The 126,764-nt window shown below is 43.1% G+C and overlaps 4 protein-coding genes across 5 annotated transcripts; all 4 read left to right on the top strand.

Moving 5' to 3' along the window:
- Positions 1 to 59,576: 59,576 nt before the first annotated feature.
- On the top strand, positions 59,577 to 64,162 carry BRS3 (bombesin receptor subtype 3; the record flags this gene model as incomplete). Its single annotated transcript, XM_080352894.1, has 3 exons — positions 59,577 to 60,007; positions 62,846 to 63,197; positions 63,755 to 64,162. The coding sequence occupies 3 exons, from the start codon at positions 59,577 to 59,579 to the stop codon at positions 64,160 to 64,162; spliced, it is 1,191 nt and encodes a 396-aa protein (XP_080209020.1).
- A 6,286-nt stretch (positions 64,163 to 70,448) lies between these two features.
- On the top strand, positions 70,449 to 83,056 carry HTATSF1 (HIV-1 Tat specific factor 1). Its single transcript, XM_080352503.1, has 9 exons — positions 70,449 to 70,882; positions 75,053 to 75,257; positions 75,555 to 75,602; positions 76,808 to 76,962; positions 78,403 to 78,566; positions 80,207 to 80,306; positions 80,801 to 80,890; positions 81,387 to 81,524; positions 81,916 to 83,056. The coding sequence occupies exons 1-9, from the start codon at positions 70,709 to 70,711 to the stop codon at positions 82,195 to 82,197; spliced, it is 1,356 nt and encodes a 451-aa protein (XP_080208629.1). The 5' UTR covers positions 70,449 to 70,708; the 3' UTR covers positions 82,198 to 83,056.
- Positions 83,057 to 90,476: 7,420 nt separating this feature from the next.
- Positions 90,477 to 96,225, top strand: VGLL1 (vestigial like family member 1). 2 transcript variants are annotated; one of them, XM_080352705.1, is made up of 6 exons: positions 90,477 to 90,631; positions 90,771 to 90,834; positions 91,534 to 91,763; positions 92,335 to 92,751; positions 94,783 to 94,842; positions 95,481 to 96,225. In XM_080352705.1, the coding sequence occupies exons 3-6, from the start codon at positions 91,553 to 91,555 to the stop codon at positions 95,519 to 95,521; spliced, it is 729 nt and encodes a 242-aa protein (XP_080208831.1). In that variant the 5' UTR covers positions 90,477 to 90,631; positions 90,771 to 90,834; positions 91,534 to 91,552; the 3' UTR covers positions 95,522 to 96,225. The 2 variants fall into 2 exon arrangements, with proteins under 2 accessions (XP_080208831.1, XP_080208830.1); XM_080352704.1 differs by having other exon boundaries at positions 90,477 to 90,834.
- Positions 96,226 to 116,581: 20,356 nt separating this feature from the next.
- Positions 116,582 to 122,995, top strand: CD40LG (CD40 ligand; the record flags this gene model as incomplete). The annotated part of the gene is made up of 6 exons (XM_080352558.1): positions 116,582 to 116,737; positions 118,540 to 118,677; positions 119,916 to 119,961; positions 120,267 to 120,323; positions 120,612 to 120,674; positions 122,625 to 122,995. The coding sequence occupies 6 exons, from the start codon at positions 116,582 to 116,584 to the stop codon at positions 122,993 to 122,995; spliced, it is 831 nt and encodes a 276-aa protein (XP_080208684.1).
- Between the last annotated feature and the right edge of the window lie 3,769 nt (positions 122,996 to 126,764).

The following is a 126,764-nucleotide window of genomic DNA, read 5'->3' as shown; positions in this document are numbered from 1 at the left end:
TCCCTTTAAAATAATAAATGTAAAGTTTACCTGTCAGTGGGCCAAAGAATTATCCCCATAAATGGGAAGAATGCAGAAAAAGTAGCAGTAAGATCTTGTAGTATCTCAAGAAAGCAAACAGGAACTGTGGAAAAATTCAGAGCAAGGCTCCATTTCGACTTGAATATTTGGACCACAGACTTGCCCTGTTCTTTGTTTCTCGTTTGTTATATTGGCTTTCTCCCCTTTAGCATGTGTGTACAGAGAATCTTTTGTTGTTGTTTCCTCTCAGTGTTAATAGAATGCCAATTATTATTGTTACTTAAAACAAAAGGGCAGCTAAAGGGGAAAAAGCCCTACACATTTGGTGCCAAATTTCCCAAGTTTGTGTTTACAGTACATAGTAATAATACCTTACACTTATATAGCGATTGCTATTTAGTGACCTCGATATGCTTTATACACGTGCTGAAATTAAAATTCACCGTTCCATGGAGAGACATTCAGACGTGCTTTCCTCATTGCACAGATAGGAGAACTGATCACCGAAATCAGAGCCTCTACCTCATCAACAAAGCAGCACAGCAAAAAAAAACCCCAAAACCAAACCAAACCAATAACAACAAAAGAAAAAAAAAACCCAAACAAAACCCGCAAAAAACCAGCCCAGATTTCTGGACTCCTTGTTCCGTATCGGTGTCTTTTTCCATCTTCCTTTCATCAGCAGCTGTCATAAAGTACAATAGATGTGGTACCAAAAAAATGGTCAGACTACCTGATAGAATGTAATTTTTGTGGTTTTGGAAGCTCCATAAATAATGTGTTTTTGGGAGGCTGTACTTCCCATATATGTAAAAATAAAGTGCTTATGAATGTTTGGGGTGCCTTTGAATTTTGATTAGGTTACATATATGTACCTTAACTTACAGAATTTCTTCAACACACTGTGCATTAAAAGGAGTCAGTGTCTGTTTATCATTTTTTTCCTCTGAGAAAAATGAGACAATTGGTATGGGAGGAATCGCTCTGCTGAAGGGAACATTTACAAATGGAATTGTGAGATAAAATGCATTTTCAAATGAGATGGTATTCTCCGTTCTTTCCATTTCAACAGACACATATGCAAGTGGCCACAGTGCTTGCAAATTAACAGGCCTGATATTCTGCACATGCAAAGCTTCGGAGTAGAAGGTATAAATTACATGAAGGGAAATAACCGTGTGTTGCACACTCAGTATATTTGTGGTGGAACAGTGGAGACTGTAAACTTAAAATAAAAAGGCAAAGCACATACAAATTCATGGGAGATAAAAGGACTCTTGAGGTGGAAGTGGGGCATTGTCCCCTCCCCACAGACATACTGCTCGATATGCATAGCTTTTATCTTTAGGCACACAGGAACACTAGCTGAGAGAACAGAACACATGGAAAATGTGTTCTAATATCTTTTTCTCTGATGAGCAGTTTAGGAATGTTTGAGCTAATGTTTCAGCAGTTGTAGCTGTAACTTCCATCTTATCTCCTGTTTAACCCTGTTTCACAGATTTGCAGTTCAGTCGTGCAATTACTGCTGATGCATTTTTAGTAGAACTTCATTAAAATTTTGACCTCGTGTGGCTTCAGCAGCACTGGCAATCATCTTTCAGTTTTGCAGCATTTGCAGGTTTGGTTGCAGTAGCTGATGTATTCTAATCCTTTAAAGGCTGTCCACATTTCCATTGTCCCTGTGGAAAAGGGAATAATTTAATTTTACAGTCATTTCTTCTGTCCTTTTAGTTTTCATGTGATAGTATCTGACTAATCTTTCAAAAACGTTTCAGGCCAAATCACTGATGGGTGCATATTGGCATTAGGAGATGAAAATCAATAGAGCCCTGGCACTGTGTGCAATTTGAGATTCCAGGGTTTTTATGTTACCTATTTCAGTTTGAGAAATACCAAACTTAGTCAAAATAATAGTAGCTGAAATTAGGCAGTAGAAGCTTGCACATGTGGTGATGTAGACATACACACAAAAAAACTAGCTCAGAAGATACTTAAGCCTTTGGTAGATCTGGGGAGGGTACTAGAAGAAGCAGCATCCACCTATTAATCTATTTCTTACCCTGTTTCCCGACGTATCCAGTGTTACACAGTACCAGATGTTGTGCTTGACTGGACTGAGTCTGAAATCTGCTGTAACAGTTTTTATATTCTACTTCAAAAAAACAGCCCCCAGATCTTAATCGCTTTGATCATTGAAGTATCTAATAGTAAAATGTTCATTTGTCCTCAACTTCATTTATAAAGGAGTCTCACTGAGTAAGAGCTAAAACAAGACACCAGGGAGATTAGATGTATATGGATATTTATACCTCTGCATAGGATTTTGAAAAATTGTGAAAAAGTATTTCAAGATGTTCTAAATCCAAAAACGTAAGGCATATATTGTGACATATTATAGTGGGTTTCCTGTGGTGAATGTAACTGCCATGGCCTAGAGAAAGAAAATGAAAATTACTGTAGCCATCCAACCTTCATTCCAAATGGCGTCTAACTGCACATTTTTGTTGATTGCTCTCCCGCTGGGACAAGTACCTGCAACAATCTGTGTTACTAATACATCTATATTTTAAGGACCTCATTTCTCTGTCTTGGCTCAAGTGAATAATTCCTTAGATGTAAAGTTATCAGACAATGTTGCTTAATAAAAAAGATACAGAATCAAGCCTTTAGTTTGGCCTTGGTCCAGTATGTGTATTAGTTAGCTGGATGACGAAAGGGAAAGCATGCCCATAACATTTGTATGCACTGCTGATATGTTGGGGTACAATCTTATAATACAAAATGATCTTGAAAATTTGAAATACAATCCAGGAGAAAATGAGGAGAAATAGGGACTGATGCAAGTTAAAACATTTAGACAGGAATAATTAATTGCAGAAAGACAAGACAGAGAACAGCTTGCTAAGCAGCGGAGAGAGCAGAAAATATTGGGGATGTCACAAGATGAGCATGAGTCAACAGTATATTGTGAAAAGGGTATTGTGAAAAGGGAAGTGCCCTGCACGAGAGGCCGGACAGAAGGACCCTGGGCAGACGGAAGGACCCTGGACAGACGGCAGTCCTCCCCGCTGCCCAGCAGTGGGACGGCACCAGCAGGGTGGGCCACTGTGCTAGAAGCTAACAAAAATAATAAGAAGATGAATGATGGAAGTTAAAGAATTGGAATTTATTTTTTTTAGCCTAAAGAAGAGGCAGATGAAGGGTGATAATCTGCTTTCGTTGAAGCAGACAGAGTAAAAGAAAACAGACTTGCTTTTAACCATGGAGGCAGGTCTGATCAGAGGGCAGGAGCAGGTTCTGCCTGAGCTCTGTTCCAGCTCTGTGTTCCTGTGACTCTACAACTCCTCTTTGTGGGTTTTAGGACTACGGGCTAGAAAAAGTATTCAATGCGAGGACTGCAAAACTGCCTTTTAAATTTAGATGTAGCATACTAAGCAGTGACAAAAGATAAAAGAGTTCAAGGGAGGGCACCGCAATCATGGGGCTACCTTGGGTACCTGGCAGAAAAGGTTTGATGCTTCACTGCATGACATTGGTTCTGTATCTCAGATCATCCTTTGCTGTGTGATGGTTCTGTAAGGACAGGAGACCAGTGTATATAGAAAAGAATAACGTGAGAGAGAACTTGTAATACATGTGGAAACAGGCTCAGTCCTTTCCTGTCTGTAATCCTCTGCATGCCCACTAGTTCTGAGTTTATAGAATAACACCTATGTGTTGCTTTAGCATACGTATTCCCCATGAAATACAAATTTTAGTTATTACTGTGGTCCAAATAGGGATATAGAGGTCTGTTCTCACCATCTCGTGTCTTTTCAGCATTTACATATCTACTTTTTTATTCTATGGCTTTCCACCAAGCAGAAGCTGTCTCTGAGGGTGACAGTTACTGTATTTATGTGTATATGTGTGGTAGGTTGAGCACACTGAAGATAGCAAACAAATAATGGTAAATGATAAAATTTAAGCTCTTGGGCCAATTTTGTGAAAGTGGCTGCCTAAACAGTGAGTGTAAAAGCTGCATCTGTTCATCTAAACTGAGATGCTCAAGTGTCCACTGCCTCTGTAAACACCTAATGCTGTTTGCATTGCTACGGTCCAGGAGCCTGCAGTAAGAGCAGCTAAACAGGGATGGCAGTAAGCTGTTCATACTCCCTGCCCCAAAGAGCCTAAATCTCATCCAGAATTTGTTGCAGGATTTATAGAGTAGCTGGGTAATTCTGAAAATGGTTTTCTGAAATTTACCTCTGTCTCGTCCTGCTCTCAGATTTGGAGAAATATGTTTCCCAAAGAAAATACTAAAGTGAATCAGCTCAGTCAATCTTCTTAAGGCATAAATCCCATCACACTGACTCATTGTACAAATGCTGCACTGGCTGTGCAGATTCCAACATTTCCCTTTGCCTACAGCCCAATCTGGTTATTATTACTGAGTAATTTGAAATTACCCAGATTTTTGATGTGATTACTGTCTATGGCACTAAGTAACACAATTCAAACAAGCTACATGCTGATACGGTAATCCTTATCAATTCTAACACCAAACAACTTAATCTTATCATCATGTGCTGATGAGATAATATATTCCAGCAGCGGCTTTTTATTAATACTGTATTGTTCCAAGTGGTGATGAGATAAAACACCATTGTGGAGAGTTACAGTAGTATGCTAACAGTGTTGTGCATCTGAGTGCAAGGACATCTGAAGACTCTTAGATGACACCTCAAATCTATGTAATGATCTAAAAACCCTTCTGATTGATCCCTGCCTAGAAGTAAGTATTTGAGAATACAGAATAAATTTTCAGTTATCTGAGCATGAAATTATTTCTCAGTAACTCAGCTTAGATATCTTTCTTTCTAACAGCTCAAAGGCAGGTTCTTTTGAAAGATCAGTTTTCAAATAAGTCTCCTTTGACAAAAAGGGACGACAGTCAGTCATGCTAACTTTATTACATGTAAAGCTTCTTGGCAGAAGAGCATCCTTGATTGATGCCTCACTGCAAAAATAAAGCACAGGTTGGAGTGAGGATGAGGAAGGTTCTAAGTGCAAGAGTGGGAGCTGTGATCGACATCTTTACTATCCTGAGTTAATTTGTTTGCTTGGAGTGACTCTGCCTGCGGTAAGAATGACATTTGTCAGGGACAGCTCCCATTTCCCAAGCTCTGTGTAGATCTTTTGCTTCGTATTGCCACCTTCTCTTCCTAGATTTCTGGGCAGGCCTAGATTTCATAGCCTCGTTACATGATCTTGATTCCCTGTGCAGCTTTGGTATAGGCAACGTGCAGATTTTGCTTGGCTGTTCCCATGCGAAAGAACAATGAACTCCAGCCAAAGAGACCGTGGCAGTCATGGTTGTACCACATGCTCACAAAGGGGAAGAGGAAGAAGAAACTGCTTTCCAGCAGCAACAGGAAAAATCCACGAAGACTCAAAAATCCAATAATGATTTTGTTAATGTGCTTAATATCTGGAGCTACTTTAATGCAAATTTCAAATTCCTGCAGTATTTTGGGATTTACCTACCTGAAAATCCCTCCGTCATCCCAGTTGCATCTAGCTGCCATTCCAAACAACTCATAAGGAGACCCTTCCCCTACACATAAGAGTGAGCACTCACAAGTTGTGCTTTAGGATGACTGTGGCCGATTTGCTCTCCGAAGATGCTCTTGGTGCGAGGTGGATGCTGTTTTAGGACAGCACAGTAACAGACTGTATGTGTGTCTGGCACAGATGGGTGCTGGCTGCATTCACCACGTTGAGAGGCTGTGGTTCCATTTCTTGTCTGGGAGTTACAATCTATCAGTTCTGCTGCTGGATTTGCCTCTCCTCATTCAATTAATCCAACTTCATCAAGTTCAATATGGAGTAAAAGCTACAGGTGCTATTCAGCAGTATCAAGGCAGACTTTTAGCTCTTGGATTACTTAGTTTTTAAAGACCAATTTCATACTGAAATAATGCTTAGGCAAACAGATACTTACTTTTATAAGAAAGTATTTAGAGAATAGGCTTCAGCAATGTAGTTGTTACTGAAATCTACCATGTTCCTTCCTGATTTGGCTTGGAGGTTGCTGCTTTGGCAATTCCCGCTGACTTCTTGCATGGCTTGGAAAGACTCTGGTGTCATAGGCTGCTTTTCCATAGACCCCACCTTGTCCTGCCATGAAACGGGGGCCCTCTGCTCCCAACCAGCTGAAGGGACTGAAGTGGGATTCTGCAGATGAACTCGACAGGCACAGCAGGACGGCCCCGGCCACAGTTTGAGACTGGAACACTGTGAAGCTCCTGTATTCCAGCACAAAAAAGAGGGCAAGGAGATAAATGACTCCAGTGTTTGTTTGTTTTGCCTAAAGAAGCTTCTTTGTAAGCGTATTCCACATGAGTATTCTTCTGTCCATGTAAAATAGAGCCCTTGTGTCTGAATTTAAGTCTCCGTATATTGTTACTTGTGCAATGGCTTAGAAATACTTTAGAGGCATTATCTAGGAGCTTTTATGACTTCTCTCACATATTTCCTCTGCCTCCCTGCACTGATACACCCATGCCCACACAGTGGGAGATGCAGGGCCAGATTCTCATCAGACTTCTGCTCATTCTACACATACAAAACTCTCTTTATACTTTTTTATTCTGAATTTAACCCCAAAGTCAATTGTGGCCCCATTAGACAGCTCTTGGTAAACACTGGTCAAACAAGAGCTGTGCTGCTGAGCACCTCAGATGCTCAAAAAAAATGATAAAGGCCTGGATTTGGAGTCAAGAGCCTTATAACAAAAGCATCAGCCCATCTGCGGCCAGTTTCCCTGCCTGGTGGGGTTCTTTTGTGAAACTGCTGCTACAGAATCACAGCAGTGCCATTTATTCTGGAAACTGTGGATTGCATTGCAGGGACAGCCATAATACATCGTTAGCATCTGTCATAAGCAAGTTTCATGCTTTGCCATTTGGATTACTCTTCATTTAAATCTCTGAATGGTGGCATGGAGCAGGAAGAGAAGGGCCAGAGGCTTTTCCTTGAAGATTTTCTTATTGTCTCTTGTCCAAAAGGTAACCATTCCATAATTCCTTTGGCCTGACATCTGTATTTACTTTCACTTTTGTGAAGTGTTCAAGAGTAAAATCTAAATAAAACATTTCAGCTTTGAAGCAATAAACCAAGGAGTGTTTTACTGTTTGGTAAAAGTAGAAAAAAAGGATATGTGCTCTGTGTATGAAAAAGGAAGTTAATTAATCAAAATTAATATTATAAAACGGTCAGTTTTTAATAGACAGGCAACAAGATATCCCTGACTAGACTCTGTGAAGGTGGAATACGTGAGGCCTATGATAACTAGAGTTTTCTAAATGAGAGATACAAATCATGTAGTTGCTAAAAGCATGCCAGTTCCACTTTGCATGCACAGCCAATCAGTTATTACACCCCCCTCTAATGTAATCAGTGATGTACTCTGCAATTAGGCTGCCAGTGTAGCTGTCTGTAATGAGCGCTGCCTCTGCTCTTCGTAGCATTGTGAGGGTAAAATAATAGGTAAGTGCATCATGATGAGTCAATTGATGCTGTGGGTAATGGATTCGGCAATGCGCAGGATTGTAGCTCCCTGAGAAACCCCCTCTGCCCAGTCTGTTACTTTCTAGCTTCCCATTTATTTACATCTTCGCAAAGGACAGCCAGATTTCTTCCTTCTAAAGCTCCAAGGACCAAACTAGCACAGCATTTTAATATTTCTGAAATAAATGAGACATCCTTTAGATACATTTTGTGGCAATGCTGGGTGATCATATAAGTGATATTAACCCCAGGAGAACCCTCCAGAATACCTACCATAATCCCCTCCCATAGCCATGCAGAGCCAGCCACGCACAACAGCCACAAAGAGTTTCAAAGCCCAGTAGTGAGCAAAGCAGCTTCAGTAGAGCATTAAGCACATTCTCTAGCGAGCTTTTCAGCAAACCCTTCAATCTTGGTACTCTCCAACCCTCTTACCCTGCTAACAGAAACCTCTAGGGCTCTTATTTTCTGGGAGCTGATGGCTGTCAGCATGACTGCTATTAGAAACAGTCATAGAAGTACTAATAGAGTTTCTACTAGTTTATTTGTCATTACTTCTGCTTTCACACATGAAGGTTTCTGCCTCAAGTCAACAGTGATGAGCACTAAGTAGTTTGAAACTGTGTGGTAAGTGGCCTAGTATAAATTATTGTGAATACAATGCGATAATGCCCATATGAGTATTAAGTTTGTTGTTGAGGTTGCGTGGTTTGTCCAGTGAAGGAGAGAAGTTTGGAAAGCCTTGGAGATTCTCCTCTGCCTTATTTTGGTGATGCAGCACCTGCTTTGGTATCTGAGATTCCCAATTTCAAGGCAGTTTATTTAGCACTGCATCGAGCAGGCGGCTTATGCAGGCGCCCTTTGGAGCTCGCTCTGATATGGGAAATGAAAAAGAAAGAAGCACCTGGTGCTTCGGTAGGTCTGAGCATGAGGTGCTTGCTTTCCGCCAGCAATTCTGGTTCTTCTTCTTAGTACGACAGCAACCTGCTCAGCCTCCCAGGACTGTAGCCTTGTCTTTTCTCAGGGGGAGACCCGGGGGCATGATGCTTAGAGATCCCGCGCCCCACTGCCTCACGGTGGTATCAGGACCATGTAACTCCTGTGAAAAGAAGTTGGGACAAGTCCTGCGATGACAGAACTTAATGTGTGCAACTTCTGCTGGCGAGTGGGTGGGAGCGCATGGGGCCGGGAGAGTTTCCATTTGAAGTTGCCATTTAAATACCGATGTTTGCCAGTTATTACTGTGCAGTGGCATCTGAGCAAACTCAATTATTTTGCTGTTCCACGCCTGGAAAAATAACTATTGTAGTTGAAACCTCAGGGTAATAAGTGTTGGCAGCTACTTACTTTTCAGTGGTAGTTCCTTATCTGCTTAAAGGTGATGCCCTGAACCTCAATTAGTTACTGGTTATGCAGTGCTTTGAAATATAAGATGCCATCTACTTTTAAATATTATAATGTTTCTATAACACATTGTGACAAGTACATGCTTCAGTACACAGCAGCACACTCAGCTGCAGGCCAGAAATGCTTCTTGGTGAAATAATCGAGGATTTTGTGTCCCCATGACAAAAGGAAATCAAGGAAAGTCCCTGTCAGTTCTAAATTTACAATGCATGTACCTTGAGAACACGGATAGCCCAGCTAAGTAAATCAAGCATGGTACAAATAGCTGTCCAATCTAACAGTAGTGGGTATAGTGCAAAACCTATGTACAAACTGGTCAGACAGCGAAGTACTTTGTAGAGTGGGACTGGAGGAGCATGGGACAGTTATAGCATCATGTATTTCCAATTATTTACTCCAATATCCAGCCCAGGAGCTCCTGGTTGCTCCGAGTATGACTCTGCAGTGCTATAGATGTTCCTTTATTTTCATACTTTGGAGAGGAGGATGAATCTGGCTTCCTCATTTTGCTCTTCAGCCGATGCTGCCAGTGGTGAATAAAACGCGTTGCTGAATTAATAAGTCATGAAGCTTTTGGGCTTGGGCCACTAAGCCATCTCTCTCTCCTTTGCATGCGAGTATGGCAGATATGTCAGCCTGGGGATAGAGTAACAGCTCCAAAAGGCTGCAGTGAAACGCAATCTGGTTCTGACACAACACAGCCAGTCGGGCCATCTGTGGGAAGGAGCCCCCGAAAAGGTAACTGGCCAAGACCGATAATCCCCGGCTGAGCCTCGAAAACTCAAAGCACCCAGCCTAGCTGTGCGGGAGCTTGCAATTTGCAAATTTGAGAGACTGTGGCACTGAAGTTTCACAGTGGTGGCAAGCATTAGTAATAAGGATATTTAGTTTAGTATTTCTTGACCACAGTTCACTTTTAGTCCTGGGTCTTTCCCTGGTTCATGAAGTCGGTGTCTGTGTGTGGCTTGGCCAGAGCTGTCACGGAGCAGGACGCTCTGGTGTGGTCTGAGCCTCGCTGTGCAGCCCTCCCTGCGCGGGAAACTGCAGCGGGTCTGTGGAATCCTTGACAGAAAATATGGGAGTAGAGATCAGCCTTGAAGATATTAAGATTTACCCTTGAGAAGGATGGGAGTAAAGGAGTGTCCGGAGGTATGGAGTTGTACCCGTGAGAGAGGAGAGATGTACCTGTGAGAGAGAAGGAGCTAGAAGAATAACATGGATGATAGCAAAATTAACCAATGAGATGCTAGTGCTGTAACTTGTAACCAATAGTGAAAAGACACATGAACTGGTAGAATTGTATAAAAATGCACTTGTAGCAATAAATGGCACCTATTACTTTCATCTTGAAAGAATTTGGTCCATGTCGTTTGTCCGTCTCAACCGCGACATCCCTGCTCAGGGGACAGGGTGCCCTGGCCATGCCGTACCAGCCCTTCTGCGCTTAATTCGGCAGAAAACTGACCCCGTGGAAGGCTTCTGAGGGCACAGCTTCCCTCAGCAGCTCAAGCAAGGCGGGTGGATGGTGCGAGGCGTGGGTGGGAGTGCAGGGATGGGGACAGGGACACCCTCCCTGGCTGCAGGAAGCCTCTGGCTTGCCTCTGCTGTAATCCCACACTCCCTCATGCCACTGGCTCCTGTCCAGTCTTCCCCACGGCTGGGGCTCTCTATGCCTCACACCTCGGTTCCCACCGCAATACCAGAGACAACTGGGATCGATGAGTGAACCACTGACCAGCTGGGCCTGGTACCTGTGGTCCCAGAGCTGGAGAGAGGCCATGTGCTGTGCAGATACCGAGGTGTGCAGATGAACAGGGTATTTCTGCTCTGCATAGCCCACCCCAACAGTCTGGCCTCTAAATGCCTTTATGATGTGGTTTTTCTACCTCTATTTGTGTGCCTTACATTGCACAGGTACCTGTCCAAGAGGGAAGGCTGCACGGTTTCATCATTTCTTCTCCTGTGCCCTTCATTCCCCTCCTTGGCTGATGGAGTTTTGACCCCTGCACTCTGGATGGAGATGTTATGACAAAGCAGGTTTCACCATGAGGCGTTTCCACCAGGCAATTGACACATCCCAGCCGTGCGAGGCTGTGGTGTTCATTGCCCCAGGGTTACTTCTGGTGGAGATCAGCTCACAAGCAGAGGAATGCGGGCCTGAAGCTAATAAAAAATTAAGCTTTTGAAAAATTAAATGAGGTTTGTGAGATTGTAAAAAAAAAAATCCTGTAGATAGGAGCAGGGGCTGGAATAGGACAGAGAGATGGGACTCAGAGCTGGTGGAACAAGTGTTGCATCACCTCAGTGAGATGTAGCTAATGTCACCATCATCTAGGGACGAGGATCAAAACAAGACCCTATTGATTTGTCTATGCATCATTCTATTATACAGTTTGTGATATGGAAATGCTTGGTAGGATACCACAGAGAGCATCTTTTAGATATTCAAAATAGGTTTAAAAGAATGAATAGGTCTCAGAGCTAAATGCTTGGTGCCACCTGCAGAAATACAAAGAGAACTACTCATTCCTGTTTGCTGCTTTTCTGACAAATTTCTCATTTCTGTAGAGAAGTGGTACAAGTGCAAAGCTGTATTCTGCATTCAGATTTCATCCTGCTTTCATGGGACAGTTTTCCTTAAAAGCCTTTGACATAGTACAGGCCTTAAGAAACCATTCACGTGAACACATGGCTTGATTGAACACTAGAAATGAAATAAGGTGCTTGCCTGCGTGGAGTGACTAAATGTAGCAAACAGCAAAGAAGGATGCTATGTAGCATCTGATCTGGAATTTATCTCCAGCAGGGTGTAGCAGAACAGAATAAATCAGGAATTATGAATACTTCATGTGTGGCAGAGGGTGCATCAACTGCAGGCTCGGTTAAAGCTGGTGGTTCACTTACTGCTGTGTTCTTGGAAACTGAATAGAAAGAGCAATTACCACTTATTTCCGTAATGACAGCTACGGGTTGATGTTTCTCTTCAGTTTCCCAGCCAGAGCAATGGGCTGCATGTCAAAACTTGTACTTGCAAAGGTGAAGGCTAGAGGATTTGAGGTGAGCTGGATGGTTTGTGTGTCAGTGAGAAAAGGAGTCATCTAATGGTCTCCTGAAATAACAGGAGGACAGACCATCTTGAGCACAGGCTGTGCTAATGACACTGATTTGGAAACTATGAATAGGAGAAGCCTTGCTTGGTTTTCTTCTTCTGTGTTCAATGAAACAAGCCTCAGTATTGTAAATATCTGGCTTTTGTTTTCAGCCTCTCTTCCCAATGGGACTAATCCAGTGAGGCTGTGGTTGTTACCTGCTATAAATCAGCTGAACATACACACTTGTGACTCAAGCGGAGTCCCCTCCCCTTCAATTATCACTCCTCACTCCTTCTCATGAACAAACATTAAAGCAAAATTCAATTAGAAATGAGCTGGGAGAGCACAGTTAAAAGCCAGCTCGAGCTCCCGAATGCCCTGAACAGAGCAGATTCTGGTTTCAGAAAGGACATTATACTGGACGTGTAGGGAAGTCTCAGATTGAAGCTTTATTCTCCATACTCTGAGCAAGGTCTTTTCCCTGAAATGGGACAGGGTTGCCTTTTTCTTAAAGCAGTGCTACTGCAGCTGCTAAATCCCAAATGCCTTCTTTACGTAAAACCAGGAAACCAGGGTTTTGTTTGTTTGTTTGTTTGCGTTTGTTTGTTTTTCCTGAAATGATCTTGATTGGCACAGCACAGCTTGTTCTACTGAGTAGTTACAGGGTTTGGGCTTTCACATACTGGAATTTTGATACCTCTTTACAGCAAAAACACCCCCAAACCTCTGTATTATGACAGTTCTATGGGATAACTAATGTAAACTAGTGTAGAAGTGTGCATCAAAACCCTGTATATCATCTAGGCATCTTATAAAAATACAAAGATAGCAAAAAGATTTTGTCCCTTAAGTCTGTTTTTCCTACTCTGGCAAGATTGTTAATGTCAATATTATTTCAGAAGTATTTCAAAACATAAATCTGAATTTCATGGAAGAACTTTCCATGTTCATAAAGAATTTTGGTTTTTAGGACTGCTAAAATGCATCCTTTTTCTTGCCTGAAGACTTCACAGCAATTACACAACTGAAAATGGAAGGATTCTGAGAGAGGTCTTGAGAAGACCTCTGGGGTGGTAGTATTGATTTTACAAACACACAGTGCAATCCTGTTGCTATTTTTAACAGTCTGCCTCAGCTAAAAAAGGAATAATATCAGGAGATGTAGAAAATGTGAAGAGGAAGTACTGCAGAGTGAACCCAGCGGGTTGCTCAGGGAGGAAATGAGTCAGCCAGTTGCCAAGTAAAGGCAGTTGCCTGTTTACAGAGGAATTAAAAGAGTTAAAGGGGTGTCTTATGAAATTCCCAATCATTTTTTTTCTGAGCAGAGTGTGGATGGCATGAGGATGCACTGGAACAAACGTGCCTGGATCAAACCGCTGAGTCCCCTGAGGTTTGCCTCACAGTCAGCCATGGTCATGGAGAGGAGTCAGAAGCCACAAGACAAACCCATTTCTACCCTCAGTGAACACTGGTGATGAGGACACCGTTGTGACCGTGGTCTGGACGTTGCAGGCAGGGAAAGAAGCCCTCTGGCAGCCAGGACATCAGCCCTCCGGCTGACTACCCCTGGACCCCTTTCCCCTGCCTGATGGTGAGGGTGCATTGAGTATCTCAACATTGTTGAAGAACACCCAGCCACTCTGGCCTTCAACCATTCACCATCCATCCAACAACAGGGTACCATCTTATTTCTCTCTGTTTGGAGACTACTTGCAACCCCACCCTGGAGGAACTTGTGCTGGTAAAGGATAGGCATGGCTTGTTTTTTCATCCGGTGAAATGGGGAGTCAATGGCAGAGTTTGTGTGGTGCATGCTATCTGCACGAGAGGAGCACCAAAATCACCAGCATCTTCAAGACAAGACACAGAGCAACGTTTCCATCTGCCAGGCTCTACCTCTACATGACTCTTTTTCCTTCTCACCAGATAGATGCGGTTAACTAGCTGGAACGGAGAGAAAACAAAAGCTCTTCCTCCCGCTCACGTCTAGTATACACAATTAATGGGCAAAATACATTTCTCTTTGGTAGGCAAGAGACTAAGTAAAGAGACTCCTGGTATTACTTGGTAATAAAATAAAATTGCAGCCTATAAGACATGTTACAGAGAAGGGCTGCTGCTCTTAGCAACTCTGTCCTAGGGAACGAAAGGCTGATGTGACAGTGTATGGTTCTGTTAGCTGGTGACAGGCCCTGTGCTTTGGGTCCCTGACTGCACAACTAGGGCTAGTGTGAGTAGGGAGAAATTTATATCAACTTAGGCGAGATATGAATCTCAGCCTGTTATGTTTAACTGCAAAGCATTTACAGGGTTTTGGTTCACGTCTAGTGAAAATGTTATTATCACTTTAAGAAATTCCCCAGCCACGGGGAATGAGAAAAGCAGCAATGATGTGAGACACTGAGTTCAGACTGTGGAAAAAATCTCTGCTATGACACTTATCTATTGGAGTTTCTGTGTCATCTGTACTTTCCTAGCAGAATAGTTTACACAGTTCAGGCAGCTCTGACTCCCCAGCTGGATGCAGTGGCTATGGAGGAAATCCTGCCACTGATGTGCTGCTCTCTCTTCCACATCTGCAGCCATATATCCGTGGGCTATTCTGGAACAAGATTTCTTCCTGTTACTTTTGTCTGTTTTCAGCCTCAGCTGACTGTCTGAAATACAGGGTGTTTCGAAAAAGACGGACCCAGTTTTAAAGATATAGTGATTTAAAACTGGGTCCATCTTTTTGAAACACCCTGTATTTAGTCTGTTATCACTGCTGAACAGCCCAGTTTTGGTGGCTCTTGGAGTAACTGCAGTTACTCCAAGGCTAGCAGCATAATAACCATGTAGAAATCTTAAGTCATGAACAGTAACTTTCCAGCCTTCAAGTAACTTCTAAATGTTGGTGTATCAGGAAGGTTGGTATTAGGGTTTTCCTCCATTCACATGCAGGACCAGCAGGACCTCTCTTTGGCAACACCACTTATTAGAAATGCCCTTCTGCACAGTTGGTTGAGGAGACTGAACAGAAAGGGCAAGAGGGAAAGTCCCATTGCCCATGGGGAGTAACAGCCAGGGAGTGGGTCCAGGGCAATTACTCCATCATATTTACACGAAGATCACTAATATTTTAGCAAGGAAGGGGAGATTCAAAGTGTAATCTGGCACAGATTAAAGGCACTGGGCCAAATATCTCATTTGTAATTTTGGTGATCTTGTGCAAGAGGGATTCTGTCTCACTGGCACAAATTCTTTTAAAGGTGACTTCAAGAAATATGTGAGCCCAGCTTGCAGTCCTTACTTTTCCTCCAGAAGGTGTTTTTGGCTTGTGAAAGAATGGCAGTGGAAATCAACCACTGGACAGTGCTCTTGTTATGTTTATTTTTCTGGTTTTGTTCCTGCACTGTACATGTGCCCAGCATCTGGGCAGGAGCGTATCTAAAAAGCAGCTGAAGGAGAGCTGGAGGACTCACTGATGCTGCAGCTGAGCTCTCCTGCTCTGCAGATGGATTAGAGAATACTGTGAGCCGTGCTTAACAACCTTTCCAGTCTCTTGGGCTCATACATTAAGCAGTAACGCGTAGCTGACAGGGACACAATCCGTGTCTCATTCCAGCATGTGTCAGCTTGGCACGTCACCTTCCGCAGGGCTGTGTGTCTGGCTGGGCTCTGAGCTCACGCTGCTGCAAACCCCGGGGAGATGAGCTCACATCACCCTCGGGGGACAGCAATGAACCCTGAGAAAAACCCACTCCCTGTTTCTTGCAATTCTACTATTTATTTCTTTTGAAAAATAAGCCGCTTTCTTCGTTTTATGCTGCTTCTACTCCTGCTTCAATGACAGCATTTTCTTTGCAAGAGCCACCTGCTGTGTGCCCAGGAAAAGGCTCATCAGCAACACTTGTGTGGGGCAACAGTGACACCCAGTGGTCTCCTGTCAGCCCAGGAGATGCAAACAACTGCACGCATCAGCCTGCCAGGGTTCGGCTCGGACTGGGTGATGAGTGAACTCGGTGTCCACTGAAGTCAATGGGTGTTTGTTACTTCTTAGGATTTGCTACTTCTTCAGGATTTCACCCTGAGTAATTATGACCTAGCATGCCTTGGCCTGGCTGTAATGTGATTACACCCGTGACAAGAAGTTGCTCCGAACAAGATATAAATGAGATTCTGTAAGAAATATTTCCTCCAACGTGTCATAAATACCTTGTAAAAGAAATGCTGTGTTAGTGGCTTATCTGTGTAACTATTATGGTATGTGACTGTAGGTTCTTCTGCTATTTGTTGTATGTTTTTTTGCTGTGCTCACGTAGTAGCAGGTCTAGTTAGGCTAAACCCTTACTCTAATGACTCTTCATGCTTCTCAAGCCGAAGTTTAAAGTCACAGAGTTCTGCAGGTAAAAAAGTGTCTTGGAATGTATTTAATTAAGCTTGTTTTGCAGCAGAAAGAACCACTGCTTCTCCTTATCGCCTGGTAGGCAGATGCCTGGGATTGAGACTCCAGTGGGGAAAACGGGAGAGTTCTGCGAAAGTGGAGAATATCCCCTCCAACTCATCAAGTCCAAGGCCCTGTGCCTGTCGGTCCATTCTCCAGGATGACCTGTGCCTGTGTGTCTACAAGCATCCCCTTTTCCCGAGGAGGTGGGGAAGCATCTGAGGCGAAGGTGGCTTCATCAAGGGCAGCTAAATACCATCAAGCACTTCACAGCAGTGAAGACTGCTGTGACAGAGGTGGGGAGATTTGATCGGAGTCACCGTTAGGGACTCACATTAGTCTTTTGCATATGTTTGAGACTTCTGATCTGTCCTTTGCCGCAGACAGAAGTGTGGAAAATCATCTTGTGTGGAGCAGTGTGTCTGAGCTTGCTGTTACAGAGCAGACCAGGTGTCTTTAATTGTATCACATTGTGGAGATAAGCCAAGTTTAAACAGGTCCTTTTAGAAGCTGTCTTCATTTCACACAAGTTTTGCTACAAATCTTTTGAACTCCTATCACAGTTACTCATATCTATAATACCTCAGCTTTCCTTCTCTTTCCTCTTTCATTACTTAAATGTCCCACAGTGTGTCTAATACAATATTAACCACCCAAGCCATAAAGATCCTGTTCCAAAGTCTCATAACATCAAATTACTTCCAAGGCAATTTTCATAATCCATAATTCCAGAGAACTAGAAGGTGACACTACTAATAAAATCAGTTATGAGACTGACATTGTAATTTGTGTCTATCTCCATGCTGCAGTCATCCTGGGGCCATTAAGCCAGGTAGTGTAGGTGTGTTGCACGGAAGTAGCACTCTCTGTCCCAGCAATTATGTGTTGAGGCTGTAACAGCAGTAGCAGACTGGATCGATGAACCACCTGCTAGGTGCTGCAGAGATGTGTGGGTTGCGCAGAAGGTTCTCTGCTTAATTTGCTGTGAGAAATGTTGGTGAGGCTTGTTCCTTGGGGCTTAATGCAATGTTTTTGACAGGTGAAAGGCCAGGGCTGAGCCATTCCAGTAAACAGGGAGCCATCAGGAGCCTCCCATGAGGTGCAGCGTGCTGTGGCCATGCCCCTGGCACAAGTGACTGGTAAAGGGCTTGGTTGTGGTGAGAGGAATAGCCCTGAGCCCAGCGCCTGGACACGGGCTGGGGGTGCCCTGTGCTGGGAGACTCGGGAGGATTTCAGAGGGGGAGCGAGACCAAGAACAGCTGCAAAACAGATGCCCAGATGCACGTTGTACAGATGCATCTTTTGGGTCAGGGAGAAAAAAATTCAAGGCTACTAGGAGCAGATTAAGGGCTGCTTATGTGTGGTTACGTGAGGTGGTACCTGTCTCCGGCTGTGATACCTGCTGAGCAAAGTGATAGTAGCACCTCAGCAATTGCACGACAATGAGCTGGATCCAAGCGGATAAATGACTGGGGCATGTTTTCCTCAGTCAGGGATGCACAGACAGACACTCCACAGGCCGTGCCCAGGGAAATCTGCCGGAACAGCCGGAACCGAAAGAGAGAGGCCGTGATCCTGTCGGACGTCGTGTTCTGGAAGTTCACCCAGTGCTTCTGCCACGTCAAAAGGTGACGTGAGGTGATGGCCCAGCAGACTGTGATAGACAAGGTGCATAATGCTCGCTGACACTAGCTTGCTTTCAGGATTTCAAATTCATTATAATTCCTACTACTTCTCATGTTGAAACATAACCAAGAGAGGAAAAGAAAACGTTTCAGAACACATTTTTTTGGGTCACTCAAAATTCTTGTTCTGATTCGAGTTTTTAAAGAATACATCTTTTAAATAAAAAAATTAAATAGATTATTTTTTCCCTTCTGAAAATACCTACCTGGGATATTTTGACAGAACAAAACATATGTCTTCCTAGAATCAGCCCGTAGCAAAGGACCTGAGTAAATCCGAAGGTGTGTTTGTGTTCTATAGATTGTATTTCTTGAACGCCTACAACTTCATGAGGATTTTACCCGGGTTTCTAAAATGCCTACTACAGGATTCAATAGAACACGGTAAACAAAAATAAATAAATTCTCCTAGAGTTGAAATTAAAAAGGAGTGAAAAAAGTAATTTTTTTATTAAAACCAATATGTAACCTATAAGTTTGTTTGGCCTAGCTGTCAGCTGTCCCAGAAAACACTCTGTAATATTTACATCCTTCAAGGTTTTTGAAAGAGAACATTAACACCCTCCTAATCTTTTCTTGACCTTATTTAGCAAACTAATCTAATATTTTACTATAAAATGTGCAGGATGACGGTTTGTGATCAAGGATGTTATTGACAGCTTGGTGTCCCCAGGGCAGCTCCAGCCCCCCGGCTCCTCCAGCCTCCCCTGCAGCCAGGGGGCTCTGAGCTGTGTGGCTGCGCTTCTGGTTTGAAGAAAACAACCCGACTATTTTTAGTTGAAACTTAACACTGGTTCCTTTTGCTGTTAAATATTTCATACTGTTTATTTTGAACGACAGTGGTCTGATTGTTTCTCATTCAAAGGACATGTATTTTAGGTCTTAAGTCCATTTTAGTGGTGTGTTATCCACCTCAGGGGAGCTGTGCAGAACTGGGTAGGTCCATTGACTAGAAAACGTGGGGAGTATTTGCACAGCGTCTGTGCTTTCAGCAATGAGTCACTGATGACTGAAGTAAATAACAAAAGCTGAGGAAGGGCGAAAATACTCCTGTCATTATGCACATTTTAGTTTAGACACCAAATGCAAATGTCCAGTGGCATAAAGAAAGCTCAGCCCAATTGGGAGCTAAAAATCCTCTAAATAACCTTTGCTGATGCATAATGCAGGACTGAGGTGTTCTGAAAAGGGAGCCTTTTAGTTAAAGATTATTCAAGAAGGTCTTGGGAGGATGGCAGCCAGCGAGGCCAGAAGGTTTCATAGAAACTGTAAGCAGCTGTTAAAGGCACAAGTGTAGGAATCTTTTTGTTTTGTTTTAGAATAAAAATGGCTGGTTGAAAAACATCCTGAAGAGTCAGCCACCCACATTCTTTCTCCAAAGAATCAAAGATTCCCAGCTCACAGGCTTTGAGATGTAATTACAGTATGAGGAGATTTGGGAGAGCTGAAAAGTCACCATAGCAACCTCCTGGCAAAAATCTTCACACATCCAAAGAGAAGCAAAATTCCTTTTTATCTGAACAGCCCCAGTGAGTCTGAATGTGTTCTGTCTTCATTTTCTGCTTCTCTTCATTACATTGTACTCCTTAATTGCAGAGTTTTTTCCTGCTCTGAGTCCTAAATGTCCTCTTCTAAAACTTCCCGGGAAAGTTTTGACCAGATAACCAGCAGGATGCTGGTTATTCGATCAGGCTCTGCCTGTCACTTAGTGTTAAAGAGAAGATGACCTCACATGGCGTTCCAGACCCTTTGCAATAATCTCTAGTGAAGCTGAGGAACAACTTGTGTTCAATAATTTAGAACACCAAACTGAACCTAAAAACAGGGGAACAGAGAGAAGATGGAGGAACTGGAGAAATGGGACAGCTAGACCTTCTCAATAGTTGCTCTGGGGTTGTATTATATTAATAACTCCTTCCATATCATGATGCCATGGTATTGGTTTAAAAGGTACAAAAAGATGACTTCTGAAGCACTCACCCTCTGAAAGTCCTGATCAGCCCCATGTTTGAAGAAAGGCTCCCCATGCAGGAGTTTATGTGAATACTAGAAGCTACGCAGCACGGATTTGACAAGACAAACAGTGCATGCTGAGCAATTTCCATGAATATAATCTGCCCATAAGAGAAAGAAAACAAAACCTGCAGGCTGAGGCTGGTGGATGGCAGGAGGGTGCTCAGGGAGAAGACAAGGCAGGACAGGAGACCCTGGATACGGGGCAGTTTGGCTAAGGGTGCTGTAGTAGTGTTTAGGGGAGAAACCTGGAGTCTGGGGTACCGAGAGGTGGAGACATATTTGTTAGGAAGACGGTGAAGATGGATGACTAGACTATTTAGGAGAGCAGAAGGGAGGGACACCATCCTGTTTGGAGACCCGAGTGTCTGGAGGAGCAAGGTGAACTGCAGAGTTAAGCAGCCTTGGGAGGTTCAGACTCTCTCTAGTTGCTTTTTTGTCCCTAACCAGACCCAGTATGGGAGCTGAACTGCTGAACTGCTGCCAAAACATTTAAGATCACACTTCTGTGGGAGACAGGAGCGAGCCCTCCAGGGCCCTGTGCAAACCATTTTGGCCTTCCAGAGCTAACTCACAAAATTCAAGACCTGGTCCCCAGCTCGGCGATAGCCAGGACCATCCCTCCCTTACTCCTCGATCTCAACTCACAAAATCTTTCTCAGTAGCAAGCAATGTATATATATATATATATATATATATATATTTTAAACTTGGCAATGACTGATTAATATCTTGCAGGAGAGAAGAAAGATACTTTACATTATAGTGCCATATACTACAAATAGAGGCTAGACAGCTGTTGTTGGAAAATTACAACTCATGTTCTTTAGTGAAGTCGCTTTTGATTCAGAAACAAGGGGAATTCTTCAGTGCAGGTGTTTCTTTCTAATTCCTGTTTTATAATGCTCCATGCTCTGGACTTTGCTCTGGACAAAACTTAATACAACCCTGTGGCGTATCACAGGCTGGGAGCATAATGATTTGTTTCTTAAGTGTTATTGCAAAAGTCAACAAATCATTGCTGGAGTAATAAAGGAGAAGGCTGGGAGCAAGGATTTGTTGTCACAGCAGTTTTTCCAGGACCTAATAAATGTGGTTTCAGAACAGAAATCACTGAAAACATCGCAACATCCCACCTGATTTTCTCTTCATATTTCTCTTCACCAGCCTTTTGGCATCTGAGAGAAGAAACAGTGTGGAGCTCTTGGCAAAATCTACCTTTACTTCTGTGCTGCACAGGGAGGTGAGTTTTAATGATTATGATGTTTTTAGGAGAAATTGTGAATCAACTGAAATATGTAAAGAAGTCCTACTTAGGTACCACAGGCTGGGAGCATAATGATTTGTTCCTTAAATGTCACTGCAAAAATTACTGGAGTAATAAGGGAGGAGATTGGGAAAAGGGAATTGTTGTCATAGCAGTAAATGGAAAACTGGATTAAATTTCCCAACTTCATAAGTTTTGTAAAGGGCAGTTTTAAAAGGAAGTTGGGAGGGTTGTTATTAACTCAGTTTTAAAATAATTTTCTAATGTTTATTTTACATGACTGGACACAAAGGGGCAACTTCCATCCTGCCCCAGCCGAGGGCTGTGTCTGATGTGAAGCCAGGTGACTGCATTGAATGGAGCTTGGCCAACTGGGACAGTCTGAGGATCTAGTCCAACCCTTGCAGCCATTTTACACACATCGTTGTTAGTTGAAGATTTAATCCAGTGGGGTCCCAAACCAAGAATAAGCCCTTGCCTTTGATGCCCAGTGATGTGAGTAGAGAAGGCAGAGCGCTGCAGGGGAGCGTGCTGGGCACTAGTAGTGAGCTCGGGTCTCTCGGTTATAAAGACTGTCCACTCAGTTGTAGTTGTTAACTACAGTCATCCTTGAATCAAATTTAATCAAACTGAAACACAAAATAGGACAAACTCCTCCAAGTTCAGAGTGGCATATTTGGATTTTAAGTGTTCAATATATGTTTATACCCCAGAACTAACCTTTCCCCAGTTAAGAGTTTGTTCCCAATTAAACTGATGAAAGTTTGTTTGTAGACAAAGCCCAGAGGTGTGACTGTGCTGCCTGTGAGCAGCTGTGTGTCCTGCTTCTCCATGTGCCTTTTGCCCTCTCTGCTGCTCTCCGGTCTCCCATCCCAGTCTTCCATCCCAAAAGAGTCTGTGAGGTATAGTAGTGGCTCAGCACATCCAGCTTAACCTCACCGGTGCGGCTTTCTCTGCTTATTTTCCCCCACATCTGTAGGACCTTCACCACTTTGGATGTGGACTCCTTTTGTCAAAGCACACTGAAAGTTGCTAACAGGTTTGCAGACCCGTTGCAGATGGACAAAACATGCACGGAGAGTGCAATCATGTAAATCTCATCTCTTAGAAACCAGCAGAAAGCAGAGGGTTTGTAGACCTGTGACCTTTACAGAGACGACTGATCCGGTGACTCAGCTTGGTCGTGGGGAGTGAGGACCTCTGGGCTCCTGTGCTGTCAATGCCATTTCAGCAAACCACAGAAACCACTTTGAATTTCTCAGCCGAGTGTGTGGTAAGGGAGTGATCACCAACATCTTTCTTTCAGAACATGCCTAAAGAATGAAGAGGTTCACATGTGGCCCTGGGCAGTACTCTTCTCACAAGGCTCTTCACATCTTGATGATGGCTGCTCATCTTTTCCTCCTGGCAGGTACAGTAATTCCCCTCAGGATTAACCACAGGGATGGTGCTGCCAGTAGGTGGTGGGCATCTCCCAGCCCAGGTCATGTCTGCTGGTTCCGTGGTTTGTGCACACACAGTATATCTATATAGGAACCCACTCCCCTCTTGTTCTGCCCCAGTACAGCAGTTATTCTTGTTCTGGACCTCTCCCTTCTCACTGCAATTGGTGCTTGGGATCCTTGTCTATCCGTCAGCAGATGTTGGCCTGCAGACCTACAGGTCTGGGCATGACACACACCCTCTGTTGGGATGCTTGTTTGGTCTGGGCCACAGATGAGTCACTACCAATGAGAAAATATGGCAAGGAGTGAAATGTCAGGTTCTGGTTGCTCACCACTATTGTTCACATTTGGAGGTGAAAAGCCTCTTGGTTTTGTCATTATCCACTTTGTCATTATCCATGTCCTGGGTGTCTTCTGCATTTCTGTGGTTTTTTTCTAGTTTTACTTCTGGTCACTGTAAAACAAGACCTGTGCATTTGCTCACTTTGTGGTGTTCTGGGAAAAGCACAAAGCTAGTGGCAGAACTAAATCCCCCAGTAATAATTCACACCCTGTGTGTAACACAGTAAATTGTGTGAGTCAGACAAGCTGTGCTTCATGAACACACTCAGCACCCTTCTGCTCCACCATAAATTCCAGCAAAAAAAATAATTAGTTCTATGTTCTTTTTTGTATTTATTTCTTTGACTTCTCCTCAAGAACAATGCAGGGCATGGAGATAATTCATGCTTTTAAATGCACCCTGTTGCACTGGGGTCACTTCCAGCACACAGTGTAGTCTAGGAAAAAATGAGCTCTTTCCAAGTAAAGCCTCCATAACAAAAAGATTGAATTAACACCTAGGTCTTGCCAAATTTACCCACTTTCTCTCAGCTTTGGCCAGAAGCTCATAGTGTATCTGCTGTAAGACACTGGTGCTGTGGTCCCTCATGGGATGGGTGCCAGTTGTCCCAGTCGTACATCCCTCAGGGATTCTCATCTCTGGAATAAACCCACAGGAATTTGCTTCTTACCCTTTTGGTCCCTGCAGCTGCTGGAAATTATGACTAAAGATGGCTGCTGCATTTTCTTGTGCTGTAATTAATTACTCACTGCTTGAGCTGTAATCGAGGAGCTACAACCACCTCTCTGCACCCCTTAAAGCTCCACCATGGATCTCCTCCTGCAGTCCCAGCACTGGCCATATGATTTTATGGGCTTGTTCCCACTAAGGCAGAGGCTAGTGTGCTGATGGAGAGGTGCTAAGCTCCTGACCCACCAAATAGATGTTATATATTGCTGTTCTGAGTCCTGCGTACTCCCACCAAAGGAGAAAATAATTATCTTGGGTGCAAACCACCATCATAGGGGAGTTGCAGTGGTGGAAGCTTGACCAGGATGTGGGTGCATGCTCCACAACACGCTGAGGTGTTGAGTGAAGCAAATTTTAAGAGACAAGGCAGACATGAAAGATAGAAGAGTGTTATTATGTGTAATAGAAATATTCTCTTTACGCTTCAAGTGCACATGGTTATGCTAGGCCAGAAATGCATCCCTTATGATCACCTACAACGAATTAAGACTCTGCGGCTGGATCGTTTCCTACTTGTCTCCAGTCTGAAACACGTGAAGTAGATAGGGAGAAGGGCCAGCTACTTTTGCAGTCCCTAGTGTCCATAACCTTTGTTAGATCTGCAAATAGTCACTGGAGATCTGTTGATCAGGTTAGATTTGAGGTATTTATAGTACCTGATTTGCATGGCTGGCAACCAGGCGTTGGAAGAATTTAAATTCATTTGAGGAAAATGCTGTAGAAACAGCCCCTAGATGTGGTTATAAAAGACTCAACACAAGTGAACATGTGAGTGTGATGGCAAGTTAAAGATGCAGATCACCTGCACAGGAGGGGTCTGGGTTACAATTTGAGTCTGATTAAATTTTACCGATCTGATGCTGCACATGGGGCCACCTCACCCACTACAGAAACACTTGGTTGGTGGCAGATGGAGCTGGTGGAAGGAGTGGCTCCTGCCTACAGCGACTTGTGCTGCTGTCTAGATGTGTTGCCCATGTAACAATGATGCTTGGTGGCTTTGTGCAGCTCCACAAAGGTTCATGCCTGGGGAAGGGACTTGGTTGTGGCTGGTGGTGACTGCAGTGGGACCTGCTGAGTAGGACACCATGGCAAATCCAGGAGGCAGAATGGAGATGCATGTCTTAGCATTGCACTGAGCTGCTTCCCGTCTGGAGATACAACAGACAATGTAGAGTGCAAGTGACACGTTATTTCCATTCTTTACCCTCTTTCTCAATGCTGTTTGTTTACAGAAACACGTTATCTGCATGGAGAAAGGTTGGATTTACTTGGAAGGAATGATAAGTACATGTCTCTGGTCAACTACAGCATCCCTCAGCTATGTCAGTTCACTGTGTGCATTGATCTGAACCGGACGGCCAATATCAGCTCTTGGGCAGCATTTTCTTATGACACTAACACCACCTCCACTGACATAAATGACATAGAGCTTGGACTCTCTGGAGAAAACAAACAGTTGAGACTGTATCTTTTTGGCACCAGACGAGACATTAACATTGATCTGGCCCTTTATGTGTGGTACAGTGTGTGCTGCTTGTGGGACAGCGCGAAACAGCTGCTGGAGGTCTATTGCAACGGCAGCCTCGTGCATACCGAAACCCTCGGCAGCGCTGAGTGCCTGAAACCCAACGGTAGCCTGGTGCTGGGTCACCTGCACAAGAGAAAGGATGGCTTTATTGTGCGGGTAAGCAACAGTTTCATTGGCAGCTTGTACTACTTCCAAATGTGGGACCGTGCGATGCGTCAGGAGGAGCTGCTGGACTGCGCCATGGGCAATATTGTCAGCTGGAAGGAAGAGCACTGGGACTTCAGCAGCATCCTTCCCGTTGTGGACTGTCACTTACGCTGTGGTGAGTCTCTGCAATATTTTCTCTTCTTGGGGTTTGTGTGTTTTCTCTACATGGATTGTAGAGAACCCTCCACTGCTCAGGACAATGAAAGGGACTGTCTAACAGCCTCGCAATCACTACTGCTGTGGTTGAGACCAGGAGTGTGCGGGGCTGTAGCCATGCATAGGACATTGCCTACTCACTCTACACAGGCTCTTCTTGAAGCAGATACAGAGGTTGTGGATCAGATGAAGCTGGCAGGGGCAGGCTCTGCCACCAAAATCCCCCAGAGGCTGCTGGCAGGTGGCATCTTTTAGATGAACCTTCTAGTAGTTCATCCTTCTGGGGCACCAACCTGCTACTCATCTGGTCTTGGCACTGAGTGGGGTAGGTTGGACACGGAAATTTTCTTCCAATATGTTTAACAATATTTAACTATAGCCATTAGTTAGATGACAGTAATCACTTTTCCACAAGACTGTTGTGTGCCCTAGATGGATGCTGCTCCATTGAAAAGCACTCTTAGCAGTATTTTGGGTTATCTCATCATTGGATCCTGACGTCTGTATGTACTAGACAGTATATAAACTACACGATATTAAAACAGAGGACCAAGACTGAGTAACTGATAGCAAATTTATGTAAAGCCAATGACATGCCACAACAGTTAGGGGCTCCACAATAACAGTGAATGCATCTTCACAAATCCTCTGTAAGCTGATGGTTTTACATGCAAAGCAGAGGCACAGTATGAAGGAATTAGTCATTTTTGTGTCCAGTTTGAGAATCCAAGGAGCATCCTACCAGACAGCACATCTCCATGGAGCAGAGCACTTTCCCATCTCCTGCTCCAGGTTTCATCGAACCAGGGCCCAAAGCAATGAGAAAAGTATCAGGAAATCACTGACTGCTGCTGCAACCTGTGCTCAGAGGGATTCCCCCACCTCTCTCATTGCACCCTGCCTCGCTCTGCACCGAGGAACACAGGCACTAATAGCAATTACTGCAAATTACAACCTTCCCATCTGCCTCTTGGCTCCCCGCCCACTGCCTTTACCCAGGCACTCCTCTTTCTGCACTGCCTCGTGCCTGAGCTGTATCCCCACTTGTGTCCCTGACCGTGGGGAGGGACATGATCTGATGAGGAGGGAGGAGGAAGGTTCAGTTTCCCTTTGCCAATTAACACCTTTGCCCTTGGGCTCACTTTCTCCATGGGAAAGGCTTGGCAAGGAGATGTAAGAAGCTTAGTCATGTTTGCTGATGAAAAGTTTAGCTCCTGAAATCAAAGCCTGTGCTTACTGTTGCTGGACTTAGATTTTTCAAAAACAATAACTTGAATGAATTTGAGCGGCTTTTTAGTGCGACAAAGCACATTAGAGAGAGGCTTTCAATGGCCGAAGCATTTTTTTTCCCCTTTAAAGCAATCCCCAAGAAATGGGATTTTCTCTAGTTAGGATTCTCCAGTGCAGCCTGAATTGGACATTCAATCTGAAAAATGTTGGTCCAAGTATTCAAAGGTTATCAGCAAGAAGAAAGAGCGGTGTGACTCACAAGTGATGAACTACACCAGTGGGCACTGAGGTCAGTCTTGCCTACGGTGCCATGAACTGCTGGGTCCACACTGGGAGAGGGGCTACTGGAGTCTGACATTTTCCTCAAGAGCAATAACTAAGATGACTGTTGTGAAGTCCTAATTACAGAGACGTTCATAAAATTTAATCATGTTTGAGAATCTGTCATATGTCAGATCTTGGCAAGACCTTTGCTTCCACTGTAAATCTACTCCTTACTTTAATTAAGTGAAATTTATGAGCTTGCTACTGCACAGAGACATGCTGATGATACACTAGATAGGGATAACAGTGAGTGGTGTAAATACATACTGAGATTTATGGCCTCTCTGTCAGACAGGAGAAGCTGCACTTGGCTGTAGTTCATATAGATTGTCTGTATGGGGTCGGGCATATCGAGTCTACAGAACATCTGGAGCACGCGTATAAGAAACGGTTGTGCCGAAGTTTTTCTCTGTAATGAAATATCACAGGGAAGTGCCATTTCAATGCTAATGTCATGACTCACATTGTTACACTCTGTAACAATTATTAGCTGCAAGGTTTGCTGCTCGTGTTTATATATGTTGTCTATAGACTTGTGCATTGCTTAGGTCACCTTGACATCAGACAGTTTATGCAGTTGTGCTGAGAAGCTGGGCAAACTGTTTTGTTTTGGAAATCCTATGTTACTTTTGGAAAGCCAGGGTTCATTTAGACAAAGTGAGTGAAACTTCTCACATGAATGTAGCAGGAGGCAGCCTTAAGAACGTGTGTTGGCTTCCTATAAGTGATATAATTATCATAGTAATTGCACTGTCTTTGCTTAATAGCAGGAGTAAAGTTATTGTTCTGCCTTTGTTTTTTTTACCAGAGTTCTTGAAGATGATCCTTTACTTTGCAGCTCAGTTGGGCCTTTGCTAAAAGTGCAGAAGTAAAACTGTGTGTTCTCATCCTCTCACTGAGTCAGAATCTTCATCTCTTCCTCCTCCTACCTCACCCACACACTGCTTTCTGATTTTCTTCTTAATTTTAAATAATCTGGGAGAGGGATGAATATACAATATCTGAAAAGGAATGCTAATAATATATAAATATATTTATTACAGTTCTCTATTGGTTGGTCTAATTTTTGCTGCTCTTCTATTGGAAACCATACATATTTATAGGAAACCAAATAAGCCATTTATTAAACTATCAAATCAAAGTCTATGACTAAGACTTTAAAAATGTCAGTGGCACAGTATTTTTCTAGCTTTAGATCTCATCTGTCATCACTCCTTAGCCCTTGCTTCGTGAATGGAATTATGTGCATGTTAATTAAAGCAAATGAAGTTACAGGATGCAGGTGGCTAGTGCCACACCTGCCTGCTGGTAAGGATCCCTGACATGTGAGGATACACTGATTTTTTTTTTCCTTCAGGTGATAATGAGAAATAAATAAATTAGAATCTGTGAAATTGTAATTATGCTTCATTTGTCAGGATATGAAAATGATATTGTGAGTTACATTCCTGATTAGAATGGGTTTGGGGTTTGTTTGGCCATTTCTCTATTATTTTTTTTCCCTAGCAGATTTTTCTGATTCATCCTGGCTGACACTGGCTGATATCACACATCACCCCTGAGGCAATGGGTTTTGAAGCGTTACACTGATAACAACGGAGTGGAGCCTGTAATCACTCAGCTATTTGCAGATTCCTCTTATCTGAAGAAGATCTGCAGCATTGTAACAGTCAGGAGGACAAGTTAAACCCTACGTGTACAAACAGTTCGGTTTATGGCTTAATAAACCATAGCCTAATATCATGTCTATATTTCTGTGAGGAAAGAAAAACGAATTTGTTCCAGTGATAGGGTATGTCTGCTCAGCATTGGCCCTTCTGTGTTCTCATCACACTTCCTCCACGACAGCAGTTCTTAAAGCTTCTAACAAGACACTAATTTTCTATCAGCTTTAAACCAGGGACAAATTATTTGTAGCACCACACTGGAGCTCATAGAACCCATCTCTGCAGCTTCACACCACAGTAAGGCGTACAGATTTCCACCAGAAGTTTAAGACGTGGGATTAAAGTCACTGGGGATGCTGAAATATCTGCCTCTCTGCAGCACTGGGAGTCAGGTGCTCCAGGTCTTGTTCTTTTTATTCTCATGGTAGTATGTGTTGTGAGGATGGAGAGGGCTTCCTGTGCACAGGTGCTGGAGGAAACAAAACACACCCCCTTAGATCAGGTCCTTCTGTTTTCTCTAGAGAAGTTGTTTTTCTTTGTCTCTAAGGCTTTGCTTTTAATTTACTAGATACTTCTGGCTCCTTGTTTTCTGCATATTCATGTGCATGTCAAACAGTGTTAGTGGCTATTGGTAGGAGGTCTGTGTATTGAGTATCTAGGTCTGTCTTGCAGCTAGATTATCTAAGCCTGAGGATCTTTTCCAAATAAAGAATCAGCAAATACCCATTATGTCAGGTCATGTTTCTGACCTACCGCAGGCAATGGATTTGAAATGGCCATGTGGCAGCTTGCTCCTGGACTTGCTAGTGTTTTAGTAGAAAAGTAAAGCAGAGTAAGTCCCTTTTATTTTCCCAATAGTTCAGTACTATTTCAGAAGCAAAAGGCCTGAGTGATGTCCAAATGAAAATCTAATGATTCTTCAAGCACCATGGGAAAAGCAGGCTTGCCATTTTTACAGCTTTCTGTGGACCCTGGGAGCATCAGGGACTGTGCTGCAAAGAGCACTGCTCTGCAAAAGCAGATTGCTGGACAGTTTGATCTTTGGAACAGCCTGTGCACCCTTCCTGCTCCCCATCCCCCTGCCCCTCCATGTGGAGGAGCCTCCTGACTCAGCTCTCCGCTAGCTCCGAGTCTGCTGCCTCTGCTGATGGTGCTATAGGGGCTGAAACCATGGTTTTCTAGACTATGAGGGGCCACCAAAACACAGACCAGCAGCTCCAAGGAGCATTTGGAGGCTGAAGGTCTGGGCTGCAGACTGAAGAGTTTGAGCTCAGTCGGCAAGAGCCAACCTTGGAGAGACAACGTGGAGCTGGACTTCCAGTAGTTTTATTGTCCTCAAGTTCATGAAATTGGAACTCAGAAATTGCTCTGGTTTGACTTGGTGCTGAGTGCACTGCCTGTGGCTTAATGAAAAGGGTAAAATTGCTTGATTTTTGTCTAGCAAGCAGAAGCTTGTGTACTGTAACATGCCTGTTCAGAAAGGAGCTGTTGACTTCAGCTGTCCTTTCAACTTCACAAAAAACCTTGAAGCCATTTAGGATAAAAATAGGAGGCTTCAAGTTGTTAACAGCCCCTGGTTTTGTTATTGTCCATGGAGGTACTGCCATTGATTTGAATGGGTCAGAGATGGGCTGTTACATTTTAAGCATGGGTGATTCTCCTTACCTTGAACTACAGTAGAGAAAACAATGTTTAATGAAGCATGGCCTTATCGTACTCACTTCTGACCACACTCCTTATTCATAGACATTTGGCTTGTATTCATATGTTAAGTTTATTTCTCTTAGTCAGAGCTAGAATGTCAAGTCTCTGACAGTCATGTGAGTGAAGAAAAAAATACAAATTACCAGCAGAGCAAGGAAACAGTGCCTCTAGAGCAAAATGTTGTGATCCTGCTTTTCTTTCATCACTAAGGCCTGTAATGTTATACAGTGATTTGGTTCACTGCAATTTCCTGTAGTACACATGACAAACATCACCTGTTTTGTCCCTGTCTGCCTGGTGATGTGGCAGATTGCATGAGAAATGCAAAATTCATATCTGGTTTGACAAGGTGATTCACTTCAAGGAAAATTAGCTACGAATGAATTCTCAGAATTCTTTACTTTGAGAAGAACAGGCAGGATGGCCAGCATTTATAATAGGAATCCTTATGCCAGGTTATCATTAAACCAGAGACCATGAGTATGGATGTTCTTCTCACACGCATTACTGCATATTAACCCTTTAGCCTTCAGTGTTTGACAAATGCTGTTTTCCTGAAGGCTGGCACAGGTTCCATGAGCAAGAAGGGAACAGAGACGTAACTGTTCTTCAAGACAAACAATGAGAAAATATAACTTTGGTCTTCCTTGTGATCTAAATTCTGCAAATCTTTCTTTCTCCCTTGTGACACTGTTGTTACCTCTGGAGAGATGAAAAAAAACCCAACAACCAACCATGCACAGGTGTATTTTCCCCCTTTGCCTTCACCCTGTAGAGGTCTGCGGAACAACAACAGCTCTTTGTTGCCACAACCTTTGCTAAAGGACTCGTCCCTCTCTCTCACCTGAACCGTATTCTTCCTCACACTTTTGCCACTGTGCATTCTTAGGCCTTTTAATGTTCTTTTCAGCAGGCTCGAGTGAAGCATCATCAACAAGGGCACTGACGCTGCTCCCCTTACCTCCGACCAGTAGTACCGATGATGCCATTCCACGTAAGTGCTAAATGAGGCCAGTTTAAATGCCGACATGATCATCAGTGACACTGACTGACGTGCTACCCGTGACAATTTAAAACAGTCACATGTTTAAGCTGTTTCACATCAGCAGATCCTCCTATCTCTTCCTATGCGTTCTTAGCAGGCAGTAAAAGCCAAGTTAGTGCATCCACAAGTATGAACTACAACTTGTTTGTTAAGCTGTGATAACTTGACCATGTGTTTGAGCCCTTAGACTCTTTAATACATTTTCTAGCAATGCAGCAGTAATTTAGACTTGGACACTTGGAGTCTGGGATTTCCCCAAGAGCCTCAGTAACCATGGGAATGGGCAACAAGACTGTGGTTCAACGGAGGGGTGAGGTGATGGGAAGGGCTGCAGGCACCTTCTGTGCAAACTACAGGGTGTATCTCACTTACGTTCTCTTCTTACAGTCAGCTTTTTTAATGTTGACATGAAGTTTTCTCTTTTCTACAAAACGGAGAGAGCTCCTGATTACTATGATGCAAGGAAGCTTCTTGAAAACTGGGTGAGTAGCTTTCTTTTCTCATTCTCATGTATTTCTAGCAAGTATCAGATGATAGGGACAGCTGGTGCAGAATGCAAACTGGTGGGACAACAACACAGAAATAAGTAGCCATGTAACAATATTGTGGCGTTTCAGCATCATCTTATCCAACGTATTTTTAACAGGATAAAATTAAATTCTGAAGGAAGGGAAAAGTGTTGACATTTTGCAAAAATTCTTAGCCATTTTCATCAGGTTTTAGAAATTTGATGACAATTCTAAATTTACAAGTAGGTCTAGATGAAGTATGGATGAATCAAGTTGATAAAAATGTTATTGTTTTATTTCCAGTTTAGTATAATATTTACTGGAGAAGAATTTGTTGTGACAAACTTTAAAGTCAGGTAAGCCTCTAGCTGTCTAGCGGTGTCACCTTGACTCTCTGTGCTTCAAGCGAAATTGCAGCCAGGTTCCAAATACCCATTTCACAACTGACCAGTCCCATGACAAGAGTGTAAACCAAACCCCCAGATCTGTACAACTGCAATCATGTGGAACACCCACATTTTGACACCTACATTTTGTTTACTGGGCTTATTAACCTGAAAATATAAATCTTGCCTAATTCAAGGCAGGTAGCTGCTGCCAATCTGAGACCTCATCTTTGGCCATATCTATTGGTTCATGATGAACATGAAACCTTTGCTGTGGCTGCAGTAAGCCAGGTGGGCTGATGTACCTGGTACACCATCCTGGCAATTCAAAAAGTACAGAAATTGGTATTTGCAGGAGATGGAAAACAGAGCAGAGCGCTGGTACCTGCAGGGGTCGTTCACATTAGTACCACTGAAGCCCAGTTTCAATGATTCCATGTGAGGGCAAACGAGTTTCAGGGTCACATCCATCCATGGAATGAGGGTCACAGACCCCGGAGGGCTGTCTGGTTCGTGCAAGTAGGTACATACTGGCTCCTGCATGGCAGTGTCTAATGAAAGGATATCACAGTTCCATGACCCTGCTCATAAAGGAACGGTTTGTTGCTCAAGACTCCTCTATGTCGTACCTTTTAGCCCAATCCAGCTGTATTCACATCCAAACTGCGAGTAGCTGAGAGGGGTATTTAGCAATTCATAAAAGTGCCACTTGCACGCACATTGAGTTTTATCATTATATGCATATTTTGAATTCCTGCTTTCTTCTCTGACTTTCACAGTTACTGCTTGCTTTACAAATGGCAATACAGTAACACACTGCACTGTTTACATGGGCTGAATCTGACTCGGAAAACTGTAAGAGAAGGGTGGGTCCCATTCTGGAAGAAGCGTTCTTAGTCGGAGTGTATATCAGCTATAGCAATTGGTCTTGGCCATTTATGTGGATATACCTTATGTAGATAGGCATTCAGGATTACTTCTCTGCTGCAAGGTCTGTCTTACTGTGGTCACGATATTCTTTTTTTAGGTGACAGCAGAATGGGGTATGTTATATGCTTACTATGAAATAATTATTCTGTTCTCTTTTGCTTGCAGGGGTAATTATCCACAAAGCAGTGTCTATAAGAGGGATCATGTATGTAATTTGTTATTTTCTGATTTAAAAAGTTACTTTTTCTTATCTATGCATAGAGGATATAGTAGTTGTGTGGTCTAAATGCTGATGCTATTGTGTTTTGTTGAAATTATGAAATATTTGCCTTAATCTGGTAGGTGTACCCCATGTAAACAGTTGGGCTAGAGAGCCACTGTGTCTGAGTAGATCTTGATGCGTTCTCTGCAGACAAAGGAATGCTGGATGTGCCCAGCACTATCTGCGAGCAGTCTCCTTTGCAATAGCCTTCTGGTGAGCACACTCCCCGAGCAGTGTGAGAGAGATCCACTCTGCATGAGGCAGCATCAATGCACTACGATGTTCTGTTTTATCCTGATGATGCACCTCTAGAGAGATGGGTTCCTAATAACATTTAAAGCCCCAGGCTCTATTTTAAGGAGCACACTGAGTTTCTGTTATTTGCTTTCCTTTAAATCCAACTGGTGTCAGTTGATTCTAACCAGCTTCTAACTTTTTGTGTCCTTCTGTGTGAACTGAAGGTGAAGGCAAAGGAGATTTCACAAAGGTAAGACCCATGGTTATGAACTGGGTTCCCATAGTTCATATTGATTTCATCTTTAAGGTGAGGAGAAATTACACCCCTCCTCAGCTGTTTTAGTTTCAGAGTAATTGTAGAAAATTAAGTTGTATAAAGCAGGTGTGGAGTCAGAACCACGGCAATCGTTGACTTGGGGAAATGTGTTTGAGCACGCAAGGTCTCTCTCTCAAACCCCATATTTTTGGAGGCTCAAAGTGCTTCCATAGCAAGCTTGGAAGTTTATGCTGCACCATAAGAGCCAGGTGTGAGCAGTGGCCTCCCCTGGGCCAGAATGGTACGTGGACACTGCCCAAGAAGGACGCCAGGAAGAATCCTGCACCTCATCTGCAGGAAATCCTAATTGCCTTCTGACCTCCATCCAGAAGAGGAAGGGGAGCTGGGTTCCTATCACCTTCAAGGGGTTGCAGGTGTTTTACAAAGGCCATGTTTAGTGGGGAACAACTGTGTAGAGACAAGAGTAAGCTGGAAACACTTGAAACATCCCAGTCCTAAGGCACTCTCACTTGTTAACTCTCAGTTAAATTAGAGGCCCATTGCGGTGATCCACCCACAACCGACAGCTGGATTCTTGCTTCTTTCTGCTATGTCTGAAGCCACTCAGAGAGATACACTCTTACCCAATCTCCTGAAGTTAGCAAATGTAGTTATCCAGGAGAAGAGCCATTTAGAGGCGAAAAAGCTGGAATCCAGTGGAGATACTGAAAGCACTTAGTTAAATCTCAGTTTCCTGGGGAGCCTTGGAGTTTGTCACCTCTGTCTGGACACAGGGGTACTCAAGCACCACATCATTTTACAACTAGCTCACTTCAAACTTTAAAACACAATTGAAAAGTACTTACTTGTCACAGAGATGTTCCTTTGCCAAGATAACATGATTAGGAAACCTTTTGTGATATTTACTATGGAAATATTAAAAGTATTCCAAATAAATTTGTACTTCAGAAAGCATTTCCAGCAATAAGGTACTGGTGTACATAAGAAGCGGCATTTGGTGACATTTGCCATAGGACTGCTCTTATGGTGAACAAAATACATACATAAATTAGCCAATTCAGTATAATTTTATGGGTTACTCCTTAACTTTGCAGCCACTTATAATTGTGAAATGTTACTAATATGGTAGCCTTGTTTGTGTATTTGTAGCTATGTCTGTAAGGCCATTATAAAGGCCACATCACTTGAAATACAAGAAGTGCTGAGCCTCAAGATCAAACAGTTATTGAATTATGTTTATGAAGAGGGACCATTATCCCTATATGTGAATCCCGAAGATGTGGCTGTCAAGCCAATAGGTAATAATAATTCACTAAAACCTCAATGGAAATCACATGCTTTGTAATTCTGGCTGTAACTGTTTTATCAAATTTCAATTTTGTGGAGAGGTTAGGCTAGAAAACATCCTTACAAGTAGCCAGACTGACCTCATCCAATGCACAAGCTGTAGAACATCATGCAGTGGCAGCAAGATCAAAAACTTGAGTTCCAGACAAATGGAGTTCAGCTAAAACCTAAATCCTGGGGCCAAGGCAGGTCTGAGCACCTCTGCAATGAAGGCAAAGTCAGGCTGATGCGGCTGTGAATCCAGGAGCCCCTGCTGATGGGCAGTGCCCCAGAGCCTGGCTATTGCAGGAGTCTGGAGACAGACATCGAAACCAAACCCATTGCTGACATTTGCTTCATGCCAGTGTATATTGGATGAAGCCCCACATGGCAAATAACGTCTTCGTTGGTTTGGCTACAATCTCTTATTGCTCCTTAAAACACAGGACTAAGGTAGAGATGAGAGCTAACAGACTGTACCTGAAATTCCAAAACATTATTTTATACTGAAGACTTACAAAAGACAATAAAAGTACAAGGCCAGGGGAAAGACATGGATGTGATAATGAGGGGCAGTCGAAAAGCACCTTCAGATTAGAGAAGCCTGCAGGATGTAGTCATTAAACATGGTTTGTGATGCTGGGAGACTAACACTTTACCTAAGAACTGACCTTTATCAAGCAAAAGAGAAGAAGGTCATAGAAGAACAGATGAAATATTTAAGCAAAATGTTTTCTTGCAGCAAATAAACTTGTAAAATACTCCTATCCAGTCTGCAAATGACAGCTGATCCTCATTAGGAAAGGAGGTGCAGAGAACAGCTGGGTCCCTGGGTGTCAGGAAGGGCCTTCTGTTTGACTATTAAATATTTTTAAAGAGCATTTATGTATTTCTTCCGCAGCACTAATGGATTGCCCAGAAAGCTTTTCACACACAACCTACAAGGGGAATTATTCCTGGCCGCTAACAAGTCCAGCTACCAAAGTGGAGGTCAGCTGCAGGAAAAACCCCCTGCAGTCTGCTCGAAGGAGTTGGTGAGTGATAAGACCATTTCATTTGGGTTCTTGCATGGGAAACAGGAGAGAGCACCAGGATTTGTGTGGTGGGAAAGAGGACGGCAGGCTGTCATGGCACACAGCGTTGCTGTGACGAGGAAGACGTGAAGTTTCCAGGGCCAGTCCTGCACGGGCTGCAGGAAAAGGGACTGTTGCATCACTTCCATCACCTGCAGCAAGTGCAAACTAGCACCGTAGGAACGTGACTTGCTGCTTGAGCAGGGAGGGGAAACAGATGCACTGTAGCATTTTGTGCCATTCACTCACGGCTCCCTGCCCTCCAGTACCTTCAGATGCATTTCAAATTCCTCTGGTGTTTGGGCTCTGCTCCCACTCTGCTAAATGAGCGCCAAGTCAGATTTGGCTTGCAAGCCAGTTTTCAAAATTAGGCTAATTAATTATATTCTTAGCTATGTAAATGGGAAATACGAGGAACAGCAATGATTACGTACTTGTAACAATGCACTGTTTTCGTTTTCCAGTGCAATTAATATCGAACTTGAGCAAGCTTTTTGGAAGAAAACAAATTTGACTGAATGTGAATTACTGGAAGAACTTCCAAATAATATTTTAGACCTCCATGATATCATGATAATAGAAGGTAAGGTACCTTCTGTACTTCAGTAACATAGTGAATCAAAGTAAAAATAGCTATACTCAGATAATGCTTATGTTGGACACCTGAAGAACTGAAGTGGTTTTATGTGCATCCTACTCACGTTAATGTAGATGAATTTTTCAGGTGCTTCAAAATTCTCTAGCTAGCACTTTCAAGACTTGTCTCAAATCCTACACTTCGATTTGGAATTAAGCAAATAACCAATGAATAATGCACATTTTGCTTGTCTATACTCTCTCTGTTACCACATCAAAATAGTTTGTAATATCTCCTACAAAGAAGCACAAATCAGTATATGGAATTGAAAAGTTTGTGATGTAATTCCTGAAAGCTATAAGGTGACCTTTACCACCTGATTATATGTATTTTTTTAAGCTATGCCAAACAGAGCAAGTTGTTTGAATGGTGAACAAAAACAATACCATAGCTTATCCACCCACTCAGCAGTGGCATCAAATAACAGATCATTGAAAGAAATCTGCAGTTCCATACAATCTGTCTGACTCCCAGGGTGTAAAACTATGCTTCTGTAAAATAATTATAGAAGGATGATGAGATGATGAATGGCAAATTCAACATTTCCAACTATACCATTCAGAATTTGCTTTTGCTGCTATACCAGTCAAGTAGCATTTGGGGAAAGGGGTGGATCTTGTGTAATTTTGAACTCACAAATGCTTGTAAATGTGACCAAAGTTAAAACTAAATATTATTTACAGATAAACTTGATAATCCAAAAGCAGGTGATGATATTCTTATGAAAAGCACATGTTTTTCTTCCTTTGAAACACAACCTGAGATACATAGATTTTACTTTGAGGTTTTCTCCAGTTTCATTGACGTGTCGAGGGCTTATTGACTTACTCTTAGGACACAATTTTGTAACAGATCAGAAGCACTGTGACCACATGGAAAGAAAGGAGAAACAGACTAACTTCTTGCTTTAACATAGAGACGTGTAGCTAGACATATAGCTACGCTATATAAATCACTTGTACTTTTTTTTTTCCCAGAGAACGGACAAGATGTTGTACAGCATATTTTATACCTCTTGCCAGATGCAACGCTGCATATGGAAGAATTAGAAATCATTGCAAGTAAACTTGCTGATATTGTAAAGCTTCCAGATATGAGCATGACACTTGCAGAGACCATATTGTATATACTAAACTATATTTTGCTGCAAGAAATAGAGGATCAGAACATTAGAAAAATGACCAATAGGTAAGATAACTTGCCCAGAAGTGGTTTCCTAAGCTAATGGAGTAATTGAGTCAGTCTATTAAAATATCACCACAAGAGTTAGCAATTTTTGTACTTGGATCTTTAACATGTTTGTGGTTCTTAGCAGTAGAGACTGGTTATTGTGTCGTCAAAGGTAACTTTCCCAGAACCAGTTCTGCAGAAGTCACCATCACAGAGTTGTTCTCCATGAGCATCTCGTCTGGAGGCAGACCAGGAGCTGATCTGCTGGCAGGTCAGCCTGGAGACACGTGTCTGTTCCACCAGCACGCCAGGCCGGAGTGCTCCACCTCTGCTAATAAAGAGTATTCAAACATAGCTATTCCATTTCAGACTTCAAAATGTACAGTTAGGATCCCATGTCCATTATGTGAGTCTCACACATGCTAAAATCGAGGTTGCTAGGTAACTTTAAAAACAACTCTCTCCTTTGCTATCTGAAAGGTAACTCTACCTGTTTTTGGAAGGCTTCTGTTGCTGAGCAGCGCACTATTCAGAAAACTATTAATACTGCCAGCCTTTACAAAGGCAAATAAAGTACACAGAGTCTACTAATATCTGATTTGGGCAAGACAGCTTACTCACTTCTCACTGCATGGTCTGAACCTCCAAACAGGGAAGATTATTCTACTTTGCACTGGCAAATCCAACGCTAACCAACAGTGTAAGAGATGCAGTGTTCATCATATTAAAAACTCTTTTAGCATCTCTCATTTTAAAGACTGTGCCTACCTGCATTTTTTTCTCATTTAACGTAAAACAATATTTTAATCAGAAATATCGAAGTAAGAAATGTAAAAAGCAGGAAAACGGAATTTTTTACTTAAGCTCTAGGTGGGGCATAGACTATGCAACAGCCCAGTGGTTTGCACTGAACAACTATATGTTGCCTTTTCAAACTCGGGATTCCGCAAAGAGGAATAGCCAAGAATATCTTAGCAAATCTGCTGGAGAGAAAGCATTGAGTAGCATCGTGATCCTTTTGGCTGTATGTTCCCTCTTCAAATCTACTGCACTGCAGTGTGGGGAGCGGGGGCTGTGATAGCTGCCAGCACCCAACACCTCTGCCTTCTCAAGTAGGCTGTGGGGCTTTTTTAAGTGAAATATCCATTGCTTTGAATTCTCCTCCCATGAAATGTAACGTTATATGGACAAGGATGATATTCTAATAGGCTCTGGATTCCTGATCCTTAATGGAAATGGAATTGGTATGTACAAGTTGTAATTAAAATATCTTTAGAATTTTTTATGGACAGGAGAATCTTTGGTATATTAATTTTTCCATAAATCAGACCTCAGAAGAGCAGAACCACTGTGACGACAGTTGACTAGTGCTAGCACGACGTCCTCACAGAAGCTGATACCCGAGTAAAATTAGATGATCACAAATAATCAAATTAGCAGGTTTTACAAGTTACTGCCTTCGAGATGAAATGCAGTATTTGACCGGGTGTGAATTTTGACTCAGGTCTTCCCAGAGCCACCTTGTGTTGTCCCCACAGGAGGCTTCTTCCTCCTGCCAGACCTTCAGCCTACTGGAACATGCTAACTCAACTGCTTGCTGTCACCCAAGCCTGTGCCAGACAAAATGCCATCTATCCCAAAATGGACCCATTCTGCTCTAGTGATTGTTCCTTGTGGTCATAAATCAGAGCATAAGCTTCTAGCTGATTGTCTCCTGGTTGCACATTATGATGCCAGGAGAACATTTCAAGAGATGAAACTTTTTTGTTTCCTTTCCTTCTTCTTGCTGTTGCTCTTGGTAAAGTATCCTGAAGGCGACTGAGGAGATAGGCTATAAGGTGACTTACACAGAAAGAAATACATCTGTCGTTACCACTTCCTTGGCTTTGCTGGTGACGCGTCCGGATCCCAGCATGTTTGAAGGACTGGCCTTTGGCGTTACCTCCTACCACAGAAGCATGGATCTCAAGGTGAGAGCAAAGTATCAACTCGGGACCACTGACTAAACCAGACAACACTCCTGCTATTTTATACGGTTGTTGTATTTGACCTGAGGAAGGCAGCTCTGAGCATGTCATCTCTCTCTCCTGCAGGTCGATGTTCAAGAAAAGCCTTTCAAAAAGGCCTTGGCCTCGGTGTTTTTGCCAAAATCACTGAAGAAATTCCTTGGGATTGAGCACTCTGACCCAGACAAGCATCCAAAGATCCAGTTTAAGTTTTTTGGCACTACTTCACTCTTTGCAGTAACTACGACTCCTAACAAATGCTAACATGGCAGTAATGGGTTCAGCTGTTCTTAGTGTGTACAAAAGAAAAACCCCAATAGTGTCATCTGTTCTGGGCACATTTAGCATCAGACTGATGGAGCACTAAGAAATGTGCAGTGAAAATGTACCCAGGCAGCAAAACCTTTGCTGTAGCAATGATGCTCTGAGAAGTGTTTGGAGACCTTAGACTTTTTGTTTGCTTTCTGTAAATGATGTTTTATTCCAATACTGCTCTTCTGTAGGAGGAAACAAAACATGCTCTAATCTTCCTCTGATAGTAACCTCTTTCTTGAGAAATATGCACAGTACATGTCAAATATCACAAAAAGAATTTCAAGATTTATGTCTCCATTAAGACTATAAGAGCACTGATACGCAGCATTTAGGATTATTCTAGTGTGTGCTGTTTTCTTAACTCAGGGGGTGGGGTGGGTGAGTAGTGTTAAAAACAGAGACATTTATTCTAGTATGATGAAGCATACAGTGTGCTGAGCAATGCTTTGCACACAGAAGCAGCATTCACAACTGTGTCTGCTGTCTAATGAGCTTAATGATGTACCACAATGTTTTGATGTACTGAAATGATTATACAGCTTTCTTGGTCCAGCTGATGCATCTGAAATTCTATTCTGCCTCAGCTCATATGGAGACTATCCCTGAATCTGCAACTAACTACATCTGCTAATGAAGTAGCAAGTAGCTAAATTACATGAGGCATCCCATGGTGTTTAGCTGATCACCATTTCCAAGAAACACAATTTTTGAAAAATTGATGCAGGGAAGATCAGAATTGCTGGTAACTGAAATGACTTGGAATTCTTTGCATGCGTTTATTTTTCCACTGCAGGATGACAGCTTAACAAAGGAGAGGCTGAATACTTATGTTGTGAGTGCCAGCATTGAAAATGCATCAGTTCAGAACCTTAATGAGCCTGTGACTATTACTCTTCGACACAGAGACCAAAATATGGTATGATGTGTTCATTTCATCAAAGACATGTTGAAGTAGAGCCTATTTCAGGCTAAGGCCTTACAGCAAACTGGCAACAGGACAAATAAGCTTAAACATTTGCTGCCTGACCTCTCCATGATATATCAACCAAAACTAACACAAATAGATTGCAAACCCAGGGTAGAATAAAATTATTCAGTAAGCTGAATTTAATTTGAGTTAATGAGAGCTAGAAAATGCTGCTTTCATGGCAAATTACTCTTTCTATTAAGTTCTAGCAAATAATATATCCCCAGAGATTTCATCTGGGTACCCTCTCTCTTATGTTATTTTTACTCCACCAGGCCACCTGGCATCTCTCAGATTTTTTTCCTCAACCTTTAAAAAATATCCTAATTAAATATTTAATGATATATCACCCTAACCTACATCTTTGGCTCTCTGCCTAATTATACTTGACAGTGTACAGATCACACATCTTAACAGCTTATCTGGTAGGGTGGCTTCCTGCAAACTCCGTGCTTTATTAATAATAAAATAAAATGAATCTGTGCCTTGGGAAAGTTTGCTGCAGCATTATGAGTAATAAACTAGAATGTCCCCAAGAGAAAACATTGCATTGAATACCCATTTAAATCTGTTCAGCTGTTTGCAATATGCAGGCAAGTTTTGTTGTATCTTAGGTGTCTCACCTGCCTGGTTTCAGAGACAAAGAAGAAACACTGAAATTCTAAACCAAAGGTTTTCATGTGGTGAGAATTTTTTGCTGTTACTGTATAAAATCTCAGGTTGTTATTTTAGGTCTTAGTCATAACATTTGAATTTCACAAGTAATTCAGTATGACATCTCAGCATATGAGGCCAATGAGATTAGACACATGAACTGGTCTAAGCTGGACAACTTGTCAGATTTTCTGCTGTCCTGAAAAGACTACAAGATACAGAAAGACTGGAAAAACTGGGAAAATCACTGACTCACAGGACTTCCTGGCAAAGGGGAAGGCGGAAGCTGGAACCCTCTTGGTGCCACGGATGAGACAGCTGGTATCTCAGCTGGTTCCCAATGACCAAGTGTCTACCTGCCTCTGAATCGGTGGCATCTCCAGTGACCTACAGCCCTCATGCAGCACCACCATGCGAATAATCACAGAGATCAGTGGGTTTTCTGGTCAAGCAGTACAGAGGAAATCAAATCAAACTGCCTTAGTTCTAAACCCTGTTTACAGCAAGATGTATCATTTGCAAGTGCAGGTGGTGTACAGACGTACTGAATAAATGTCACAGCCTCCTTTTTCTCTGCTTTCAGGGTAATGCAGCAGTGTACTGTGTCTTTTGGGACTTTCAGAAGAACAGTAAGTGCTATTTACAGAGCTGCCACACTTGCTCTGTCACCAGCCTCACAGACCCTTTGGCTCCTTGGCATTGCAGCTTGAAACTTGGAGGCTGTCCTGTTGAGTCTGTTGCTGGTTTCCATTGACATCGATACCCCAGTAATCAGTATTACTGCTCGGGAATATGTGGCCAACATTGTACAATGATGCATGTACATGAATAAGTAGACTTAGTCGAAGAAAAAAGCAGAAATGCAATGAAATGTTTATGACTTCTCACATTTACTTCAGGGGAGTCGGTAGGGGCTTTGCTATGGTCAAGTCTCGAATACGGCTCAGATAGTCAACGGACATAGAAAGATAACTGTGTGTTGGGTTAACTCAAACAAGTAGGAGAGGTTTTCTCTGCAGTTATTGCTGTTAGAACATAAATATATATATTTGAACTCAGAAACTTAGCTTCTAAATACGTCATACATGTCACATGAATATGACCATAAATTTAATTTTACCAGGAAAGATCTGGCTCTTTTAGTGCTATGCTCTGCCTAAACAAATCCTTTGCCCTGTAAATATTTCTTGCCTTCTGTATTTCCACACCCTGCAGCATGATCTGGTGCAGCACACTTTTCCTTACCTTCTTCCTTTCTCTGTGTGCGGGCATGTAAATCACTTCAGAAATTTCTTCATTCCACCAAAGGCTTTCATCCAAATTTTGAGGTTCTCAGGCAACTATATAAGATGTGTTCCTGTGTGAAATCTCACTTGTGTGCTGCTAAATGACCCTGCAATCTGTACTAACTTGAGCTCATATTCACACATTCTGTGCGTTGCAGAGCTATAAATGACTGAGCATGACTAACTCTGCTTAAAAATCCCTTTTTCTCTATTACACAGATGGACTGGGTGGTTGGAATACATCGGGGTGTGAAATGGAATATACAGATATGAATTACACAATCTGTTTTTGTAACCATCTTACCCATTTTGGAGTCCTACTGGTAAGTACTGTGTGAATCATCTCCAAAAAAGTCCTGTGGCACTAAACAAAGACATCGCTAGTTTTGGGGGGAGATGGGAGATACACAAGCTGTTAGATACCTGCAATTTTGCCAAAATCAGTAATAACAAACAAAACAGTTATAATAATTTTTATGGTATACAGTTATAATAATTTTTATGGTATAAAGTCCTCTAAATGTCATTTTCTTCAAGGCAAATTAATTTTACAGATGTAGTTTCTACTTCTTTGCAATGTAACTTAATAATGTGTTATTTGCTGCGCTGGAAATACTGTGTTAAATTTATTACCTGCCGGCGGCTACTAATGACATTGCATCTTTTTGAAAGTTTTATCTATGCTTCATCAGAAAGTGAAGTTTAATATAAATATGGGGAGAAATGCCTGTAATACAAAGAAAACTGCCTCTAAAAGTTGAACATCAAAAAATGAGATGACTTCCTGAGAATGGGCCGCAACGAATGCAGAGTGTTAGGCAAGATCAAAGCGAACTAAGTAGCTTAAAGTTGTCTAATCTCAGCAGGGCACAACTGCTCGGTGGGGTAAGGCCATCGCTTTGTCTTGGGGTGCTTGCCCAGGTTTGCGCAGAGAGCAGTGCCCTGGTCCCAGAGAGGCACAAAGCCCTTCCTGGTAGTAAGTACAGGACTGCTACAGGAAGGAATTCAGATGTTACAGATTACAGACAACTTGCTCAAGTTTCCATTGAAGCAGAGAGAATTCAGTCTGATTTTAAGATCACACCTCTTCTGCACTGCCACTTCCGTGATCAGCGCAGTTACGAGTATTTAGCAGCGCCACCAATTCTGCATCAGAGATGTGGGTTGCTAGTCTGAAGTTTCGTCAAATAGAAACAAAGCTGTGGCAGGGAACGACAAAATCCTCTCAATATTACACCTGACAGCAGCTGCGGGGAAGCAGGGCCCAGGCTCCCGGCTGATTTTGGCAGAAGGAGGCTCTCTGGACATGGAGGATCCTCCCACATCCAAGACATTTAGCAGGCTTGTGCAGTTCCCAAGTGTGGCAGCTGCCATTGAAACAAAGCAGAGTTTCTCCTACAAAGCGAGCTGCCACTGGAATAATTTTGGCAAGATCCTGGCATCCTTGTGGCATTTGTGGTTTCTGAAGTACAGCTTTTCTGCCTTCACAACCTATTACTGGATACTTTGAATACTGAATACTAGTTTGGATATTCTGTAGGACTATTAATGGAAACCCTCCAAAAGCAGCAGTAAGCAAAACAGAAATTGATTTCTTTATTGGAGTGAAAATGTGGAAAGCAATTTTCTTTATCTGTCATGGCAAACAACTGTGATTCTTTATCTTGTCACATAGGACTTGTCCCGGACAGAGATAGATACCACACATGACCGTGTATTAACTCTGATAAGCTATGCAGGATGTGGTGCTTCTTCCCTTTTTTTGGGTATAACACTGGTGATATATCTAGCCTTTGAGTAAGTCTGATGCTTTTTTTTTTACATAAATTTTACTATTTTGGCAATAATGAATTTGCAGCAACTATCAGAATGTTTGGTAGTATTTGATGCTGTGATGCAAGGGAGGGAATACTGAGAGCTGATAGTATAAATATCGCTTTATTTTCACCTGTGACTGTGGTGAGAGGGATTCAAACATTCATGCTTCAATATAAGCATTAGTCTGAACTATTCGGCAACTTCTGTGTTCCTGAATTGGTCATTTCATAAATTTACCCATGGGCATGGGTAAGATATCATGTCAAGAATCTGGAATATTCCCTGCATATAGACTGTACATTGGATGATATCAACAGTATAATGCGGAAACTTTTCTCTTCTCTTGGTCTTTCTTGTGTTTTGTCTTTTTGGATAGGTCTCATTTTATATGGTCTGTGCCAGTAGCTCCTGGTATGATGGGGCTCTAGACTTAGGTAGTGGGATGCTTTCATAATCCAATAATATTGCAATAACAATAATATCAGGTATCAGTAGTAAAAATATGATGTCAAGTCTGTCTCACCTCCACCAAGTGTGAAAAACACAGCAGGTCTCCCTGTATATAGAAGCTCTGCTTTTCCAGGCTGGGAGATCTGCTTCAAAAACACACTAGTGATGTGCTATAAAACATTAACATAGACATTAACTTACACTACAATAAGCCAATTTATGATATGACAAATACACATTTGTGCTACTTTGCCTTAGTAAATGGACCCAGCACAACTCAGGCACTCATAACCTCATGGGCTTTCCCCTTCTTTTTAGAAAGCTGCGGAGAGACAACCCTTCGAAAATCCTGCTCAATCTTTGTGTCGCGTTGCTGATGCTGAACATGGTCTTTCTCACCAACTCCTGGCTGTCCTCGTACAACCAGCCGGGTCTCTGTGTCACCGTGGCCGCGCTCCTTCACTATTTCCTTCTTGCAGCTTTCACCTGGATGTGCCTGGAGTCTGTTCACTTTTACTTGGCTCTTGTCAAAGTTTTCAATGTTTATGTCCCCAAGTACATCCTAAAATGCTGTCTGGCTGGCTGGGGTAAGTAAGCAGATTTCTCCTCCACTTTTGTGCTCGTTAACATCTCTAAGATAGGGGCATATTTGCAAAAGTAAGTTAGGACCCAAAATGCTGGTTCAGCTGCTGGAAAAGGTTTTTATCAGAGGCACTCACTGATCCGGAGCAGAATTTGGTCTGTATTTTTTATTCACCACTAGATGCTGTTTTAAATGGCTTTTTAGGCTTTTGAATAGTGTGCAGTGTATGATCATCTCTATCCTTAATGTCACAAATAATTGTTCTTGGGGGCAGCCATCCGTGATGGTGTTGGTGGCAGCCATTCTCAACAGAAGAGCCAGAACTGAAAGAAATACGGGAAATGGGAAATGAGTGGAAGGGAAAACTGATAACACACTGTCTGGGAAACGTCTTTCTCTATCAGATCTTAACACAAAATGCTGTGGTCTGCTTATCTTTTGACACTCAGCTTTTTGTAATAATCAGTTGGTTTTATTTTACCAGATTGGATCCCTTCTGGAGATGTTTGAATACTCACAAACATTTTGAAAACACAGAAATTTCTATGCCTACTCATTTGTAATTTATATAAATAGGGAGATTAAATCTGCCGTGCCACACATTTAATTACACTCACTTCAGAAGGGGCTTTAGAGGGAGAGTTTGGTCCTAAAGTGTACATATCTGCTGTAATTACTCATCTGAGATTACCTGACATCATTCCATAGTCTCCATTTTTCTTTTTACTCTAAATATTCCTTTTTCTCTTGCCTTCCTTATTAGGAATACCAGCTGTTATAATTACTATTGTGCTCATTATAAATAAAGACTTCTATGGCAATGGTTCACAATCTGAGAGCCATCCATTCAGCAATTTGTAAGTACAATACTTTAAGCTTTTTGATGGCCACCAGAGCATCTTAAAGATAGAAGAAATAACCAAAAGGCAACAACTTCTCTCTTGCTTTTGGCTTTTCTTCCCCACCTTAACCCTCTCCTTTTAGTGGTTCTGGTTCATTGGATCATTTTGCTTATATGGCTGCTACATGGAGTAACTCTGGCATCAGTGGACTGGGCTTGAGGACAGGGAGGGCTTCTGCCACTCAATCCCATTTTTAATTTCTGAAAAAATCTTCACGTGACATTAATTCAGCCTGATGGGACATTTGTATATGCTCTTGCATGTTCTAGATTTTTGGTAAAACTGAAAGGCAGAACAATTGCTCTGCTATTTTGCCCATTTGCTTCTGCTTTTTTAATGCCAATTCACATCACTGTCTCTTCATAATTTCAAATTCTTTTATTGAATCATCTCAACCTCCTCTCCAGTGTGAAAACACTGAATTCTTTTATTCCTTTTAAAAGGGCTTTTCTAGCAAAGAATGCTTCAATTTTTTGGCCCGATTTCTATTTAGCACAATCTGATCACTCGTTGGTGAAGATTACCTGGAATATTTGAATTCTATCCCCTCAGAAGGCAACACACACCCATGACTCCTCAGAGGGAAAGTTGTTACCTACCTTTAGCAAAAAGGCCGGAAATCTCACTAATTTATGTCTGAGGAAAAGCTAACCAGTGCTCATCTCTGTGCTATACTATTATTTAGACTCCTAATTAAGTTGTATTTAACCCTGTTTTCCTAAGGCAATGTGTCTTTGTCTGTATATATTATTAAGTTGTGCAACAATCATCAGTTATCTGAATTTGTCAGAAATAAAGAAGTCTCAAAGTTATTTGATTTCTATAACACCCATAAAAAGGCAAGTGGGGAGATTCTATGAATGTCCTCACTGGGGGAAAGTAACAGGCATTAGGGAATGCCCCTTACTGGCTATCAGAGACACATATTTTGGAAACCACGCTTCATTAGTTTCACTGCTCACAAAAACTCTGTATTGAACACAAACCTTCCTTTCTTGCAGCTGCTGGATTCAGGAGAACAGAATGTTTTACATCTCCATTGTGGCCTACGTCTTCTTAATATTTTTGATGAACACAGCCATGTTCATCACTATTCTCTTTCAAATCCAGTCTGTGAAATCAAGGACACAAAAGAGATCCAGATTCTGGAAACGAGGTTTTCTTCAAGACCTCAAAAGTGCTTTCAGCTTGATGTTTCTTTTGGGCATAACTTGGGGCTTTGTCTTTTTTGCCTGGGGAGCAGTAAGGATATTGTTCTTGTATCTCTTCAGTATTTTTAACACCTTGCAAGGTAATTTCTGATTGGAGTACTGTTATAAATACAGCAGCTTAGGTCTGTGGAATAGAAATACATTTGTAACATCATGTAATTCAAGCATGGGGGAAGAGGACTGCTCATGTAGCTTTGTGTTACACTCTTCAGCTATTTTAATAGGAAAACTGCATTGCACTAGGATGATAATGTGCAGATACAATAGCATTGCTATGATAGATACACTATTAAAGACACAAATTCATGCCTTTGAAACACGGGTCCAAATAAATGCATCTTTTCAGGAGCTGGCACAGTCCTTTCCATCTGGGCATAAAAATCGTTGATAGAATCTACAGTGACTTGCAGATTATTCTTATGCCAAACCTGCAGAAAGCTCTTCCCATCATCCTCTCACATGCACAAAGGACTCACTGCAGTTCTGGGCCAATATGATGCTGGCCCAGGGACCACCTTTCTGGCCACACATAACACACTGGTCACTGAGTGCCATACAAAAAGTTTAGAAAAAGGATGGCATGTTGGAGAATCCACCTGAAAACTGGTGATTTTTTTTTTCTTACATCTTTAGGGTTCTTCATCTTTGTGTTTCACTGCCTAATGAAGGAAGAAGTGGCAAAGCAGTGCCGAGTGCACTTTTGCTGGGGAAGATTTCGTCTGAGTAATTATTCTGGTAAGCATTGAGGGGTTTTGTTTAGCTTGACTTGTAAGTCCTTGCCTGCTACTGCTGTCACATTTGTTCTACATTAAGAAATAGGTCACCCTTCAATAGTTTTCTATTATTTCTGCATTGCATTGGATAATTATTCTTTAATAGGTCTTTATCCTCTTCTACTAACTGCTTACATGATATAATGATGGGGTGACAGCATGCCATAAAAAACGTAGATTTTCAAAAGAGATTTTAGCTTGGTTTCTAATTATGTACATGCCATTCAGTGTTCCCTTATATGAGCTATGTTTTTGGTGGCATTGCAGTCTTCATAAAGCCAAGATTCAGAAAATTATGCAGGATATTGGACATACTAGTAGATATTTTTATGCACAGGAGCTCCATTTGCTCAGCCTGGGAAGGAGAAGGAAGATGTAATTGCTGTCTTGGGATATCTGAGGGCTGGTTATAGAGGAAAGACAGACTCTTCTCAGAGGTGCACACCAAGAAGCCAAGAGGCAATGGCCACAATTTGCAGCTGTGGAAATTCCCATTACTTATAAGGAAAAGTGTGTTTGTTTTTGTATTTTATTTTTCACAATGAGGGCAGTTAAACAGGTGCCAGTGGCCCAGAGATGTGGTGAAGAGAGTCTCTTTTGCAGAGTCAAAATACCACTGGACGGGTGCCTGACAAACCAACTTTGGTTGGAGTGAAAACCCCCAATGGTCTCTTCCAACCTAAATTATTCTAAGATTCTGCTGTCTCCCAGCTAAGCAAAAAATATCATGGGCTGTGGCTCATTCTGGGCTACCCCACTGATGTTGACTCTTCACAGAAATGTGGAAGAGTTTAATAACTTCACTACCTCTGTGTGTCTTTCAAAATTAGTTGACATTATGAATGTTTATAACAAAGGAGGAACTAAATTGGTTGGTTTGTTTGTTTCAGGAAACCAGACGAAAAATCCCATATAAATGCATGTGTCGTGCACACAGCAGTCCTGGGCATTGTGTGCTGCTCAGGAATATGTAGCTTTCCATTTGCAGAGGGGGAATTTGTCAAAAACACTCTAAGTAGCACAGAGAGTGTGCTCCCTTCAGCAGGAGCCAGCTCCATGTTGCCCAGTACAATAAGGGTCCTCTTCTTTGTGTACTGGCTGTCTTTTTCGGCATCACCTTATCCAAATGAGTATGACTGGATTTGGTGCCTAAAGGGGAAACAGAAAACTGAATTGCTGGTATCCAGCTGCACCTGCACAAGTTTGACAGAGTCAGTGTAAAAAATAACAGTAGGAATTGTGCCTTGTGCTGCAGAGCTTCAAGGCAGGTCCAAGGATGGCGCAAGAAGCAAGAACAGACATTTCTTCACCATGGTCTCTAATAGATTGAGATATGACACTCATACAGAGTTTTATTCATGTGTCTTCCACACTCTGATTTCAGACTGGAGTGGGTCAGGTGCGACTGCTGAATCTACGCCAAGGCATTCAAACCACAAATCACTGTCCCAGGCTTCGTGGAGTCTAAATTCTAACGGAACAAGTTCAACTTCCAGTGGTTCAGATTTCCTTCCCAGGACTTCTCCGGCCATAAATTTTAGGATTGGTAAGAAAAGCAGTGTGTGCTGCACAGACTAGAACACAATAGGTTCCATATAGTGACTGTCAAATCCCAACTAACGGAAATAAATAGGAAACATTTCACTGCTTTGTGCCAGACTTAGTTTGGGGATAATAGCTACATTACAGGTGGTTTTTGCCATACTAAGGAAAGTATGAAAGCCTGTAAGATCCTGGTATGGCCCTTCTCCAAATGGAAGACAACTCTCTGCTCTGGGCCAGCTGTCTGCCATTCCAAGGCACCTCCTTCCAGTTAGGGAGCACTATGGTCTGTCTCATCCATTCCCCAAAGAGCAAAGAAAGCTGAACAAGACTGGCTGTGAGCCTGATTAATCCAGAAGAATCCCAGCAGGAGGTTTTGCCCTCCAAGATGGAGAAATTCTTGCAGACCCATATTCTGGAAAAGGAATGTCTTTACAGAATACTGACCTAAGAACCAAACATTCCAAGTTGGTTTTGGAAACATGCTGATTTCTGCGATTTCCCCAAAGACATTAAATCAGTGAGTTCTGCATAGACAGGTTTCTTTCTAAATATATTAAAACAACCTCTTATAATGGAAAATTTTCCCTAATTCTTTTCCATAGCTGAAGTTCATTACAACCCCAGTGCTGTACTTCCAGAAGATGGTGAGACCAAACATCCTTGTTCACAAAGAACACAACTCATGGAGACAGGGCTACACTATCCGCAGAAAGCAAGATTTTTTCATTGATACTGAATTTGTTTTCTTCTGATTATCTAATGATGGTTCTCCTTTGTGGCATGAAAAAATACACATTAATCTAAATAATTACTTCTAATGTACAATTATCACTCTGAACACAACTATAGAGCTAAAACATCCCAGGATTCAACTCTCTGGGCTTCAGTGCAGGGGCAGTGATGACCACATAAGGATTTGGTCCCCCTGTATTCCAAGATTAACCCTCATGTTAAACAGAGACTGGAAACATTCTCTTCATCATCATTAGTCCTTCTCATAGTTTGTCATCTTTTTTTTTTCTCTTTATACCGTCCTGCCATCCATCTGCTCCCTTCTTCATCTGATACTTCTGCTCAGAACCAAATACCCATAATACTGAGTTTCAAGTCATATTTTTGAGCCTGTTGACTGACTGACTGTCTCAGGCATGGATTTCTAGGTTCCTCAATCAGTATCTTTCCTTACTTTTTCCGAGATGGACTTTAATCAACTTACAGGTTAAGAAATCGGACTCAGCTTTCCAAGACGTCCCTTTCAGTTGTATGTTTTAGTTTCAGATGTGCTGGCACTGCTGACTTGGATTTAGATCTCTTAAGAGATGTAGATGCATGTTTCAGTGTTTGAAAATATTGCACAGTACCTTCAAATGGAATGTGAAACCAAGGAAAACTTAAATTCCCACCTCTAATGGGTAACCATGTATGCGATATATGTTTCAGTTTACCTCTCTGAAAAAGCCAAAACCAAACCAAAACTCAAACAAAAAAACCCCCAACAAATAAAGCAAAACAGAACAATAGCAGATAAAATCCTGCCATGTTTGGAAGTAGCGAATAAGAATTTTGCCCTTTAGTAATACTTTGCTGTGAATTGAGCAGAAGGTAAATTCCATAATATCACAAGAGGGACTTAACTTTCCTCTCCTACTAATGAGGGGCTTTCTTTCAGCAAATGTGTTTGAATCAGTAACTTGCCTGCTCAATCAAATCCTAATTTCAGTTTTGAATGCCTTTCTCTGTATCATTCAAGTAAAGATATTTTGATGATGGCTAATATAGTAAAATACCAATGTGTACTGATGACAGAGAAGTAAAAAAATATAATGGAGTGATGTCTTAGAGATGGTGTGTACGATAGCAAATACAAAAGGTTCTTTCATTCTGTGAATAACTCCCACACAGCAATTAGTGGAAAAAATGAATATTTCAATGTACAGTAGCTACAGCCAGCCTACTTGAAATTTGACACATCACCTTCAGTTCCGTGGCTTTCTGGGAGAGAAGTTAGCACGAAAAAGATGCAAACGGGTTCTATCTCTTACCCGATTGTTTCTAACTTGAAATTACTTTCAATGAGAAAGAAATTTAATATAAAAACCAGTTCAGTATGTTGGACACTTGAACTACCATCCTCTGCTTGTATTCTTTATTTTCATTCTGCAGTCTGCTGGTGAATACAAGGGGGGTCTTCAGCAGAACCAGAGCCTTAGTCCTCCCCTAAGTCCCTTTGACACCAGTTTGTCTCTGCTGTGATATTGGTTAAGTCTGGGTGGATGGACAGCCTGACCCTGTGTCCTTCTCCACCACCCTGCTTTGACCTTCACTCTTCTCCTCTGTGCAGTAATTCTTTCTGCATACACTTTATATTAACAGGACAGAAGGTAACTGGTTTGAATTTAGACTAGATATTAGGTAACAATTTCTAATTGTAATGAATAAGTGGTCAAGAGAGCATGTGGAATGGCCATCATGGCAGGTCTTAAAAAACACTCATAGTGATAAGGCAAAGATCTGCCAGAATTGGTGTAAGTAAAGTTGATTTTGCCTCAGAGCAAAGGATGGACTGGAAGATCTGTTGAAATTCCTCCTGATTCTATTTTCTATTACTCTAATTTAAAATTAAAAGAGGATCAATGTGAGAACAACATGAGACTGGCCTCGTCTCCTGCATCCTGTGATTGTTTTGTTACATTCCTGATAAAAGATGCAATGTACCCTGTTTTTCTAAAGTTTTTGCTGAATGTCCGCATAACATTATTAAATAACTAGGAGCACAAAGTTTTGGATAAAAAAGCAATGAGAGAAGTTCTGAAATACTTAAGACTTCCCAGGCTGCCAGAAAATGCCTGGAAATGCCTGGAAATGCTGTTTCTTTGGCAGATCCATCTGCGTGGTTCCTGCTTTGGAGGTGTAACAGCGGGAAGAAGAGCAATCTGCATGGCGTGGAGCAATGTCAAGTCTCCATTCTTGCTATTGATTTCTTTTTATTTTCTATTCAAAAAGCAAAATCTGGAAGTAAAATTTTAAAAACCTGTCAACTTGCTGATGTAAAATGCAAAGCCCTATTTGTTCTGGGGAGGCAGTGAGCTCACTTCCACTCTCTATCATATGCGTCATGGCTTCTCCAGCTAAACAGTGTATCATTTATGTTTCAAGCATGGCATTGTTTAGGTTGTCAGCCGGAATGAAGATGTGTAATTTTCTTTGGGCTGAAATAATGTCTTCCACGGCGGCACCATCACACTTGTTCTCCTCCAACATATCCACGCTGACGTTCTGTCACAGAACTGCGTGTTGATGGTTTTCACGGGGAGAGGACACGCACAAAGACAAATCTAATAAAAAATTGCTAAGCACTTGTGATTCACATTCTAATAATTTTAAGCGATGGGAACAGCTTCTGCATCTCTGGCTCAAATGTGTCCTGACAGGCAGCGGTGCTTAAATGGTACAAATGCATCCTCCTCCCTGCAGTGTTGATTGTATCAGTTGCCTTTGCTTGCTGCCTGAGAAAGCAGTGATCTAAAAGCTCCTTTGATTTCTAAGTCATTCTCATTTACTCCCAGATTGCTTATTTTTAGCAATATATACACCAGGAAATGCGTGCTCTATTTTAATCCAATGAAAGGATTTCTGGAAGTGTATTTGCCTATGAAGGCAATTATTTCATGTCAGATCTCAGTAGGTTGTTAACAATAGGTTAGACGATGCAAAATAAATAAAAAGTGATAGTAAAATCACTGCAGCAGCTGCGGTGACTCAGGCAAAACATCTTGCTATTCAGACGGGCACAAAGCTGCACCACCCTTCCCACCAACTAAGGCAGTGGGTGCAGATCCAAGGTCTTGGCACATCACCCAAGGGTCCATGGAGACCCTTTATGTCCCCACATGGACAAGTGGCTAAAGCTGCCTTCTAGCTCTATGTATATACAGCGCTTTGATAACCACGTAATATAGATAAATATTACATAGGGTGGCAGTTAAAGGTCAGTACAACTTAAGTTTTTTTTCTGGCAGTTTATGAATATACAGTAGCGGTTAGCAATACAGGTTAGCAATGCTTAGACCCCAGATGTATAATTCTTTCTAAATGTAGCAGGCAGTTATTATAAAGACAACGAAAGAAATGTCATTATGGGAAACAATTTTAGATTAAAAAATCAAAATACTGGATAGATAATTATCTATTGCATAAGATGAGTGCTAAGTCTTAATGCACAATACTCTGTGCTTTTAGGTATCAGAAAGTATTTAGCCTGTAATGGCACTGTAATGGTTCTAAATTAAATGTATCATTTAGAGCTTCAAGGATGCCCCAAGAATTATGCTTGCTATATTATTTCATTGCCTGATTGCTCCTGTAAAGGAAGAAATTCAAGAATACATTCCAGTGGGGTTTTTTCCTCGGTTTTCTCAAAAATGACACCAGTATTTCAGTGGAGGACCAAAAAGTCTTCCTTCATCTTTATGTCAAAAGAAGAGGACTTAAAAGGAAGGCTACTGAGATTTGCTGGAAGGGAGAGATTTACATTGATCTGGCAGACTGCTGGACTTGAAATCAGTTTTCTACCTCCAGGGACAAGTAAAAGGAATGTGCCCGTGGTGACCCAACAAGCAAGTCCTGCTCTGTGCTGAACAGTCTGGGCACATGGACAGCAATCAGGCAAATCGTAATCTGAGAAAAGCCTTTTATAAGAGAGGATGCCACAACAGAGCCTACCAAAACTCAGGACTAGGATAGACAAGCTGTTTGGCATCTCTCTGCCATTAACATCCGAAGAACACAAACGTCAGTTTGCTCAGCAGAGAGGCAGAAAGATACATCAGCCAGCAATAAACAGATGGCAAAATTGCTAGGAGAGACAATTAAAGCAAGGGTCGAAAATGAGTTTGAGGCATAAAAGAAGAATTAAGACAACTAAATAGTTCCATGCAGAAATGATACAAATAATGACCCAAGAAAGTGAGTTATGATAATCCTAAAAAAAGCCTATGCTGGCTAATATAGCTGTAGCTCACTGTGTATCAGTTCTGTGCACCTAGCACTCTAGCTACAAAGGATTCTGCCATGTTTGTATAAATATCAACTCTGTATGACCAATGTATAATGAAATAATAAAAATGTGCTACACAAAATAATTATAATTTGGGTAAATCAGTTTCTTTAATAGGAGTCAAGATTTTGGCTGGTTTCTCCACATTTTGGCTTGATGCAGAGCAAATGGTTCTGAAAGAGATTTTTCTGAGTGGGTGACACTATGCAGCACATGGAAATGACTGAAGTCAGCAGTCACACTGCATTAAAACAGAAAATTTGCATTAAATATACAGTTAAATGATATACTCCTGAATATTTTACTTGGGGGCATTTTGCAGCATGGAGTTCAATAGGAACATCCATTTTCTGCGAATGTTTTGTGTGTTTTCTGGTATTTTAGACAATAGACAGAATTACCCAAATTGCTTTTCTCTTTACCATAAGACAGAGCTCTAAACTAATGCCTGAGAGTTGTTTACTGTTTGGAATAATGAAGCCATTGTCTTCCTTTTCAGCTGGATTTGCACAACTGAAAGCTATCAGAATCTGTGTAAAAATGTGATATGTTTTTTCCTGCCTGATTTCTACCCATGGCACCAATGACGGGCACACAAAATTGATGAACAGAAACATTGAAATTCTACCATCATAAAGAAATCTGATGTTTACTACCTGTCCTTCTGCCTTCTTGAATTTCCTTGCGTCTAGAAAATGTTATTGTGTGTGCTTTTTCAAAATAACATTTTTCATCTCCTAACCATCAACCAAGACAGGCTCTTATGCTCTATAAAGAGAGAACCTGGCTGACTAGCTAAAACCTGCAGTAATGCAAGGACTGTAGGAAGAATTGTGAGAAATGAAGGAGCTTCCTTCTGCCAGATTCCTCCAAGGAGGAAGAACACTGGGAAAAATACAGTCTCTTGGTAGAAAGAGAAAACCAAGTAGAATTTAATGTTGCTGTGAGATGGGTTAGACATATATACTGTGGTCTGTCAGAGAGAAAGTAGGAAAAATGTGTCTGTGTTTCCAGGTAATGCAAGCTTCTACAGTATGAAGCATCAGACTGAGCATTCACGTTCACAGAGATGAATTCAGGTCCAGTTTGGAATAAAGAGCATGTGAAGTACCGGGAGTAAACAGAATTTTAAGCCCTTGATGTTTTCTGCAGGTGCTTTCATCTGTGGCACACGTTGGTGTCCTCAAGAGGTTTAACTATGGGTTGGGAAGTCCATCACCTTTCCCTTCATACCTGAGTCACCCCTTAAAACAACTGTTGGGAGCATCTCATCACTCAGAGGATGATTTTGTCCTCTGGATGATTTCTTACACTGAGGGTATGACTTCAGGTCCTCTATTCTGCTGTACAAAATGATGAAGTGACGGAATAAACCGAGCCTCAGATTTCACGCCATCAGCCCTAATCTCTGGATGGATCTGCAAGCCCTGGGACTGTGAGAGGTTGAGATCTCTGCTGCTAGGTGAACTTTGGTGCATCAACCATCCTCAAGTGCAGCTTAGGACAGTTAACAAGTTTCTTTCAGCTAAATTCCCATTTCAGCTAAACACCTGATGTTTCATTCAAATGCCACCATTGAGCATTCAACACTTGGTGCACAGAAATTAGTCCCAATGTTTGGTGAAACCCTACTTCTCCCATACAGGAAATCTGAACATTTTATGTAACTATCTGACATTAAGCTGTCATAATCTGCTACACTTGCCGAACTCTAGATTAAATATAATGCACAGTACTATGCCCGTGTGGGTGGACAACTTAATCGGGCATCCTCAAAGGCACCTACATCTGTGAGCAACCTACATACTTTGCCTGAGTTAAAGGACATATTATGGTTGATCGTGACAAGAACTCCTCTTCTAAAAGCACTTCCAAATAACGTAACTGGAATTTTTAACCCATGCATCCATTTTGTATCAATGACTCCTCTTTCCACCTGGTTACAGCACTGGTCTTCCATCTGATCTACCATCTGGTCTATCACCATCTGATACCTATGGCATGGTTGTGCTTGCAAGGATTAGGACTGGGAGAGGGAAAATTTGACTTTTTATGCATAGTACTTCGAGTAATCTTTCTTTGAGATAATGAAACAAACTTGATTTTGTGTGTCTGTGTGTGTGCACAGCTACAGATAAAGGGACTTGGCTCTAAGATTGCTTTTGTGACTTGAGCAAGGAACCTTCTCCACTCGAACATCGCAGCTGAAGAATGTGGAGAAAAAAATACTCCAGCTACCGATCTTCATTTTCAAGGCATAAAGCTCAGTTCTTTGACATCCCTTCCACTTCCATTATTTAGAAATGAGACCTTGGGTTTCTTCATTTCTGGAAATTCAACCCAATAGGCCACATTCCTCATACCTTAATCTTTATTGAAGTTAGTCAGGGGTTCATCACAGAGCAGTTTCGGATTTGACTGGTGACTGATCTAAAGATAAGAAAATCCATAATTCTAACAAGTTTCACTGAGATTGCATCATGAAAAGTTATTTTTCTCCCAGAATATTTGAATCATCAGTTGTACCATCCAGAGCAAATGAATACATGGATTGTTGAAAGAGAACAGCCTTCCATGCAGCAACTATCTACAAACCTGTTCAAACTTCAGCATAAGTTGTGGTTTTGATGGCAATGAGTCTGTTTCAAGGGACAAACATAAGACTTAATCTAAGTATTAGCAGGATTATGGCCATAAATTTCTATCTTATATTGGCTTTTGGAAGGTCACTGCATTTCTGTGATGGAAATGCTAATCAGAGCACAGACAAGCACAGACTGTCTCTATGGCTTTTTCAAGAAATACTGTCTATATTCTGAGATATTTTATCTGCCATTAAAGTATACTGTAGAGTTTTAAGTTAAATTAGTATATTCTACGTGTACCTGTGCTATTGAGAAAACTATTTCAGGTTTTCATTTAATCTCCTTTTTAGAATATTTTGAAAAAATATTAACAAACATTTGCTAGGCAACATGCAAGCCCTAACACTACAGCAATTACAATACAGTATTTACTTGCCGGATACCTTCAAGGAAAACAAAACAAAACATATCATTTCAGCTAATATCTTTAAAGAAACTCCTCTTTTTTTCCTCCTCCCTCTCTGCTCCAACAGCTGAAAAGCCAATAAAAAAATTCTCCACCTCCTACACAGTTCAGAACAAGATCTGTGTGCATTTCTCCTAGGCATGTTTTGAGACTCAGAAGGGGATGAAAGTAGTTAATGTGCAACAGGAATCTTAATTTCAGGCACAAATCTGTACCTTTCTATTGACCTTGCTGATATGCTGCAAGCTGAATATTAAACCATTTTTTACCACTTTAAGTCCAGCTTGGGGAGAAGAAATCGTTAAAGAAATGTCTCAGGTATACTTGCATTCAGCTAATCAGACTTTGTGTGCATCTACAAATGGTACAGAACTGAAATTAATCACTGATAATGAAACCACAAATGAAAAATGGACCGAAGACTCCTTTCCAGGATTAGAAATATTGTGCACAATTTATGTTACATATGCTGTGATCATTTCAGTGGGTCTCCTTGGAAATGCTATACTCATCAAAGTCTTTTTCAAGATTAAATCAATGCAGACGGTTCCAAACATCTTCATCACCAGCCTGGCATTTGGAGACCTACTGCTTTTATTAACTTGTGTGCCTGTAGATGCAACACGTTATATCGTGGATACGTGGCTCTTCGGAAGAATTGGGTGCAAGCTGCTGTCTTTCATCCAGTTAACCTCAGTTGGAGTATCAGTGTTTACCCTGACTGTTCTCAGTGCTGACAGGTGGGTCTGATGCGATTGATTTGCCAGAAGATGCTGCAAGTGTGAAGTTAGCAATGAATAAAAGAGCAGAAATGATCATTTTGTACAATATAAAACGGCACATTATAATAGAGTTTTTTTAAAAAATAAAAGGTAACAATAAAAAAAAAAAAGACTCTCCCATTTATATTTAAAATATGTGTTAGGAAAGTTGGAGCAGTTCTTTTTAATGGAGTGAAGTGAGAAAGACTTTAAGTCTTTTGACCTTTTATTAGCTCAAAGTACAATACAGTTTTTTGTTGTGTGTTTGCTTTTGGTTTTGCTTTTCCTCAATTGCACAGAAAAGGGAAATAGCTTACGGCACGAAAGGACGGTATATTGGTGCTATCTAGTGGTGCACTAAAGTAGCCAAGGAAGATGAAAAATAAAACTGTGAAAATGACTGAGTGAAAATCCTTTGTCCTGTGCTGTCAGTGAGGGTCTAAAATCCTAGAATGTAAAATATTGACATGTGGGCTAAAAAGCCAAAAGAAAACACAGAACAGACAGCGGGGCAGATGAATAATTCTCATGATTTGATGGTTACTGCAATACTATAGTAATTTGCAGGTTGATAAGTGCTTAGTGTAAGATGATGCAATCTGAATATTTTCTCTTATAGTTCTTGTATCTTTTCTAGAGATATTTTAGCCCAGAGGTCCTGAAATAAAACTCAGGTTGCAGTGATAGCAATGGGATTGGTGCTCCCATCTGACTGCTGTCAGGAGTTGTTGAACAGCTTTCCATGCACTTCTTCTCTGAATGAAAAAAAACTATGATGAGATTTCAGTTCAATTAGCATGAGCATGTCAAGGAGCAGAAAAACCCAAAATGCATTTTAGTATTAAGAGAGAAAAATATTTTCATCTTGTATGCCAGCAATTGTGGATTTTAATAGCAGGCAGTTAATGTGTCCAGAATTTAAAAAATACTACTGTTACTGTACTCTAAACCAAAAAAAAAATCAGCCAATACAGGAATGGGTCAGATCAAGGGTCCATGGAGGCCAATACCAGCCTCCAGCAGTGGTAGCTTAAGGACAGTAAAAGACGAATAGTAAAAATAAAAACCACTGTCCAACACTACACTTATACCCTAAGCCTTCATATGACCTCATAAGCAGGCGTGGTTTATGTCTGTTTAATAACCTCAATGTATTAATTTTCTAGACTCTTGTTCAGCCTCTTCTTGAACTTGTTTAGCAAAGACTTTCACTGCCTGTTGCATAAACAACTCCTTTTATTTCCTTTGCACGTGGCTTCATTTGGTGGCTCTGGCTCTTGCGCCAGAGTAGCCAGTGATCCTCATCTGGGCTATTTACATTATATTCCACTCTTAGTATGGTGGGGTTTTGGTTTGGTTTGGCTTTTTTTGTTTGTTTGGTTCGGTTGTTTTTGTTTTGTTTGGGGGGTTTTTTGTTTGTTTTTGTTTGCTTGTTTGCTTTTTGAGTTCAGGTGTGCAGAGCAGCACACGGTGTTCAAGATTTGCATGAACCAGAGAGACAGATAACTGCACAATAGTCTCTTTTGCTCTCTATTGTTTTCCTAATAATTCCTAACATTTTTTTTTCTTTTTCTTTGTAGTTTTCTTCGGGTTTGGTGTGTTTTTTTTACTACTGCTGAATATTAAGCTGATGTTTTCACTGAATTATCTCTCATAGCCCCAAAGTCTTGGTCCTGTATGATGCCAATTCAGAATTCATTATGATGAATTAAGATGACCTCTAAAGGTCTTTTCCAACCCCAACTATTCCATGATTCTATGATTCAGACATTTGCCTCTGTTAACATATCTAATTCTTCATGGTAGCTGTTAACGTAAATATTCCACGCTACATTTTCACAGGGTAACTGTATGGTAACTTACTGAGAAAGCTCATGTGCAGTGCCAGACTATCATCTTCCAGTATGCTTGAAGTCAATAAAAATGGTAATTTCTTGATGAACAGCAGTCCAGCTTGCAGTTTTCTATTTAAATTTCCCTAGAGGACAAAAAGACCAGATTCTCAGGCTATGCAAAATGGTACAACTAAACTGTCTTATCCTCTGGATCCCTTTCCACTGCTTTTCCTTTCATGCCAGTCTTGTGTCCCCATGGAAAGGTCTCTTCTTTCTGCATCATGGAGAGTCCCTGATACTTTGGGAACAGGTTATATTGCTTCCTGTGCTTCACCCACCCACCGTTGTGCCAGTTGGTTCTTTTTACATGTCCCATTTCTACACAGATAGATGGTCACACATCTATAGAGTTCCCCAGATTTTTCTGATGTGTCTGACTCAGTCCACACGCTGCAGAATCACAGCCATGAATCAACAGCAGGGTTAGCTCCTGTTTTATAAATATGAATGAACACTGGAGCATTATTTTGCGTCAGATCACTGTGCTCAGCTGGGATCTTAAGAACACGGAAGAAAGGAGAGGTGTACATGCTCGGTTCCACATATTTATAAAGTAGTGAACCTGTTTCATGTCTTTACCAGTTTTGCCTATCAGTTCTTTCAATTACTCTTCTAGGCAGCACCATAAAAATAGGAAAGATGATTGCCCTTACTGATCCTAATCCGAACAGTAGAAGTCATCTTTACTTAGGAAAGCTTTAATGATAAGTCCTGCCAGCCATTTCATTAAAATACGTGCTTAAAATTAGTTGTTACATTTCCATGTTAATTACAAAGACCTAGTATCTATTTTCATTTCTAAGACAATTCTACCACCCTTAGTCTAGTGAGAATGGAGATGGCTACATCCTCAAGACATTTGCATTGCCAGTGCTTGCATTATTTCTGTATTTATTCTGACAATGATGATGGTTGGTTTTAGGTACAGAGCCATTGTGAAGCCCTTGGAACTGCAGACTTCGGATGCGCTCCTGAAGACCTGCTGTAAAGCTGGCTGTGTTTGGATCATCTCCATGATATTTGCTATCCCAGAGGCTGTTTTTTCAGATTTGTATTCTTTCAGCAATCCTGAGAAAAATGTAACTTTTGAGGCATGTGCCCCCTACCCTGTCTCTGAGAAGATCCTGCAGGAAGCTCACTCCCTGGTTTGCTTCTTAGTGTTTTATATTGTACCCTTAGCTGTCATTTCTGTCTACTATTTTCTTATCGCCAGAACTTTATATAAAAGTACATTCAACATGCCAGCAGAAGAACACGGTCATGCCCGTAAGCAGGTAAGCTACGATCAAGGACTAAAGTGTCCAATTTTCCAAAATCTATCATGCTGATTAAGTCTGAACTCACGTGCAAAATGTTTACCTGACAACACGCTCCATAAACTCATCCCATATTAGCAATCCAAATTCAGTTATGCACTTAAGCACAAGCTCATGACTCATTAAATTAATTGAGTGTACACACTTTCCTAAAGAGTGGTGGGGTTTGTTTTGCTTTATTATGACCTTATCAAACTCAGGAGTTACAATGCTGAATTGTAAACACCAAGACCTCATCCATGTGAGCTGACACATTGTACTTTCGTACTTTTAAATCCTAGTCTAGATGAGATTGCCACATGACTTATAACAGAAAGGGAATGTGCTCTGCACTGGAAATACTTGTTAAAATTATGAAATAGATTTATTTTTCTGTTGGTTTCCTTTTTTTGTTCCTTTTTCCATTTTGCTTTTTTGGTTACTAGTCCATTTAGACCCCTTTGAAATCAGCACCCACTACATAAACGTGTGTTACTAATTGCTATTAATACCAGATATGCATGATTTTCTTGTAGATTGAATCCCGCAAGAGAGTTGCAAAAACAGTGCTGGTGCTTGTTGCTTTGTTTGCCTTTTGCTGGCTGCCTAACCACATCCTCTACCTATACCGCTCTTTTACATACCATGCCTCCGTAGATGCTTCCACCTTTCATCTGATAGCTACTATTTTTTCCCGTGCCTTGGCCTTCAGCAATTCCTGCGTCAATCCTTTTGCTCTTTATTGGCTCAGTAAAAGTTTCCGGCAACATTTTAAAAAGCAAGTCTCGTGCTGCAAGGAAAAATTTCGTACAAAACCTCCCCGTGCTGCCCACAGTAACACGCCTACCAGAGCCCTGTCAGTCACGAGCAGCATGCATGGCTCCGAGATCAGCGTGACGCTGCTCACAGATTATAGTATCACAAAAGAAGAGGAAAGTGTTTAGTCCCTCTGGGATGAAGAAAGACAGAAATGAAGCCTTTGCAATCAAGTCACTACTACTGGGATCCTCCATGGAAGGAGGTTCCATGCCTCGTCCTGGCTGTGAAAGAGTTTTCATCAGGAGTTCCTCATTTTTTAAAAATATACAATGAAGAAATCAAACTGCATGGGAGAAGCAGCTGAAACAGCTAGACTTCCCAGCGTAAGCTCAACGGGATTGCTCGTGTTCCCCAGCACAAACACGGATCCCTAGCTGGAATTCCTGGACCGGGCAGGACAGGAGTCTGCAGAGTTGGTGTGAGAATTGGCTGTGAGGATGGTTTTGTTCTTGGTGACTCGTTATTTCACTTGTGACCGAGAGCTCCCTCTGTCAAGTACTTGCATCTACAGCAAGCAAGCAAAACCACGGATCTTCATCACACGGTCAAACAGGCAGATTTTTGATTTATTTCTTTTCTGGTCCCAAATGTTAAAAATTGGAAAATACATCAGACAGCATACTAAAATGAAAGAGAGACAAGGGTTGTACAGTGCAGTCAAAAAAGCAAAAGCGTGATGGGCCAGCTCCACGCTGGCCTTTGCTCTGTCAGTGACTGAAGCTCTGGGTAAGAACTGCCAGCTGTGTAAAGAGATGCCCAGCTCAGTTCCTATGGCAGTCAAGGGATCCAGTAAGTGATCATCTCTCTAAAAAAGCTATAATTGTCTTTACCCATACTTGTAAAATTCTTTGCAATCTATGGGTAAAACATCTCAACAGCACAGAGTTCTTTATTGTTATAGCGGTTTAACATCATGAAATCAGGGTGGATCTATATTAGAGTTCAGGTTTGGATTTACAGCGCACTTCAGAAGCAAACTGTTCAAACATCCCCTCCTGCCGCACTTCGCTCTGTCCCCCAATGGTCTTGAGTGCACAACCTGTATTCCTCTCAGATGAAAGTGTGTATCCAGTCCACAGAACCAGACTAGAGTGAGTTTGAAGTAAAGACCCCGAAAGTGTACAATGTGGGGGGTCAGACCAACCATTTACCTCTGCACATGCACTCCTGCTGGAGTGAACATGGTCATATCTCAGTGATCTGCACATTCTCAAGCATGCTGGAGAGCTGGATTTTTCTATTGTACTAAGTTTCTATTCTTCAAGTTATCCCTTTTGATATTAGGATATACTGTCTTTATTGGATAGGCCTTGTAATCCCAAATCCACTGATTTTCTGACTCTGCATGCAGAGTCAAGTCAGTGACAGCCTGTCACCACCAGCCTGTCCATCACTAAAAGCTGATGATAGAATACACAATAGATTTTCCATTGCTTAAACTAAGGGACTTCTATCTCAAAAAATAACCTCTGTGTTAAAAGTATAGAAGTAAGGTTGCAATATGTGAATTAAGCAAAATACTGCTGTTGGTCACAGAAGTCTCAGTTTTAACTAACCCCTCCAGCTGCACAGAGCCCCTAACAACACACAGCTGGATATGCATCCATCCATCCATCCATCCATCCATCCGTCCATCCGTCCACACACCATTATTTGAGTTCATTATAAGATGAGAAAATCTATTTGCGGTCTCTCTCTGTTGACCGCCCTAATGAGAATAATAAATCAAACTATAAATCCCAAGGGCATTGGAATACAACCTCTGTTGTCATCTTAAACCAGTTTAATGACAGTCCATTCTAATTCCATCAAGCCTTAGCTTATTTTACTACACTCTGTGTTATGAGCTGCAAGGCTATAAGCATTAATTTCCAAATGGATTGTCTCTTTTACTGTACCAATTGTATACCAGGATAGGACTGTTGAAATAAATAGAAATATAACAGTGGAGAAAATACAATTTATGGCAAAGCAGACTCCAGAGACCTTATTTTACTCTCTTTGTCTTAATATAACATGTTTCCTGGTACTGAGCTATGTACAAATATAACAAACATATTGCACTGATATTTTCTCCTTCTCTTTTTTCTTAATGGAGCTGCAGAGTGCGACTGAAGTAAGTAAATAAGCCTACACACTTAGAAGCCTGATTTTATTTTCCTGGATTGTAGTATAGGGAATTCTAAACAAAAGAAAAATCAACAAACATTACAGTCCTTTACATCATTCTTTATTCTTGCTTATTAAAGCCTCTGGAAAACAAATCTGCCACGTTCCTGGACTTCATAATTTGTCTCTGTTGGAGACCAAATTTCCCACTACAAAATCCTTGGCTACACCTCACAGCAGCCCTTAAAACCCACAGTTTCCTAATTCACCATTTTCCCAGCTTTGCATGCAGTGACTTTTTGCTTCTGTAACTGCTTCTCTAACTGGATGGTCTATCTACTGCTAATATATCCTGTTACAAAAATGATGCTTTTGCTATATGCTGCACGTTTTGGTTAAAGACTGGCAATATTTCAAGCCATAATTTAACTATTCTGTGTACTTTATGCTTTTATAATTCTGTACTTTCAAATCTTCATGACATGTTGTATTGGAGTGATATATTGATCAACATTTATTTTTATCTAAACAATCTGATATTATTAATTCCATCACTTCCTCCAGGATAATTATTTATGAAATGTCTTCACATTACCATAACTGAATTTAGGAGAAAAGGGTTCTTTCCTTTGCAATCTTTTCTCAGTGTTCCAAAAAAGCCTTTCTTTCACCCCTAGGTAAGGCAAGTGTAATTCTATAAAAGCATAATGTTTATTTACAGAAATATGGAGTGTTACTTAGCAAAAAACAGTCATGAATAATTAGGTCTTTACTATTTATATCAACAATGAAAGAATAGGTAGAAAAAAAAGACACAAAATACTGAAAGGCGAGACTCCATCAAAGGTCTTGTTCATGTGGAGTCTTATTAAGTAAATACAATTTCTTGGATGTACCTTTTTATACTTTGTTTTGTGAATGAGATGAGCACATTAACAGCTTTAATCCATAGAACTGGAACAATTAATGTTCATGTTAGCAACAAGTTTAGTATCAGTATTTGCGCTGTCGCTATGAGATGCTGGTTTAGCTTAAAAAAAAATCCACAAAAATGAACAAAACCATGTCAAAGCATGGAGATAGTGCAACAGACTGCATCTCTAGCAAATGGCATGGAATATTAAAGTCAGTTACGGAATTACAGACATTTTAAAGTTTGCCCTCCTGTTTTCATAGCAAGTATTGTTTTACTTTACATAGTTAAATATGGGCTGCCTGCTGACACTCGTGTTTCTGCTAAGAAAATTACCATTAAAGAATAAGCTAAAGTTACACACAGCTACAGCACTTACACATTTAAATCAGTGTCACCTACAACCAACCAACCAACCAACCATAAAACAGGCTCTAATTAGCATTTAGTTATGGGTTCTGCCACCGATGGTCTCCTCAGTGCAAGGTGAACTGTCTTGTGGAATTTCCTTTGCCAGCATAGGAAAGGGTATTGAATTTTTGGCACATGTGGATATGGTCCTGTCATTTTTTGCACCATGAAGACTCCACTTTCACTAGGCTGTGTAACAGCTACAGGCTCCAGCCCCACGGAAAGCCCAGAGAGGAGTAACTTCGCTGTACTTAATCACTAATTACTGCCTCCTTGATTTAATGTAACAAAGCATCTTGACCTAATTAAGCATTACTTAGTGAATTGCTGCTCTAACAGCAAAACACCGCTATAAAAACCAAGATTTTGTTACTTTTAGTAGGTGGTATCTCCAGACCAACAGTCAGCTCTGATGAACCAAGGTTGCCCTTTATCACACAAGAGAATTGGACACAAATACAAAATCATCATGTTCATACCTCGTTTTAATATCTGAGACGTGGTCATGATTTAAAACGCCATTTCTCAACAGCTTAGACCGATCTGAGCTGTGTAATACCAGAGATCTTCACACCATTCCCAGAACATGCAGCAGCAGTGCTTATGCAGCCATGGATTATATAATTTCAAGGATATGATTCTGAGAAAACTGTCTTGAACCTCCAAAAATGAAGCATTTTCAGCTGAATCAGCTCCCTGAGCTGGCTCACTCTTCTCTCTTTACTGAAGAGGAACAGAACAGACGGTGGCGACACAGTTAGAAGCTGTGGCACTGTAGCTGCCATCACACATGCTGTTATCTATCTCCACAAAGCATGAGGGAACTAGAGGCACTTTGTCCTTGTAGCTGCATCAAAGTGCACATATCAGATTTACCGTGTGCCAACCCTGCTCTCATTTCCATCAGATTTGAGATTAAATTTGGACCTCCTGCTCCTCAGGACAGTGTCCCAAGGACTTGCTGTGGGCAAAGCTGTGCACTAGGGAAATCTATACTGTGTGGGCACAGGCTTCACTATATTTAGTCGAGTTATGAATGTAAAAGCTCTGCCAAAATCAAATAACCAGTTTAAAACTCAAACTGTATCACTCTTAAAATTTTTAAGGCTATGGTTATCTTATTTCCAGTCAGGTATCCCATTCCAATTGTTATAAGCCCGGTTTATGTCAAGCCTCTTGTGCTCCTCACCAAAACCCAACACCTATTTGAGAGCTAATACAAATATCTCTTAAGCTGTCAGTTTATAAGTGATCACAAAACAATCTTTGGACAACTGTCGTAATAGCCCTGCCAAGAGAAAATTCTTGAAGCATGAAAGATGTCATTAACTAGGCTGGACATTCTTTGTGTAACAGCCAAAGGTTACTAGAAGTCTATATTTATATCCTCAGCAATTTCATCTGACAGTCTGTCAACTGGCCAGTTAGCTGCTGTTGGTTTCTCCCTACAGAGTTGCACAAACTCAGGATTGTGTCTTTGATTTTATTATCATTCCAGTCTGTATGACAGCAAAGATATATTTGCTCATTTATTCCTGGAACACCCATTTTCAGAAAACTTCTGTACTGAATATAATTTTAATTCCTGAGTGGAAAGATTGCACTTTCTCAAAAAGTGATACAAAATTACAGCATAAAAAGGCAGCCTCCAGTATAGGAGTCACAGTTACAACAGCCGTTTCTAGAACACAAAATCCAAGACAAGCTGCTGTCACTGCTGGCTTTGATGGGGCTGTTCAGATGAATTTTCATTTAAAACACATGCGTCGTTTTAATACTTGGGCTTTGTAGCTCTAGGTTAAATTTTGCAAACAAAACCTAATCAGTGTGTTTCTTCATCCTCTAAATAAAAACAATTTTAAATACATACTTTAGCAATTTGTTTTTGATGTAATACTGTTTGGATTACTCTGTGAAAACCACTAGATGGCACTGAATGAAGGTCTTTTAAAAGAACTGATTCGAATGAGGAAATTTCATTTAAAATATTTGGGTATCCACAGAGAACTACACTGATGAATAACTGATCACAGACTTCATTAATGCAAATAAATTCAAAATTTTGGTGATAAGCCTCACCTTTTGAATTGAACCAACGCACCAACCTTTCCAAAGGGAGCAAAGTACCTGCAGCCGGATCCCCTGGTCTGTTGCACTCCCGCAGAAAGTGGGTACTCGTCCCACTTGCAGACCCCACCTGCAGCTTCTTGTCCCCAGGTTTAACTGTTCAAGTCCTTTGTACCAGAAACCTGTGCCAAGGGAGAAGCAAGCACCAGTGCCATTTATAGACATTTAGCATTCAATTTTCAAGCCATTTTTCTGATTTCAAGTCATTTTTTGGTTTTGTCTTTGCCTCTAGTAGGCCATGCAGAGCCCCTTGGTGTGATAGGAGAGGTGCAGCTCCCCAACCAGCAGCAACTTCACTGCCTAGTGCTGCCTGAGTTGCAAGAAGGAAGTATTTCAGGAGGAAATCAATCCTTCATGCCTCTTAGCAGGGTTTTATTTTATCATGTACGTAAATCCTCAACAGTCTCCACACAAGGCCGGCCCAGGCACAGCCCTCTGCCCGCAGCAGGCACAGAGGTGCCCTCACACCTCAGGGACAGCCGCCCTCATGCCGAGCTCCTGCCTGTGTGAACCTGAGCTGCAGCCTGAGGAAAAGCGGCAAAGGGCACTCCAGGGAGGCGAGGAGACCGGCCGCCCTTGTCCCAGACCGGGCTCCTGCGCCCTCAGGCGCCGCCATATCCGCAGGCCCCGGCCCGCCCAGAGGCGGGAAAACAAGCCCCGCCCCCTGCCGCACCCCTGCCCTCTCCGGAAGAGCCCCCCGCCCTTTTTCTCATTGGCTTCGCCGCTCTCCACGTGATCAGCCAGGCGGCGGCTCAGTGGTTGCGCCGTGGATGGGGGCGGGAGGGAGAAAAAAACCATCGTATGCGGGCGGAGGGGCGGGAAAGGCGCTTCCGCTCCTGCGCGCTGTGGGGCTCTGGGACGGTCACCGGCTGCGTGAGGCAGAGAGGGCCCGCGCGCTCCCCAGCGCCGCCAGCGGGAGGGGCGGGGCCGGCGGGCCCCTCGGGCGGCGGGTGCCCAGCCCCGCAGGCGGCGGGTGCCCAGCGCCGCAGGCCCCGGGTGCCCAGCCCCTCAGGCGGCGGGTGCCCAGCCCCGCAGGCCCCGGGCCCGGTGCGGGCGTTTTGTCTCCGCCCGCCCCGCTCCCCGGCGCCCAGGCCCCGCCGAACGGGCCAGGATGAGCGGTGAGGACGGGAACGAGGAGTTCTACCGGCAGCTGCAGCTCCAGCAGCAGTACGAGGCCAAGGCCGAGCCCGGCGGCGAGGGCGAGTCCGACCCCTTCACCTATGTAGACCCGGCCGATGGGGCCGCCTATGAGTGGGACCGGGAGAAGAAGGCCTGGTTCCCCAAGGTGGGTGCGGGAGAGGCCGCTAGAGGAGCAGCCTCCTCGCCTGACTTGTGGGGCTATGAAGTTGGTGAAGGGTTTGGAGGGGAAGCCGTATGAGGGGTGGCTAAAGTCACTGGCTTTGTTCAGCCTGGGGGAGGCTGAGGGGAGAGCTCATCGTGTCTACAGCTTCCTCACAAGGGGAGGGGAAGGGGCAGGTGCTGAACTCTTTAGTGACCAACGACGAAACCTGAGGGAATGGCAGGAAGATGTGCCAGGGGAGGTTTAGGTTGGACATCAGGAAAAGGTTTTTCCCCCAGAGGGTGCAGAAGCACTGGAACAGGCTCCACAGGGGGGTGTCACTGTCAAGCCTGACAGTGTTCAAGAAGAGACTGTACAATGGCCTCAGACGGTGTAAACTGTGGAGTGTCCTGTGCAGGGACAGGAGTTGGACTCGATCCTTGTGGGTCCCTTCCAACTCAGGACATTGTATGACTGTGGCCCTCTGTGGGGGCTTATCCCTCCTCCTGCCCACTGCCCGGGGGCAACTCTTTCGCTGGAGTTTTTCTGAGGAAGGGTGAAAATGAAGAACAGTTTATGTTTGGTCACTTCACCACAGGGGTGTCTCACTCTTCGGCCAAATAACTGCTGCAGAATCAGTGTAGCGCTGAAACACCCTGTTTTTCCAGGCGAACCCACGGCAGCTGGTGGTGTCTCCATCCCTAACCTGCTTTCTGCTCTTCTGTTATGAAGAGCTGTAGGTTGGCTTTTTTCCTTGGATGTGAATCTGTAGAATTGCTCAGGCCTGGCATGAAGTCACAGTTGCATTTGTGGATCTTAACGAATTGGTACTGCCTCTGGCATGTTTTGGTTTCTTTATCACAGTTGCTGTGGTGATCTTTGTCTTCTCTTGGCAGTGAAGATGTGAACTAGTCTGTTAAGAGCCCTAGATGAAAATGGGGTAGTATATTCCTCTTCTGTTACTACCCAAAAATGATGCATGTGTGAAGATGTCTTGTTCCGTCTCCTGAGATCTTGGAAAAACAATTGAAAGTTAAATGTATTTGGCTTAGAAGCATTAAGCAGAATGGAAGCATGTTACAATTATTTTTTTAATTAAATATTTTAAGTATTAAAAATGAATTTGGTATAACAAGGTGGCCCTTCAAGGTAGAGAGGGGATATAGATTTAATGTATTGAGCCAATCTACTGAGCTACAAGTGAAATAGTAATTTTGTTACTATATCACACTAATTGAGGGCAGTTACTTAATTTACAAATATTGAGACATTTTGTAGCACATATTTCATTAATCTAATGTGCCAGTTCTTATTTGTGACTATTAATTCATTGTAATTCAGAGAATCGAGAGTGAACCTAGTAGAGCCAAGTTTATATGTGTGTAAACCTAGAAAGGTGTCCGTGTAGCAGATGCCTTACAGAGGGGTAAAAACATGTCAAAAATCCAGACTCGCAAAGGGGAGCAGTGGGAGAACTGAGTAACCCTGGCTCCCAGGGGAGTGCTATATCCAGTAAGCACAGTAACTTCTAAAAGGATTCTTTTGGTTTCATTTTTTTATTTACCTCTGCTTCTTAGGAGCATTTTTTTTTCCCTAAATGCTTGTTCTTATCCCAAATTTCCATCTTGGAGTGGCGATAACATTTATGGTTAGAGAGATTATATGGGAGCAGCAAAGTTTATGAGTGAATATGATGTATAGTAAAAGTTGGTATAGAATAATTATGAAGCGGTATATGTTATAGATAGGTCACTGAGCTAGATATGATAGTATCTCAGGTTACTTCATTTTGCTGATGATTATTGAACAGTGTTTTATCGAAATAGATTTAAGAGACTTCAGGAGACAGAAGTTGTAGTTCTTTCTCTATTCTATGAGCAGTAATAAAATTCCTTATCTCTGTTTTCTGATAAAAGATTATTCTGACTAGTCTAAGTAATCATCATCTGCAGGTTAGTATTGCACTACTACTCTGCTTTGGGAATAGAGTGTCTGCTGAACTTCTGCTAAAGCATACTTCAAGCAGAGCAGAAAGTTAATCGACTGTCAACATTGCTCAGGAAAATTTGGAGACAGTCAAGTATTTAATAGAAGTGATAGGAAATTTGTGTATTATTTAATGATTTTTCTTTCAGTGGTACTATATTGATGGAGACCAACTTTTTATAGTCCTTTACACACTTAGCACAAATCACATATTGAATTCATCTGCCTTCATTCATCACTTGCTATGAAGAAACAGTCATCGAGTGTCTTCTGTAAGCACAGTGTCTGTTCTTCAGTTGGTTAATCTATTCCTTTCCATTTCAGTGGAACCAGCAGTTAATTACATGCTAGCATGTCCTGTATTATTATATTTCTTTTCCTATAAGCCTAATTGCCCCAAACACTGTACAACTGTGTGGGTATGGACATAGAAGTGATCTCATTCTGTGATGTTCTCCACCAGATCTGGATTGAAGCCCCAAGTAAGAAGTTCTGAGTCCTTGTTTTCCATGCAGGCATGCTTTGGCATAAGTTCCAATAAAAGCTTTTATACTTGTATTACATTCATTTATGTTTGCAAAAATACATTTTAAAATGAAACAGCTGTGATGGTAAATATGGTAGGATGATAGCATATTATGGAAAAAAAAAAATGTTATTGATGGGCAAAATTTGACATAGTAGGTAATTCGCTAAGAATAAATCTAGCTTTACATGAGAATGCGGTTCCACCTGAAGTTGAAAAACAATACTGCTGCAGGAAGGTGGCTGGTTGTTGCAGGTTTAATCACTAATATATCAGTAAGTTCTCAGATGAAAATAATTAATATTGTTCAGCAGAAAGTTTAAAAATTTAACTCTATGGATTTCATCAACTGTGAAACTCAGCATTTGCTAAGATCGCTAGTGTCAAATATAATGAACCGTATTAGAACATGGAGTATTGTTTCCCTCAGTGAAAATGGTTGAGCTCTTCCTTTCTCTTGTGTCATGTCTGTAAGAGCAGCCGCTTACATTCCTGATCGAGGTGTGTTGCAAATCTTGTTTAGTGTAGAAGCTGTTTTGTGCGAAACTTTTAAGTTATATGAGGCTCCACAGCTTCTTGTGTTATTCATGACAAGCCTGTTACTGTCGATTCTGCATTTTTTATTTTTCATAATAAAAACTTAGAGCAGAAACATCAAGCTTCAAATCACTATGGAAGATACGAGATTGTTATTCTTGTCATTGACATTTACTGCTGTCCGTTGTGCCACTCTCTTACAAAAGCTCTCTGACATTTTTTGTTCTCTTTTGAATACGAATGAAGCAGGTGCAGCATAGATCAAAGTCAGATAAAATTTTCAAAGGTTAAGGCTCAGCTTTGGGATTAAATTGTTTCAGAGTGTGTAACTTCAGAAAGCACTTCATAGTGCAGTGATACCAGCAAAATCAGCTCTGATGTATTGTCTCTTTTCATGTTACTGCTTGTGGCTAGTAGTAATATTTACCTGGCTGGAAATACTGGCTGTAATTTGTAGGGTGGGTGTTTGGCTAATGCCTATCATTTAGAGACTAACACAATCTTACATTTTATGCACATATAATCTCTCTCTAGAAAAGACTGAGCTAATTATTTATCTGTTAGGAGGATATAAGGTAGAGTGTTTGGCCTTGTAAACACTGTTAAGATATGTCTCTATGTGCAATATTTATTGTCTGTCAACACAAATATATGTCATGTCTGAAACTGTTTCTATGAAAAGGCAGATGCCTACAAATGTCAGTCATTCATCATCTGTGGATAAGTTGTTAGCTTCCCTACAGTGTCACTTTGTCTCTTCCACGCTATCAGCAGTGCTTGGTTTCTGTCCTTCAGACAAATCGAATTTATGTTGGCACCAGAAAGCTTTGCTTGAGGAAAAGCAGAACCAGTGAAATATTTGTTTAAAACTTCTTGGAATTAGGATGTTAGTCCAGTTCTGGTAATACCTGAACTAACAGAATCACACTGATTGTTTTTGTTGTGCTTGTAGCTTTACAAAGATGATTTTAAACCAGTTTAAAAATACTGCTGTTTTCTATGTTGCTGGATTAGAAAATGGCCATCATTGATGAAGATAATTTCTAAAACACTAACATTAAAACACTTACAAACCCAAATTTGTAGTTCTTTGAAATTTTGGATTAATTTTCCAAATTTCTTTTCAGATAACAGAAGATTTCCTGGCAACGTATCATGCCAACTATGGCTTCCATGCAGATGATACAGACAGTTCATCCACTTCTGGCACCGCAACTGAAAGTAAGCAACCAGTAAGTTCGAAGACAACAGGAGCACAACCACCAGCAAATGAGAAAGGACCACAGCAAACAGATCCAAAACAAAAAGCAGAAAAACGGAAGCTTGAGCCAGGTAAGTGACAAAGGGTTTCCCTCTGTGTAGGTTGCAGCCTGTGTAGTACTGAATGGAAATGGGCAATTGTTCATTGTTACCGTCTACAGCAAAGATACAGATTCCGAGAATGATTTTGAAATTGTATAGTACTTCATGGGTATCCTACTGAGTCCATACAATAGGTGGAAGAAAAGCAAATTAAGGTGTATTAAGAGCTTTTCATGTGGGCAGGCAAAAATTCTTAGAAATCTGATGGAATGTGAACATTAGCATATGCTACCATGTTTAATAACTAAAATGAAACTTTCTTTGCAGGGTGGTTTCATGTTGAAGAAGACAGAAACACAAATGTTTATGTGACTGGTAAGTGATAGCTGTTACTTATCTACTTTGAGTTAAAAATGGTAAAGGAGACATATATATCTCACTGACTTTGAATATTACCTAGTCAGTCTGCCACTTGCAAGCTACTTAACATTATGTTCCTGATTGCATAATGTCTTGTGACCTTTAAATTGCAGATGTAGGAAAGTAATACGAGGGACATATTCCATGCCTTTATCTTTTAAATGCTATGGTCTGTGAGCTGTGTCAATGAAGTCACTAGTTTGTGGTGGTTTGTGGTTTTTGTTTGGTGGTGGTGTTTGGTTGGGTTTTTTTAAGCAAGCTACAGCCAAGAAAAACAATTTCTGCAAGTTTCTAAGGAACAGGATACTGAGAACAACATTATAATATAATGCATTGACTAAACTGATCATGTAATATGTTTTTTTTATATTTTATTTTATTTTATAAATACATAATTAAGTTACTAGATAAGAAGGAAGAAACAGGAAATAAAAGAAAAAGTTGGAACTAGAATGAGCAAGTAACAGGGAAGCTCAAGTGAAACTGTCTGTGCATTTATTATGCTAATTCTCTGCCTTTTTTGGATGTTGGGGTGTTATCTTTAGGTGCATACACAAAGGCACATTTGGTGGTTCTGAGCAGCCACAGAAATTCACGGACCTGAATTCTCAGAAATCTTCATCCAGGCTAAACTAGCATGGAACATTCACATAATTTTATTCTCCTTTTTTTTTTGAATTGTCCTCAATTTAAAGTTAAGACTTCGAAAACTCCATACATTATCAGATGCTTTTTTTGTTGAATTTGTGTATGGAGAATATAGTCATCTGTTTATAGGTTGGGGTATTTTTGTCTTCAATCCCTAGAGGTGCAGTAGAACTTGGGCAGGATAGTTAGGTTCATGTAGGCCATTGTGTCACTGCAATGTCAGTATCTTGTATAGCACTAAAACTCTAAGCCTATGTATTAGGGAGCACAAAGATATTGCTGTATGTTACAACTATTAAAAGTGAAAGGATTTTCAAAATGTTGGTATGAAGTAATGTTTAAAAGGTAACACCAAAAATATTGATTCCAAGGCCAGTTGTTTCTTAGTATGTATGTAAAATTTCATCCTTAAGTTTCATACCTTTCATTTAAAGAAACACTGGGGTTTGTGCTCTCAGGAGGTTTCAAAAAAATGAATGTCATCAAGCTTTGTCTTTTAATTTATCTTGCAGGTTTACCTCCAGACATTACAAAAGACGAATTTGTACAAGTCATGTCAAAATGTGGTATAATTATGCGAGATCCTCAGACAGAAGAACACAAAATCAAGCTTTACAAAGATAAGGAAGGAAATCTTAAAGGAGATGGCCTCTGTTGCTATCTAAAGGTCAGTGGTGTACTGAAATGCAGTTTTTCTTCCCATTGAAGATCCGTATGGCCACTGTTTCACAGTCACATTAGAAGATTTTTGAAATATCTCAAGTATAACTTAAAACTTAGGTGTCTGTTTTACAGGTTTGTTCCAGAACCGCCCACTTATCTGCTTGTGCACCTCATTTGTTTGCTCTTATCTACCCGTTCCTCCCCCAAAAATGTCTGTAGTAGCTGCTGAACATGTCTCTACGTGTTCCTGTCTTGGCTGTCGGTGATTATGAGGTGAAAATGGGGACCTCTTCACCTTTTACTTTAAAAACATGCCACTGTGTGGCCAAGAATACAGAAATAACAAGACAGAAACACAGTTCTGTATTTACAGCTTTTAGCTGAAAACTGTTTAGGTTCAGAACTCCTCTCACATTCTGTATTAACCTGTAACAGTTCAGGCTGCAGTACTATTTCCTTCATGTGTTTCACTTGTGAATCATTTGGAAAGTTGGTGCTTACAAGTGCAATCTGCTTTAATTCTGCCAAGAAGTGCCAGGCAGTACTAAATCAACTGCATTGTGGTCTGTGTGGTGATTGAGAACGACATAGAGAGAGATGGAGACACAGAGTTCTTGTTAGCAGCGAGAGCAGAGTCAGGCGGAGCTGAGCCTTTAATTAGCCCTTCTCAATTTATAGTTTTACAGATATGTTGTTCCAAACATACAGGCCCAGGCCCAACATTCACACGTCATACATACGGAGGCAGTGTTCTGATGTGGGATATCATTCTCACTGCCTGGGCTATCACTCCTTACACTCATAAAAAACATGCTTCTGTATAACCTGTCCAAGGCCCTTTATGTTTTGACTAGTTGCTGTGATTGAATCATATTAGTATTATTTGTCCGGATGGCCATGTTAGTATTGATCTTCCTTTGTCATTCAGGAGGCTGAAATCACACGTCCTGCCGTTCCCACAGTCTCTGCTAATTTTGTAATTTTAGTATTCAGGGCTGTTTAGTGCAGAGGTATAAAGACAGTCTGCATTCTGAAGGACTTTTAGGAAAACATTAAACATTACTGAAGAGCCTCAACATCTGCTGTTGTTGAAAAAATGATACAAGCTTTATAGAAAATCAGGCCCCTGAAGTTATTTTGTTCTCGCTTTAACCTTAATCAGCTTGTTTGACTGTTGCAGGTTAGTTTTTAGGACATATTTGAATGAAATGTATGCAGTTGCTTTTGGGAGCATTAATCTTCTATAACAGTGGTGAACAAATACTGGATTTTGATAAAGAAAACATTGCTAATGGTGTGTTAAGAGACTTGGAAGAGATAGGGCATTATGGTTTTCAGTGACAGGGGATTGATTCTTAACAAAACATTCTTAAATAAACATTATTGCACTAATTTGACTGTGCCACGTTCTTTAAAGCTTGTGTTCTGTTTTATCTTCAAATAGAGAGAATCGGTTCAACTTGCATTGAGACTTCTGGATGAGGCAGAAATTAGAGGCTATAAATTGCATGTTGAAGTTGCGAAGTTTCAGCTGAAGGGGGAGTATGATGCAAGCAAAAAGAAGAAGAAATGTAAAGACTACAAGAAGAAGTTGTCTCAACAGCAGAAGTTTGTATTTTTTATTTCAGTAAAACGTTGCTTGAATTCTAAGTGCCATTAGTAAAGCGCTGCTTTCTTTCAAATGCGATGCTAAGAGTTATGCAAAAATTGAAGTCTTATCTGACAGCAAAAGAGCTCAATTAATACACGTTTGGAGGGGGGGAACTCCGAAATTAAATGTTGACATAATGAACTTCTTTGCAATTCACAGATTAGAATAGTACATAGGGAACCAAGGTCCTTTCCGTTACAGAAGAAAATATCACAGCTCTGGGGAGATAAGACTTCTTGTTTTCCTCAGTGTGTGAGACTGTGTGAGTCCTGTCACCATATCTAGGCTTATTGTTTTAAGGTATTGACACTCCAGCTGTCCACATATTATTTGTACCATACTTTACTTGTAAAGGCCAAGAGCTGCTGGCTTCCATAGGTGCAAATACTAAAATACCTCTGTAGATTCTCCCAGACACCTCTTTCTCTCTGGTATAAGATATACTGTTTTTTCAATTGTAGCTAGATTTGTTGCTTTTGTCACTTAAAAATTGTTTTTCTATCTTTTGGAACCAAGAAGATGCAGACTAAAGAAGAAAAAAGTTGAAGTGTATAGGACTCAATATTGTAATGATAGCAGCATTCTGCTAAACATTTTAAATAGTAATGCAAAAGTATTTTGTCATAGTTAAAGGGAACAAAGTCTACTTGACGTCAATTAAAAATAAAAGCAGCTTGAAATGTATCTGCCTCAGAGATAAGTTGCCAGTTCTTGCTATAAGTTGTCTGCAGTGTGGATAGAGAAGTATGAAAATAATGAACTTGCGTTTGACAGCAATTTGTGGGAATGAACTGACTTTGGTTGGTGTTCCTTTTGAGTTGAAGAGCATCATTTACTTGCTACTACCTTCACTGAAAATCCAAGTTTTCTTCAGCTGAACTAGCAGATACAAGAAGGAACCTGAATAGGACTTTTTCCCCCTAAATATAAGATTCTGAGATTTAGAAGTGTGACTGTCCTTTTTTTTGTTTGTTTGTAATAGGATATGAATAGGCATTTCTACCAGAAGTACCATTTTTTTTGTAAGAAGGCAAAGTCATAGAACCAGACACTCTGAGTTCCATGGCTGGTTTGTGGCACTGGCTCTGTACACTATGGAACAAAATGCGTCTTGCAGCAATGCCTGTGTAAGACTCAAGGTGTTATTGCATGTTTGTTCAAATCAAAGCAGTTAAATATTACCAAAGAGAACAGTGGATCTTCTTTTTTACAAAACAAGTTAGGAAAAAATGGTAAAGTATTGACATTTTTATTATACTCGGCAGCAGCTGGTTTCAGCGTCTGAGCAGGTATTAGGAAAGAATTAAAACTTGGAGGTTATTTTTTCAGTGTTTAAGAAAATGCTTTGATTCTTAAGATAATTGCTCATAGAGGGACTATAAATTAAGACCTTAAAACGTCAACTGCTTTATAGTAGAAGGGGTAAAACTGGACGATTATTGCATTTTTAGAAGAGTAGCTTAACTCTGTGTCAAAATACATGTTTTAGTTGATGTATTGCAGGAAATGCTAAATTAATGATTTTTTTTCAACAAATACTTGTAGAAACTGAAGAGACCCGCAACAATATCTTCTTACTGTTGCTTCATTTCATTAGACAGCTGGATTGGAGGCCTGAGAAGAAAGACGGCGCAACTCGAATGCGACATGAACGCATCGTTATTATCAGGAATATGTTTCACCCAAAGGACTTTGAGGTAGGAAGATGCAATTTGCTACTGTAGATTGTGCTGTTATAATTAACATTGCCTGAACTTTCTACCATAAGAATTTTAGTAAAATTCTAGGAGGATGAGAACAAAATTAAACTCCTTTTTTGGACAGGGTTTCTTTTCCTGTGCCAAGTAACTGTTTAAAATTAAGTTGCCTATTTCCAAAAAACAAGACAAAGATATTTATCACATCAGCCTTTTTCACTATGTGTATCCTGACAATATTCCTTATGGGATGGAAAGAGGAGTAGACAGTAACTGTGGTGGAATGGAGAAGCCAGCACAAAAGCCTTATTAATAAGTAGCGTTTATTAAATTTGAATACAGGCTGTCTGCCAGCTCCCAATGGCTTCGAAAATGCAGCATAACAGTTTACGAACTTTTAATGGAGTGGCAGATGCATTCCACTGGTTATTGAGCAAAACTAAAGCTGAGAAGTGCTGCTCTTGAATCTAATTATGTGGCTGATTGCATTGCAGGAGGATCCCTTAGTCCTAAATGAGATCAGAGAAGATCTGCGGACAGAGTGTGAAAAGTTTGGTCAAGTAAAGAAGGTTCTCATATTTGATGTACGTATTTTTTACAGGTTACGTTGGGAGAATTGATGTAATGTGTAAATGTGCAAGACTTTTAGGTTTATTTAGATATGAATGGAGAATTTACTTGGTTTTGTGTCTTTATTTCATGGAAACTTGACCTAATCTTCCACTATTAACTGTTTGTGAAATTATTTTATAAGCACGTACTACTTCAGTCTATGTGAAGGCAAACTCTAACTCTTCCCAATAACTTGGATACGTGTCACAAGTTTGAAAGTTTATAAATACGTTTATTTGTAGATAAACTAGCTGAAACGTTTGTTTTCTGTCTTCAAAAAGTCTGGTCTGTGTACCAACAGAAGAAGTTTTTAAACTTGCAGATTGAGTTTTTCAACACGATTGTGTATGCTCAGGATGGAATGATATCCTGATGGTTGTTTTTTATTTTTGGTAAGACAATCTGAAAGGTCTTGGAATAAATACACTGTTTAGAAAGCTACTAAATGAAAGTTCTGTCTCCTCACAGCGACACCCTGATGGCGTAGCTTCTGTGTCATTTAAAGAACCAAATGAAGCCGATCTATGCAAGCTGACTCTAAATGGAAGGTGGTTTGGTGGCCGCCAGCTCAGTGCTGAAACATGGGATGGTGTAACAGATTATCAGGTAGCCTTTTGTGGTCCTATTTCATCAAATCTTTCTTCAAAACTTAAAATATGTTTTAATTTGAGAGGTGCTTGGTGTTCCCATCCCCATACCCTTCCCACTCCTGCCCCATCTTGGTTATTATCAAAAACTGCTAGGATGTCTCAAAAAAATTATCCTTAATTATTCGGTTTAGCAAAAATTTAAAGGACTTTTTTGACGTTAAAAATTTTGTGTTGGAGATGTCAACGTAGAGTGTTAGTTGCTGGATGTAGAGATCATTAGTTCACAGTCAACAGGGCCTATTGAAGAGTTGAGATTACTGCTATATACATGTATAATTTTGTCTGTAAAAATACCAATTTTTACAAGTATGATTTTGTAATGATGCATATGAACATATCTCTAATAGGTGGAGGAGACTGCAAGAGAAAGGGAAGAAAGGCTCAAGGTGTGGGGGTCGTTTTTAGAGGATCCTGATGCAAAGGAGCAGCAACCTACAGCTGATTCTGATTCTGCAACAAGTAGCGTTAAACAGTCTGAAGGCACATCACCTTCAAAAGTTAATGACACGTCTCAGGATGTAAATGATGAAGCCCATAAAAGGGAGAATAATGGTGAGGGCGTTGATGAAGATGGTGCTCCATCCACAGACAGCAGCCTTGCAGGCAGTGATGCTGAAGCAGATACATAACGTCTTTAATGCTTTAGGAAAGCATGGGTTTTAGGGTGATGTTTGAGTTTATTCCTTTCTTCTGGGTGACTGCAGACAACATTCATATGAATAAATGCATATTAGGGTGTCATCAACTGTGTGCTTTGAAGTTTTCATTAAAAGCAGTATTTAATGAGGTTCTAAAAGTTTGTATTAATTGGCTGTTCAGGTAAAGTAACTCAAGTTGCCAAGAATGCAGTAAAGCTCATCAGGCTTCTTTTGTTCTAACTATGCTTGTCAGTGTTTCATTATGTAAGTGTGAAATATGTTCCAACTCTTAAGTTTATGTAGCTATATGTAACTTAAGTAATGCAGAGCTATTACAAGATTTGTGGATTTTACTGTTAATTTTCCTGTACCCCTTGGAACTCGATGTCTCACGCTTAAAAAGGATTCTTGTCCTGAGAACTTGGGATCATTTTATGGAGCAGATGGTGTGACACGTATAGGGTGAATGCATTGGGTGTGCTGCTGTGCATTAAGTAGCAAATGAAAAGTGCAGTACCAAGTTGAAAACTTGAAGTGGAAAACAAACAAGGTTGCCGTAGCCAACATAAGACAAAACTGAGTGAAGGTAGATTATTAAATCCCGGCATTCAGCAAATTATTTTGTTCTTCCCCTGTTTAGATTTTCTGTTGACGTTTAGATCTTCCATTGAGGCTGGAGTTACGTCAAGGACACTAGAAATGCACGAGCACACACATTCTAGGCCAGAATGAAATCAGATTGATCTTTAACTCTCATGATCTATATGCTGTAGGTTTGCAAATAGGCTTTTGATTGATGTGATGTTGGCTTTGTTTAGTCTTTGCTTTAATATTAAAGGTTTTCATTTAACTTTGTTAGATGATGAGTGTGAATTCTCTTCAGCATTTTAGTTTAGCCTTATATGCCCTTCAAAGTGGGGAGAATCTCCCAATATTTTTGACAACTTGAACTACAGTGCAAAAGTTAGAATACTTGAAAATGTGCTTTCAAATAATATTCTTTTATATGGAAAAAGCAAATGCTGGCCCTCATATTTCCTAAAGCAAGGATTTAGAAGACATTCTAACTTTGGATATCTTAATAAGTGTCAGGCTTTCAAAAATAGATTTGGGGGAGCCATTTTGTGCGTAGTCATTCTTAATTTAGAATCCCATTATCTTGATACCTAAGGATAAAAGAATACAGATATAGGCATTGAACAGTTAAAATATTGGTGCTAGATTCATAGCACGCTATTCATATGGATGGTTACTAGTGCACATTTGTAAGAAGGATTTTTTGAATTTTTTAAATTCATATTGGATTGTAAGAAACCGTAGATGCTAATTCTTATATTTCCATCCCAAAGTATTCATAATACTCTGAAAATTGGTATTTTCTGACTTTGTGATTACCAAAGCTCTGAGATTAGCATCTATTTTTTCCAGAAGTCTATATGGTACTTTCAAGTTTGTTTTGTTTTTTGATATGTAATCGATTTAAATCGGTAACTATGCCAACCAGAGCATCTAAGTTAACACTTTGCCACTGTAGTGATACATTATATCTTTTTGTGAAAAAATATCTGGTCTTAAAACAAAGATGGTATTTGAATTCAGGGTTTATAAGTCTGGGGGCTCGTTATAAGCTAGAATGGCATATTTCTAGTTTTGTGTGGCATGATAAAGAAGAGCTGTAACCCTTGCCAGCTAAAACAGACCATTTTCTCATCTTTACAAGCGTGTGTATTATATGTTTTGGCAAAACAAGTGTTGGACCAGTTCAGGGAATCTGAAATACGGTCTGGTGTGTATTCAGATTACATCTCTGGGTTGTGTTGGTGCTGCCTCAGTCATTTTTATTGGAAATAAGCACCACAGAGCTTTGAGGGCTGAAGGTTTTGGCACGTGAGTGTGATTTAGTGTGCTGGCTGTTGCTTTCAGTGCTCCTTTTTTTCTTTCAGTTTTCAGACGCCAGGTTTAGATCTGTTAGGCTATTGTGTTTTGTTAGCTTGTTTTTTATTTTGAGAGCCTAGTCATATAACACACTACACAGCTAAATCACCAGTTTTGCAGTGGAGTTGATCCTGATACAGGGTAACTATTGACAAATGTATAAATATTGTACAGTTCTATGAAGCCTTATCATGGTATCGATATAAAAAAGAAGGTTAGTGTTTGAAAAAAGACTTTGAATGATAAAGAATCATTGTATGTGCAGTAACCTTCCTCTCTCCAATTGATGTACAAATTGGATTGGCTTTGCTTCAGGAGTCAAACATGATGTTAAGTCTTTTTACCTTTACCTCTAGGCTTCACACTGAAGTAGAGCTCTGACAAAGACTGAGACCAAATGTTTTACTGGCTTTCCTATTAACTAGGATTCTTAAGAAAATAAAAGCTGTTTTTCCATGAAAATACATTGTTCTGAAGTCCAGCATTATACTCAAACTGCTTTTTTTTCCTTTTGTCTACCTCTGTTATTCCCCAGTAAAATGTAAAAATATATTTTTATAAACTATTCATTTAGTTATTGAGGCATTTAATAATCTATGGAGAGGTTAGTGCAGCTGTGACTTTCTTTTCAGCAGATTTTCACTGAGACCGAATTCTTTTGATGTTTTCCTTTTTTAAATAATGCCAATTTTATAAATTAATCTGAACATGAAGGAAATTTTTTCACAAAAGTTAAAATTAGTATTTTGAAGTATGATTATGAAAATCTTCTAGTATAGAGCAGTAATGTTTAGTACCAAATTGTAACAAATGTGAAGCTGAGCAATCAAGAGTTGCTTTCTAAACGTCCATTGTTTTCTGGCTGAGCAGCATCAGAGATAATTTGGTAAGAAGTCAAAACCCCGATGTAATTTTCATTATATTTGTTCTGAACTGGAAGTGCTTTCTAATGAGTCACTCCTTAGAAGTGACTAAATCAAACTTTTTGCCCAGTTTCTAATTTTTCTTCGGTTCCATTCCAGTATTCCACATGTTCTTTCATCCCATGGCTTTTGGTGAGAGGTTTGCTTTGAGAAAAGCAGAGTCCTCCCCTCCGTATGGTATGGAAACAGTAACTAGAAACAATTTATGGATGATGGTTGTTGCTCAGTTTTGACCTAGAGAAATAGCTATTTCTACTAATTCACACGGTGTAACTAAATGGATGTGAAGCCACTTAAATATAACAGCAGGGAAAGAGTATTAACTGGTATTTCAGCATAATTCGGCACAGATAATCATTTAACCATGCAATACAAAATCAGTTGCTTAGCTTCAAGATATATTGGTAGTTTGCTTTACAATCAAATGCTATTTAGTGTTTTGCTGGCAAGGTGGTTGTATGGAGTTTGGAGCATCCATCAGCGATTCTGTGGTTCAACAAAAAGCCCCAAAGAAAAGGTACATAGGTTGTAGCAGGTTCTCGAATGTTCATATACAGCTGTAAAGAGAGAATTAGTTTCATTTTGCATCAAAATGTTTATCTGTTTCTCCTGCTGACTTTTTTTAATTACTTTTTTTAATTGAATTTCAGTCCCTCGTACAACTTACATTTTGTATAAGGATTGCAATTCACTTAAAATCATTAGTAAGTTAAATGCAGTGCATTTTAGCTAAAACATGTTAATCTATTTACAATTACAAATACATAGCTTAATTCGCTGAAGAAAACTTAAAGGTAGTGGATGCTTCATAGGAACTCAAACTTGCCTTTAGATTTTCCAGTAGAAACAATATTCATACCCTGAATTCTTGAACTGTATAACCGAACCAAATTCTTAAAAAATACATATGCATATAGATTTTAATTGAGTTTTAAACTCTTTATTTTATTTCTGAATTTGAGGAAACATACTGCAGTATGATAAATGAATTATTTAAGTTGTATACTTGTGTTGATTTGGCTTGTGTGTATTTCAGTGCTCATTATACAAGGCTTGAAGTCTTACTGTCAGGATACTCTGAAAGTTCTGTAAAATATTTATAGAATTATGAAATCTTTTGCAGCAAGTTGTTTTTTGCTCATTCTGTAATATGAAAGTATATTGTTAGATTAAACTTTTCAGTAAGTTTACTTGGAATTTTTCCGAGGGGTTATTTTCTTCTGGTAAGTTAAATGGCTCGTTTATCCTTTAGAAAACCAACAAAAAGATCATATTTGAATAATATCTAGAGTTGTGGCAGAATCCGAGAATCCCTTGATTTGTCTTCAGTTTTGTTTCTTAAAGGGGTTGTGTTTTATACTACCTTTTTAATAAACAAACTCGTGAACCAAAGTCTTTTCTGCTGGGTTGTGAGATAGCGTATTTGTCTGACCCTTTTCCCTGGTAAGAGGAGCCCTGTGCTTGGTGCCTGTGAGTTAACACGTCGGAGCTTTCCAGCTGGAGCCCAGCAGCCTTGTGGCTGGAACTGGGGGTTGCTCAGGGCAGCACGTGGTGTTTGTTCCCTCATTGTGGGCTTTATTTCCGACTTTGTTCTGGCTCGATGTGTTTATGGCCCCTGCATGAAAAGGAGCAGGGGAAATCACTGCAGACACCATCGCTGTAATTGAGATTGTGGGGGGCGTTATTTGTTAATAACATGCAGAATTTCAATTCTTGACACCTTGAATACTTAAAAAGCACTGGAAATCCCTTGTTTCAATTCCTGTACTAAAAAGGAACAGGGGTGATAATCCCATTTTTACCCAGTAGTTCTTGAGTTGTTCACCCGGGAGCTTTAAGCCAATGCCATCTAACAAGGCTATAAGTGCTTTAACTGCCAACCTAAGAGGAGATTCTTGAATGAGATCTAAAGCTTTAGCAGAATAAACCTCTGCTAAATGAAACTGTTTAGAAAAGAGGATCAAAGAATGAATGATAGACATGTTGAGGGCACTTGCCCTGCTGATAGACTGGAACCCAGCCTGTCTGACAATGAAAATGTGCTTATGCAGAATGTGTGTCAATAAAAAACTAAACACTGCCTTGGCAAATCTTCCAGCCTGGTAGTTACGTTGTTCTGGGAGATGGCAGAGAGTGGATTTGTATGTGTTTAGGCAGAGGGAATTGGGTTGTGCTCTCCTCCTTTCTGGGTGAGTAAATAAATTCTTCAGCCACCACATAAAAGACATCATGTCACCAGCTTGGTGGCTCCAGTTCCCCAGTGTATTTTTCCAGCTGAAACACAAATTGGACCCTGATTCAGTTTTTTTTGGAATGACTGTGATTTGGTAATTTTTGTAAAATTACTACTAAAACAACCAACCAAACAAAGCAAAAGCTCAAAACAAAACACAAAAAACCAACACACCAAAACATCAATTTCTTGCTACAGCCCTTACAGAACAAGAATGATATTTTTATTTTTGGAATATTTCTGTAGTCATTTAAAGAGATCCGGCAAAGAAGAGAGAGAAAATTGGTCGTCCAGTTTATCTGGGATGGTGACAGGTGATCTTTTCCTTCTTGTAAGTGTTTGTAATTACCCACTTTATACTGAATATGCCATAACCTGGCAGAGGAAAGTCCTTTATGCTCCTTGCCACGTTTGATTCTCTGCCATAACTTACCATCTTACTCTAAACTCTTCTGAAGTTCAGGCGCTGTCGTCTTTATTGTGTACACAATGTCACATTAAAAAAAACAACAAACCACAAAGCACTACTTACAGTCCTGTTTTCCTCATTCCTGAAGCCTCCTAACCCGGTTGACTCGTTGGAGTGCATTTCATACATTCTTAGCAGATGGGCTGAAGGAAACGCCTTGTTGGCTGGCGGCTGGGAAGCAGGTAGGGAGCTCATGAGCGCTGCCCGTCTCCCGCAGTCCCTGCGGAGCTCCCGTCACCTCCCGGGGAAGGATCCCAAACTGCTGCACACAGCATGACCCTCCCGCACCTGGACAATGCTACAGGTGCGACACCGCTCGCGACAGTGAGTTGAGGTAGGAGAATTTGGTGATAATTTCAACTTCTATTCACTGACTTTCTCAGACGTTCCCTTATTTGAAAGACAATTGATGAAAGAGAATGCCTGCTTGTTAAATTCTTGCTTGCTACTCGGGAAGTGGAATTTTTTCTTAAATTTTATTTCTTTTTAAAACTGATTTGGGTTGTTACAGAGAACTAGAGAACAGAATGTTCTCTAGAACGTTATAGAAAATAAATAGAGAACAGAATGTTCCCTCTGTGATGCTACGGTGATGAGAAGTTAATACTACAAGCAAGGATGTAGTATATGAAAAATACTTGAAGTATTGTCACTTGCAGTGACAACCATGTCTCTTTAGCTGGTGTTGACCATGTATCCTTGTCCACCTGAAGGACAAAACTGGGACAATTCCTCGCACTATTTTTCCTTAATTAACCCATTCTGAGAGTAGCGTGAGATGAGCCGGATCGGTTTCAGCCTGAGCTCCACTTCTACTGTATTTTGACAACAGTTGTGGCAGACACAAATTGGAAGGATTTCTGCCTTTTTTTGCAGACATCCTGCTGGAGGACAGAAGAATGGGAAGTTCAGGTAATGAAGACCACAGTGCCCCAAATCTAAGTCCTGACTATTAGAACATTCCATTCCCCATGAGCATATGACCAGGGAGAGGACTGAGATGTAACCCTGGTTATATCCAGCCTTCTACTTGTTGGAAAGCACAAGAGGCTCTTAAGGGAAATGAGAAAAAAATAGATAAATGACCATTCTTTCTTTAAAAAAATGTATTATTTTTTAGCATTTTAACTATCTTTGTCACAATTCACATAAGCCTAACGGCCACTACACACCAATAAACGGCGCTGAAGGAGTTTACAATTAATGTCACGAGCAAGTTAAGCATGTTAATGAAGTGGCACAAAGTGGCTGGCTTGCACTGCGTGAGGAGCAGGAAAAATAGACCTCTGGGCCAGAGCTAATGCTTTTTAAATTGTATGTTGATGTGCAGTGGTGGAGCGGTGTAGGAAGAGCTGTTTTGGCGCTTGCTGTCGAGATGGCCCGATGTCCTTTCTCAGGCCGTATGGTCACTGATGACTTCACCAAGCTTTCATCACTTGGGCTGGAATTTTCCATGGCAAGCGTTGGCCTCCAGCTGAACAACTAGAAAGTTTCTTAACATAAACAGTGGGTTGCTTTCTGAAACAAGACTGGGAAAAAATAGTGTCTCTTCTTGCACTTGAAGGTTTTCTCAGTTGTTTGGCTGGGTTGTGCCAGTTCCTGCTCCCCTCATGGGCCTTGGGAAGGTGCCTATAAATCAGAAGGAAGGTTTTTTGGTTTAAGTTTCTGTGTTTGGGAAAATTTGGTCCATTTTAAAGTTCTGAAAGATGGTCTTTTGAATCAGATGACTATTACAGAGTATACCCTTGCACATACAGGTGGCCAACCTCTATGTGTCCCATCCCCACCACTGTGTTCAGGTGGACTACAGGTTGGAAATGGGAAAGGATGCAAGGACAAAGCAAGAGAAATCCTAAGAGAAGGACTGAAGAGCTCCTGAGTTTGAATGTAAATTGGTAGTTTATGACAGGGGGCCAGGGTCAACTGAGCAAGGGATCGTGAAGAGGGGGAAAACTGAACAGAGAATACAGGGTGGATAGAGCTAATAAGCAAAACTAGACATGAAAGCAGATTATAAACATAGACAAGAAGTTTGTAGATAAAGGCTTAAGATTAAAAAGGGGGACGGATTATGGCTGGCTAACCTTAATCCTCACGTTTCTTCATGTCGGAATTCTTGGCTTTGCAGTCTGAACAGTCTTTTCACGTGTAAGAAACACTGAGATACAATTTGGAGGCAGCCTTTGCAGATATTTCAGAATACCCTTCAAGACACAGATGAGCGCAGTGTTTATTAGGAAGCTTCTGAGGATTGAGGGGTTTATGGTTAGAAAAAGAGGTTAGATAAATGTATTGGAATAGGTTAAGCAATACTGCTTATTGCAGGGTTAGTTGGATGGAAACACAAATTAGTGATTCGTTAGGTTTTGTGTGATACAACCGGCTATTGGCCAAAGGCTTCTGCAGTCTCTGAAAAGTAACAGCCTTCTTTTTGCTAATGAAGTAAATCAGTTATGCTATGCAGTGTGATGAGTTGACAATGAGACTGGAAAATTGAATAGAAACAGCAGGAACGTCTCACTGCACACACAGTTTGAGCTTTGCTAAACATGGTTTTGATTACAGCAGAACATACGAGCTCTGGTTGTAGAACTAGCCCCCCTGTGGCCAGAAACTGCACAAATGCATTAAAATGGTGCTTCTCCAGGACAAGCAGTGATGTTCCTTGTTCTACTCTTACCATACCTGGCAGCAGAGATTTTTAAGGAGAACAAAAAGGAGTCTTGTAGTCTCTGTTGACCTCCTGCAAACTATTTTAGAGTAACTCCTGCCTTAAATCCGCAACTTCTGGTTGAGCTACAGTGAGTGTTTTAGCAGTCTTGCTGCCAAAGTTTTAAGCAACTGGAAGACCTACCACCTTCCCAGGTAAGCTTTTTCAAACAAAAAAGGGTTGGTTTTTGTTTTGTGTTGTTGTTTGTTTGTTTTGGGGGGTGTGTTTTTTTGGTTTGGTTTTTTACATAATTTGTATTTCCAGTAATTTAATCTGCGTGTCTTTTTCTGACAGGTAAAGGAACTAATTATTCTCAGAAGTCTTTTCCTTGTGGAGGTCTGTGCTGCCAGTGATCAAGGTACTTTGAACTTTACCTTATCTAAAGTTATTACTATTTTAAGCTCCAGGGATTATTTTTTATTCTTTTTTTTTTTTTCCTTCACTCTGGTATGTTTTTTGAACAATGCAAAAAAACCATCAAAATGCTTTGTCCAATTCTAAGTTCACCCTGAGCTTCATCCAGGGCTAATGGATTGGTAGACAGATGTGCCTGTTTTATTCTTCAATAGAGCCATGACATTGACAGGTAACTCATACAAGGTTGGTATCCGTCGGACTCTCTGCATCTCTGAGCCATTCACTGCTTTCGAGACACAGAATCCCTTTCAAATGTTGCATATTGTACGGTTATATCCAGCTTACAGCTGACCAGCAAAAGATCCTGCACTGAATGTGTTAAAGACTAATTTGATTCAATATGTCTGATTGGGAAAAATGCACTCCCACCACAGTTCTGTAAAATGCAGCACCTGTTCATTGAAAGGTTTCTTCTTTCAATTTATACTTAAAGGACTTCATATTAGAAGCATATAATAAGGAAATCAGTAAAGAAAAGGTGTATGGAAGAAGCAGAAACCCAGATAAAGAATCTAATCTTACTAGTAACAGTTCTTCTGGCCCTACAAGTTTCAGAAGGAAGATGGGCTCACCATTGACTCTGCACTTTAAGTTATATAGTATCTTTTTGACCAGTCTGATTTTCCTTTTGTTTTGGCAGGGGCTCTTGGTTATTGAGAATGGAAGGAATAAGGAAGCTCTCTCCAAAGCCCAGTGAAAGCAAAGAACCCGTGAAAACAGAATGGGGGTCTCAGAGTGTTGTATTTACGTATTTCCAAGGGGATATTAACAGCATGGTAGATGAACATTTTTCTAGAGCTCTAAGCAATGCCAAGAACCCACAAGACCTGAGCACAAAGCACAAGGGCGAGACTGTTGTCCTGAAGAACGGTGAGCCGCTTTCCATGCATGAGTGTGGTGCTGGACAGCAGGGACCAGCTTTCACTTAGGGATTTAAGATGCAGCATGTCCAAACTTGGAATTGTGTGCAAACAGAAAGCAAAGTCCTGGTTTATGTATCCAGGACTTCCTTGGTAAATTCTTGTGCTTGCTGGGGTGTTTCCCAAGGTCTCCCTGAGCCTGCTGGCAGGTCCAGGTCTTCATTTTCCAGCCAGGAGCTTCCATCACTGTCGAAAGCATTAAGTGCATTATGTCTAAATTTGTTATCTTTATAAAAATATATTTGTCTAAGCTTGCAATTGTTAAAACCCCACCTATGCTAGTGGCCTGTAAGAAAACGCATGTAATATTAATTTGAAGGTATTGGTTGTAGTGGTTTAGTTAGCTTTTAGTATGAATTTGTTGCTGATTCTTAAGATAAGCAGCACAAAAGTGTATATACATTTCTTTAGAAATGAATATGCAGTCTGGTAACATTCCCTTAGAAGTCCATTGGAATTTGCCTTGGAAAAAAAGTAGGATTTGATGAGACTTCAGATGCTTTCTTTCTCTTTTTAAGTAGATAGCATGCCTCCCCATCAGTGGAATTTCTCTTCACATTGCTCCAAAACATATCCATCATCTTCTGCTACAAGCGTGTCAAATACTGCTCTGAATTTTTCTGCTGCTGGTATGGCAGGCCAATACCAGCCATCAGCTCTGCGGCACCGTCCAACTCAACCTGCAGATTCATGGCCCTTCCCTTCGATCGGGACTCCCAATCTTACCGGTTCGGTGTATCATCATGCCTTACCTGACCTGCACGCGGTCGATGAACCGACCTCTGACAGGAAATACGGTTCTCTTCTTGATCTTCTGCAACAGGAAAGGTGCCTGACATCCATGCAGGAATGTACCGTGAAGCAACACTCAAGTTCTGCTTGTATGACTGGACCTGCTAGGTTACAAAATATAAGTCAAAGTTCAGCTCCTGGGGGAGGTAAGGGAATAGTTACTATCTCTTTATTCTTTGATGGCATCTTATGTAAAGGGACAAAATAATACCATCTGTTCCTAAGGTTCTTGGAGCCCAGCTCATAGAAATTGTGTTCAATATATAACCAATGCTGTGTACTGTGGTACTTAGAACTGGTTAACTAAATCAGAAATATGCCTTGCCCCCTTGCACAGTATCTTACCTTCTGGCTTGCATTAGGGAAATATGTTAAGTGACTGCAAACATGATCCATAGTGCTATCGGGATCTCTAGTTTATAGGTAGCAGGTTGGGTGGCACTATGTGTACTGGGTGCTCCCATGTTATGGCCAGAAAGCCATGGCCAGGTAAGAGCCCTGAGCTAAATATCGTGGAGGGCACTAGTGATATTCTGAATACAGTGTATGAACTGCAGCCCTTACCAGAAAGGCCAGGGGTTTCTCTTCTTCCCCAGTCTCTGCCTTCAGCTGGAAGGACTGATGTTGAGGGGCTGGTGGGGCAGCCCTGCCTTGTCTCGCAGCTAATTGCTGCCTTCCATGGAGCACCGCTGTCCTGTGTGCCAAAGGCTGTGCTTGCTCTCTGCAGATTTCCTAGAGCTAATGCAGTTGTTCCTTATTTATTATTAACCGTTAGTAGGAATCCCAATCCTAGGGGCCACCAGCACACAGAAGAAAGACAGCTGGTGATTGAAGTCCATTTCCCAGGACCTTACATCTCCACAGCATCTAGGTCTGCTGGAGAAAATTGCTCCCTTGTGGGTAATTCCTGCCTTTGAGAAGTGATCAGGGTTGAAGGTTCCTGAGCAGAGCCCCGGTGCCCTGTTGGGTACGCCTGCGTTGCTGTTCTGGGCGTTACTGCTCAGCTTGGCACCGGTCTCCAAGAAAAAGGGGTTGTGAAATTGTTTAGGGTGTCTACTGGAAAAATACAGCATCTCCTACCTGCTGCTTCTAGATAAAAAGAACCAGGCATGTGAAGAAGCAATTCTGAGTCTTAGGTTTTGAAAAATAACCAGCTGTGAAATATCTACTGGTTAACTACTTTCTAATCTGCATCAGCAGGAGTTTGGCAGAGCATAGGCTAAAGCTGCTGTTCATAGCTGCAGCCAGTCTTATCTACTGTTCCTCTTTTGAGGCTATACAAAGCCGTGTTGTTACGAGGATCCCAGCTATAGGTGTTTTGCTGACTTACTCCTGCTGGAGTGTCTAATGCCCACAGAAAAAGAGTGTGTATGTCTTCAGCTGGAATACAGACTTTCTGCTTGTGGTACATAGATTTAGCTGAGACTGCACAGGCACGCATTCTGAACTTTTTGCAGCTCATAAATGACATTTTAGTTACTTTAAAGACACTGTCTGGACTTCTAGGATTTATTTGCAAAAAAAGGTTAGGTGGCCTCTTTCCCCAAGGGGGCAATGTGAGCCTGCCAAGGTTTGGGAGCCTGAGGAGCTGACTGCTCCAAAAATTGAGATGTTTCATGTTTAGTCTTGGGATGGAAAAAGGGAAGCAGTGCTAACAACAGTGGGCTTGTGAAAGTTTCAGAAAGAAAATGAGTGGGGAGAAATACAGAAGGAAATTAAACAGCCCAATGTTCCCCAGCCATCACCGATTAAAGCCTTTTCTTTCAGAGTGTTTACAGGGCTTCTCTGCATATTCGGGGAGCCCGATAACACCACATGTGTAATGCTGTACATGTGTTTATCAGGCAACCTGAAAAGAACAAATAAGAAATAACTGGCCTGTGTTCACAAGGAACCTTTGGCAAGTCTCTAGGATGCGTGCATCTAGTCTGGCTGTGGGAGTCCCTGCTTCTTGGCTCTATCTGTTAAATACACTTCTCATTGCGCTGTGTCATGTTTAAGAACAGCTGATATTTATATTTATGGAAGTGTATGTCGCTGTGCCAGACAGCACAGAGCTCCCCAGCACCTGTGCTATAGGCTGGGCTGCAAAAGCACAAGGTTTCTTTGGGAACTACAGCCTACTTTTAGCTCTGTGGTGAATCTCTGCTCATCTCCAGTATTTTTTTATTTTTAAGAGAGAAAAGCAAGCTCTTACCATGGCCTAGAAAACCCCAGTGAAAGCCATGCCACTGCAGGTGAGTAAAGAATCCAGCAGGTTTGGAGCAAATTAATACTTGCCTATGAAGGATAACTGCCTGCTTATGCATGCAGAATTAAAGATGCTTCATTGCTCGCTTCCACACTGTATTTCAAAAGTTTGCTTTCCCTCTAGATATACAGACCATCTCTTATAACTGTGTTAACAGAGAAGAGGGAAAACATTCTATTAAAATTACATATATGATCTTCTAACTCCATCCAGCTTAGTTTTTGTGATGATACCATCGCTGCCACTTCACAATCCCTGTTCTACACTGGCTGCCCACGTTTCAGATCCCAGGAAGATAGGACACCCCTTGCTTTGTATCTCGAGCACCTGGCTTCTGGCTCTTCTCACCAACAAACCCACCACATTGCTAGAGGAGTTGTTCTAAGAAATTATTCCCAAAGCATTTAGACTTCCATACTTTTGTTAGTCTCTTGAGACTGTGTCATACCCTGATGTTGGTTCTTTGATGTGCAATATTTTGGGGATACTTTGGACAGGTTGTTCTGGTTATTCTAGTGAGGGCCTTCTTGCATCAGAGAAGACCTAAAGGTGCAGTTTTGTTTGCACAACAGCCTAAGAGATTGCGTGGATTATGCTGTTTGACTGTCCTGCTGTGTCTTTCAGGTATTCAAATTAACGACAGAAGACGAGATCTGTACTTTTAGCAACTAGATGTTTCCACTTTATTTCGAAAGAAGAGGTTCTTGCTGTGAACTTTTATTTGCAACTGTGAAACTAGAAGGAATGAACTGCAGCTATTCTGTGCTTTTTCTCTCAGTTGGAAGAATATGTGTACTATTTACTGTTTGGGAGATGAAAAATAATGTTTTTCTTTTCAGTAAATGACTTTTTTAATAGCTGTGGTATTAAACCTGGCAGTATGTTTGTTGTGAAGAAATATTGTCTTCTCAAGGCTTTTCATGTGGTCTCCTTGCAAGGAGTCTTAGCACTTTTTAATCTTTCTTTGTTTGTTCATTTACGATCTCTTGATAAGAAGCACAATTCTTATCAGTGCAGTTGGTAACTGATAAGTGCAGAGATGCAGTTCGCATAAATTCAGTGCTGCAGCTTCTTGTTTTGATATCTCCTTGTTGTTTAAAATAGTCTTAGACAATGGGAAAGAGACTTAAAGACAACCATAAATCAGCAAAGCATGTTATTGTATTTGTTTTGGAAGTACAGTAGATTGTAACCATACTTGCAATTCACAGAGATGTTCATCAGAAACTATATAATATGCATATGCCTGAAAGCTTTGTTTTTCCTCTCCTAATGTACAATCATCCTCTAGAAAACAGTGAATTAGCACTAGATCTGGGAGGAAATCTGAATCATCATTGGATGCAATTAAACTACCATTGAGCAAAAAGCCGAAGGTGGGAATGGTCTATTTTCCCAGCCTCTCTGCAGGTATAAAAGGTTATTTTTCTAAAGAAGCCCTGTGGGGCTGAATTATTGTGTTTGAAGGGCTCCGTCCCCTGAATGAGCAAAAATCCCTTCGTGGGAGCTGCATCCCAGAAACCTCAGAGCCTGGGGGTGGTCTCGATGCTCCTCCGTGCAGCAGAAGTGACAGCCACGAACTGCACATGGGTACTGTGGATCCAGATCCCCCCTCGCTTCACCCGCCTGCCCTTGGCAAATATGTTTGCTGAAGCTACTGTGACTAAAACCTCATGTGACTGGTGTTTAGGCTTGTGTATATAATCCCTGAGGTAAGAGAGACTGCTTAGTCTTTATTGTGAGTCCTAAGGGGGTTATTATTTCCTTTTTCATTAGCTAATATATTAGCTAATATAGCAGCTTTACACCGTTGGTTAAGGAAATTTGACCTTTTAGATCCTACGGCTTGTGATTTTGTAGAACAAAAACCCTTCGCTGGTATAAGTGTTTGTGGCTCTATTTACACCAGATATCTGTGCTGCCACAGCTCTGCTTCAGTTATAACACCTTGTGTAATTTTATAAAGAATTTGAGTTCAGCAACTTCAGATGTTTATGGTACTAATTTAAAGAGGAAAATATTAAAAGTCCCAGTTTGTATCATGCAGGTTTGCTCTAACATATACATAAGCTAGACCAACCTGAGATCACATCCAAGAGGAACTATTTTAATTAATAAAAGGTAAACCAACATCCTGTCTCTCTATAGATGAGCACTGAAAAATCACTTGTTCTTAATAATTCTATGAAATTGACTTGCTTTTAAGTTCAGGAGTACCTCTCCAAGTAGTTTTCTTTTATCATCTCAAATCACTTAATTCCCCAATTTTTAAGGCTATGTGGTAATATAATCTGACATCCTCTATGGGCCGAAGCAAAGATTTCCCAGCTGAACTCTGTACATCTCTCTCACTTGCATGTGTTGTAATTCCAGTGAAGTTACTGCTTCAGAATAATGAAATATTTTTGTCTCCCTCTGCCATCCCTCCTAAAGGAAAACGCTTAAATAATTTCTCTCTAAGGTCTGAAAGTACGTATAACAGTAGATTTAAATGCTCTTAAAATGTAGCACTGCTTGAAACAGTTTGGTCCTGTGCATGTCATAGCTGGGAATATTCAAGATGAATTATAAAGCCTGTGTGTCCTGTGAGTCAACCAAGTGGGGTGGAAAAAAACCCCTTGTTTTTAAGTGCGTGCCGCTTATCGCAAGGAGAAAAGGCATCATCTGTGCGGCAGCCCTCGAGAATGGGAGCAAGTGCCTGGGCAGCCCAAGGGCTGGTGCCGTATCCCGGGTGCTTGCCCTGCTCCCCAGCGGCTGGAAGAGCGATGACCTTGAGGTAGAGGATGGGGGACAGAGCTTCTGCTGCTCCGGCGTTTTGTCTTGCACTGCTGCAGCAACACGCACTGGAGCGTGCCGGGGTTTGCAGACATCCTCCTGTTCTTCTGCAATAAACAGAGTTAACCCATCAGTGCAATTCGACTTTCTTCATTTAGTATGAATAGAGGTGTGAACATTTCACAGCCATTCTCAACATTGGGTAGGCTTTAATATATACATGGATATAATACATATATTTGTTTGTATACACATGTATGTTGCTCTACGATATTGTTTGTCCAGAGTGGAGTGTTTCTTGCTCTTCCGCTCAGGCTAGTGCTGTGTTCCCGATGCTGCCATTCTGCCGTCATGCTCCGACGACGGCATCTTCATTCCCATGCAGTACGTGCTCTCTTTTGTTCGGAAGGATTGGCAGACAGGGCTCTGCATTCAGCAGCTGCCATCTGGTACTTCCCATGGTTATTTTCGGTTCCTCCTCTGAATGCAGCAATCACGGTGGTGACAGGAGGAGAAGGGATGCAGGATGTACCTGTTTCAACAGCTTCCGACTCCCCGACGGCTCACGCACCTCTGCAGAGACGGCTACAGAGGACAGAAGGACAAATGTGGGCCGGGTTTTACGTTTTCTGGTAATTTTCTGACCATGTGGGAAACTGCTATTTGCCTTCATTTGGGTGCCATTTCTAAAACTCTAGTCTAGAAATAACTTGTTTGCGTGGATGGTTTTTCTCCATCTTTTTCTCATGGGCAGATGAGGTGCAAACTATGTGCTCTGGGAGCCCTGTTCAGAGATTAATGCAGAGAAAAACACTCGAGTGTTTGACATACCTACCCTGTGAGGAGTTTGGGGCTTTTTTAATAAGCCACAGGGACTGTTGTACATTTTTCAACATGCACGGCCCAGGACACAGACATTTTATTCTGTGTTTTGCGTTTGCAGGCGCCTTGCTCGGCCTCATCGTCCAGGATGGCCCTGGTCCAGCTCCTCTTCTGATGGTCAGATAAATCTCCTGGGTGACTGGGAGCAGCGTAGCTGGCTTAGCTACTCCACCCCATTTTATTCAGCCATTAGCAGTGTTAAAAATAGTCCTCCTCTGCGATGACAAACAAGAGAGACTATTTTGTTGCTAAAAAAACCCCTAAACATTAAAAAAAACCAAACCAAAATTAAAGAGGGCAGGAATGCTACTGGGTAGCCGGCCCACAGTTTGTAGGGCCTCTTCTGGGCATTCACTACCTCTCTTCCCCATCAGCTTTACTTTTTATTTCAAGTCAGTCTGGTCCTGAAATGTCTCAGAAATGTGACAATATGTTTGCATTTATCTTATCCATAATTTTTGATGAGCAGGTGAAAAAACCACAAATTCTCCCATGTGTGCTCAGGCTGGACGTGGCAGCACTTGGCTGGGGAGCTGGGCTGTCCCTGGAGCCACCATGGGAGGGCTGGTGTCCCCACCCAGGGGACAGCCAGTTTGCAGTGATGCTGACACTGATGTCACCTGAGAAAATGGCTACAGCTGGTGGCCCTCACCCTGGAGCTGATATCCCTCATCTCTTTCAGGGAAGGGAACCTAAGCTGTTGCTTTCATTTTTATTCACGTGTCAATCAATTTGCCACAACCCAGGTGAGAAAGGGACACCTTGTGTACCCCTGTGGCACGTAGCCTTTGGTAAACACTCATCAGTGGAATCTTTGACCATAGTGTAGTTTTTAAGCCTCTTTTCTGGCAGGCTGTGCTAAGCTCAGAGTCTCATGGGAAGGCAGAGACCTGGCCAGAGCACGTCAGCACCGCGGAGTTTGCAGCTGTCTGAGCTAAAGGTGTGATCTGTGCCCTGTGCAGCGCTGCCAAGGTCAGGAAACAGGAGGGAAGTTTGCAAGTGTGCAAACTCCTTTTCTTTTTCTCTTTTATTTTCCTTTCCTTTTCTTATTTTATTTTTTTTTTCCTAGAAAGAATAATCTCAAAAGCTGTTCATTTGGGAAAGTTCTCAAAGTATCGAAGAAAGCAAGCAAGCAGTTTTGAAGAGGAGAACGGTGAATTCATGGCATCCTTCCCCCAGCATGGAGAGCACGGGTAGGACAGAGCTCACAGTCTGAACAGAGGGGCTTAAACCTTCGCTTGTGTTTGTGGCAGCTCCTCATTCCTGGGTCAGTGAGCTCCCAACCCCCCCCAGAAAAACAGCAGCCAAAACACACCAAGCCCTTTCTACCCATTTTTTTCATGTGTGTGTGTGTTTGGAGTTTTTTATTCCCCTTGGGCAGGTTTGTGATTAAGTGATCACGTGGCCTTAGTACAAATAAAAGCAAACCCAAAATAACTGGAAGAGAAAATTTCCTGGTAACGTAAAAGCCTTGTTGCATTGCAATCTATGAACCAGCCCTGTTTTCCTCTACTCTCTGGTTTAAAAAAGTGCATGTTTTGGGCTCAGGGTTCTAATCCACTTAGCCGCTGATCCACTGAGGCCTCGGTACTCCCCTCCGAGTTATCATATGTTGTTAAAATTGGAGGATTTCAACAGAAAACTGGTGCAAAACGGTGGGTTTGGTACCTTGGTTGCTGGGAGGAGGATGCTCTCCTCATTTCAGTATCACACACCGTGTCAGAGGGCTATGTGTTACCGCACCACCAACATCGCTGTGCAAGCAACTCGGCTGCGGTCACATCATCCAGGTCGCAGTTTCTTTGCTGAGGGGGTGCAAAGGCAACCGAGGGGCTGGGCTGTGGTGTGCGGTCACAGGGCTCTCTGCACCACCTCGGAGGATGCTTTCGGGTGGCTGGAGCCAGAACGGAGCTGACTGACCCTAACTGGCTACAAGACAGCTCAAATGTGGTGTTGCCCAAAACTCGGTCCAGCACGAGGCCACCATGAACCCGGCTGAGCTCATCAGCACCCACACGGTTGGTTCCTGCTGCCCCCACAGGCTGGTTTCTCAGTGGGGGTTAAGCTGGGTGCAGCACTTCCCGTGAGCAAGGCTGGCCCTGCAAAGCCCTTACAACCCAGAAAGCTGCTTCCTCTTAAAGGGAGTCTATAAGAAGGATGGGGACAGACTTTTTAGAAGTATAGGTTACGACAGGATGAGGGGTAATGGTTTTAAACTAGAAGAGGAGAGGTTTAGGTTAGACATGAGGAGGAAACTTTTTACGATGAGGGTGGTGAGAGCCTGGCCCAGGTTGGGCAGAGAGGTGGTGGATGCCCCATCCCTGGAGACATCCCAGGCCAGGCTGGACGGGGCTCTGAGCAACCTGAGCTGGTGAAGATGTCCCTGCTCATGGCAGGGGGGGCACTGGATGAGCTTTGAAGGTCCCTTCCAACCCAAGCTATTCTATGATTGACTCTGATTCCTTGACCTCTATCCTCACCTCTGTACTGCCATCTCCTCCCATTGCCCCAGCCTGGGCTGGGCAGGCTCTGGGTGTGAGTCTGACCAGAGCAATTTTTGTTTTCCCCATCTCTCTTTCTCCACCTGGCAAATTCTAGCTAAGGCACAGGGCTATATACATTTTACCAAGCAGTATTTCATACTGAAATGCAACAGTATTTCATCTCCTTACTACCTTTCTACCTGAGACAAGAATAAAATGACACCTCTCTCCCACACAGCACAATTAAAACAAAAAGTTTCTATGCTCAGCATTATAAATCACTCAATTGGTTCCTAATACTGTATATTTACCAAAGAGGAGTGTCACTTTAGGTAAATCCCTCTGCCAAACGGAAAAACAAACTGAGCGGATGGAAGGAAACTGAATGTACTGAACACTCAAAGGGCATCTCTGATAACTGAGCACAGACTAAAATAATCCTGTACTGGCTGCTGTCACAAGCTGTCTCCCTGTGTAATGGAGGGGCACCATAGCACATTCAGGCTTCATTTGTTACCCCATGTTTGTAGGGTCAGAGATGACTCAAGTCTTACAAATACCAACGAATGATGTGTCAAAGGGACAATGCTTTGTTGTGGTCTTGCAGAAGATGAAGCATTTCTTTCTATGAAAGCCTTGAAAGTCTGTTTGTCTCAAATGTTTGTGCATCCCATCCAGCTACTGGCCCCACAGAGCAACCCCCACATCTGTCTGGGTCTGGTTGTGGCTCTGGAAACCAGGATCTTTGGGTTTTTGTAGGTTGTGGGGCAGTGTGCGCTAATGCAGAAAAGCCAGTTTCTCAAGAGGGCAGAGAGGAATGATATTACTTCTTATGAGCTACCCAAGTCAAGAACTACCCATTGTCAAGTTTCAAGTGTGAGCCAGATAAATGATATTTAACAGAAGTCACCATTTGCAGTTCAGCAGCAGGAAGAACGTTGTATGCAATCTGGGTGCCGTACTCAAATCACTGCAGAGAAAAACACAAGGGCTAATTAAAAATGATGGGCAATTAGGAAAGTTCTCCAGCTGGACTTTTTGATGCAAAAATTAGGGGTTTTTAAAATGTAGAATAAGTGGATTTTAAGGAAAATCTCCCAGTTTTAGTCAAGCTGTCACATAACTAAGACATTTGAGCTGTGACTTATCAGAGTTCCACCTACCACACGTTGTTTGTTGGTGCTGGATTTGTGCTATGTTTTAAGAAAATATTAGCACCAAAACACTTTCTTGCCCCTGTTTCAGGTTGCACCAATAACTGTTGATTGTAATGTGCAAAGAGTAGCCAGGCATTCTTTTGCTTGTGAATCATAAAGGTACTTGACCAGAACACCCGCATTGAGGACCACGCCGCACTGTGGGTGCGCAGCACCCGAGGTCTCTGCACAGCACAAAGGTGAATGATTTACTCTGAGTAAAAGTGCTGTGGCAGGAGGGGCAGGGAGTGTTTCCATTCTGCTTCATGCAGAATGTCAGCACCCCCTCAATGACCTCTGCATTTTCAGATGAAGGATGAAATGATTGCCCAACACCTGCCCTGGGCAATCTGGCCTGTTTTTCTGGGTTTGTCCGAATATGTAGGACCAGGATCGTGGTTGCACTGTTTGTACTCTTTCTATTAGATGGATTTAAGGTGTAAAATCCATATGCATTGTTTACAAGATGGCATACTGAACAAAGGCAGTCAGCATATGACTAATGCCCGCCCACACCTGGGCAGGGCTGGAAGTTGAGCTGGATCTGATGAGCAGACTTCTAGGTCTGTTGTTCAAAACATACTGTTACAGACCTCTTGTCTCACAGGAAAACTCGTGGGATGATGCGACAATGGGGAAGATCAGGAGGAAAAGACACGCTGGAGCGCACAGGCAGCAAGTCGAGGGATGCACCACGCGCTGTTATCCTACAAGGCATCCCTGTGCAGCATCATCCCAGCATGGCCACAAGCAGTGACCCCCCTCCAGGCATATAAACCCATTGTCTGCCCACAGCCTGTGTAGTGGTATGCCAAAAAACAGGTGTGTGGGTTTGGGGGTTTTGTTTATTTTTTTAATTTTTATTTTTCCTTGCTTACAGAGGAAAGCAGCCTGGAAATAGAGGTGAGGGAAGCAACTCTGGCATCATCCCGCAGGGTGCTGGCACTACCCGGAATGCAGCCAGCTGCCAGACTGATCTTATGCTGGGCAGATTTCCCACACTGACAGGCTTGTAGGGCACAAAACAACCGAATAAGAGTGAGTAATGAGAATTGCTGCCTATCTCCATGCAGAAATGCTTGCGAAGGGAGGGGTTTCAGGGAAATAAGAGCCTTGTCCATCACTCCTCCTTGCCTGGGAAAAATGCTTTCTGTGCCTTTGCAAACTGGAGAGTGCAGGAACCTAGAGCCAGGTTGGTTCCCCTGTTCAGTGTTCCCCCTCCTTGTCTCTTGTATACACAGCTGCAGCATGCACACAGATTTGCTTTAATGCAGACTGAAACTGCAGGATCTTATGGCCTGATTCCAGCTTTTATGCTTATGAAGACAGATCCGAACTTCCTCACCTGCAGCCGGTGCCTTCTGGGTTTAAGCCGTGGCAGCCCTGCCCATGGCTCTGACTTTGTTTATGTCAATAGGAGCAGAAATGTTGCGCATTTCTGCAGGCACAACGAAAGGAAAAAATCAGTGCATCTAGTAAATCTGGCTCGGATTGAGCAGTTTGGGGATTGTGTTCTGAATCTTTTTCAGCAATCTTGATAGGAGGGAAAGAAATCTGTAATTAAATCAATACTTATGTAAACGAGCATCTGCCACAGAACCGTTTTAACTTATTTGTGTTAAACATGTATTTCTGTTGACGTGTTATTTGTGACATGTTCTTTGTATATAAGGGTGTTATTAAATTGGATTTTGGTTTGATTTAAGCAATTAAATGAGTCAAATCGTTCTATGCATTTGCAGGATGTTTTAAGCTGTTATGTTGGCTCTTGATGTGTGTTCCCAAGACTGCCTCAGCTGACAGCTACTTCTATGACTTACGATTATTTAGAAGTAGGTCTGGGTAAATCATTCAGCTGACAAACTGTCAGTGTTCGGGATTGCACTGACCAAATGTGTTTGGATGTGAAACTAAGAGCCCCTCTTGCAAGGCTGCATTTGAATGTGGTTTGTTTCTGCACTTGTCTAAGAGCCCTTCTGAAACCTCAGCCAAGGCAATGGCTGCAGTAACTTCAGTCGAATTCTTTGATGGCTCTAAACTCAAGTAGCTCTTTTTCAGTCATCTGGCATACAGTAAAAATACCAAGAGCCTGAAGTCTTTATGGCATGAAAGAAGATATTGTTATTTTTCATGTAGGAAATGAGTCTGGTCTTGCATTTCCTGAACGCTCAGTGCTGCCATTTACTCCCTGGATAAACATGGTTCATTGTTCTTTGTTTCTTTTCAGGGCCTGGTTCAGAGCTCAGACCTCCCTAAATCTCCCTTTTCAAAAAATATATTCACAGCTGCTCTCTTTGAAAAAACATCATATTGGTGATTTTGCTGCCTATAATCACTTGATCTGCAGGGACACTCTGCCGTGTGCAGGGCTTGAGCATTGGACTTGGGTGCTGCTGGCGTGTGAGTGGCAGGGTCAGAGAACAAGCATCTCTTCTTCCTGAGGTGTATACTCGTTTCTTCCTAAACTGGGAAATCCAGCTGTGTTGATACAGCTCTATCAGGAAGGACACTTGCTCTGGCCTCATGAGGTGTTCATTTTTGGCTGCAGCAGGTTTTCACCACATGTGTGTAGTCCTCTGTGTCTTTGGATCATGCAAATGTCACATGTGCCTCTTCCCTTTTACAGGATATTTCTCTTAAATGCTGCTTTGTGTCACTTCCACCACTGCAGCAGAAGGAGAATGGGAGCAGTCTGAACAGCAAGGGTCACCTCTGGCTGCTTTTGCATATTACAGCCCTTTGACATTATTAGCCCTATTAGCAGTACTTTGCACGCCTGAGGATATGTAATGTGTTTGCACCCATGCAATTATGTTTGTCGCTCATTTGTGGGTGGATTCACTGTGCTGCTGCTGATTGAGAGAGATATGTGGTGCAGCTCCTGGATGACAAATGCCATGTTATGACACTAGTGTGGTAATTCCAGGAGGCTCCATCAGGACAAGGCTCATCTGCTTTGTAGATGCCCGGAATGAAAAGATGCTCATTGATCCCAAAGCCTTTAACATTTGTCACACTTTGCAGATACTGCAGTCTTTGAACATTACATTTGTTGTAGAGGTATGTGAGTGAATGTGATATGAAAGCTCTGGGTTTGTAACAAAAGTGTTTTGAGCATTTGCAGGATTATCTGAAGACTGGGGCTCATTCTTAGAGACCTGAATCATATGCATCTACCCTTTAGGATAAGCTCAGTGGGTTTTATTCTGGCAATAACAGACTGAGAGGTCATTTCTACCACTAAACTACTCTGAGGTTGTTTTCAGCAGAAGCCGGTGCTCAGAAAATGAACCTGGTAAACATTAGAAGAAGATTGTGTAATTGCCTGGTTTTGTGGTTCGTTATAGTTTTGCATGGGTGGGCACTGTGGTGTGAACCTACTTTCAGTTCCATTGATGTTCTTGCCTTGCAAAACTAAAGAAAAAAACCTGAGTCCCCTTTTCAAAGATCCTGATGGCCGTCCTAGGGACCGCACGCTCTGCTATTATTTCATGCACCACAGGAGGGAATGGCGGGAGGGGCAGGGGATGGATTTTACCATCCTGCATCAAATCCAGGCTGTCACTTAGAAACTGTCTCTGTATTGTGTGGCACTGCCATACATCTTCATGATACGGGCAGCTGGTTAGTAGACGTGGGGGCTGCGTGCGTGTGGCAGTGCTGGGACTCTATATTGCATGACGTAATTATTAGCTGTAGTGATTCAGCTCAGTCCTTCGAGAATTAGGGTGAATTCAGTGGCCAGGAAGGGCAGGGATGCTCCTCAGCAATGGCATTGCAGGGTTGGAAGCAAACAGGGCTATGGGAGGCCTGGGACCTTGTGGCGGGTTGACCTTGTCTGGCTGCCAGATGCCCACCCAGCTGCTCTCTCACTCCCCCTCCTCAATAAGACAAGGGGAGAAGGTAAGATAAAAAATCTCATAGGTTGAGATAAGGACGGGTGGATCACTCACCAATTAATGTCACAGGTGAAACAGACTTGACCTGGGGAAAGAGGGATCTGCTAATTCTGCAGATCCACCTAAGATACATTCCACTTGGAAATCATATGCTCTGAAGATTAGAGCTGGCAGAGTGATGATTTTTTTTTCCCTATATCCACTGAATATATTGGACTTTTTCCATCTCTGGATCTACATTCTTTCCAGCAATAGAGATGTCTCATTTCACCAGTGATGACATTGAGATCAGTTGACTTACCTACAGTACTGTAAGCAACCGGGCACAGGCAGCAAGAGAAAGCCAGTGTTCTATCTTCCATGTCTCTCCGCCTCTATGCCCCGGTGGCAAAGGCCAGCAGGACCCACATCCTGGCTGTGGGGAGGCTGATGCTGAGAAAGCCAGCTGGGATATGCTCTGCGTTTGCTTTCCTGTCTCAAACCACTTAACCCTGTTTTCAGTGCTGTTCCCCTAACTTGCTGTCCCTGGTCTGAGAACACTCAATACTTAGGTGGGTAGATTTTCTTGTGGCTCAGCAAAATGGTAGCAGTTTCTTGACAGCTGCACGTTCTTCTTCATTCCCCTGAATACTTGTGGGAAACAGTCCTTTTTCCTGTCCTTATGTTTAGTACCCTCTGGGTGTTTTCCTCAAATAGAATCCTTGGGGTCTTTCTGTCATTGAATTTTGCAGCAAGTGGCCATTTCAGCATGCAAGCATGCCTGACTGCATCACCTCCATGTAATAGTTCCCTCCAGGTGTGCAGGGTTTTTTTTATACCAAAGATCTTCCACTTCACCATAAAGGTTGCTCTTCTGCTAAAAGGGAATTACAGCCTCTGGGGTTTGGTGACTCGTTCAAGTGAATGAGAAGTATGTTCCCCAGCTTGGGCTTACGAGGAGCTGCTCTGCAAGGAAAGAAGTGTACCCTGAGCAGTGTTTGGGTGTCCCCAGACCAGCTGTCCTCAGCTGACATGGTGGCACAGTTTGGTTTGAGGGGAGGTGGGGATGTGCTGCCCAGGACTCTGGCTGAGCCTGAGCATCTGCAGGGAAGACGAAATCCCATGGTTCTGTAATTTGATGTCAGGATCTCTCTCCTGGACCCATAACTAGCACCCACCCATGAGGCATGTAGCTCTGTGTCTGATTTCTTGTGCATGAGATATGTTTCAAGGGGTCTCTTCCAGATAAAGATTGTTCCTCTGGTGTGACTTGATCCTGGGGAACCTGCAAGTAGATAATCACCATAATTTTAGGGCTTTTTAGCCCCATCCCCTCCTAAATCTGAGCTTTGTCGCTCCCCTAAGGCATGGATGAAGCTCTGGGAAGGGTGAAGACAGATGACACACTCAGCGTGCTTCCCAAGTGCTGCCACACATCATAACCTGAGCATGGTGGGACAGGATCTGGAGCAGAACTCCTGCATTGCCAAGCATCCATGTGAGAGGGGCCAGGGCCACATTTGGGGCTCCCAGCACAGCAGCTGCTCTGTGGAAGCCTCCTGGGTACGTCTGGCCCCTGTGGTAAATGTGAGATGAGCTGAGGTCTCTCAGACCTTTGCAAACAGGCTGCAAGCTCCGAGAGGCACCTCGTGTCTGCCAGTAGGAGTGACTTCTACCTAGAAACTGCAGCGGATTTGCTCCCAGCATCAGTGGGATGCAGGGGCCTGGGGCTGCAGCATCTTCTGCTGTCATGTTCCTGGAAGGATGGGAGATGCTTTGCTTGTGCACTGGGGCTGAGATTCACCTGGACTGGAGCCACTTCTTGGAAACGCATCTCCTCCAGGCTGAGAAGCACAGAGGAGAAAGCTGAAGCTGGCATATTCAATGCCACTCTGTTGTCAGGCACTATGTGTGGGCCACATCTATTGATCTGATGACTAATTTTCAAGTGTGCAACACCCTTTATGGAAGGGATGCTTAGCAGAGACTGTTCAGCCAGGTGCTCAGAGACCTGCAACTCTCTGGGCAGTGACCAAAAAGAATTTCAGAGCAGGTCTTCTTGGTGACAAGTGTGTCTGGCTGTCATGGAAATGGTGTGCCAGTGGGCAGGAGAGCTTGAGATGCCACACTTGTGTTGAAATGGAAATATCTCCATTGGGACAATAAAGCGCTTGTGGAGCAGCTGGTCTACACAGTGACCATGGTTTTAACTTTCTCACCATTTAGAAAGAGAAACATCTTAAAGACCCTTGTGTTGATGTTTCTGGTAGCACCATCCCACTGTATCACTGCCATGGGAAGTCTCCATCGTCCATCTGGTACATCCTCAGAACACTGCAGAGAGTGGCAGTCCTTGTTCTCCGAGATGCAAGCTTGACATTTGTCATCACGCTGTCACCATTTTCCTCTACAGAACCTCCCTGAGCCACTGGGACTGCGTGGATGCAGGATTTGGGCCTGAGGCCAAAATGGTGCTCACAGCAATATGGCGTGCTGGCCCACTGACCACCTTTGGCTGCAGAGGTTCTGCCTGCACAGTGTGTTCTGGGACTTTGCTGTGGGGAAAAGCAAAAGAAAAATCGAATTCCTAGTGTGTTTTGACACTCCCACACAGCTGCCTCTGCACTGTTTAGGCATGAACTTGGTAAGGCACGAGCTGGGACGGGAGTGCTGATGACATCCTTGTCCTTATGGCTGGTGTCTCCCCTGATCTCTGCAGCCAAAGCTCCTTTGTTTTGCAGTGATGGAAAGAGGGATCTGCCTCAGTGTTCAGGATTTAGTCCAGGAGATACCTTCCCGCACGGGCAGGATGGTTTCCATAGCACCAGGGATGTTTTTCTGTTATCACTTCTATGTGTGTTGTTTCCTTTTACTAGTGAGGTGACGCTGAGCTGATCTTGCTGCTCGGGTTTCTGTGTACAGCCCATGGGTAGTAGTTCCCACCCCTGCCTGAGGGTTGTCCATGTCACCAGTAAAGCCACCTGTGCAAGATCAGAGCTCAGCCCAGACCCAGGCTTTGCACAGCCCTGGTCGTGGCATCAGGGCTGTCACTCACTCTTCCCCACCACATCTGCCTGGTGCTGCAGCTGAGCTTAGCTCAGCCAGACCTGGGCTCTGCACCAGCCTTACTTCCACAAGCTGTGGAGAAAGCAAGATGGCTGGACCTCAAGGAGACATGCACTGGTCATGGGGCTGCTTCCTTGGCTGTGCAAAGGGAAACCTGCATCTGGGGTCTATTCAGATGGAGAAATTCCTGAAATATCAGTGTTTTATGGGAGTTGGACTGGCTCTGTGCTTTAAGCAGGACTTGTCCCTGGCCTGAGCACTAAGAACATAATTATGTCGCTTTGCTATGCAGCCTCAGGACTGGCTCGAGCCATGCCCATGTCCCTGGGACACAGGGCAGGTGAGGCTGTGTGTGTGTGCTGGCTGCAGGGCTCCTCCAGCATGACCCGTGTCACCATGTCCTGTCACACAGACCCTTCATTTTTAGCAGCAACTTTCCAAGTGGCTGTGTGGCAGAGATGGACAAATGGACAGGGCAGAGAGGGGAGCTGGAGAAGTCAGTAGATGGCAGAGTTGTTTTAGCATCTGCTCTCTGCTGTGTCTCTTGCAGGGATTTTATGATGGATTTGTTAACAAGATGATGCCCCAAAGCTAGGGTCATTGCAGCCTGGCCTTTGCAAGAGATTCAAGATCGGTTTTGCTGGTTCTGACCGTGTGTGCATCGTCTTGGTTGGGCTCTCAGACCGGGTGTAACTAGAGTTACTAGCGAGTGTGGCTGCCTGTGGATTTACACTCGAGCACAGATCCCTCCTGCCCGCAGGAGCTGCCTTCTCCATGGGGATGGTTACTCCCAGGTGGGGGCCGAGGCTTTTCTCCCGAAAGCCCTCAGGGCAGAGCGGTGCTCCTTGTCTGCCCTCACCCTTTCGGTGCCTCACCCTTGCTGGCTGATCTCCTGCCATTGCCAGCAGCATCACTCTCTCGTGCTCACCTTGGGGCTGTGCATGACCCCAGGGGGATCTCAGTGTTAGAATCATAGAATTACAGAATCATTTTGGTTGGAAGAGATCCTCAAGATCATTGAGTCCAACCATGAACCTAACTCTGGCACTAAACCATGTCCCTAAGAATGTCATCTGTGTGTCTTTTAAACCTCTCCAGGGATGGTGACTCCACCACTGCTCTGGGCAGCCTGTTCCAATGCTGGAAAACCCTGTCTGGGAAGAATTTTTTTCCTAATATCCAATCTGCACCTCCTCTGGCACAACTTGAGGCTGTTTCTTCTTATCCTATCACTTGTTGCTTGGGAGAAGAGACCAGCAATCATGATGAATGAGCACAGCTTCCCAGGGGTTTCAAAGGTCAGCAGAGGGAGAGGGGAGAATTGATAGTGAAGGCTGAAAAGGGATGCAGTGAAGAGCCACAGAGGTGATTCTGTTGAAGAAAGACCTATAGTGAAAGTCTTATGGAGCTCACTGTGTGTAAGATCTTGAAATAGATGAGTAACTTTCATTAATATTCCCTTGGTAGGGGGAGTGTGGTTTATTACAGGAGAGAAAGGCAGAAGGTTAAATTATTGGCTGCAAAATCAGCCTTAGGAGATTGCCTGTCTCTTGATAATTTCCAAACGGGATCCAGGTGATTTGTCATAAGACATGTCAGTTCTGCGCAGCCCCTCAGGGATAACCAGGCGCGGTCAGCCTGGGGCTCAGCCAGTGCGAGGGGTCACCGCAAACCTTTGGTGATGGAGGTAAAGGCTCTGCAGAACAGCACCTGATCCAGGTTGCATCTCATCCACCTCTCACAACAGAATCCGCCCCAAATCCTTGAGGTTCTAGCCATCCCAGCACTGCATGTAGCATCACCTCCTGAACTTCGGCCAAGAGCTGTGAAACCCTCCTTATGGCACTACGCAAACCCTGACCTATGGGCATTTCCCACCCATGCAGCCAGGGACCCTGGGGGGTTGGTGGAAGCCGAGGGGTGGGTGGCCCTGCCACAGCAAGGCTGGGTTTGGCCCTGTGCATCCCCGCAGGGTGGGGAGGCATGGCAGTGTTCCCCTTCTCCTCCTGAGGCTTTTGTTTTGTTTGTGAGCCCCACGCAGATGCAGAAGATGTGTTCCCAGCTGCCTTTCGGTCCTTTCCCAACGAGGCGGATGGGGGAGGAAGGGAGAATGCAAAGGTGATGCTGGGACCCTCCCCACCCACCCCATCGTACCACGCTGTGGGAGGCAGCCGCTGGCATCGGCAGCCCTTGCAGCCTCCCGCGGGTTTTGCTTTTCCCCACTCCTACCCTCTTCTTCCGCAACATGAAAGGGCAGAGTCTCTCCGGGGCATTTAACTGCAACTTTGATGGTCACAGGCCCCCGCACCCGGTGTTGGGCAGAGCTGCTTTCAGCACCCAGCCGAGCGCGGGTGGATGCACGGGATGCTCCCGCTCCCTTCTGCTGTGACTCAGGCAACAGGGGCTTGTTTGGCAGGACTGGGGCTGTGGGACTCCCTGCACCAAGCTCTATTTTTAGGAAGCTGGGAGAGGTGCAGCCGTCACAGCAAGAAGTTTCTAGTGCAATTTGTGGTTTCACAGCTTCGGCAAGGCTTAGCATCAGCAGTTTAGAGGCTGGGTGCTCTCTGTGGCTCAGCACAGCAAGACTGGCATTGCTGCCCAGACGTGCAGCCCAGATGTGGCATGAGAGCCACATGCCCCTCAGGGCTTTTCATCCTCTGCAGGGTCACTGGGACTTGTTTCTCTGCCTTTCCCTGCTCTCTACACACCTCAGTCCCCTTGGGAATGACCAGCTCAGGGTGCATCTGTGGTTGGGGCAGTGAGGATGGATGGAAGCAAGGTGACACAGGGGATGATGGCCTTTGGAGAAGGGTGGCTCAGAGGGACAGCAGCACCTCAGTGCTGTCCCCTGTAGCTCTTTCCCATTGCTCATTGCTGCTCTGCAGGGTGGCAGAGAGGGACAGTTGTCCACTCACGTCTCTGGGGAAAATGCAGCGCAGATGAGACTCTAGACCCTGCTCTGGTCTACCTGCTGGGAGCCTGGGACAGCTCATGTTCACATCTGCTGGAACTTGGAACTTTTGCTGAACTCTGCATGGGTGTCTCCATGGCTGAGGACCGCAGTGAGTGTGAGTCTGCAGCCTGCCAGTACCACCATAATGGCTACAACCACCTTCTTCTGTACTTTTCATCCACAGAGAGATGTGACAACCACAGGTATTGACACCATCTTTTCCTGAGTCTGCTTCTTGCTACTCTGGACTCCAAGAGCTTTCTCTCATTCATGCCAAGGTAAAATACTGAATGGAAACTGCAATGCAACCTTTCCTACTCCGGATGTTGGTGATGTTTTCTGTGGCGTTCTGGCTATGTCTGTTCACTCTTCCTCTTTGGTGATGGGGTTGTCCTGGAGACACAAGAGCTCAGAAGATGAAGGAGAGGGAAAACAATCCAAAGAAGTGACAAAGCAAATGATGGAAAAGATCAGATTTGCCTTCTGCCCATGGACCTGTGCTGAAGGGACTTAATTTAGTTTTCTCTCATAGGTTCCCTTCCGCATCCCTCCCACGGCATCATAGGCAAACTCCTTTTGTGACTCAGAATACAATCTGCTTTTTAAATGTATTGTTCTCAGTACAGCACAGCACCCAGCTTTTGTTAATTGCGAAGAGCATGTGGGGTAAGCAGCACATTTTAAAGAGCTAGTCACAAAAACCGCAACAGACACCTTACCCCCCCCCAAAAAAAAATCACTCTCTTCTCATCAGCTTTCACCTTGCTGTGTTCAGAAATGCTCCCAGCCTTTAACAGATCACCCGAGCAGGCAACCGGATATTTTCTCGGTAAACAAAACTCTGAGCGCTGAGTGCAAGTGGAGACAATTTGCTGATCAGCGGAAATACCACAACTAGGTCAATAGGAATACAAGCGATGGACCACATTTTCCCATCATCTCACTGGGGCGTTATCTGGCGGAGGAACTGTGCCAGTTTGGTTTCACAAGTAGATGGGTATGATTACGTTCAGAGGGTTTTAGGGGGTGAAAGAAAACCCTGTTGGTTTCTTGGTGATGGGCTCATCACCAGGTAAAGGTGTGACTTCACCTTCCCTGGGGTTATGTCGTGCAAGCAGACTCTTCCCTCTGGTGTTGGGTCCTCTCTGTTGCCCATCATCCCTCTGGACCAGGCCCCTCTTTCCCAAAGGCCATGTCGCCCTCTACTATGCTCCTCCATGTTCCTACAGCAGCCAAGCAGTCAAGGATGTTCCACCATGATTCTACCTGGCCCTAGCATGGGATAATGTGGGTTTTGAGTCTGCCCGCCATGCCTCCCATCCATGTGAAACAGTGATAGAGCTGTGATGTCCAAAGGGGCCAACAGCACCGCACACACTGTGGCAGCTCTGTCATTCTGGGTTGCCTGCCTCTGAACAGCAACAGTGATGGGATGGCCCAGTGGGGCTCTGACTTCCCCAGAGCTCGGTCAGCACCTCCTGGAAGATCTGGCACTACTGGCATCAACTCCCGGTTCAAGCCAGAGAAGCCACAGGACCTGGTGGTGCTGGGTGGAAGATGCAGCTCCTGAGGGCTTGCTCCTCACCAGCCAGGGCAGCAAGGGTTGGATTGCTGATGTGGAGCAATGGTTTCCTGAAGAGGAACTGCCAGCCTGCCCTCCACGCTGACGAACCTCTGCCAGGATCCCCGCCGTCATATTTTCCACACAGTTTCTCCTGTCAGGGTGCTGGTGACTAGTGACTCTCAGTTTCCTAGTTTGCTGCATAATATGTCCAACCCTCCAGTGATGTTTCATGCTAGGTACCCAAAACCAGAGCCTTTTCCTCCTCACTGAACCTGGCAGCCCATCCGAGGCTTCCACCAGCTCTGGCCTCCCCAGCGAGGTGCGTGCAATGGGACTGGTAATGCGCTTGGGCTTTCTGGCATTTTGCTTACAAATTCTTCTCATTTCAGCGAAATAGTGAGGGCTGGCTATCCAGAAACAGCTTTGAAAAGGTTTTGTCTGCCGAGGACAGCCAGGGCTCAGGAATAGTTGTGTAAAACCTCCCTTGCTGCTCTCTGCAATGCTCGTTGCTGTGGTTTCACACGTTATCAGCTGCCTCTCGGTCCCGACACTCAGGATTCGGGGAAAGTATTATGTGATGTCTTCTCATGTCGTTTTGTTTCTCATATAGAGACTTCCCCCAAATGTGAGCGTCAAATTCAGAGAAAACTCCGAAGAGCCCTGGAAAATGCTGGTGAGTGCTATGGGGCTGAGGCACGGGCTGAGGACTTTGGGGAGCGGATGCTGCTTCCCCCTGTGGCCTCATGGTCCTCAGCTGTGTGGGATCTTCTTGGGCATGTCCACCATGGTATGACCTTTTAGCTGTGGTAAGCTCACCATGACAGGCATGGTGTGTAGGGGCTTGGTGTCAGACCAAAGCCCTGCAAGGGGGCCAGGGCCAGCCTTTTCAAAGATAAAGCAAATTTTAACATGAAAGGACTAAAAGCAGTGGCTTGGCAGTGCCCTCAGGCTGTGTGTGGGCTTGGTCCCATGCATAGCAGCTATGCAAGCCCAAGGGATCAGGTCCAAAACCCAGTGATGCTGAGGGGACCCCCTTTTGCCACCCAACTCCCTGCATCCCCAGCTGCTGCCAGGAGGATGCTCTTGTGGGTGCTGGGAAGCCCCAGTGAGCTGTAGTGCAAGCAGCCTTTGGGACATGGGCACACAGGGGCAGGAACTCCAGGGACACTTGCTTCTCTAGAAAGCAAAAGTGTCACTGGGGGGCTGTCTCTGGAACTGGAAGCTCCATCCTAAAGCTCCCTCAGCTAGGGAAGGTGACAGTCGCCACAGGGCGTGGAGTTATGTAACTTCAGAGCAGCAGCCAGGGCCTTGGCCACAGGCTGTCCTCTGCCCAGCCACTGAATTGCTGCCCATGAAGACCCTGATGCCATCCCACACTTGTGATTTGGATGCTATATTTAGGAATGCAGTGACCTGATAAGGTCAAACGCTAATTTGTTTGCAGAGATACTTGTGCTTTGTTACCAGCTTTTGCATCTGCAGCTCAGAGCTCCCTAACCACACAGGACAGGATGCGAGAGAGTGGTTAGGTAGCAAAAGCGAAGGCTGGACTCCATCCTGCAAGGCTCTGAGCAGCCCTGGCAAGGTGCTGTGTGCCCTCCTCTCCTGGAGCTGCTGGCGAGCAGCACCCTGCTCAGCACCCCGTGCTTTCAGCAGGATCCAACCCTATATCTGCTGCATGCACATCTGATAAGAGCATCGCCTTTAGAATGCTGCTTTCAAAACAACTTTACATGATGGCTTGGTGGCTGCCTTCAAACCAGTGTCCTGGCCCTCCTCACAGTACAGCCTCAGAGCCCTCCTCCTCTGCACCCCAACAAAAACACAGATTTATCCTCTTTCCATGGAGAAAAGGAAGCCTGGCTCCTTGTAAGCAGTGAGGACCCCTCTGCATTTACCTTGAATTATTTTATCAGGGGTGCATGGCCTCACAAATGTTGGATACCTGAAGAACTTGGGGGCAGGGCCTTGCCTCCCTGCTGCTGGCTTGAGAGGTGTGGGGGCATACAGGGGGCATGGGTTGCCCAAAGTTGCATGGAGGTGATGTTGGGAGGTCAGCAGCTGGCAGGAGTGCCCAGCAACCCCAACAGCTCTTTTCATGCCCAAATATATAGATGTAGGTAACATGGCTAAGTGGGGGACAGGTTCTGAGATGACTTGTGCCCTTGGGTGCAGGGTGAGTGCCTCAGCAGGGTACCAAGAAAGCTGCTTAGAACTTGTCTCTCCAAAGTGATGACCAAGCACCAAGAACAAAAATCCCACCATCTGTTGAGGAGCGTGAAAGATGTGCCCACACTAGGGCTGCAGTGCCCACAGAGCTGGTCCTTTCTCCAGCATCATCCAGCCTACCCAGGCAGCGACCTTACTTATGGGGAGCACAAGGGAAGGCCAGAAACCAGCACAACCCACTTGCCTCAGCCAAGTGTCTTCACTGCAAAATCATCCTTCTCGTGAAGGAAACAGGGGGAAAAAAGCCTTTCTTCCCCTTTCAAGAAACAATCAACTTTCCGAGTGCTTCCTTGCCCCTGGCAGCCCACAGTGCTTTTCAGCATCTCTGTCTGTGTATTCGTGGTCTTCATTTCTTTGAAGACAATTTGCCATTGAAACTTTCATCTGCAGCAGGAAAAAACCACCAGGGCATAGTTTGGAGTGTTTCAGGGGCAAATATGAATATATGGAATAAGAACCTCTCTCTGCTTCTGGTAGAACAGTAGGAAAAAGCATGGAAGTGCACCAGAGAAGAAAGTCTAAGCAACCTTTTTTGTTGTGGGACATGGTAGTGAACAAACCTACCCACTACGAAGAGCTTTTTCCAGGAAGTGTAGGTTGCTGCAACCTGTATCCCTTGAGCAGCGGTTGCTCACACAACAGTTCTCATGCTACTTGCAAGCAGCGCATTTGGAGGAGCCTCAGCAACGAGCACAGAGGATGAACGAAACTTACAGCCCTGCGACACCTCGACCCATCAGCGGCACCTCACCCGGCACCATGAAAATGTTCATGGGCTTCCTCGCTGTATTTATGGTGGCACAGACAATTGGGACCGTACTCTTCTGTTTGTATCTTCACATGAAGATGGATAAGGTAAGTGCAGAAATAGGGTTGTCTCTGCTGGATTGTTAAAGCGATTTACCTTCAGCCGTGATGATATGTGCTCACCAAAAGGATGAACTTGATAGATGATGCTGGCCACTGGATGGATGCGGGAGCGGCATTTATTAAACCCACATTTTCATTTCTGCTATAATTTGCCACTGAGATGTGTGCTGAGGAAGAGATCTGTTCCCTTTATTAGCAATATGAGAAAGGATCAATCAATAAGAGCTGCTAATGGCTGATAGCCAGTTTAGGAAGAAGATAGCGTGGCTTAAATACACAAGCAGCTATTTTAGGCTTTTTGGTGTTTTTTCTGGTGCCATAACATTTGGCAGCACTGTGACATTAATGGTGAGGACAAAGGGGTCTAGAAATGAAATTTTTTTTAGTGTTTGCATTATGAACTTTACCAACATCTCACTTCAAATGCTCTCTTTCTGTTTAGGGAAGAAAAGAGTGGATCTTAGTTCTTTGTCTTTTTTTCTGAAGCTACACAATATTGAAGTCCTGTCCCATACACAGGACAATATTTACTAACAAAATCCAAAACTGGAAAGCTGGTTTTGAGGTTGCCATGACTGCAGTCTCACTGCTCGATGCTTAAAATCACCGACCTAAAGTTACTTTCCTCCAAACTAGCAAAGACCACCAGTGAAAGAAATGAAATATGCCTAAAACCCAAAATGACTTCTTACCAGATACAAACATAAGATAATCATCGCTGATTTTTAAACGTGTTGTCTCAACTTAAATTGAAATTTAAGTGGGCGACTGCTGATCTTCAAGGGTTGCAAAGCAATCCTGAGCTAGAGGGGCTTAAAAGTCAGGGGGATGGAGAGGACTTTGCTGCATGGCAGTTGCAGCCTGAGGCAAAGTGGAGAGTAGTGGATCCCCAGCACATCGAGACATGGCTGCACAGGGCTGTGGCAGATGATACGGGGCAGCTGAAGCACAGTCATGGGTGGCAGAAGGATTTCAGCTGCCTCAGAACTCACGAAAGGGCTTCAAACCCATCCCAGCGCTGTCTGCACCAAGCACTCTGCCAGGCTGTGTGTCCTCATGTCTGTCTGCACTTCTCTTTACTGTTTAGCTTTTTCTTTTTTTTCAAAAAACAGGTGCCATTTAAAAAATAAATCTTTCTATATATGTATATATATACAAAAAAAAGAGAGGGGGATAGATATATATACACATATGTACATATGTATATATATATCTATCCCCCTCTCTTTTTTTTTAACCCGAAGCTCTTGGCAGAATTCAGCCCTGACTCACAAACCATTTTGATCTCTTGGTGTTTCTTTTCGTCACTAAGCCAGCTGAAAAACCATGAAAAGCCAGCCTGCCTGGTCAGAGCAGTGCGGGGCTGAGCGGGCATCCCAGCTGCCCGCCGAGGCCACTCGCTGAGATTTCTGCACTGCTGTCTGTAAATGCAGACGGAGGGGATATTTGCTACCTGCCTTCTGGAAAAAGTAGAGTGGGAAATTTAAATTCATTATGAAGGTGATAGAAAATAGGAACGGGATTATGAGCAATCCTCCTCCCATTCAGCATTGCCGGCCAGGGTCAGCCTTGCGGATGCCGTTCCCGGTGGGTGCAGGTGCAGATTCTGTGGGAGCACTGGGTACCCGCAGTGTGTCTGCTTGGCTCATCCCGATGCTGAGCAACCAACACTGAGTTTTCCAGGCTCCGATTTATCGCTGGCAGGGATAGAGCAGGGCTCTGGTACGGGCTGGTGCATGTTTCCCACTAACATCCCTTTCATCCTCTCTTCTCTCCCCTGCCGGCAGATGGAAGAGGTGCTGAACTTAAATGAAGATTACATCTTCCTGAGGAAAGTACAGAAGTGTCAGACAGCAGAAGGTCAGAAGTCGACATTACTGGACTGTGAAAAGATTTTAAAGGGTTTCCAGGACCTCCAATGCAAGGTACATCGCTGTTAGGCAGATGAAGACCCTGCTGAAGGTGGAGGGGGGCTCCCAGGAGCACACAGAGCTTCACCTCAAAATTTATTTTAAAACCATGGGTGCCCTTTATCTTAGGGCTGCCAAACATATGCCCCTTTTTACACTGTATTCTTTTTAGCACTATATATTTACATTATATTGATATCACCGAAAAATCTCATCCATTTTTTTCTCTAAATGGCCTTGGTCAGAGCACATCCAGCTGCAGCATGCCGAGGGATGCTCAGGGCTTGTGGTGGGAAGGATGGAGCTGCACCCACCCTGGCTCTGTGTTCAATCCCAGTCTGAAAAATGTTGATTTTCTGCTGTTTGGTACCTTGCTCTGACCCTGTCCCATGTTGCTGTGAGGATGCTTGTGGCTACCTGCTGCTGGGAGCACTTTCATGGCCACTTTTCCCAGGTGTCAATGATGGTGTAAGGTTTGGGCCAGGTGACATGGCTCCCAGCAGCCGGGGCAGGAGGATGCTGTGCAAATGCCACCCCAGGGGCTCAAGGATAGCATCTCCAGACAATGCAGCAGCTCCTCATGTTTGGGTGCAAAGGAGCCAGCCTGCACTGCAATGTCCTCCTGGAGTGGGTGAGGGTTGCCCAGCCAGGGACGAGGTGTTCTCAGCCTGCTCAGCCCCTTGAATTTGCTGTTTAGGAGAGGCTGTGCTGGCCCAAGGGACCTTTCTCCCTTGCTGTCAGTGCCTAATGACATCAAAAGGCGAGCTGAACCTTCAGGTTTCCGACAGCAGAAAATTGCGTCTGAGATGGGCCCTGCTCAGTAGTCCTAAAAATCCCCCTCTTGTAGGGCCAGGGATGTGCCCAGCTTACTGGGTGGCATCTACAGCATGGTGTCTTTGATACGGCTTTAAATTAAAAATTGGGGGAGTTTGTTTGTGTCTTTTAATTTTTTTTCAAATAACTTTCCCTATTACATCATTTTAATTGCATAGAATTTAAGTTCATAAACACTACAAACCACCTGCTGCATACAGCTGGTAAACCCATGGCCATATGTGATGCTGGGGAAAGTAATGGGGAGGGACACTGTGGCTTTGGGTACCCCCTGCCAAGAGCTGGCAGGGCTGTTGTGGCCAAACAGCACCAACCTGAGCAGTGACCAGAGCATTGTTTACACAAAACCTTTCAAAATAATTGATTTGTACATGTTAAAAAAGCCAAAACAAACCCATATATTTTTGCTACTGTTTCAGGATGGAGGGGCCAGCAAGGGGCCACCCAAGTTTGAAATGCAGAGAGGTGAGTCTCCTGGTGCCACCAGTGCACCCATAGCTTGCTGGGGGCAGGAGGAGTAGCTTGGCCTGTGAAGGGGTTTCCTTCACCCTACACCGGACTGCTGATGCCGCAGGGCACGGCACAGGGACAGGGGATGGGGTCAGGGTTTGGAACATCCCCATGGGGGTAGGACTGTGCACGGCATGGGGCTGGCAGATGAGAGCACTGGGCACGGCTGTCTCACCAGGGCAAGTGGCTCTGGCTGCCACATTGCCTGAAGTTGATGAAAATGAATCCAAAATTAAGTCTGTGGCCTTTTTGCATTGCAGGCCATGAGCACCGTGAGCATCTCCATCCAACGCAAAAGAATGTGACATCTGTGGCAGGTAAGGGACAGGCACATCCAAGTCCTGCTCCCACGGCAGGCGAGGTGGCACAGGCTCCTCCACAGGCTTCATCTCTCAGAAGCTCCATCCTGAAGGCAACTGAGGATCTTTGCTGAGATCCTGCTTCACTCAAAGCTGGGGAAACTCTGGAGACTGTGTCTCTGAGCTGGATTTGGCCCATAGAGAAATATCAAGGGTGGGAGCTGCCACGGTCCCTGCAGATGAGCTGTGCCAGGGAGGGACAGCGGGTGCCAAGGCATCGATAACACTGGCCTTTCCAAATTACAGTGGAGAAGAGGCAGCCGATCGCAGCCCACTTGGCAATTCAGGAGAACAAGAAGAGAGTTTCAGGTAAGACAGACCCCCTGGGCACTGCTTTGGCCAGGGAGCCAGTGTGCATCCCCCAGACAGACCCTGCAGTCCTGCCCCATGGCTCTGTAAAGACAGGGACACGACAATACAACTCCAGCATGAAAGTGTGTCCCCAAGGCACAGCAAACCTCCCAGTGGTCACGTCACCATGTGCACCACCTGTGCCACATGCTTCCCATGCTGGCCATCCTCAGTAGTCTTATACTTGCATTCCTGGATATGCACCACAATGGCTTCATCTTGAAAGTGTTTTTAATGAGCAGAAAACTCTCTTCATATCTAAGGGAACCAACCTCTCGCTTTTCTTTTGGATTCAAAGTGTAATGCTTTTGCTCTCCTGGCCATGTCTTGCTGGGGTGACTGCTGCAGTAGGGCTCTGGTGGAATATTCTGTCTGCTGATCTAATCGTCTCCTCACCTGTAGTGGTTCTGGTAGCAACATGGGCTGACTGATGACTTTACAGCCACAACATAGATAGCTTCAAACTGATTTAGGCAAGCTGCACTTCTTCACAGCCATGACCATGTTAGGTTTGAGAAACGCACATGAGTCCATTTGCATTTGTGCATCCCTCTGCACAGACCGTGGTTGCTCTCGCAGCTCTGTCCCCCAGCACAGCCTTAGCTCAGGGACATCCTGCAAGAGCAAGGATTGCTGAAACGAGTAAGAGCTTGCAAAGTGAATCTCTCAATCTGTCAAGGATTTCACAATCTGAGCACTTTTGATTTAATTCTGGAGTAACTGCCAGTAATCAGCAACTGCTCTTTCCATCTCTGACGCAGCATTTCACCCAGAGCTCAGTTTACTTGTGGAAAGCTTAGTGTTAGATAAGATCAAAGGAGTGAGAAACTCACTGCATTTTAAACCTCCTTCCTTAAGTGCTTGTTGAGCCTTTAGAGCAAGTTGAAATTGCCCAGAGAGGGGAAGCTGCCTGGAGCTCAGCCCTGTGCCTCAGCAGTTGGGCACAGAGGAAATGTCTCCATGGGATGCATGGGCAGGGACCACAGGCTGCCGGGCACCCCTAGGACCACCTGTGCCACCCCATTATGGGGACTGGCACTCTGGGCTGGAACAGTCAAACCAGTTATTCCCCACAGAGCTGTGGTTCTCACCCCTGATGTTCTTGCAAATGTCTGTAGGCTGGGGAAGGCAGAGGTCCAAAATCCCTCCCAGCGGTCGTGGCTGAGCTCAGTCCCCATGACCATGGTGTCCTGGTCGTGTATTGACTTACCTGTGCTGGCTTCAGTGGGAGCGTGTGTTCATGAGTGCCTCTGATGACACCAACAGTGTTCCAGAAGCCATGCCTGCAGTAGGTCTGCATGGGCAGAGGTCCTGGTAAGGGGAAGCAGCACGTGCCATGCAAAACTCTTCCAGCACTTGACCCTGCCAGGGACCAATACTCTGGGACAATGATTTTTGCGCTTTCTTGGCAAAGTCTTTCCTTCTCTAGAAGCCAAGTGCACTTTGGAGGAAAGGCAGCACCCAGTCTGGAAAAGCTGGGATGGGTTCCTCTGAAGAGAGAAGCTGCAGTGTGATTTGGCAGTGCTCTGAGGGCTCAGAAGGCCATGGAGATAGCAACCCTACAGGGGTAGAAATGGGGGTGTCTGGCCTGTGGTGGCAACGGTGTGCAATCCTCCACCATTTCCACTTGGTTAGATGAAGGAAGCAAAATGCTCCTCCCCTCACATAATCAATTCAAGAATGTCAAGGCCAAGGACCAGAAACATGGGTTAAACATGTCCTGGCCTCATGGAAGGGGACCCTGCTTCCCTGCGCTGGGGATGGTGTCCTGGGGTGGGTAGGACTCATTGCCGCACTCTGCAGCAGACAGAGGCTGTGACGCCACATGTCCATGGGGTGTCCCCCCAAAATCAGTCTGCCAAACTGCATGTCTTCTCCCAGCTCATCTGCTATGCTTTTCCCCTGCAGTGCTAGAATGGAAGACGACGATGTACGGCCCCATGAACAACAAGTCGATATCTTACCAGGAGGGGAAACTGAAGGTGAAGGAAGCAGGGCTCTATTACGTCTACTCCCAAGTCAGCTTCTGCACCAAGGAAGTGACTTCAGCACCCTTCACCCTCTATATTTATTTGTATCTCCCCATGGAAGAGGACCGGCTCTTGCTGAAAGGACTAGACACGCACAGCACCTCCAAGGCTCACTGTGACCTCCAGTCCATCCGGGTAGGAGGCATCTTTGAGCTCCGGGAAGGTGACATGATCTTTGTCAATGTGACAGACTCAACACGAGTGAACTACAACCATGGCAGCAACTACTTCGGCATCTTCAAGCTGTAGCGAGGAGGAGGCTGCCCCAAGCTGGGGATCCAGCCTGACTTTGTTGAGCGAAGTGGCTTTCCCTGTTTCCCGTATTTATGTTCCTCTGCCTCTTTGGCTTTCATGTTTCTTAATTTGTATATTTTGTTATTTATTAATGAAGGCCAAGGGGCCTTGAGAATACAAATGGAACAAAGTTTGAAGCTATTGTTGTTTGCACTTTGCTTTTTTCTTCAATTGCCAACAGTTTGGTACATGCTGCTGTTGTGTGTCTGGGTCTGCCATGCCTGGCATGCCTGGCAAGGTGCATGTCCCCGTTATGTCACAAGAGCTTTATTTAGCAAACTGTATGTTCAACGTCTCTTTCCTAACAACGTAGGATGGCTCAGGCTGCTCCAGCCAAACTAGGTTCATGCATATCTCCCATACCAATCTGCTTACAAAACACCAATGGAAAAACATTAAAAGGCCTAGGAACGTCTCCTCTAAACGAATCAATCAGCCAAGTGCTGTCCTTACGTGCTAGCTGCTGGTGATGCATCATTGCCACCATAACTGTCTCTTTTATCTTGAGAACTTCCTTTTTTCCACCCATGCCTATCTACGAAGCTCAACCAGCCTTCTTGCTTAGGGTGACACGGCCTTGGCTGAGTTTCACACCCAGTTATAGTCACCCCGCATCAGAGGGGCGATCAGTGGCTGAGGAGGGACTGCTGCTTTCAAGCCAGAATAAGGGTAAGTCATCAGCAGTGCTCTGCTCTTGGTGTTCCAAATCCTCTTGGTGGATTGTCCTCCTCCCACCACTGCAGGTGTACAAACCTCTGCCTGTGGACCATTTCCCTCCTCTGTGGAAAGGGCACTGGCCACCACCACCAAGTCTGGACCTGCCTCCTCTCCTGAGACCACTCCTACTCTAGGAGAAGGACCAGGAAAGCACGAGGGTGGTGGAACCAACTGCTTCTTCCTAATCCCTCCAAGGTGCTTGTACAGAGCATCTTCCGGCTGTCCTCAGTGAGGACGTGCCCACAGCAGCACTTTTCCTGGAGCTCCAGGAGAGCAGGACTGGGCAGATGGGCAGGACCCCCTTTTGGGCATGACACTGCACACTGAGGTCTCTCCAACTCTCTTCTGCAGCTTGGCCTGCAGTGAGGGTAAGTGAGCAACAGCAGAGCACAAGGGTGTTGATGCAGCATATTTTAAAAGCATCTAAAGATGCTGAAGGTGGCAAGCGTGGAGCGTTTGCTTATGCAGGTCACACTTGTCAGAGTGCAAAAGTTTGGAAGCCAACAGGTTTGCAAGTGGAAGAGCTTTCAGATTTGCACAAATCCTTATAGTTTGCTTGGCTGGAGGCTGCAGGTCTGGTCCTAACACGGTGACCGGGTGGATGGACAGATCAGTCTTTGCACAGCTCATTGCAGTGCTGGGTGCCTGGAATGGCTTCCCTCGCAAACTCAGCAGAGGAGAGCTCAGAGCAAGTCTGGTTTTACTATAATTTAATATGTAATTGTTGGCTGTTCTCCAAGACTGCCTAACTTCGACCACTTTTGCCTGACACCATACATAAAAAAAATTTATTTAACTAAAACCATCTTATGTTTGTTTAAGAGAGGGGCTGTGTGCCAAAGGACTGTGCATGGCTGTAGCTGTGTTTTGCTACATATTTCAACGTTGATGGTTCCCCCTTCCTGGGTGTGAGATTTAATCCACTGTCACTGTACAACTAATACAATTTATGAATTAAGAGGCAGAATGCTTTGTAGGCTTTGAATGCTGCTCACTCTTCTGAGCCCTGGGCTGGGTTTTCCCAGTGTCCCACTTGGGGTCCAGGGAGTGAGAGGGCAGTGGGTGGCACTGGGGGACACAGGGGGTATAGCCAGTCCCAAAAGCCTCTGGGGGCAGTCATCCCACCCCACTCCTTGGGGCGTGTTGGGGTGCCAGAGGCAGGCAGTGCTGGGGGCATTTTGGCTGGAAGAGGGAGCAGGACCACCCCCTGCCCTGGGAAGGCAGCAAGGCACCAGGGCTGGAGCACCCAGCACAGCTGTGGAGCAGAGGGGTGGGGGCTAATTTAAGGGGATTCAGGACAGCTGGCTGGGAGAGGACTATTCCTGACTGCCCTGAGGACATAGAGCCTGCAGGGACATCCTGAATCTGGAGCAGAGGGATGGATACTGCGCAAGGTAGGATCCTGTGAGTGCTATGGGTGGGGTGGTATGGGCTGGGTGGTTGCTACCTCCTGTGGGTCCTTGCAAAAACCTGACCAGATCCCGCGGACTGGGCTTGCAAAGGGAGAGCTGGTGAGCTAGTGTGGTGGGACAGCCCCAAGCCTCTGCAGGGGACATGGAGGTGCCAGGCTGTGGTAGAAGTGCAGGTGGGAGCCACAGAAGAAACTAAAGACTGTGCAAACCAGTATGGTCTGAGAAAAGGGAAAAAGCGGCATGGGAGTATGCAGATAGAGAGAAGAGCGTGTGGCCATTCTCAGGTGCCCCAAACCTTCGGGAGCAGAAATGCTGTTTGTCACAGGTGAGGGGCAATCACGATCAGTGCACAGCCTTGAAATGCCCTGTAGCCCCCCAGCTGGAGGGTTTGTGCTGGGCTGGGCTGCAATCCCTGGTCCGAATTACTGAGAGGGGATCCAGGAGCTGCAAATCATATGGAGAGCTAGATTTTCATGTGTGGTTGGGCAAAACAATTAAAGAGAATTAAAAAATAGGCGTAAACCAACTTAATAACTTCTGCAGCAAGAGCAGCAGATGCCAACTGCCGCCTCGCCCAGTCCCTGCCCCTGCTGCTGCCTTTCCTGGGGCTTTTGTTTCTTGCCTCTGTTTCTTTGCTTGCCAAAAATAGCCCGTGGGATTCAGATGTGAGGTGGTGTGTGGGAGGGGAGGAGATGTGGCTGCTATCATCCAGCTGTGGCCTTCTCCCGAGCGGCTTTGTTCTCCTCCCTGGCCCCTGCCTGCTGCCGTGGCGGGCGCAGGTTTCCTCTCCCCGTGGAAAGTTTGAAGGTCGTCAATACATTGATTTTTCCCTTGACATGGGGCCTAGACCTGTGGATTTTACGGTTTCTGAACTGATTTTTGTTGTTCTTTCTGAGTAAAGAAGGGAGAAGGGGATGACAGGGTTGCGAGTATGGGGGGAACACCAGCAGGACAGATATGATGGGCAGCAGCAGGAGCAAGCAGCAGCATGGTCATCTGCATGACTTGAGGCACAGTGAGCTCACTGAGAAATATATATACACACACACACATATGTGTATATATATATGTATATGTATATATAAAATTATTGTTTGTTTTTTCTCCCCTCAACAATAATTTGGATACCAGTTTCCAAGTGGGATTTTTCCAGCTCATGCCACTGAGCTCAGGGCTGATGGGCAGCAGGATCTGGAGGATGGCTGTCCGTGTGCTGCGTGGCTGTATACGGTGGCCACTCAGGTGACAAGCCTGTCCTGTGCACTACTTTCTTTTTATCATCCCCTTCCCAGTTAGGTGTTGTGTGCCTTGGCGCCAGCCTCACCACAGCAATCCTTGCTTGGTGACAGCCCTTTCCCCTGGTCAAGGCAGGGTCTCCATCTGTTCTAGGAGGCTAAACTCATTGCACACACCCATCTAGGGGCAAGGGAGACTTCTCCCCCCCATTTCGGTTTGGGGGTTCTCATGTTGCGGAGCGGTGTCACGCTGGTTGGTGGGATCAGCCCATCATGAATGGGCACACCCATGGCATCCCCAGCTGCAGCGATGGTTTGGGCTGCACAGATTAAGCTGCTGGTTTGGTATTCTGTTGGTTT

Source organism: Nesoenas mayeri (genome assembly GCF_963082525.1).
Source record: "Nesoenas mayeri genome assembly, chromosome: 13".
Lineage (NCBI taxonomy): Eukaryota > Metazoa > Chordata > Aves > Columbiformes > Columbidae > Nesoenas > Nesoenas mayeri.
This window is presented reverse-complemented; position numbering and strand designations above follow the sequence as displayed.

Bases quoted from the DNA above. Each gene is read 5' to 3' on its own strand.
- VGLL1 (XM_080352705.1), top strand. From the start codon at position 91,553: ATGGAAGGAATAAGGAAGCTCTCTCCAAAGCCCAGTGAAAGCAAAGAA. The intron at 91,764-92,334 runs GTGAGCCGCTTT...CTTTTTAAGTAG, and splicing joins GACTGTTGTCCTGAAGAACG to ATAGCATGCCTCCCCATCAG. The intron at 94,843-95,480 runs GTGAGTAAAGAA...TGTGTCTTTCAG, and splicing joins TGAAAGCCATGCCACTGCAG to GTATTCAAATTAACGACAGA.
- HTATSF1 (XM_080352503.1), top strand. From the start codon at position 70,709: ATGAGCGGTGAGGACGGGAACGAGGAGTTCTACCGGCAGCTGCAGCTC. The intron at 78,567-80,206 runs GTTTGTATTTTT...TCATTTCATTAG, and splicing joins AAGTTGTCTCAACAGCAGAA to ACAGCTGGATTGGAGGCCTG. The intron at 80,307-80,800 runs GTAGGAAGATGC...ATTGCATTGCAG, and splicing joins TTCACCCAAAGGACTTTGAG to GAGGATCCCTTAGTCCTAAA.